Below are 132,840 nucleotides of genomic sequence, written 5' to 3' on the forward strand. Positions count from 1 at the left end.
ATCAATTGTAATTTGTGGATTCAAATAAAGAAATCGAAATGTGTGCGTGTGTGTGTGTGTGTGTGTGTGTGTGTGTGTGTGTGTGTGTGTGTGTGTGTGTGTGTGTGTGTGTGTGTGAGTGAGTGAGTGAGTGAGTGAGTGGGTGAGTGAGTGAGTGAGTGAGTGAGTGAGTGAGTGAGTGCCCTAGGCACTTAGTCACGTGGTGGAGAACAAAAGATCGACTTCCTGGACGTCACACAGCCCATTTTCCCCCCTTTTTTCCCTTATTGTTGTCACTGTCAGCCATCTCTCTTCTTCCTGCCAACTGACTTCGTCCAACCCTCCCTGGCCATCCATGGTTGCCATGGTGAAATCTCATATCCTGACATACTGTATGGATCGGACCACCCACTCCTCCCTAGACCACCACCACCACCACCACCACCACCACCACACACCCCTTGCTTTCACCTCTCTTCACCTCTCAAGTCTGTGACAGTTCATCTATTCTGGTTTATTGGGTGGAAATGGACTGACACATCACCACTTTCAGTTCTCGTCGCACCAGGAACACAACAACGCACCACCTGCTGAAGGTCACTACAATTGGGCCGAGGGCTCTGACTCAGCATCAATACCACATGCCTCCTCGCTGCCAGGAGTTGACACAATTAAGGCACGACGTCAACATGGCCATGAATGACCCAAGAGTCACACAGGTAAGGTATACAGGTAATCTTATTTATAAAGCCCCTTTTGAAACAATTGTTACAAGGTGCTGTACAATAAAATAATAGAATAAAACAAGAACACGGTGTCAAAAATAAATCAGCAATAAAATAAGAAACGGAGCAACAAAAGCAGTACATAGCAATATATACAAACAGAACAACAGTACATAGAAATCACCAGAACATAGAAATAATCACTATAGCAAACCAAAATACTTACGATACAGATGAGTTTTTAGCAGCTTTTTGAATGTATCACAGGCACAGTGTTCTACAGTGAAATAGTGGTGGGACAAAGCAGCACACTATAGTCTTACCTTTGGTTCACAGCTAAGTGGTTACGCTAATTAATGCCTCTGTGGGTTAATACAGGGCAGGCTAACGATGTAAACAGATGTGAAACCCCGCAAATCATAATATTAGAGAGAGAGTTTTCACTCACTATGTACACACTGCTGTCAAAGCCCACTTCAATCCCTTTGCAGTGGCAGACTGGCAGCCAGGGGATAAATTGAGTATGGCAGTATAGTGAGTGACTACTGCAATTTATTTCTAAATGGAAAGGTTTCAGAAAGGTTTTCCGGTGGCTCGGGAGTTTGAGCAGCTGTCTTGGAAACGGAAGGTTCTCCGAATTGGAACCCCCACTCCTCCTGACCGCGAGTCAGTGTCCTTTTTTGAGCTGGACACTGAACCCCGTCATCGCCATGATGGCTTGTGGTGGATATTTTTGTAAAGATTACATTTTTGCCACGGACATACAAAATGAGTTGACAAAAATATTACCAGAAACAAAGAGATAGCCATAAGTGACCACCAGGCAGAACAGTTATGAAATTACAGGTCCTTACATTTGAACACTCTCAGGCCCCTTTTCCACCAAAAGAACTTTGGTTCTAGAACCGGTTCCATTCCAGATTCTTGGAACCCTGGTGCTTTTATACGGAACTGGTTTTGGTTCCAGTTGCGGACCAACTTTCAGGGTTCTGAACCAATTCATTTTCAGTGGAAACACTCTGAACTGGTTCAATATTATTAGGTGGGGGGAAAAAATAACTGAAGCGGTTCAACCCCCTTGGAAAAGGGGCCTCAGAATTACAGAGTCGTGGTAAATCACTGTCATACACATTCTGAAGAAAACCTGGAGACTAGACATTCAGTAATTGGGTCTTATGCCAAGTCTTTGCCACGGACACATCTGTCCGTCCGGACGATGAGAAGGTCAAAGTCGTACGATTAGTCAGTCACACACGTTGCCGCAGTGAAATTTGTTCTCCGCATTTGACCCATCTCTTGGAGCGGTGAGCCGCAGCATGCGCCGCGATCGGGAATCATTAGTTGATTTGACACCCCAATCCAACCCATCGATGCAGAGTGCCAAGCAGGGAGGCATTGGGGTCCCACCACAAGGCCACTGTCTGGTCAATGTTGGTGCTTAATTGCCAGGTTTCCTCTGCCATTGTGCGGGTGAATAATATAAAGTGCTTATAAAGCACCATTTATTTACCAATGACTAGTTTGTTGTTAAGCACTGAAGCAATTACTACAAAGGATTACATTGTGTTTGTATGTGATGTATACTTATACTTATGACCAATCAAACAAGACCAAAGTAGAAAGACATGCCCATGTCATGTAATGGAACTTGATTCTTATTCTGACATTCATTGCAATCTCAACTCGCAATCACAAATCACACAATAGCAGCGCCTTGACTTTTCTTGAATTTTCGGAAATACCTCATGTTTCTGTATCAGTGGTGCTCAATATTTCATGTCAAGAACCCCCAAAAGAATATTTGGCCACCGACCCCCCCCATCTGAAAATATGATGTTCCAGGAGCCCTGCAGAAGCAAAGATCTGAGTTAAAAAAGTTCACTCTGAAAGAATATACATTCAAAGATTTGAGCCACATTTTCACGACTTTTCAAAAATAGCAGACCCTACAAGCTCGTAGCGCGCTATGAGCTTGTAGATCTGCTATTTTTCAATGGCTAAAGCATAACATAATGCTAACACCAAAAGGGGTTCCTGCCCAAAATGGGTTAAAATCTGTGGTCAGACCATAGACTGTAAAAAATATGGACAAAGCGTTCCCCGGGTCTAACATGGACGTAAAATGAAGCCTGTAATTCCTTGCACTGTAAGTCACCATATGTCTAGATCCGTTTTGGCCCAGCTGGCCATTGGCTGGCTTCGTTTTGGTCCAGCTGGCCATTGGCTGGCCCAGACAACGAGGCGGGACTTCCCCCCCTTACTCTTCGTTGGTTTTTATTTTGACTAAACGGGGGGTGGCTCCCGTTCATAGACTGTAACGGTAGCCACGCCCCTCAGAACGACAGAGCGACTTTATGGATTGTTTTTAAATAAATGGGACCATAATTTTCCAAAAAGAATATTATTACATGATAAATGAGGCTTTAAACTAGTGACTGGAAGCAGAAAGTATTCATGACCATGTTTATTAAGGTAATACAGTCTAGGTGAAGTTGGGCCCAAATACATGGGCCTCTATGGAGCTATGGGTTTTTTTGGGCCCAATGATAGCGCCACAACAGGCCATTATATGAACTTTCAGGAAGTCCCGATTTCCTTAGTGGCTTCACGAAATATCTGTCTGACTGGTTTTGCCCCTACAGTTTTAACCTGAGGCAGTGTAAATGTTTAACATGTGTCCATTTGAGAATAAAATTACATTAAAACAAAAAAAGTATTTTATGTATTTGAAATACAGAAAATACTCAATCTGAAAGTATTTAGATACAAAATACATCTCATTTCTTCCATCCCAGCGAAATACAAATTACAAAATACAAAATACAAAAAAGTATTTCAAATACGTATTTCAAATACATGTATTTCAAATACTGCCCATCTCTGTGTGTGTGTGTGTGTGTGTGTGTGTGTCGAGAAACCACCTACGTAAAGGGTGTTCAATAGCATTGATTAATGAAAGTTAGTCATAGGTGGTTTCCTCCCGAAAGCGGCAATGTATTTTAAATGTAGGAAAAGAAAGTGGGTCATGTGACCCATAAAAATTGGTCTGTGACCCACAAATGGGACCCACTTGTTTGGGAAACAGTGACATACTGTACAGTGTACTGTATATACTGTACACACTATATAAGCAATAAGCATGGTGTTTCTAGTCCATCTCTCTGTGTTGACAGTCACATGAGTGCAGTGCACTCTGCAGAGATGGCGGCGGCGGCGGCGGCAGCAGCAACAGTAATCATGATGATCACAGTAATTCTCCTTGCTCTCAGCCTCTCTCTCAAATTTAATTTCCACAGCCCTTAGCTTGGACTCCCCTGAGCTCCTATAGGTCATCATCACGCTTGTGTTAACGTCCCAAAGATAAGCTCTCCTGTTCACCATGCAGTCCATCAAATGTCCCTCCTGTCGCTGACCTGCTCTGCTGTATGCAGTGTTGATCTTGAGAGCAAAATGTTGACTTAGTTTTAGTCATAATCTTTTGACTAAAATGTAATTTTAGCTTTTTAGTCATCTGAAAGGTTTTAGCATTAGTCGGGTTTTCGTCGACTAAATGTGGTAAGGTTTGAGTCGACAAAAAACTATTTTGGTGGGCCGTGATGGCAGATTTTACAGTCGGTTGCATGCTGAAAATAGCCGATCTACAAGCTCACAGAAGCTTGTAGATCTGCTATTTTCAGAGGGCAACATCCGAGCGCAATCGACTTTAATTCTAATGGATCTCGATCTCCACCAGTCCCTCGGCTCCTCCCTATAACATTTTAGTCTGTTTTTTATTTGTTGACGAAAGTGGCAATATATTTAGTCTTAATAGTTCATAGCTTACTTTTCGTCAGTGAAAAAAGCTATAGTCGGACATTTTTCATAATTTTAGTGGACAAAATCAACACTGCCTGTATGTGGCATGTTGTAGGCCTCTGCCAATCCAAGTCCAGAGGTCTGACCCAGGGGGGCACTCAGACAGATATTTCGTGAAGCCACTAAGGAAATCGGGACTTCCTGAAAGTTCATCTAATGGCCTGTTGTGGCGCTGTCATTGGGCCCAAAAAACCCCATAGCTCCATAGAGGTCCATGTATTTGGGCCCAACTTCATCCTAGACTGTATTACCATAATAAACATGGTCATGAATACTTTCTGCTTCCAGTCACTAGTTCAAAGTCTCATTTCTCATGTCATAATATTCTTTTTGGAAAATCATGGTCCCATTTATTTAAAAAATGACCATAAAGTCACGTATGTTCTGAGGGGCGTGGCTACCGTTACAGTCTATGAACGTAGCCTGGGCACCATTTCATTTCGGTATATGATCCGGGCTGGAGCCGGATGATATGCTTACGTCATGTTGTAGGCAATGGTTTGCCTTGTGACTGATTGGCTTACACACTCAAATTGAACCACAAATGAGAGGCAGTGTAGGGCGGGCCTTTAGTTGTTCAGAGTTACCATTCCTTTGTGGGTCCTGTTTTATTTGCTTAAAATATAAAGTGTATCATTCTTAATAATCTTCAATGTATTAGACATTCTGACAGGTCATTCATTTAATATTTGGCAATCAATTATGAATTTACTTATCATTATACACATGTTCATGAAAATGTATTTTCATGTATTTTGTAATACGTATTTGTATCTCAAATACATTTCTCAGACCAGTATTTGTATTTTGTATTTAGATACATTTTTCGACCCAGTATTTGTATTTTGTATCAAAATACATTTTCAATGTATTTTGCCCATCTCTGCACACACACACACACACACACACACACACACACACACACACACACACACACACACACACACACACACACACACACACACACACACACACACACACACACACTAGTGAAAATAGCTGATCTACAACCTCACATATATACTGTATATGGACAACGTATAGCTGAACAACTTAAGTTTGGTTCCCCAAGTTGGTACGGCCAGAATAATGTAATTCTAAACAACCCTAACCCTATTCTAAACTAAACGGCCCAGTAAGTGCAATACCACTATGGCACATGGCCTCAACAAATTTGTGACAAAACCCATAGTCTCAAATGTTGCACAGCCTGCGTAGCTAGTTCAGGCAGACAACTCGTGAGCACGCCTACCTGATCAGGTGACTAGTCACAACTCACAACATGCACTCTTTACGAGCGGCTATTTAACCTTCTCTGCCTACCTGCTCATTCCATGGCTTCTCTCAGATGTGCGTCGCTGCTGCTGCCTCCCTGCCTCGCTGCCTCCTCCCTGCCTCCCTGCCTCGCTTGATGCTAACCTGCTGCTCATGAAGTTTTGCAAATCCCACCGCCTCCCCAGCATCCAGGCTCTGTTTCTACATCCCCCTGCAATGGTGTCTTAATTAATTCCCTGTAATTCTATTTGGCTTATAACTTAACTAAAATGTTACAGGGAATGAATAGGGACAGAGCCCTGACGCCAATCCATACTCAATTATGCTCAATAAATAATAATATATATATATATATATATCGGTATTCTAAATGAATTCTAACTAAGAGTTGTCTGACTGAAATACAATATGGCACAGTGGGGAAAACAGTGAAAGGTATAGGTTAGGTAGGTTAGTTGTCCTTCTACAATAGATCACATAATACGTCTGGTTAGCCCACAATTTCATTACATTATACAAAACAAAAAATATATATAGCAAAATGACAAAAATACAACAAAATACCAAAACCTACCCAGTCAAAACTCAAGGCTCCCACTGATGTGCATGTTAACCTCAGGAAAGGACCTGGAAGCTCTGGAAATACAGAGGATAAATTAGACCAACAGAGTTGACCAACATTGTCACCAATTCACAGTTCACTCTTATACTGATTCCGGCAGCTCCCCTTCACAAAATATCACACCTGCCAAACTCTGTAAATGGAATATAAAATGACACTAACTAAAATATATCCCTATATAATCAAAATGAATGATCAAAGCGTCAACATTATAGTTTGAGTACTAGGCTGTAGGCTACACCTCATGCCTCCAGCCAGGTCCCTAAACACACACAAGTCAGGCTTCATGGCCAAACATGAATCCTCAAACCTGGTCACCCCTTTTCTTACAGGGGCAGTATACTATACATGTGAGAAAACTACAGTAGGCAACATAGAGGGTATGTGCCATGACTGCCATCATACCCGGAAGTTATGCAGGAATGCCTACTAATTGGTAAAAAAAAAAAAAAACTTTCTGGCCTTGACAGCCCATACATGCAAACAGAAAAGTCCTATCTGATTGTATTAAACAACATTAAACTCACTTTGCCACTGGATTTGCCACTCACTTCATGCATGCCCATTATGTGCATACTATAGGAAATCAAAAACAAACACAAAACCATACAGAACCTCTAAAAGTGGGTGGGAAGCATGTGCACAAGAATAGAACATACTGTTACAATTACATGGTGGGGGTTGCACGTGTTGTGTAGTACAGTAGCTTTCATCATGAATGAACCCCTGGGAGACAGTTGATGGTGTTGATAGCAGAATCAGAGACATATGGGCTGAGGAAACAAGAAAGCACGGGTAAAAAAAATTGCCGTCAGAATCAATCTGGGCCTGGCACTGACATCTAATGCCAAAGCCATAACCGTGAAAGTATTTTAAGTGCCGTTATTATTTTTTGTTATCACATTAACATCAAAAACATAATACTGTACATTCATTGTAGTGCAGTCTCCACAGTGGCAAACAAGATAATATAATTTATAAAGGTAATCGAATGAAATTATATTTAATGCAACAGTAATAATGCAACACATTGCCATTGAGTCAATGCCTGGGCATGAATTACTCATAAGTAATTAGTAAGGCTACATATATATATACCTCACAGCTTTAAAACGTTATTTACTTTTTATTATTATTTTTGTGCTGTTAATTATTTTATTGTGTGTTCACTGTCACACTCAGTTATAGTAAGGCTATCCAATACGCAAAGAATGTCTGTGACAATTAAGAGGCAAGCTTTTGCTGCCCCCTGGAGGTGAAGAAGACAAACTAGACACTAGAATTAGGCCAACTAACTGATTGTTTTAAAAATCTCATCGGCAGAGATGGTGCCTCTCTGGTTTATCAAACCCGATCAGTATGATGGCAACAACAACTACATAAATGGAGCCCAGGTTTTCTTCAAATTTCTTCTTTAAGAAGGAAAACGTCAGGAATGGGTAGAACTGTTCAAATGAGGAGAGCGTCAATCTACCAGCCAATTTAGCAGGGTGACTATAACACATCAAAAGTTTTCCTCCCTTTCAAAATGAAATATTCCTACGGTATTTTATACATCGTACATGGCTGTTGACCTGACAAGAGGTTGTGTTTCGAACCCCAAAAGCAGAACTCAAAACCCAGAATAAACATTCAATCAGTGGCAGCCTGTCAGGGAGGCAGATGTTTGACATGTGGCGAAAAATAAAACTTCTGGGAACTCAGATTAGGAGACATGTGGTTGTTGAGTTGAAACAAACAAAAGTAGCAAACAGTATCAATACTCACTGGCAACTCAAAACTTGAGTGAAGAAAGTGCTTTTCGGCTGACCTTGATGCGAACCCCAGGTGTGCAGGTGTAGCCTGGCTAATAAGCCAGACTCAAATCACACGTGTGGCAGGCAATTCCTCAATTTGGTTTTGCCAACGGCTGATTCGGTCTGTCTTATTAGCCAGGCTAGTGCAGGTGTGCAAGGCAGGCAGCTCAGCCTCAGACAGAGACTCTCTTCGATGTCTCCCTTTTGACTGATACCTGTCCATTTAAACTCTAGATGGGTCTACCCCAAAGTTATTAGTGGAACCGTGCCTATAAGTTCTCAACAAGCCAAAAATTACCTGGGCCCTCATCAAACCCTGTACACTCAAGACACTGCCCTCGCTGCCACCCTTAGATCTCCATATATGGAGCTGACCTGTTCTGACATTCCATATGTTGATATGACCTCATCAAACCCTGTACACTCAAGACCGCTCCATATATGGCCAGTACAGAATTCATTCCATATGTTGATCTGACCCCCCATGCCAAAGCGCCAGCGCTCGCCCAGCAGTCTTCTATCACCCAGGCGGATATTTTGATCTGACCCCCCATTCCAAAGCGCCAGCGCTCCCCCAGCAGTCTGCCGGCACCTGGGTGGATGCGTGCACGTGACCTCGCTCTCAGGCGTCTTACTGGTGATATTACATTTACTATTTTCCAAAAGTAACAAGTTCATATTTTCATGAGCCTTGGTGGAACAGAGTGTTTATTTATAGGCCTAATGGTAGACTGGGTTGGGATGGACTTGCTTCGCAGGCTGCTGACCTCCCAGGTAGATCTAGATAGACTCTAGAGCGGATACGGAAATGATGCGCACTTGTCAGGTTTATAATGTCATCTTATATTTCTGACTTCAGCAAAACAGATCTGTGGCTGTCTGCTATATTGCCATATATGGAGTCACCAGCACAAGTGCCAACTTGCGTCACAAAGCATGGCCTGGTGGCAATAAAAGGTATGGTTGCATCACTACTTGGTCATCAGTCGATAAAAGCGTATAGTAAAGAGAGTCTTATTCTCTTCTGCATGGTTTTCCTCTGCGTTAGGCCTACACTGGATATTGGATATGTCTGAGGCCGACGAACCGGACAAATTGGAGACGGACAAACAGGACAATGTAGATGAACAGGGCGGTGCTGAGGCCGGTAAACAACAGGACACGGCCGATGGGCGGGATAAGCCACAGGCAGATGAACTTGACAATGCTGCTGAGGCAGAGAAACAAGAGGACAAAGCTGAGGCTGTTACGTTGGAAAGGGCAGAGGCCAATGAACTGGATCAGCCAGAGGACAAGACCGAGGCCGGAGAACAAGATACGTCTAAGGAGAAGGCTGACAAGTTGAAGGGCGAGAAACATGGCAAGCCCAAGTCCGATAAACCGGACAAATCAAAGGCTGATAAACCGGATAAATCAAAGGGTGATAAACACGACAAGTCAAAGGATAAGGACAAGTCCAAGTCCAAGCCCAAGTCTTCTAAAGGGGACAAGGCAGAGGCCGATGAACACGATAAGAAGCCCCATAAGTCGGACAAATCCAAGAGCGATAAGAAGGGAAAGAAAGGTAAACGGGACAAGGCGGAGGCCGACGCCAAGGCGGAAGCCAATGCCCCAAAGAAATCCAAGGCTCCCACAGAGAGCGACGTCAAAGAACAAGAGAGGCTCGCGCTCATTGAACGGGAGAAGATGGAAGCCCTTGAACGGGAGACCCTCGAACGGGAGGCCCGAGAACGCGAGGCCATCGAAGCCTATGAACAGGACAAACTGTATTCACAGGACATGTTCGATCCCAACAAACAGGTGGTCTGCTGTCAGGACACAGCGTGTCCATGTCGCAGATGGAAGCCGGTGTGACGCGAAGCTATCCACTCTGTTCTTACAGAGTCGATAGCCAGTGTTCCTTCAAGCACACTGCAAACATTTTCCTTTACTTTTTGATGGGCGCTAGCCCCTCCAATGCATGGCTTTCCGAAATTACGTCAAATTACGTCTATGGACTTAATGTTTGTTGTTAAGAGTGTAATTATAAAATCCTCGTTGCCTGCCATTTAATGTTTGTTTAGGGCAATACATTTACAACGTACAATGTTATCTCATTGATATAAATACATCTCAAATAAATTTGAGTTTGAAACTTATTTTAGTCTGTTAACACAGAGGCATTGTCTGGTTTTATTTACATGTTTATACTTGTATTGTGTCTTTTACTCAATGGAACTGTTATTTGTGCCTGTTTTAACACATGCAGTTTGGTTTTAGTTATATATTTTATTTATATTACATAGTGTAGTCAATCCTTTTGAGGCGCACTAGCCCCTCCTGTGCCCAGCTTTGTGTGCCTGTGTGTGTGTGTGTAACAACGATGATTTGATTGGCTCGCGATGATTTGATTGGCTTGATCATAATGATGATTTGATTGGCTGAGCACGAAATGTCATGTATAAGTGATTTTTTTAAACTTAAATTCAGAAAATTGTTCCCACCTCAGAATACTGTAACATAAAAGTGCCTGCCAAGAGCTAAAGTGAAAATAATGTTAATGTTTTTTAGATTTTGGAGTTACAGCTGTGTGTGACTTAGCCGTGAGCCATGCTCCTATTCACAACACTAGAAGCTCGACCCGCCGCAGCGTAACGCGTCTGTGTCGCAGTGCGATGCGAGTAGCCTTAGTTATCATAGCTTAGTTTTTGTCAGTGAAGAAAGGTAGTCAACAAACATTTTTTGTCACAGTTTTAGTCAACTAAATCAAGACTGGCGTGCACCAGATGTCTACTGACATGGTGATCCACATCTTGGCTTTTAGACTCTTTGAATGGTGTGCAGAAGAAACCCAGTAGAATTTCCACGAAGAACATGGCATACCGTTAAGATAAATATAGCTGCAAGCAGCTATAACAGGGGCCAAGCAATACGAAAAAATCACACCTGTGTGAACTGAGCACTACAGGCTGATCAACACCGCTGGCTGGCTGCAATCATCAGTGAGAATGGCTCTTTAGGCTGCTCAACAGTGCCACTTCCCAGTGGTATTGCAGCTTTTGGTACTCTAGTCTAGACAGACAGACATACACCAGTCATTGGAGCAGTTAGGCACCACTCAAAAAATGATATGCAATGCGCACAATAAGTCAGTGGTTCCCAACGTGGGGTCCTTCAGGGGGTTCCACTGGGTCCACAGCTAAATGATAGTTTGTAACCAAATGGACACTAATGGGTCTGTAACTGTAAATGTAGTTAAATTAACATTGATTTTACAATATAAATTGGGGTCCCAGAGATAAATTCCATTAAATGGGGGTCGGTAGACTAATGCAGGTCAAACTGGGGGGGTCCTTGACATGAAAAAGTTTGGGAAACACTGCAGTAAGCCATAGAAACAGTAGAACACCGAAGTTGAGAGAAAGACCATTTAACAAATACGCATTTCAAATAGCTGACCCTAACCGAACCGCAGTAAAATGATGTTAAACCTTAACCCAAAAAGCCCCCCAAAAGAGAGAAGGTCCTAAGAGGATTCAGTATAAAATGTGGTGAAGGTGATTGTGATGATACATTAACACATTTTGTTGCAAACCCCCACTTTGATAACCAAGTGCCGTTCTGGAGAATAGAAAAAACAATGAACAGTCAGCGGCATGGAGGTATTTGAGGCTGGGGGCGTGATGTGCTTTTGCACATACTGCAGCTTCTCCGGGGCTTTGTCGGGGAGTCCCAACAGGTTCACCATTAGTCATAAATAGTAGTAATCATCGCAATATTCAATCAGGAGAGGGAAGTGTAGTTTTCACTAATTTACTCGTCTCCTGAATGGATGAAATTGGCATCCCAAACTGAATGCATTTTGTGTTTACGAAAGGGTTGGAGAGCTGGGGAGACCACTCTACAGCACACTATATAACTACTAATGAAGAGCTACTCAATCCAGGAATGTAGGAACGAATACTACTAATAATCACCGCTTATCCGGATTTGGGTAACGGGGGCAACAGTTCCAGCAATTTAGTTCAGAGTATCGAAATGTTAACATACACAGGGTCACACTGTTCACCCATTTCGCAAGCTCTTACCACTTGAAAACACTCCCCCCCCCCCCTTTGATTGTTTTTGCTCTTTAGATTACTTTTAATAGTGTCTTATGTGTATGATTATCATCAATTTGCGTCTTCTATGCAAGTCTGTCTGAGTTGTTGTCTCCACCAGGCCGAAGGCATGTGGGGAGAGTATGTTTTGCACTCCGTCCGTCCGTTTGTGTGTCCGTCCGTCCGTCCGTGTGTCCGTCCGTCCGTCCGTGTGTCCGTGAACAGCTAATCTCGGCCACCGTTAACCCGGTCGATGTCATATTTTGCACACACACTCCCTGGATGCCAACGATGAACCTCTGCCCCAAACTTTCCACAACGGCCTGTTATAGCGCCACCAGGAGGCCGCTTTGTGCAAAACAAGTTTTTGCACAGTACACCTACAGATTTTGTCCAAACATCACGCAAATTGGTACACAGTCTCTCTAGAGCCATTCAACGAAACGGGTCTTTCAGATTTATCAGACTCCATCCTGATTGGTTAAGATTGGCTTCCAAAGTTCACAGGAGTGCTCAGTTTCAAACAAAATGCTGCAAATCATGAACACATCGCGTGATTTCCGTGAAATTGTGCACCCACATTCCCACTAGGCCGAGGACAAAATGCCACATGAACAATTTCAACTCAGCCTCAAGGTGGCGCTATAACTGGCCGAAAAGTGTTTTTACCTCTAACTGCACGGATCTGTGGATAACCTGGTGGAGACCTGTGCCCGGAAGGGCACTTTTTCTAGTTGAGTCTGTTGTTTGTCTGTGCGAAAAACCTCAAAATATCTCTACAAGCCAAAAGTTTGTGCGAACACAAACACGCTGTACCCACTTCTCAGCCCTCTGATTGGCTACTTCCACCTGCGTGTGTGTGCATGATTGTTTCAGAGTGTCAATAACCATGTTTCTCTGTTCAAGTTTCATTAATTCTATACTCTGCAAATAAATTGCTGCGGTTAAAACTAATCCTGCTGCGCATTGTCAGGCAGGTGGCAGGTGTGAAGGCTCATTCGAATCCTAATGCGCATCAAAGAACTGCATTCTACTCCGAGCAAAAACGCGGGTTTCGCTTCGCTTCCAATTGCACTTGATTACGATTCGTTGCAGGTGGGAATGCAATCCGCAGTAAATAAAGGAAATGAAGCAAACAATGTGGCGGGTTAGGAGCTGAACACAGTTGGAGTCGGAGAATGCATATTTTACACAGAGCAAAGAAGTCCCGTTACCGTGGATAGACATGGTCGAATGAGGACGAGTACATTAATCAATTGCTTAAGGAAACACTGCAGTGTATAGCCTACAGAATATTCTGTCTGTCTGTGCGTGCCGTAAACATGGAGTGCTGTCACTGTGTGGGGACTGGGGAGTAGGGACTTTCATCTCGATAAACTTGTAAACATTTTGCGCTGCCGTCTGTTATATCAGTGTGCTCAGCGCTGTGCCTCCATGCCCAAAAGAACAGTGCGTGGCTGCGTGCATATAGTGAGAGAGGGGAGGGGGGGGGGCAGGACTCCAGTCCCAGACGCACGACACAGGCACGTTATGAGTATAATCTCATCACCATAGATTTCACTGTGTAGGCTAGTTTATGAATGGAACACATTGATAAAGGTCCCCCTGCTGCTTTTCCAATTGCTGCGGATGACAGTGTGAAGGCAAGCCGCAGCAAATTAAATATGCAAGAATCTTCAAAGAAACTTCTCCGCCCATTCGCATCGAGTCTACCAAAGTATTAGGTGGGAATGTGACCTTAGTCTACCCTATTACACAACTACAGTACACTGTATACCATTTACCCTGGGTGTGCATGTCTACGATGTGCGACCATCCACTAAAAGATGTGAAGGGCAGAATAAAGGGTTTTCAAAACAAAGCTGAAACAGGAAGCGGAGGCTGTGAAATCCTGCAATTTCCTTCTTCCCATTTGCGACGCGTGACACTCGAGGTGAGCCGTCCGAAGTGCGTCGAATTTCTAGTTCATTTACATTTGTACACTCTTGAGTTACAAATTAATGAATTAAGGATTTTACAAAGTACTTCTCTTCTCAGCTAGCTCTGCATGGGCTTACACACAGTCAGCATCTATGCATGAGCATGAGCTTCACAGAAACTCTAAACTCAAGACACGTCATTCATGTGCAGCAGGATTTCAATTCTCACCTCCCACTGTAATTAAAAAAACGCTCAAAATCTAATAAAGATCTTTATTTTTTTTAGGTTTTAAATAGATTTACAAACCATAGGAAAAAAAAAACACATCAAGTGATCGTCAAAATATCGACATGTGCATATCAAGGTAGAGATTGTAAACAGTCTTTTTGAAGCGAGAAGGTGAGCATTTGGAGGGGACGAGCTCATCGGGAGAACATCAGTTCACCATGGGGTGGAGAAGAGATGTGGTATAGGCTATACGCACGGCCTCAGGTTTGTCAGGGTCACTCAGTTGGGGGAAAAAAAGCTTGCGATTTGTTTCGCTTGGTTTTTCCCTGAGGTGTTGTCTGGTATCTCTTAGTTAAAGCTGGCGACTCCCTCCAGTGATGCCTGGCCAGTCAGAGCTCAACGAACAGGGCGGGTGGGAGGAGCTCAGTGAACAGGGCGGGTGCGCATGTTTAAAATCAACAGTAGTTTGACAAAAAGATAAATCCCCTTCACCTGGACAGTGATGCATGGGGAGGGTCATTCAGCTGGACAGTGATGTTACATACATTAGTCAACTCCTGGACAATTGAATATTTGTCAAAGAACATTCAAAGAGCAGGTGAATGCTTAAGTTACACAACCTTTCCCGTCACAACAGTTCACATATTTATAGTCTTCCATAACAATGAATAACCTGTTAATTAAATTAACGCACTTAATAACATAGAATAAAAATAAAACATTGTGGTTCATGCCCCAGTTTTGAAATAAAAATAAAAGCATTATATCAAAAATAATTAAAGGAACCAAAAAGAGGGGGAGGGCATGCCAAGAGCCCATTCACAACGTTTCTTTTTCTTTGTTTTGATTTTAGAAAACACGAGTATAATCCAGACGTGGTCATCTCTGGACCGCGTCATAAACCTTTTTACCAGATCTAAAACCATAGTGTGTCATTATTATAGCATGCTAGTACAGAACTGCTGTCCATGCTAAAGGCCAACCCCATTATCCATGCTTTCACACTTCGTCTACTTAAATGGGCGTCTTACTCAGTGAATAATACTCACACGCTACCGAAAAGAGGAAAATTTCAAAATAATGCAGGAGAACGACTGAAAACTGTCGAATGGCTGTATGTGTTTTAGGTGTGCAACTCTGTGGCCTGCGTGAAGGCAACAATAACCCCAAGGGTGTTGCCACTTGACTTATAGGCTCCAAACGAGCCTATATTGATGAAATATACAAAACCCCATTAAGTCAACAGCACCCTCCACAATGAATCACATTACCGCCCGAACTCTCATGACGCAACAAGGGAGTCCTCAAGGATTCAGATAATTCAAGATGGTTGCCGAGTGACGACAGAACAAGTGCCAGAGGGCCTTCACACAGACGCAACAGTAGGGGGCGTCTTCTCACTGAGAAGGCTGGTGAAATCTCTATTCTGTGGACACACCCGGCTCTACTGTGGCCTACAACAGGTACACGCCGAGTGTACATCTCAGACACTCTCAAGAGTTACAGATCTTTAAGGGTGCATTTGGAACACCCCCCTCACAGAACCCTGAGGGACCCCGCTTAGAATAAAGTGCCAATCCCTGTGTATGAATACAAACACCGACACGACTCACAAAAAGCACCTCCTCCTAACGAGCCTCGTCTTATCTCATCTCGTTATCGCAGATTCAAGGATATTCGTTAATCCAAGAGCCTCACTGCAGCTCAAAGTATTAGGTGTGCCGTTAGGGAGGGCCCATGCATACTCTGGGTTTTGGCGATACGGTGACCACCACAGATTACCAACCACCGTCAGTTCCACCCCGCAGCGCCCAGAGGGAGGCGGGGCTGTTTTTACTAACCACCGTGGTGGTTACTGGTTAGGTCACCTAATGACCTTTAGGCTGCAAAATTCACACTGGACGTCGAGTTAGGACTGGCTTGTGCTACTCCATGCCGGTAGTCAAGTGTCGTGTGACGATGAGGGGACATTTTCTTCCTATCCAGCAACAACCTTGACAGGCTCAAACTTCAGCTCTGTCAGATGGAAGCTGCGAAGCGGCAGAATGAGCAGCATTGTGTTGGAGTATACAGTCCGTAACCAGAACCATGTGGCCTCAGCAAGAGAGGCCACGTCTGACCACGGTCAGTTCCGAGAAGAGGAATCGACTTGAGCGCCACTCAAAAAAGACGAGCTCCGAAGGTGGGCTGGAGGAGCTCGAGTTGAAGAGCGTGAAAAACTGACCACTGCCCAAAGAGCACTGCATATTAAACATATTTAAATACACTCGAGAACTGACTGCATAGGTCTCAAATACAGTACATCGGATTTCACAAGTCATGACACACTCATTTGTAAATTAATTCAGGGATCTAAAGCCTAATTTATACTCCAAACTTTACAACAGCGTGGCTTGCCAAAAACAGATTTTAAAATGGAAAAAAAGGTGACATGGCGTGCTTGCATTATCGACGTGAGAATCCGTTATTTCCAGGCTAGCGACGAGGCCGTACGACAAACTATGAATTAGGCTTTATGGACAAGGCAGAGTGGCAGTAAGGACAGGACGGGAATACCCGTTTCAAGCGATATGATGAATGCTTTTGCTAGCAAAAGGCGTTTTTATCTTACAGACCTTGTTTACATAATTCAGGATATGACAGGAGTTGATCAAAACACTGATAAGAGTTTGTATACTCAATCCAGGAGAGAGCTGTGAGAGTTCTGCCTTATTGAGCCTAAATATTTCCCTCAGGCTGGTACACAGTTAAGTCCTCAGTTTGCAACTTATATATTTGCACCGATAAGTCTCGGGGTTAAATGAGGGATTTTCTTTAAATGAATGAACTGAGGATTTCACTGTGTCCATTTGGTTGACTAGATGAAGGACCCAGACAGACATGAATGTGGTTTGTTATACATAGCAATTCAGATCTAGGAAAAGGTAGTGAGGGAAGGCACAAGGGAGTGAACCGATTTGTTTTCTTTGACATGGAACACTTCAAAGCAGCACCAGCCATGTATTTTCGGGAAGGTCAAAGGTGAAACGCAGCAGGGCATCTGAAATGGCGGTTGAAAAGACGAGGTCACACACACACACACACAGGGCTCGGGCTGTGAACAAAGCTCATACAGGCGAGTCAGGCCCTCCAACACATACACAGTAAAGTCCTCAGTGTGAGTTCAAATCTGAGTGTACAACACATGATGTAACCAATGTAAGGATCCATTTGGTATAGTCTGAGTTACAAGAGGATATAGATTAACACCAAGGGTCTTACTGTGTATACAACACCGCTTAACAGCTTGCTTCTCATTATTCTAAATTAAATTCTTCCTTTCACACTGCTCGTTAGCTCGGAATTCCACTTGTTACGTATACCTCCATCATGTTGATGTTATCAAGGAACGTCTGAGTTTCCCCTAGAGGAAGTCAGCAACGAGATAGTCTTGATAAATTCTTAGTCAATAGGGAAAAGAAAGAAAGAAAGAAAAACAGTCTTAAAGAACAAGATTGGTTCAGTTAATTCCATCCAGTTCTTTAACAGTGGTGCAAACAAACGAGTAGAAAAAAAAATGTAATAATAAAAAAAAAACTCTGCATGACCTTTTACACTAAAAGAAAACCCTGTGCGCTGGGCAGTGATCGTGTGTGGAAACCTCTACTCTAAAGACAAAAGAAAAACACATGAAAAGCAAAAAAAATAAAATGAAAAAAAGCCTTTGTATAGCTTCCTGTTCTCTAATGCATTCTGCATGTTTGTTTGTGTCGTGTCTGTTTTAGCGTGCAGGTCTCCGAGTCTGCACCGGGGGGGAGGGGGAGGGGGCGGGGGCGGGGGGGTGTTGGGGACATGTGCTATAGAGCATAGAAGTGGCCGTGGTTTTCTCGACCCACTGAAAACTCATTTCCAAAATATTTTTTCCCCCCATAGAGATTCACAAAAAGGATTTATAGCAATCATTCTAAACCCAAGAATCCCACCATCCAAGATCCTGCTGAATCATGACCATGATAAAAACCTTTGATTCTGTGAACAAAAAAAATGAATATTTAATTATATTTGATAAACTACATTTAATAAATATTCTTTGTTTAGCGTTTTTCATTTTCTCACCAGGATGGCTTGATTATATAGGCTCAAAATAATTGATATAAATATTTTTGTAAATCTCTATGGTAAAAAAATAAATAATGGACGATTTTTCAGTGGGTCCAGAAAAACACGCCCACTGCTATGCTCTATAGGAAGAGGACCGGGGGGGAGGGGGGGCGAGGGCAAAGCCAGAGATTAAAAGTTCAGTTTGTGACGACGGAAAAGGGGAACGGGGGTGGTTGTGGGTGGGTGGGGGGGGGAGAGAGTGTAACCGGGGGCTAGGAAGGAAGGAGGGGGGCGAGGTCAGGAGTCCTCGGTGCCCGAGTCGTCGTCGTCGTCGTAGCAACAGTCGTGGTCGTCCTCGTCGTCCTCGAGGTCCTCGTCGTCGTAGTAGTCGTCATAGAAGAGGTTGGAGCCGTCATCGGTGGGCGGGGCGCGCGTCACCACACAGTACTCCGCCAGCGTGGTGGGCACCTTGACGCCGTCGCGCTCCGCCTCTGCCTTGGTGGCGTGCACCTGTTTCCTGACGACGGAGGAGAGAGAGAGAGAGAGAGAGACTGTTACGAACCTCCATTGGTTCCAGTGAAGTTATTATTTAGCCATACACTCGTTTTAATCATTTTATTTCGTTTAATATTTATAAAACCCACTTAAGGCTCATACATACTCCAATTTTAGGTGATAGCTTATCACCGTGGTGTAGTTTGTAAAGGGTTGGAAAACTACAACATTACATAGTCAGTCGCGGTGATGATCAGCCATCACCGCGGACACAGACACATCTCTGTTTTTACTATCAGACAAGTCCTTTCACTCTGGCGCTATCACCCCGTTCACTGATTGGTCTAGATGTCGAGTGGGTGGTTTTGCAGGCACGGGGTTTTTTGCATTCGATTCAGAGGGAGGCGGTGTCAGTGCTTAAGGACATCACCGCGAGTATGATGGCCTCGACTCGTTATGAAGGTGATGGGTGAAAAGGTGATCACCTAAAACTGGAGTATGTATGAGCCTTCACACTCTTTCACATTCTTTCAAAATCTCACAAAGAAGCGACGCGTAATGTATTAAAGCGTAAACGCAGCCAACGTCATGCTGCCATGCTGAACAGTAAAGAAGTTAAAATCCTACTTAATGATCTCTGCGTATTCTCGGTCCTTGCCCTTGCTGTCCCTCCACTTGCGGTACATGACGGAGGCGTCCACGTTGGCCGGGGAGAAGGTGTTGGGCTCGTTGAGCAGGGAGATGACACTCAGCAGGATGGTCCTGGTTGGGGGGGGGGGGGGGGGACAGATTAAATAACACGTCAACAACTAGCATTAACCTGACTCCGTGTCCTTCTCGTACAGTAGCTGCGTCGGCAGGAAAGTAAACACCAACGCCGCAAACTGAAAAAAGTGTTAAGCATTGGGTTTAACACTTTATTTAAAAAAAATAACTCACTATCGAGTCGGACATGTAGGCCATTGTCTTCGCTTGCTTTCCCATTTTAAGTCGCTGGGGAAAAAAATTCCAACAGGCGCTTCTCGATGCCGCCACACCCGGTCTCGCCAACGTCCCGCCCGTAGCTGCCGTTCGATTGGTTCCACCCGGGCACGGGTCAGTTTCAACATCAAACGCTGAGAGTTCCCAGATAGAGGCTGTATTGTGAACTCGTGAACTCAATACCACCATTGAACTAGCATCCCTAATTCCGGAGCAAAACGTTCAGTCTAAATCCAGATAACCTTGTGGCCCCCACCCTGCTGTTGCGGTGGTCATCTTTATAATCTCTCAGATGATTTAAGCATGCACATGTTCCTGTGCTTGTTGTTATGAAGCAACCTCAAGCCATGGGCTATTTTAAGCACCATAGTAGCAGTCTGTGGATGCAGCGTGGAGAGAGGTGCAACATCAGCAACTTTCAACAGACTGATCTCCCATCCGACTACATACGACTTAGTCTGTAGTAATCTGGACGACAAAAGTTTGGTGTGTTGAGAGGCGAGAAAGGAAAAGCTACACAACAGGGTATGACGAGATGGGACCGACAGTGGGGGAAAAAGACATCGGGGAAAGAGAGAGATAAACAGAAATGGAGGACCTCAACGCAAACAAGTCTTAGTGCTTTTCTGGGTTTATTAGGATGATGTAACGATATATCGTATATCGATAATTGTGTTGAAAATATCGTGAACAATCGTATCGTGAACCTCATTATCGTGATACGTATCGTATCGTGAGTAGAGTGTATCGTTACATGCCTAGTTTATCCTCTTGGCAGACCTTGTATTGTACTGTGCTTTCCTCGAACTGTTAATACAACTTTCAATCAATTTCCAAAAGGAAAACAAAGACAGATGCGGATTGCGGGCTACAGTAGGTGAGCCCTTAAGCCCCAGAAACTTCTGTCGTCTCTAATGTGCCTAATTGATTTGTAATCTTTGCTCCAAGAGCAAAGCTTTGTCGAGGACAATTCAACAGGCCACCAGCTAGTGCTCCTATACTGTACGTTATACTGCACCGTTATGGATATTTGATGCTGTCGTGTTATACGTTCTATATTGATTTATTTATTTAAAGTCTAAACAGAAAAGGAAAGAGGGAGAGAGAGAGAGGGGGGAGTGACATGTAGCAAAGGTCCGCCGGGCCCAGGAATCAAACCGAGGACTCACACTATCAGGCATCAAAGCCTACGTGGTAGGCGCCTTAATTAACCACCTGTTACACCGTGGATGCAATTTTATACAGCTATAAGGGAGTGAAAATGTACCATTTGTGTTTGTGCATGAAACTGTGTTTGCATAGCCTGGGCAGCATTCCTTTTCGGGTTTATGATGATCAGATGATATCGCTACGTCAGGTTGTAGTCATTGGTTTGTAGTAATCAGGCCGGAACCATTCATCTGGAACTTCCTTTCCCTCGAAACCAATTCTTCCCCAATAAAAGCCGCAGGCTGCGAGAGAACGAGGCTCGCTTTTATTGTTATTCTTCCGGTTTGAGGGAAAGGAAGTTCCAGATTGACGGTTCCCGGCCTGATGACTATACAAAACAATGACTACAACATGACGTAACGATATCGCCCGCTCCCGACCGGATCACATGGCAACTTTGTAACAAAGACCAGGCTTTCCTTCGAGGTGGAAAGCCTGGTGACGCGAGGTTAGTGTTTCCATAAAGAAGGGAGAGAGAGAGAGAGAGAGAGACACACACACACACACAATGGGAGCGCTTAGGGGTTTGACTAAATGTCTGCACACAAGCGTGTTTGAAATAAGGCATATGAATAATACAACATGTTTGACTGTTTGCTGCGTTTACACTGCAGCACTTTAGAGATGGTAACACTTTTACCATCTCTAAAGTGCTGCAGTGTAAACGGTGCACATTTAATATGCACCGTTTTAGAGGCCAGTCTGACAGAAAGGTCAGTCAGTCAGTCAGTGATCATTGAACAAATCCCAAGGTCCATAATGTGGATATCATCAAGACAATATAATCACATAGGGAAATCATAGGCCCTGTGTATAAACATAGTACATTTGAAAGAAATGCTTTTGATAAACTTGGAGATGACCCCCGTCTGCTTTGGGGTCACAATTTTAAGTGGGAACTTGATAAAGGGATTGCCAAAAGACTGGCAAATGATTGGCTGTGACACACCCTAGCCTAGAGACACATCCCAGTCCCAGGTCAGAACAGGAAGTGGCCAGAACCGGAGGCAGTGGCTCAGGGGTAGAGTGGCCGGTAGAGCGGACTTCTGGGAACTGCATGGTTCCCAGTTCGATCCCGGGCTCCGTGTCGAAGTGTCCTTGAGCAAGACGCTGAACCCCTAATTGCTCCCGATGTGGAGGTTGGTGCCCTTGCATGGTTTCCTCCGCCATCGGTGTGTGTGAATTATAGCGCTTTGGATAAAAGCGCTATATAAAATGCACCAATTTAGAGAAATGTTATTCTATGGAGTCAATAAGTTCCTTCCGTGTACCTGACGTTCTGTGTGGGGTTCCATCTCTCTGAAGGCAGCTCGCCACTCTGTGGGTCGTCTACTGGGGGATGGAGGATGGAGATGCACACATCCCCGTTCTGGTGTACACACACACACACACACACACACACACACACACAGCGCCTGTCAGTAGACATTCATAGCAAGTAGGCTGATCCACATCAATACACAACGGTCACCATCATGACATTTTACTGGGCGATTAATTGGCACACGATTGAAGTGTATTTTGCATTGAACAGATGGAATTTTAAAAATAAATGTTATATCTCTCTCTCACACACACACACACACCCCCCCCCCCCCCTCAACTGGTGCTGTTGAATGAGAGTAGTCCACTGACATGACATATAATATTTAACTCATTTACTACATTTCTACAAATGCCTTCTAAATCCTGACAGTTTTCTGAAAAACTCATGTTTCCATGTCAGTGGTTCTCAAGCATTTTCATGTCAAGGACCCTCAAAAATGGCTGTCGACCCCCATCTGAAAATATGTAGTCCTCTCTCTCTCTCTCTCTTGGCGTTTAGACTTCGTAAACAAAGATTCCACAGGGCCGATATGACACACAACAAATAAATGATACATCATATCATACTAGACATCACTTTATATACCATGGAGGGCAGTCATCATGGCCACGCAGACATGGCGTCCTCTCAGCTTTTATGACGCACTTCATGCGCATACAACTATGGTGACTGACTGCAGAAAATAAATGCTCCTTTTGAGGGAAACGTCGTGTGAGGCGATCCATCGCCTTGCGACAGTCGCAGCTACGAAGCGACGTATAGTATAATCATCAGGCCTTTATAGACATCTTGCTGTGTGTATTGGATCCATACCCCCTAGAGTCTAACTCGAAGGCTTGCCTTAGAGTTATACTTATCAGGCCATTTTGTCCCAAGGCCTCGAGAGGGGGCATCTTGAGATCAAACATTTAGAAATTCAATTACCTCGTAGATGTTGGGGTGCCACATCTTGGTGAGGAAGCGGAAGGTGGGAGGTGAGTAAGGATAGTCGATGGGGAACTTCATCCGAGCCTACGAGAGAGAGAGAGAGAGATGGAGGCAGATAGGACGAGAGAGAGAGAGAGAGAGAGAGAGGATAGGGGAAATGCCCATTAGTGATGCAAGAGAAGAGGCAGAGACGGACGTGGCACTGGAACAAGGACTGCTAGAACTGTATCCTATTTCACCTTCTGTCAAATAGTCACTACTCACTCAAACTGCTTAGTACACTTTTTTTGGAGGGGCGTAAGCCACTCCTATGTCCAGCTTTGAGGGTATGTGTAATCACAAACATTTAGAACGCAAACATTAAATGCTATCGACAATGAAGTTATAATAATTTCTTCTCCTGTTTTCTACATGAATATAACCACATTATAACCATATAAAACGAAATGGTAGTTAAATGCTGCAATTTGTAAAAATGACAAAATATGACTCTTAACGTTGCTGAAGTGGGACTCATCCAAAAGACCATCCCTGCATCATTACATTGAAACCCCATTTACATCACTGTGAATGGCCCGTTTTAAGTGTTTGTGCAAACACAAACATTGAAGACAAAAGTGAGGACGCAAATTGTGATGATGTATGATGATGATAAGAGCACACTTCACACAGGTGTGGTGTTCTTTCTTAAAGTCAGTAATCCTGAGGTTCATAATGATAAAATAAGTAAATTTTTAGTTGGTTAATTTCTTGGTCTCAGTTCTCGGTCATGATTTAACAAAGCAGTTGAACATACACAGAATAAACGTTACAGAGTTACAACCGACCGAAAAAGGTGAAGCCGAAGCTCATTATGCCCCACCTTATTAATATTTAAAATAAATGTCACATAGAAATAAAGGAACCAAAAGCAAAAAAAAGAAAACAAAGTATCAACGGTGCTGTACTAAAATATCGAAACTAACGGAACCGAACGAAAAGAAACATCAAAGAGGTTCTAATTGGGCTTAGCAAAAAGAAGGAAAAAAAAGAAAAAAAAACACCACATGCTTTTCCCCAGTGACGTCTTGCTGTGCGTGTATCAAATCCACCATGGTAAATGTGCCCTGCTCGCAAGCACGGACAGGGTCCCGGGGTAATTGAATCCAGTACAGTGCACTACCACAGACACAGAGATAGGAGATAGAGAGCAGCTGCCTAGCAGAGAGAGGAGTCCCCATGAATGCACTTCTTAAACAAAAGACCTACATTTTACGGCACGGTGGTGATTGACGAGCATCTTAGTGAATGAAAGGCCCTACGCTATCCTGCTGATTTGAGTTTAATGCCGATTGCAAAGAAACCTAGTAATAGTGTTTGTGGATTAATGGGGGGATGGGGGGGGGGGGGGGGTACTGAGATAATGACAGTGTAATGTAATACTGTCTGTAAGTACAGGCCTGTTTGGTTTTCAGCTGCTCTGCAGTGTGTGGAGCTTAGTGTGAAACCAGCAGCCTAGAGCGGACTGGGTAAAGATCGTTGGCCTCTCCCCCCCACACTGGAAAGATCTACACCAGGGTTTGGGCAACTTTGACGATGGCCAATATATTTACACACTCACTCCAGAGGGCCACAGTGCATATTACTGTCGTAGCAAAAAATTGCCGATCTACAAGCTCAAAACGCATCGCAATGCAACGCGTTTTGAGCTTGTAGATCAGCTATTTTTGCTATATTGGAACCTCTTTATTGAATTTCAAATGCATTTAGTTATAGTTACATTGGTCACACAAAGATAATAACATTTTAATACTAGTCATGAAGTAATTGAAGTGGGTTTGGAATTGTAACAGCTGAAATCAATACTATATCAGTATTCTGATATTAACAAGCGGGCCGCATTGAGTGAAGGTGGGGGCCGCATGTGGCCCCCCGGGGCCGCCAGTTGCCCACCCCTGAGCTACACAGTTTCTGCGGTCTAAAGAAAAAAGGACAGACTTCCCACCCTGGTCACTCACTGTTGGAACTGTTACCATCAGGTAGCGACGGTGCAGAGAAATCAAATCAAAGGACAAACTCAAAAACTGTTTATGTCCCACAGCGGTATCCCGTTCACACGCAATGCTTCTAAAACTGCAATACATTTTTAAAGTGCAACAAGGGCTTGTGCAATAACAGAGGATGTATGGTTGTTTCTTGTGTGTATAATAGGCATTTACTTTGAACTAATTTATATATATAGTGATTTGATGCACTGATCAGTTGGCACTTTCCTTTATCTATTCTATTGCAGGGCCGGGGGTTGTCTGCTCCAGCTGTCACTGCAACACAAGACAATCTATGTGATACACACACACACACACACACACACACACACACACACACACACACACACTGACTGTGGTGTGCGTGCGTGCACGGAGACTCAAATGTCAGGTTTATAAATCCTATTGTCAGAAGAGCGTGTGTGTACAGAAAGAAAGACACTCCTCCCATTCCACAGGGCAATCCAGTGAGGAGGAGGAGGAGGAGGAGGGGGGGGGGGTGTGTTGTACCCATAGAAACTAAACCGAATACACATTTACTCACATATTAATACGTCACTCACAGCATGCAGCCCCCCTGCCGATATAACCCCCCCACCCCCCCACACACACACACACTTGCTGATTCGGCACGGTCAGCTGGTGCTCCCCACACTGTGCCAAATGTCTGTGACGGGCTGTGTGGGCGATGGGGAAAGAGGGGGCACTGGAGTGGACTGGCGATAGGATGTCGGAGTGGATTTTCCAGATTTTCCACCAAGAGGGCTTGTCATCCAACATATACATCAGATTTATCCATGTGCTGCTGCATTTTAATCTAGAGTATGCTATGATGCCTGCCATAACGTAAAGCCATGCTATGTTTGCATTATTTATGATCCCTTAATAATTTCCTTACTTTGACTTCACACAGTAGTCATGTAGTAGCAGTCAAAATGTAAGGCTTCGTAATCACAAATTGCACGGGACAAAAATCACATAAATATACAAAGTTCAAGTCACTGATACATTTAATAATTTAGCTAAAATAGCTGCTATAGTTGCTAACTTGCTGCTATTTCTATTTTTGAAAAATTGATATTTTTCAACATGGAAACGATTATGCAAAAACAATTGCGATTATCTCAAATCATTGCGATTGGCCACTCGCGATATGTAATAATTGTGACAGTCCATTCTGGACGGGAACCCGTTTGTGTTTTAACTAAGCATTATTTAGCTATTGAAAAATAGCAGATCTACAAGCTCATAGCGCGCCACCGAGTGGCGCGCTACGAGCTTGTAGGTCTGCTATTTTTGAAAAACCGTGAAAATGTGGCACAAATCTTTGAATATATATTCTTTCAGAAGACTTTTTATTTATTTCAGGCCTAAATGTGTTAGTCATGCACATCTAGTGTGAATTTGCACAGTGTAACTCAGTCTCAGTGTTAGCGTCACTGAATTAGTTTCTGTACAGTATCGTACTTGGCATTAGAGAGTCTGGAATCATAACCACATGGTCCCGACTCCCCACTGTGTGTGTGTGCTGTGCAGGGCAGGCCAGGCTCGATGGGCAGGGTGGAAAACGGTGACAGAACCCCAACAGAATGCAATGCTGTGCTTGTACAAAGAAAAGCGGCCAACGCAGAGAGCTGGCGTCCTTTAGAGGTCATAGGGGTCAAGTCAACATTGCGCGAATTACAGGTTGGCGCAGATGCAAACAAACAAGTCACTGAAGTCACACTTCAGCAGCCAAACAAAAGAGAGACTAGAGGGCCCCCTGGCCTGCAGGAACAACTCCCACCTGAACCTTTTGTCCCAAATAAGCACCAAAATGGTACCAAATGGTGCATTTTATCCAAAGCGCTTTACATAGATTGTGCATTACATTCACCCACCCACCCACCCCCACCCATTCTCTCACACACACACACACACACACCGAGGAAACTATGCAAGGCAGCATCTTGCCCAAGGACACTTCGACACCAACTCTGGGGGAGCCGGGTATCGTACAGCTGCTCTACCCCATGAGCCACTGCCGTATACTGTCAAGAAGTTGTGAATAGCGTTGTGAAAGTGTTGCGAAATGCATTTGTAGAAAACTCATTTCGTCACCAATACAACAATCTCCAGGTTTCACTTTTTTGTGTTTTCATTTTCTGCATGCTTGTACAGTGTGCAATGCATGCATGTGTGTGGAGTCTGTGGACCTACGGCATTTACAGTTGCATTTACAGTAAATTAACGTTTAAAAAGCATCTAAACTTCCATTTGATACAGTGAAGTGTTGCGTTGTTTTTTGTTTTCCCGCTCTCACTTGTAATCTTAGCAATTTTTATTTTTCTTTTATCCGAATGCAAGTTGAACACTGACTTTATAACAAATGTGTATTTGTAATTGTATGTGTACTGGAATGTTTATTCTTATGTGGACCCCAGGAAGACTAGCTGGTTGCTATGGAATCAGCTAATGGGGATCCAATGGTAAGAAAGAGACAAGTTCCATGTAACCATTTTCCATCCTAATAGTGTTTAATTCGTCAGGGGGTTGTAAATGGTGCCAGTGAAAAACTGAAAACCACCAGTGGCAACAGGCCAGTGAAGGAGCAAATAAGACTCATATACGGGGCAACGTTTTGGGGCCCAATGAATGATGTTATAGTAAATCACTGAAGAACATCTTGTTGCCAGGAAACTCTTTGAAGATGGGCAACACTCCAGCCCATACAAAAGCCAGATTCCAGGGTCAAAAATTGATTTTCAGTCCTTTCAGAGAACCTTAATAAGTTCCTGGTGTGTATCACCACTTTGAACGCAATCAGGGGAGTCGGTGATAACAAAAGGCCAGTGGAAACACCCAGACAGCAGGCCAGCCACTCACTGGGATATCCATGCCTTGAAAGGTGAGCAAATGCTTTTTTTTAAAGCAAGTGCCTTATTACAGGCCCCAGCACCACCATGGATGGATGCCTGGAAGAAGGCAACAGTATTAGTTTTCACCATGCCGCTTAACCCATTTTGGACTGAAGTCGATTAAAAAAAATGTCTTCCTAATTTTTCTGAAAAACCCATGTTTCTATGTCAGTGGGGCTCAACCTTTTTCATGTCAAGGACCCCCAGAATTATCTCTATTGGGACACGGACCCCCATCTCAAAATATGTAGTTCCAGGGACCCCCGCAGAAGCCAATATTTTAGTTAAAAATGTTCACTCTGAAAAAGACCTACAAGCTTGTAGCACGCCACTCGGTGGCGCGCTATGAGCACACACACACACACACACACACACACACACACACACACGAAACAGAAGTAGCAAAAGTGGCCGAACAAACAGCTGAAAGACACGCACATCCAATTACCTACATAGGCATGGGTGCCGGAGCAAAGACAGTCATAGAGTAAGAATAAAATAAGCCTGCACACCAATTTCAGCTCCCGATAATTCTTTACTTTAAAAAAGGTGGTAACGTTTCGGGCCAAAGCCCTTCCTCAGACCTGACAGACACAAGCTGGATGGACACACAAGAACTGCTAACAGGTCAGTGGTGTGTTGATTTCTGAGCGAGTATAAATACACCACGTTTAAATGACAAACTTCATAAACAACTGCTAGTTTTTGTAACTTTCATGGCCCACCTTATCTTCCGTTTCTAGATAAGATAAGGGAACCAGGGGAAGGGAAGATAAAGGGAATTAGGGAACCAGGAAAGAGAGAAGGTGAAACAAGAAAGGCTAACAGGACCAACTATATATTTTATATATATATATATATATATAGATACAAATCAGTGATTTAACTACATCAATATTGGGTATAAACTGAGGTGCACAACTCCCAGGGGCAGGAGTAGGGATGGAAATCGAGAACTGGAATCGTTATGGTAATCGGAATATTTAACTGACGGACAATCTACGCTTCATTAATGTCAGCAATATAATTTCGGACAGTAAATGCAATGCACCTTGCAAAATAATGACATCGCTGCGTTTACTGATGAACAAAAAGATATGGAAGGACCATTTGTCGTAGATTTGTAACGTGCCACTGCCTACAAAATGGCAGAGATATGCATGTGTTTTACTTTTTTTTTTATGTTTCTGTGACAGTGTTCAGACTCTGCGACAATCAAATTGGTGAAAACCGGTGTGGCTGTACCACTACCACCCACCCGATTCAATAAGGAAATGGAAAAATGAATTTGACTGCTAACAGCAGAAAGGGTAAATAAAAACCTATCAATTCCCATCTCTATAGGCAGGAGACAGAAGAACGGCCTCGCATGGCATTCACTCATATAATAGAATACGAAGGTTTATTGTCCATCGAGGGAGAGAATGAGAATCCATTTCAAAACGGACAGCTCACATGGCTGGCAGGGAGGACTGTGCAATACCGGCCGGGAGGAGAAACCTTCCATGGCCGCAGGAGGAAGGCTGAAACCCTGGTCTATACCCGCACAACTGACACCGAGCCCCTAGGCTAAGTTCCACTGAGATCGATGGAGGGAGGGGAGGTAGAAAGAGAGAGGCAGTGAGGTGTGACCGCGCTGCCGCCCTGAAGGCAGACGCTATGAGTCTGACAGTGGAAAAGGAGGAGAGGGCATGAAAACAAAATGTGACGTAGCAGCATAGTCTTTGAAGACAGTCCAAGATTAGTTCACCTCTCAATAGTATAGCTCCCTAGGGCCAATACTGAACATGAGGTACAAGTTATAAATATTTACCTCCTGCCATGAGGATCCCCAGTCTCATCACCACTCTGAAGACAATAGGCAAGGCAACAACATCACCAACACAAGCTAAGTATGTGCTCATGCATGTGTGTAGCATAGCGGTTCCCAAACATTTTAGGCCAGGACTCAAGAGAAGGTTTATGTCTCCCCCGGGACCCAAACTAATTGTATGACTATGGGTTTGTGAGCTTAATGTAGATGATTGGCTATCATTAGCATTAGCGCACACCTGTTTACCTGTCGCCAGAAATGTTTAGACATGTTTGGAGCGATGCAGGGGGTGGTACGTATATACGTACTTGTCAAATAACGTCCCATAGCTGGGGGGGTGCGTACTTCGCAGTAAAATAATTAAAAACAAATACGTGGGAAACGGAAAATAACGGGACCCACAGAAATGTGTCCACGACCCACAAATGGGTCCCGACCCACTGTTTGAGAACCAGGCAGTGGTGTAACACATACACACACACACACACACACAGAAGGGGGTTTTCTCTGGTGTGCCCTGTGGACATAAACCGGCAACAACATGCCGACATCAAGCAGCAACAGATACTGGGAGGAGTGGGAGGGAGGAGTTGCTTTAGGAATATCAACCGTGTAACGCGTGAGTCAGTGTTTGTGTGTTGTGTGTATGTGGTGTGTGTGTGTGTGTGTGTGTGTGAGGTGTGTGTGACATGGTGTGTGGTGTGTGTGTGTGTGTGTGTGACACTGTGTGTGGTGTGTGAGAAACAGTGTGTGCGTGTGTGTGAGACACTGTGTGTGTGTGTGTGTGTGTGTGTGTGTGTGTGTGTGTGTTTCACGTCTCTCAAGCTGGTGCAGGAAAAACAGGATCAGGCCACGGCTGTCAGAATGTGCTAGCCTCAGCATGGTTGTTCCAACGTGCAGGGGTGGAAAGTAACCAAGTACATTTACCTTAAGTACTGTACTTTGAGGTACTATGTACTTCCAATATCAATTGTTTTTACTGCCACTCCACTACATCTCAGAGGGGAACTTTTTACACAACTACATTTATTTTAAAACTTTAGTTACATTGTAGATTTTGATTATAATGACAAACCATACATTCACCACTTCAGCCATTTGCAAATAGAAGATCTACAAGCTCAGAGAACCATACATTCACCACTTCAGCCATTTGCAAATAGAAGATCTACAAGCTCAGAGGTGAGGTGGACGGGTCACTTTTCCTCACAGAGGATATTGTGTATAGCAGCCTGTGAAGGGATACAATTAAGGCATTTAGCAGACGCTCTTAATCCAGAGCGATTTACATTAAGCAATAATTTAAAAAAGCATGTATCGCACAACACATACATAAAAAGTAGTTATCATGAAACATGCGTAAGCTAAGAACGTAACAGTAGAGTACTATATATATATATAAACTATACATATGTACTATAAAGTGCTATGACTACATAAAATGCAATTCTAGTGCCGTCTACGTAACATGCTATAGGTCTGTATAAAATGCTATCCAAGTATACATATAGGTCTACTAGTGTTATCTAAGGGGCTAGGGCAAGTGCTACAGGCCATGATGAGTCTGAAAAAGGTGGGTTTTCAGACTACGGCGGAAGATTGGGAGTGTAATGGGGAAGTGCATTCCATAGTTTTGGACATCCCTGCCTGGATTGTGTAACCTAAGGTCTTCCCATGCTAACTACATCTGAAAGAGAGATCGAGATACAGTATCACAGAGAGAGAGACACAGACATGGAAAGGGGAGAGAGAGCGATGGGGGAGAGCCGTCAAAGACAGTGAGTGAGGAGAAACAGAAGTGGAGAATGATGGGAAGGAAAGGTAAACTGGGTCACAGGCAGCAATCACGAAACCCCGAACAAATAAATCACAACCTAATTCTCCTTGTCCCCGATTGCTCAATTATATCCCTTTCCATCATCTCATCAATCTCCTCTCCTGTGCAAATTGAATGAGTTGCAAGACTTCAAGAACAGCAGTGTCTCACACACACACACACACACACACACACACACACACACACGATTATTTTTCATGTTGGCTTTTATGGTCATTTTTCAAGTTACGCAACAGTACAACAACCACCTACAAGGCAAACTAAAAGAAAATGGAGGAACAGGCCATATCACCGAGTGGCGCACTACAAGCTTGTAGGTCTGCTATTTTTGAAAAATCAAAGAACCACTGACATAGAAACATAGCTTTTTCAGAAAACTGTCAGGATTCAGAAGACATTTATAGAATCGTTCCCAGGTCAAAATGGGTTAATCAGGGTCTCAGATCTCAAGAGTTTGCTATGATGGGACAATGAATAGTATTACATCTATTGCCGTGAAAAGGCCCTGTCACATCAAGCCGACTTACATAACAGCGACTGATCATCAGAATCGCTTTGCCTCACGTCTTTGCCAGGTCAAAGTGACACTGGAACACACCACAAAAGACTGACCACCGATGGCTGACTTGACTTGCACACAATATGTTCTGCAGCTGTCCTGCATGATGGGAACCAGCAGGTGGCAGTAATCTGAATCACAGCATACTGTCATGTAGCAGAGTGGAGCTGGAGTGAGTGGAGCAACAGAGTCTTGTTTCCATTTAGGCCCTATGCAAATCAATTCATATGTACGCTTCTCAGTAACAAGAATGCAAAAAAGAATAGCCTTCGTCCAGGTTGGGAAAGTGTTCTTTGAGACCATAATCCGCCCTATATGCCAATCGTCTTGCTCAGGGAGGGACACTTTGACACAACGGCCAGGGCACAAAGCCGTGGGCTCTCTCTTTACCCAGAGTCCCAGATGGCCTCGAGTCTCAGCTATAAGGGCGTACGTAAGTCCCTGCATAGGAGTGTCGTCATGTCCAGGCCAGGGGGTGCGATTACCGGTATGTACATGCATGGCTGGGGGATGTACGTACTTGTGCATCATCAAGCCACCCGACGCTACAGAAACAGGAGCCCATATGGGCCACCTGAAGGCTACAGTACCTGCTGCCAGCAGCTAAATGATTTAACCGTAGCCTTTTAGTGGGTCGACTACCACATTAGTTAGCCATACAAGGACAATACACACCAAGAGTACATGACCCATTAACCCATTTTGGGGCGGGAACCCCTTTTGGTGTTTTAAACATGTAAAAAAATAGCAGATCTACAAGCTCATAGCGCGGCGCGCTACGAGCTTGTAGGTCTGCTATTTTTGAAAAATCGTGAAAATATTTTTTTCAGAAAACTGGAGGATATAGAAGATTCTTTTTTAAATTTTGAGGTCAGGCCTAAATGGTAAGAAAGACCATCTCTTGATGCTTGGAGAGGCCCGCTGCCTGGTGGTCACCTCCTAGGCTCACAGGCAGCTCCCCTTTCACGAGACCCGCACCAGGGACAGGAATGGTCCAGCTTTCTTTCTGTATCACCTCCCTCTCTCTCTTCCCTCTACCCAGCTCCGGTTTCTTTTTAGCGACACGGCCATGAGGAGGAGAAACATGACTCCGGCAGCGCAGGCCGGGCCAGGACCAAACCAGCTCTGACCCTTGCTGTGCAGCAGCCAAGGGCTGCATGGGGCCCTCATTTACACTATACGGCCCTGAGGGACCTCCTACATGCCCCCCCTGGTGCTCAAATACAAACAAATGCACACGCACTCCCTCTCTTCTGACCTGAGATCAGATTCTAAAAATGTCTTCTACATCCTGAAAGTTTTCTGAAAAAGCTATGTTTCTATGTCGGTGGTTCTTCGATTTTAAAATAATAGCAGACCTACAAGCTCTGAGCTATGAGCTTGTAGATCTGCTATTTTTCAATAGCTAAAGCATAACATAGTGCCAACACCAAAACGGGTTCCCGCCCAGAATGGGTTAAGCCAAATTCCACTACCCAAAACTCTCAGCCCCTCGCTCACTCACTCACTGTGGCGGTGTTGGTGACATTGCCGAAATATGTGACCATCTTGTCAACTTCACGTAAACGTGCATGGTAGGCTTTTAAATATGTGGCCTAAATACTGCTATAGGTTTAACTCTGTTAATAAACAAAATTGCAATGATTCACGTTCGAACACAGACATTATGTGACGTCTACACGATTGTCAAATATTTCAGCAGGTGACACCAATTACGCCGTCATGCTGGAGTGGCCGAGTGCGAGTGAGTGGCAGAGATTTGGGGTATTGGTCTGGAATTCAGCTTTAGGCGTAGTGCCTGTCAACTAGCCTAAGTCAGAGAAGATATAAAAACAGCCATTGGTCTGGGCCCAAATCCAAGTCCATCTCTAAAAGAGATAATGATGATGATGAAGGTACTGGCTTAAAATGCAAAACATGCCGGGGCTGCGATATGAAAACAAAAGACCTGGATGGATGTCATCGGTTTGTTGGGATATTTCGGTTTCAGAAATGCCTCGTGCCAATTATATGGAACACTGGAGTGAATCATTACTACCCATTTTGGGCAGGAACCCCTTTTGGTGTTATGTTTATGTTTTAGCTATTCAAAAATAGCAGATCTACAAGCTCATAGCGCGCCACCGAGTGGCGAGCTACGAGCTTGTAGGTCTGCTATTTTTGAAAAATCGAAGAACGACCGACATGGAAACAGACATTTTTAGAATCTGATCTCAGGTCAAAATGGGTTAAAAGCCAGCTTATAGTTCAGTTCGCCTGCGGTAACAAAATACCTCTGAGCTGGCATGCGACGCAGCGAGGCTCTGTCTCTATCCCTTTTGGAAGTACAAACCGATACAATGAGCCCTTTCCTCGTGCGCCCGCTCTCCATGCATACCCTCATCATCATGACATTGTGTGACACAGCTGCGCTGCTGACACGGCCCCATCACAAACACAACAAAACCTACTGGAGTCTAGTCTCTGCCATGGCGATTCCAAAGAAAAGAACGCAGGCTTTCTGTCACAACAGAGCCCTTACCCCACACACACACACAGCATAGTTTCAGCCTTACGTCACCCAGCACAGCAGCAACCAGAAATCTGCCCGCACGCCGCACAAGAGCAATGCAGATGACCTCACTGTGTAGTGCATGTGCAGTGCACTGCGGTTGGACGTGGTGGTGTGGATTTCTTTCGCCGTTCTGGTCTGGTGCAAGGTGTCGTGAACACTATAAGGGGCAGGATGAAGCTATTTCTGCCGGCCGTCCCTCGTGAGCCTCTGTAAACCAATGCAAAACCGTAGAGGGCTCCACTGTGTCCCAGCAAAGCATCACTTTAGCAAGTAGGCCAAGTAATCGCTTATACAATATTCATTTAGGGACACCGACCCAGGGTTGCCTAAAGGTCGTCCAACCAGGTAGATATTAATACAGACACAAGTTTGTATTATTGCATGAGGCAGTAAACCACACACAACAGATATTGTATTAAAGATGCTCCAATCAAATCGGTCACCGATCGGTGATCTGCCGACATTCACTCCAAATGACTCGATCTGTGATTTACCCTATCTGGAGAAACCGTCTTAGACCATTTAAGTTGTATAAAGTCAATCAGATATATACTATATAGTATAATATCATTTTTCATCTCTGTGGCCTAAACATTCTCCACTTCCTCCCCACAGACAGAACGGTGTCGCATCTATCGGCCGATCATGAGAAAAACAATAGGTGATCGGTCCCAAAAAAAAACCCGATTGGAGCGTCCCTAAATTGTATACATCTGTGTCAGAGACAGGGTAAATAAGAAAAATATATGTATAAAATATATTTATATATATATATTCCCCAATGTGGGTCTGATCTACTGTTGGTTGAAGTGCTGCAGGACATTGCAAGTGGACACGTTTAGCCGAGAAGGTTAAGATTTGTATATGAAATAAAATATACAAATCAAACATAGATCTTCCTGCCCCCAAAGAGACATGTCGCCACCCCCAAAAATAAACTGAACCAAACCACGATGACCCTGAAATACAGTGAAACGGTGACAACCCGTGAACAAGCCCTACAAAACATAGCCTGCAGAATATTAACAAGATGGTTCTAAAACATGCTAGATGAACTTTAAAAAGGCTGGTTGGGGGCTAATTTGGACTGTGACTCCCCCAGACTCCTGGAAAAATAGAGCGAACAAAATAGCGGAATCATGAGTGGAATCATGATGCAACAGACACAAAACAGCTTCTTTTCATCCTTCAAATTGGTGAAACTCCCTTGAGGTGGAGGGAGAGAGACAAATGAAAGGCTACACAAGACAGGCTGTATATAAGTTACAATGTCATATGCAGATTGCAACAACGTTTTACCAAAAAAGTGTGTTGAACTTTCTCTATATAAGAAAGTAGTGTAGTGTGTGTATATATATATATATATATATATATATATATGACAACAAGTTGACTCATTGGACTCCTTCGAGGTCAGACTCGGATGCCTCATTCTAGACGGCTAGCCAAAGTTTTCAACACTTGCACTGGTCAGTTTGCAGTGCGAGTGTTACCAGTGTGCCTGGAGGCGGATGACATGGTCTGGAGAATGATGGAGAGGCAACAGAGACTCAGTCCCTTTCTCCAGCCGTCTGAACTAAGGGATATGCTGGCACAACTGCCATATTCCATCTCCCTTGCTTGGCACTAGAGTACTCTGGACCAGACTACCAGAGAGGATGCACTTGGCCTTGAGCAAACACATCCTAAAAAGACCTAGTAGGAAGTAGGTCCTTGCTTTTTATGGGTGTAAAGATTAACTGGTACAAATATTTTTTAACGACATTAACAATGATACTACATCAGTGCACCCTTGTGACAATCTAAACGATATAGCACTGACGAAGGTCTTAGGAACGAAACGTTTGCTTTTTAATTGCACTTTGAGCACAGAGCACTTTATGAGCATGATAAAAGAAAAGAAAACATGTTTTCTAAAGTCTCAGTCAAAGGAGTTTTACTTCTATTTTTTATACTGTGAGCGAGTCTTTTTCTGTCAAAGTTTCCCAAGACAATCTAAACGCAACATGAATCGGATGATGATTCAGTTTGTTACATTATTAATTGCAGCCAATTCTACTTTAGTATTCACTATAACCTGCCCTGGGAGACTGATCTGAGGATTCCATGTCTTTACTTTTCAACACAACAGCTGACAACAGCCTCGCTCATTCATTTCACGACAGCGCTGTGAGGCAAAACAATACCTCCATTTACAGCACAGAGCCGTGTCAAATCAAAGGCTTCGTCCCTGAACGGTGCTAAAGCCCATCATGTATCTAGATAGGTTTTGTATTTCCTGAGAAGACTACAAAATAATACAACAATATTCATTCTGGCCATTGATCAAATATTGAGAAGCTAAATTACATGGCTGTGTGTACGCGCATCGCTGGTGGACAAACTGACAAAGCGACTGAGTAAGTAGTCTCGTCAAGCTAACTTGCTCCTTTGAGAGCAAGTTAAACATCATCATACCCACTGGAGTTAACAGAGAATCCATAAGATCTCTCTCTAGATGAGAGAAAAGTATACAAAATATGATTTAGCAGAGGTTCGTGGCAGTCCCTGCCCTTATAATTCACATCCTCAGGCACGGCTAGAATCAGAATCTTTATTGCCACACCAAGTAAAAAGTGGGTGAAATTCCTTTTTGCGCTTACTTCCCACTAGTAACTACTTGGTTGATACAACACAGTAGTATGGCAGGTACTTTGTTGTTGCTACTGTACACTACACTATAGCCTAAAGACAGGTGGTGACTAACGGTTGTTTTGTCTACTGTTCACTAAATGAATCTGCTCTTGTGTAACAATCTTTATGACCAACACCCATTTTAAGAAAAACGCCTGACTCAGCCAGGTTACACGTGACATCACAGTCTGACTGACGGCCCAATTGTGATGAACAAACCAGGCAGTTGCACGCAGAGTCAACCCGTTTTGTTTTTTTGTTAATCAACCTGTTGAGAACGGGGAGGATCTTTTTCAGCCATGACATGGTAAACTGGTTTGTTGGTTGGAGAGTGAGCAGGGAGGAACAATGACTCACAACGAAGCGGTGCATTTCACAGCCAAGCTGCGCATTCCAGTGGACCAACAATGGAATCTCGTACACGGCTCCCACACAAACAGTGTGCAGTCAGCAACCATAATGCTGGCCTGGCCGGGGCCTAGTTAAACTTGTGCTCAGCATCACCAGTGGTGGAAAAAGTACTCAAAAGTATCAATACTGCAATGTAGAAATACTGTTACAAGTAAAAGTCTGGAAAAAAAGATTGACTTGAGTAAAGTATTTCAAGTGTATACAAATCTTTTGAAAATAGCAGATCTACAAGCTCACAATAAGCCATTTTCAAATGGCCGAAATGTAAATGAGGCTGAAGTGGTTCATGTATTGTATGTTTTTAAATCTAAAACTACAAAGTAACTAAAAGATTTCAAATTAATGTAGTGGAGCAATAGTACAATACTTGGATCCGAGATGTAGTGGAGCAGAAGTAAAAGTATTGTAAAGTGGAAATACTCAAAAGTAAATTCCTCAAAATTGTACTAAAGTACTTAAGTAAATGTACTTAGTTACTTTACACAACTGACAACCGAGCCAAACCGGGTCCTCAAGGGACCGTAATCTTAAAGCACAGAGCGGCCGAACTGAGGCACGGCTCAAAGAACGGTGCGGTTATGATAAGCTGGCTATAACCTAGCCACAATCTGCTTCTTTCACAAGAACATTATGCTGTTATATGGAAAGCCATCGTCAAACGTTTGGGATACATATAGGGGGAAAAGCAGAGTTAATCAACTCGAACAATATATAGGCAACAAATATATATACAGCCAAAAACTAATAATTTGAAAATAAGAGAGCTTTAAGTAAACCATGTTAAATGTGAGAATAAATTGTGTTTGGGTGGGTCACCCCCCTCCATTATTAATGTATGGTCTTTAAATGACTGATATGGGTCAGTCATTTAAATATTAATAACTGGCTTATGTATCGTCCTGTAAAAGAGGAAGATTACTAAATCGAAATGAAGAAGGTCCCCATTTCAACGAGGAATTGCCTTCTCTTGCTGGGTAAAGTTACACAAATAGAAAACGGGCCTCCTCCTAATGGGACAAACAATGCAAGTTTAGGACCTGAAAAGTGAAAACCTGTACAGCAACATGTTGCGACATGTTCCCTTGATTTTACACATGGGGTGGTTGGTGTTGAACACTATTGAATCAAAGTCTAGGCTACACTTCCCAGGATGAGTGACGGTAGAATAGAAGCATTGCTTTGTTGACAAAAGGCCAATACTCAAACGATCTGTGAAAACGGCTGTATAACAAAAAAACTTTGATACAGCACACACACACACACACACACACACACACACACACACACACACACACACGAGGAAAAGGGTGAGTTATATGGGCTTGGCTTAACACAGAGCCGTTATTATGGAAACAAGCCATTGTTTGATCACGAAGGCACCAAAAAAGTTAGCCCCTTTCGGGACCCTACGTAAAACTTTTTTGATATTTTGTTTAGTTTTACGTTGGGTCCCTGCTCGCTAGTGTATTTTCGTATGGAAATTCCTAAATGCGGATGTGGCGATTCTCTCTAAAATAGGCCCCGCGGCATGTGACGCCATTATTTTCCTTGAGTTATTCTGAATTCGGTAACTTTAAGTAGCTATACATCCCGGTGCGAATATCTCCTGTGGCGCGGAAGCCGTTAAGTATTTTTAATCTTTGTTTGACCGATTTGGTCGCTTTATTTCTTCTTGTTTGTTTACCGTTTATTGTACCGCCTCCCGGTGTGCGGTTGGCTTGTGAGGCTACGTCCCTGCCTCTGATCTGCTGTGTCATAGCTATAGCGCCACTAGCTAGCCAGATAGGCGGTACAATGAGGTGTCAATAAACAAGAAGAATCCAAGCTTCCAAATCGGGCAAACATATATTAAAAATACTTAACGGCTTCCGCGCCACAGGAGATATTCGCAAAGGTATGTATGTGTACTTATACTTTACATATTCAGAAAGCCTCATACTGAAGAATATCGTCAAAGAGCGCGGGGAGGCGTTTTAACATGTAAACACAGCCAATAAATGTTTTAATCAGGTGGCATGGACGACGAGGAACAGGACCCAATGCACTGGGTCGAACAAATGTCAGAAACTTCAGTAGCATTTGGGTTCTGCTTGGAGGGCTACAAAAAAGTATCACAGTGTCAAAAGTGTGACCATGTGGATGATGACTAATAATAGCTCTGCGGTGCTGGGGACGGGTGTCGTGCCCAACAGGACCTCCTCACTAGTAATAAACAGCTAGATCATCAACAAAGAAAGACGACTCCTCCTTGGCAAATAAGTTAACAACTGTTAACTTAGGATCACTATGACGTCGTGGTGGTGGAGTCGATTAAGGATAAGGAAAAGTTGAACAAAGAAAGCCAGAAAGGGGTATAAAACAAATGGTATCAAACGCCACACAATCTGAAAATGAGGAACACACGACCACAAAAAACACAAGTAGTTACACACCCGGGAGGGGGGGGGTGTCAGTTTAATTTGAACGGTTTATTATACACACATATTCACAAGCAAATCACTTCATGTCCATTAGCCAAATAAAACGAAACATTTGGCAGCAACTCACCTTAAAATAACCACCTTCGTAGTGTGTGCTCGGGGGTCCGTATATCGCCACTTCCCAGTTGTACATGTCCGAATCGCCCACCAAAGTTATTTTGAAGCCTTCAACTGGCTCGTCTTGGAGACTTTTCATCTCCAGCATCAGTGCTTTTTGTGAGCTGGCTACGTGATGTCCATGGTGAGCCATATTCCACGACGATTCGTGGAATGAAAACCACCAATCTTCTGCTTATACAAAAAAGGACAACAAAAGCTAGCTTCGGTGTGTGTGTGTTTTTTTCCCTTCTTCAAATTATAACAACAAAGAAGCGCCTTCCTTCGGCTCGGTTCGGGACCCAACAATGGATTCCTCTTCCACAAACAAACGCTCTAGAATTCTCGACTGGACTTTCTGGGGGCCTGAGTTTGTTTTCGCTCTCTCATCTGTTATGATTCGGTGGATCTCCCGTTGAAGATAACAACGACCTACTAAATACAAACCCCCTTTAGCTAAAGACGGCTAGCCTGCTACTGCTGCTGCTAGCCCCGTCCCCTCTCTCTCTCTCTCTCTCTCTCTCCTCTCACGGATGTATTGCTATTCAACAACTCTCCCCAGTCCAGACGGATTAAACGCGTGTCCTCTGCTCAATGCAGCCAGCAGAGCGTTGGAACAAACTCCGTGGGGGAAGAAGCAGGTCCCTGTGGTAAAAAACGTGGCCTCTTTTGTCAATATAGATTGCACAGCGAGGTGGACTCAATGATCCAACCCTCCCCTTCAACTCCTCAACTCGACTGCTGCTGCTGACAGTGAACTGAAGGAGAGAGAGAGGTCTCTTGAGTCCTGCTGCTTGCCAAGCAAGGCTTTCTGGGAATTGGAGTACCAATGCATAATTGTCAGCTGTGTGCCAACCAGTCTATGGTGCCAACACAGCTGGGACTACTAGATCAGAGTTTCTCAAACATTTGTCATTTCAAGGACTGGTCGTCCCCCAATGCCCTAATAGCTCTGGTCCATATGAAGGCATTGATTATAGCTATGGACCAGAGCTATAGGTCCCCCATAATAACTATGTTGCAGTCAGACATGTTAAGGGTCCATTTGGGGGTTCAAGTAAACTTTAGGGTCCCTGGACCCCACTGGACTAGATAGATATTAGATACATAAATAAATAATCTATAGGCCAATGATTCACTGTTCAGTGTTTATAGGGAAAAAAATATCCTTGCACATGTAAACCTGTGATGAGTTGATTGTCGATTTAACTCTTGAGTGAAAGCAAGTAGACCCATAATGGTCATTTTAGAATGATTCATTTGAACAATCTCAGGGTTACATAATTGATACATGGATTTTACTGTGTAGGTTAACTAACTAAATGTTAGCAATAGGATATTCAAGGTCTCTGCATGCTTCAACCGCTCATGGTCAAAAATAATGAAATACAGCACTGTAGCATTTCTCATGTGGGAGTTTATTATTTCACTGTAACACAAAGACTACAGCAGCCTTTATTTTATTTTGGGTAGACTTCTTTCTTTAAAGGGAACGTTGATAAGACAACATACATTGTCATAGTCAGTAATCCCCTTTAAAACATTATATTACATCTTACAGTTGGAGAATAAGAGTATGAAGGAATTTAGACAGGACCTTCAAAGAACTAAAATACAATAAGAGAGCCATATGAGAGCGTATATGTCAATGTCACAAGCCAAACTCCATAAGATAAATCACTACAATGGACAGAGCATTAAGACAAAGTGGGTTGCTTCTCAGTCAGAACCGTACATCATGTGACCTTTGACCGACCATGTGTGTGACCTACTCTACTGTTCAGCCCCCCCCCCCCCCCCCCCCCATCCTCTGACCCGATAAACCCCCAGCCCTTTTAGTCCACTTGCCAGAATGTGAACCCAGGCATGTTGAGTACACCAAAGTTATGTTATAAATGTTGAGTATGGGTCCCCAGCATGTAGAAACTTCCGGATGCTAACTTGCATATGTTGAGCAATTTTCAAAATCTATAAGCATTAAGGGAAAAAAATTAATCAAAATTTCATCATGCTTTAAGTAGCATGATGAAATGTCAAACTAGGGGGTTTTCGTGATGCTGAATCCATTCCAAGCATTAGTTTTGCACAAAAAAACGCTAAAACGGCCATAGCCATCATCACAAATTTGAGGCATTTGGGCAAGTGCTATGGCAGTTTTTAGCCCAGTGGGTGTCCTTTTTTGCCAAACTAATGCTTGGAATGGATTCAGCATCATGAAAACACCCTAGTTTGACACATCACATGCTACACATATTATGCGAATTATGAAAATTGCTCAACATTCACATCAACAGTTACTACATGCTGGGGACCCATACTCAACATTTCTAACATAAAACCTTGGTGTAGTCAACATGTCCAGGTTCACAATGGGGCTCTATGGGCTGGCAAATAGACTATTTGCTTCCCCATGTTTGATAATTTAAAACATTCAGATATCTTTTATATATATATAAATATATATATATAATTGTCAAATGAAATTAGAATAGATAAAAATACATTACCATCAATTGCAGAATGGTTTAAGTCAACTTCATTAAAAAAAAAGGACAGAAAGGAATGTCAAAAGGAGTACTAGAGAATGTCCTCTGGTTGGGGAAAACAAACAAACAAACAAAATAAAAAGTAAAAAAATTGTGTACATTCCTAATCATGCAAGATACAAATTTTAATTAAATATTTTGCACAGAAAAAAAGTGTTAATTAGTACAATGTTTGATTAGGAGTCATTTAACAGTTTAATTTATATCAGCCAAAGCATTATATATATATATATATATATATATATATATATATATATATATATATATATATATATATATATACACACACACTACCAGTTGATCAACTCTGTTTTCAAACTCTACTACTCGACAGATGCTCGTGGAATGGCTTGTCTGACATCATTATCATCTACAGTTGTTGACAAAGACTAAGGGAACGAAGGGCTAACCAGAATATACAAAAAGTCAGTTGTAAGTCTTGCTACTAATACGTCAAGCTGGACCAGGCACTGACTTGAGATAATGATTACAGGAACCAAGACGATGAATAAAATACCTCTGCGACTCGTAAAAGGACACCGTTTTTTTAAATGATCATTCACACTCATTTTGTCAATTCACAAAGGAGTGGCAAGGCAGTTCTGAGGAACGGCACCTCTGCTATGTGACGTGCAGGAGCTATTGTGATGTTAAAATTCTACGTGGCACCAAGCGCAAAAGGTTGGATGACCTATGAGACAGGAAATTATATTATGTTGCTAAAAGAGTAGTTGCTCCGATTCTCATGGTGAGAGCCACTCAAACTAATACTGATCAAAAATGAGTATGGTAAAAGTGACCACACGCAAAATTATGACATATTTATTCATTCTTTCATGCCCAAAGTCTATCCCAAAGTAAGCTTTATGTTTACAACATCTTCAACGACTAGACAGTTAAACAGAGAAATGACACTAAGTTTAACTGGATCAGTCGCTAGCTTAAAGTAAACAACAACTGGCCTTCATTTGACGTAAGCTAGTAAAGCTAAAAGAGAAGCAGGGAAATGTCTCTAGATGGGCAAGTTGTTCTCTCCTTCCACATCTTTCAGTCACTCACTTGGACCCGGAGGCGACAGGCCTTCCAACCACCCCCATGGCTTAGCAGTGAGCATATTATCCTTCAGTGTTGTCACTGCACTAAATCACAACATAAAATTATACTTACACTACCCCATCCGTGAATGTATAACCAGGGAGAAAGCTGTGGGGTGGGGGGGGGGCTCACTGTAATCAGCTTGACAGCTGACTTTGTATTGGGTGAAAGTGTATACGAGTATTGTATTCAAGCTCACAGAGCTACTCTGATGCTGCTACTTCCATTATGTACAACCGAACGTTCCGACGAACACGACTCTTTATCCACATCGTTCTTAATTCTCTGGATGGGGACAAAGTGCTAGCTCAGGCTTTTGAATTCCTGGAGCGATTGATATGTAGCAAGAACGTGGGAAGAGTGGGTGTCGGGGGTGTCAAACTGCAGCTTAGCACAGTTGGAACACAGCAGGAACACTGGGGGAAGCGGGGGACGTGTGGTTCAGCGGAGGAGAGTACTGATTTCGCCACGGGTTTGCATCAAATGGCCGCCACACCCCTCACGTCTGGGAGCTCGACAACCACAGTGGTAATCTCTTTAATAATAAGCATTCAAAATGCGACTGTCTGACCTTCCTTGCCCATGCTATTGAAGAAGAACGGACAACAATGGCCAAAACTCAAACCAAGATGGGCGATCGAAAATGTGCGAAAGTGGCCGTTTTCAAAATGTTTTGGAACGGAAGGTCGAATCTGCTCAGTTCAAAGCTTGTTGGATGCGTGACTATGCGGACATTTTCGCAGGGGGGCTCCTCTAGCAACTCCCGGGAGCCCTAGGCGGTCGCACGGTTTGCGTATACGGCGGGCCATTCCGACTCAAACCCGTGGCGAGATCAGTACTGGCTTCAACGAGACACAAGAGTGCTGGGATCGGTCCGCCTGCATGGTCAAGGCACAGAGCAAAACCACCCCATATACGAAAAAGAAACACAAAACGAAACAAAAAACACCCGTAGTACCATAAGTAGCCTCTCTCCCTGGGTCCTTTTAAATGAACATTATTAGCAGGTCCGATGTGGGCCTTGCCCAGTCTGATCCGGGTCACATACAGCAGGGTCAAGGCACTGCTGCACGTCTAAAACATTTCACAGTGCAATTTCCCCCATCAGGTTACCAGATCAGAACAGTGATAGGTGACCATTTTAAAGAGTCCATATATTTTTTTCCAGCTAGGACCAGTCTGAGGAAGTCAGTCACACAATTTCCAGGACAAAAACATGAGCAATTATAGTGACAAACGCAAAAGGTTGGGGGTGGGGGGGAACGAAAGGCGCAGACAGGCTTCAGACAAAATAAAAACCCCAAACAAATCAAGCAAAACAAAACGACAAAATAACTTCAAAACAATAAAAACACAATTCAACCTTCAACAACAACAAACAAAAAAAGTCCAGTTTTCAGATTCCGTTACATGACCGTCACAGACGCAAAAGGCCAATAGAGTGGAGGATAACATGGAACAGAACAGGGGAGAACGCTCAGCGATGCAGAAGTCACAGAGCTCAGCACAGAGCTGGAGACAAGACGGGTGCAGACGACGACGGGGGGGGGGGGGGGGGGGGGAGTTGTTGAGCAGGAAGGACAAAAAGTGTTGAAATCCAGGAAGTTAGAAAGCAAAAACGAAAGTGCACCGCAGGAGGGAGTGTGTGTGCAACTAGTCTGTAAAACAACATCAAATGTTGAGTAACGAGCTCAAGAGCGCAGAAGGGTGGTGGTGGTGGGGGGGGGAGAGACACTGAGTGAAGAAGAAGGAGGTTTTGACGAAGGAAAACTTCTTGTGAATCTGTGGACTCATAATAAACCAGGCAAATACTGGGAAGGTCAAAGACAAAGTGTGCTCGTGTGATTATGTGTTTTAGCATGGTGGTGGGGGGGGGGGAGCGCTTTAGAGGACTGTAGTGAGTGGGGGGGAGTGGACAGGAGGGTGGTGGTAGGGGGGGCACCCTGGGGGCTGTCAGTCAGACACAATCAGCACTGAGAGAAGGTCTGCTTGATCTCATCCAGCACATTCCCAAGCAGCGACGGCTCGTCACATTTAGCGTCGATGGACACGGTCTGACCGGCCTGAGAGAGAGAGAGAGAGAGAGAGAGAGAGAGAGAGAGAGAGAGAGAAAGAGAGAGAGAGGGAGAGAGACAAGGGATTTGAGGACGGAAGTCAAATGCTGCGTTCGCAACTGGCAGATGCAAAAGATACAAAGCTATACACAGCGTATTTGTATCTTTGTAGCTTGTGACAGAGCAGCCTCTGTACGAGTAATGTAATGTACAATATACAGTCATTGTATTGTTGCTGTATATTGCTGTATATATATATAACGGGTTGATTCTCAGTCCCACAGAAGGTGCACATTCTGCTGTGACATGTGAATTAATATACTTGTGTTGTGTTTATCTATGCAGATGCTGTAGTTGGGAAGCTGCCTTGATGGCCTGAAGAGAGCTCTGATTGCTTGTGTTGTTAAATGCCTTGTGATTCGCTGACTGCTTAGCCAGGGGTGGAGTCAGGAGTCTATATAGAGGGGAAATGGCTCAGTAGAGTTGGTGCTGCCCTGGGGAGAGGTTGACACCAGTACCTCTCTGTTCACAGTTAAGTTGTGTTATGTTGTTTGAGTTGTTTTGAGTTCTTTCTTTTCTTTATTCTTCACTATGTTGTCCAGGCCTGGAACTTAATTAAAACTTATCTTCACCTGCAAGTCTGCCTCATGTCCAAATATGTCATTTAAAAGGTTTTATTACTGACAAACAGCCGAACCACAATCCCACTTGGTAACATAGCTGAAGTTGAAACTAGCTCAGCTTTCTTTGTAGCCGTTGCGGCAGCTACAAACGTCGGACGTATCTTTGTTATCTTCATGTCACCGAGCTTTCATTTAAAATGAAACGGTATAGACGCCTAGACGGCATCTTTGCATCCGCTCGTGTGAACGGTTGAAAATAACCGATCTACGAGCTCACGATGCATTGTGAGCTTGTAGATCTGCCTTTAAAACATTTTTTAATACTGATTATGGGTCACGGTTTGGATGTTTGAAAATCTAGTCATCCAAGGTTAACCCATTTTGGTGTTTTAAACGTTATTATTTAGCTATTGAAAAATAGCAGATCTACAAGCTCATAGCACGCCACTCAGTGGCGCACTATGAGCTTGTAGGTCTGCCATTTTAGGAAAATCGTGAAAATATTTATTTCAGAAAACTGGAGGAATTAGAAAGTGTTGAGGTCAGGCCTAAATGGGTTAAAGTCATAGATACCGTAATAAATAGGTGTGTGTGTGCGGGCGCGCGTGCCAGGGTTTTAGCAAAAAGTAAAATGGAACGGGCAGTTAACTTACAACTTTGACCAGCAGACAGACGTGGTGACCCTGGATAGACCTGCTGTACATGGAGGCACAGGAGTCGATCCTCTCCACCACTGATTCAAAGAGAGAGAGACACACGTGTGAGCTTGACAACTGTTACACCGAGACACACATTCCTAGAAAGCACATGGTTCACAAAGGAAAGGAAAGGTACTATGTTTACCCAGGGTAACTGGACTAAGCTCAATAACTTGTTTACAGCCAGGCCCTGCTCATAGAACATTTCATGGTAGGGGCTCAAACTACTCATGTACATCATGTACATCTGATTTAACACCTCGACCTGTTTAAACATCCGGTCGGTCATTGTTTTCAACAACTACTGCCACGTCATACGATATCCCTTGCGTAAGCAAGTTAGGGGGGGTGGGGGGTACTTCAAGTGTGTGTGTGTGTAGTACCAGAGAAGTGGTGGTGGAAGCAGATCCTGGCTAGTAGGTGGTGGAAGGGCATGTTGACTCCCTCCAGTCGAACACAACTGCCCTTCAGGTCCCCCGATTCCAGCAGCTTTGCAAACGCATCGCTGGTCAAACGACAAAGAAATACATACATATTTCACATTATATCGTATTTCATGATTTCATACAGTTTCACCAACATACAGTGATCTCAAGCTCAATGTTTATGACAACTTTACCGTCCGCGTAGTAATGCAAAAATGCTTTTTGCATCACTGACACTGAGAAATTAATTATATTATGAACCATCACACAGGGAATCAAAGCGCACCAGTTTTCACAAACATCCTTCTCATCACAGAGGAAAATCCTTTTAAAAAGCGGACTATATGTTAAGTGAGGTCAAGATGTTTATAAGAACATGCATAAACGATAAAAATCCAAATGGTAAAATCCCAGGCACTGCACAGAAGAACACGTAAAAGCAGAAAAGTCTACCACCCAAGATGATGTTTCAAGCTTGGAGTGGAAGAGCTATAGACAAAATTAGGGTTTCGATCCCAATCCCTCATTTCCCCCTCAGGATCGGCCAATTCTGATCTAATCGTAGTTAACACTACTGTCTCTCTCTCTCTCTCTCTCTCTCTCTCTCTCTCTCTCTCTGCGTGCAGGGCTTAAAGCCAAAAACAATCCCAAGACTGATTTTTTTTTTTGCACTGATCTCATTAAATGACCCCTATGAAATCCTCAGGACTGAAATCAGTCCCCAGGACTGAGAACTTTAAGCCCTGTAGCGTGCGGCCCTGTGTCTGGGCATGTGCAAAGCTGAAAAAAACCTGTTAAAAAACCTGTTAAACATAAAGGACTTAAAACTGTAACCGTTATGCTAACAAGATAACAGCCGGGTCGTGGGGGTTAAATTGGTTCTAAAGAGATCAGTTTTCCGGATCTGGTAATTTGTCAACGACCGATCGATCACTTGGAGTGAAAACTGTCAATCAGTGGCGGTCTGGCAGAGTGCTATTCAAAATATCAGCTAGGGTGGTAGTTTTTTAATGAAATGTCCAAGGAGGCGTAATCAAGTGAGCAGATTCTATTTTCCAGGGAGAAATGTGTTGAGCATAGACGTAGACGTCTATGCACGACTTCAGCACTACTTACATTCCAGCCATTTGAAAATGGTTGATCTACAAGCTCACAATGAGATCTGCCATTTTCAAAATAAACTATTGAAAACTTGAAATGGCACATTCTGCACAATGAGTACTTTCTATGTTTGGCACTTAGAAGTACATTTTGATATCAATACTGTTGTACTTTTACTCAAGTAAAAAAACTTGAGTTACTTGTAACAGAGTAGTTCTACATTGCAGTATTGATATTTGTACTTAATTAAAACATGCAAGTACTTTGTCCACTAGTACTGGACTCACCTGTAACAAGGGGTAGTGATCAGGTATGAGGTGCAGGTAAAGTGCAGTTTGAAGTCCAGTTTCTCGTGTGTGGAGGAGTCGTCAGTCTGCAAGAACACAACACAACAATGAGGATACAGCCAGAAAAGTACAATTGATTAATGGGTAAGATAACTTAAAAAAAACGGGGAAAAAAAACGTATGTTTCTATGTCAGTGGTTCTCAAACTATTTAATGTCAAGGAGCCCCAGAATGATATATATTTGGCCGCCGAACTCCATCTCAAAATATGTTGTTCCAGAGACCCCCCTGAAGCAAAAATATGAGCAATGATATATGAGCATGTAAATCTGCTATTTTCGACAGCTAAAGTTTTAAATAATGGTTGAAGTGGTTAAAAGCTATAAGGTGATACACATGCGTCCTCAGGTCTAAATGGGTTAAGATATAAGAAAAAGTATTGTCACTTATGTCCATATACATTTTGGATTATTATAATCCTACATTTCCCACAGACCTTGACAATGAAGGTGAGGGTTCCCTTCAGCTTCTGAGGCATCACGATGCTCTGCACAGCGAAGACGAACCGTGCCTCGTTTGACACACCTGAGGCATGAGAGAAAGAAAAAAAACATCAGCACCAATCATGAAAGATATGATTTTCATTGAAATGAGTCTACATTCATGCATAGAAAGAAGCATGAAGTCAGTCCGCTGCCCCCCAAGTTGGCAGAGGAAGTGTAGCGCCCAGGATTACATTAGATAATTGACACTGGGTGAAAAAATGGGTTGCAAAATTTGTAAACCCTTGCTTCTTGATTGTTATAAAATATATTTTGAAACTGATATTTAGAACCAATAACAGACGTTATTGTCAGGTGAAGGAAGTGTGGTCTCCGTTGTGTTAGTCTGATTATTGCGACCACAGGTCGCAGTTACTATGAAAACCGTGCAGGAAGCCTGTCACACTTCCTGTTGTCACACTTCCTGTACTCTCTTTGATTGTAGTGCTTGCATATAGCTCTCTATGGGCCAACCATAGAAAACACGCAGGAAGCTTGACACGCTTCATGTACTGCATTGCGCAAAATAGAAGAGATTTCACCACCCACCCACCCCCACCCCCACTCCCACCCCCCCCCCCCCCCCCACACACACACACACACACACACACGTGATGTAAACCGACCTGGGGGTAGTTGGAAGGGCACCGTGAGGCCATCATGTGGGCCTGCCCCTTCTGGCCTCTGCAGTTTGGAGTTCAGCGAATCCAGGACGTTGAACTCCATGGATTTAAGAAAGCTGTCACATTTGTTCTCAAATATGACCGACACGACAACCTGACTGCCATCCTGTAAGTTCCCCTGGATGTCACACACCTGGAGAAGGAACAACAAAAAAAAACGACTTCATTACTCATTTATCTTTATTGTTCTTGCCTTTCTCTACGGTCCAGAAAACGGTACAGTTTGTTTTCAGAGTGCATGCAAAAAAACACAGCAAATGCACTCCCGAATGCCAATAGCCAACTCCCCAACATCAAAGCATGCCTCACTTTGTAAGAGAAAATAGGGTCGACGAAGGGTGTCAGTGATTCATGAGTCGTGGAGCTCAAGCACATAGCTGATCTACAAGCTCTCACCATATCATGCTGCAATGCATTGTGCTTGTAGATCAGCTATTTTGATTAAAAAATATATAATAATAAACTGCAAAAAAAATATTTAAAATCAAAAAACAGATTTTTCTTTTTCATGTTGGAGTTTCGTGCCATCGAACAAAGCTTCGGATATTCAAATCTTTTGGCTCAGCCCTATTGTTTGACAACACACACACACACACGAGGAATTCAATCTCAGAAGACAGCATTATTGTGCCACACCAAACAAAATTCCCATTTCTCAAATAAATTAGTTGGACGGACACTCTGAGGCTATTCACTGAAAAGAGACGGAGAGAGAGGGAACACTGCAGCCCAAATAAACAAATTCATATTCAAAACACTCATATTGTCATGAGAAGAACCTCAGTCAGTAGCTGATCACCATCCTCCATCATCTTTAAAAACACGGAGAGAGAGAGAGAAAGAACGGGCAACATATTGTGTGTTAATCTCATATTGCTGCTGCTGGATTTAGTATTTTATTAGAATAAACATCAGCTTTCTCTGAAGAACAACGTACAAGGAACCAGTGATACAGCACCATCTAAAAAAAATAGGTGGTTCTTAATTCACTTGAAAATTGCAGATAATTACAATGTGTTATGGTAGCTCTCCACCTCACCGACGTAGTCGGTGGCAAGTGTTTGAAAGCGTCTGTTGCCAAAACTCTGCTGGTGAATGGGCGGTTGGTACACTGTTAAATCCGCTGGTGAATGGTCGGTGGTTACACTGTTAAATCAGCTGGTGAATGGGCGGTGGGTGCACTGTCAGGTCGCAAGTTGTAGGTAAGTGTCGAAGGCATAGGCTATTGTCTGTCGGTGTCGTCTCTCAGGTGTATTCAGCAACTTTTTTTTCACACCTTCCAACCGACTTGTCTCCCGAGTCCCGACTTCATTCAACTGCCAGTCTGTAGTAATCTGTAGTAGTCAGTTTGGTCTAGACTCAAGAGCTACCTTTTTAAAAAGGGACACTATCATGTTGTTAATGTGTATTTCAGTTTATTGTGGATGATTATCGTAGTCCATATAGGAGGGTTGGGCAACCTTGTCTTTTTGATCGACCAGACATCTTGATGGGCTATTGCGTTGATCAAAAACCACCAATCTGGCAAAAGCTGCCAAATTGGACAACACAAATGAACATAGCAATGGTTAATCAGTGGGCCAGTGTGTAAGCTGTTAAGTACTACTAGGTCCCTGCTAAAGAGACGAGACCACAGTAACAAGAATGAGTTCGGGAAGTTACGCCAAGAGTCAGAAGACTCTAACCCTGTTTTCACAAAACCAGTTAGTACAGTTAATGGGCTGCAACGCTGCAGCCCCCTATCATGTGTGCTACATATTAGTTTTTGCCAAATACAAAAATAATTTCAGGGAAATTAGATATTAAAGGCGTTGCTTGCAATCTTTCTGAAGACTTCACTATGCAGGGCATGAATGCACACAGAGGAGCGCTCACAGAGAAACACGTGCATCAACGACTTGACGCGAGTGCTGGTGATCTTGGAGAATTTGAAGTCCTGGTAAAAAGTGACCATTGCCCAATACTGGTTCATAGAAAACACATTTACTCATACAAATCATATTGACAGAACATTCCCCTGTCTGTTTCATGGGAATTGTACAACCTGAAACATTTTTGTTTGTATGCATGCCTGGCCCGGCTGGCACACCATCAGAATATTATGGCACAATGTCACTCAGATCCCCCCCCAAAACTCACCATCTTGATGTAGGAGTTCTCAGCCAGCAGGCAGTAATTGGACATGGGCTGAAACGAGAGAAGAGCTCGGGTCAGGTTTGGTCATTCGGTATGCTAACGAGGCAACTGGAGACTGCGGCCCTCTGCTGATGCGTACAATGAACCAAGCAAGTGTGTCTGAAAGTCTACCGTTCAAAGATTACAGGAGGAGGCGTTCACGATGTGAGGGGGTCAAAAGGTTAATGCTGCAGTGTCTTGAAACACTATCTATTGACACAACAATCATTCGGTGACACAGAGGTCATCAGTGACCTCATATTTCCCTGATATTAAGTTAGGAAATGCATTAGGAATGTGAAAATGTAGGAATGTACCGAAAATAGTTAGTCCTACTGATGCCTTCTGTCACTTTCTGATACTGTAACTGAGTTGCGTAGGAAAACTCGTGACGTGTTCCAGTTTGAAAACTACAGTATTTCAGTGTTGGAGCAAGGGTTTTAAAGCCACATAAGATCAATCTCTAAAAACACTAGTTTGTTTGTAGTGAAGTACAAGATAATGGAAGTAAATGTATCTGTTTTCACTATGGATCATTCATCACGATGTATGGATCATTAGAAAGCACTTTGTTTATTAGTCACACAGTGAGGAGGAAATAAGTCATGTATTGGAATTGAGATGCATTGTGAATTTGTGACACATCGGCAATCGATTTATAATCGAATCGTAGCCCTCTGAATCGGAATAGATTGCCGCCTACTGCCGTGCGCACACACACACACACACACACACACACACACACACACACACACACACACACACAACTGACCGGCAGAGGCTCCTCCTCCTCGTCCTCCACAGTGCCGTTCTGCACAGACTCCTCCCCTCCTCCGTCGCTGTGGTGGTGATGGTGGTGGTGCTTCTTCTTCTTCTTCTTCTTCTCCTTCTCCTCCTTCTCCTTCTTCACCTTCTTCTTCTTGTGCTTGGAGGACTTCTGATGACAGAACAAGCCATAGATATATATATATATAAAGAAGAAAATAGATCCGCTGCAGTTCGTTTGGTTGGAGTCATGTGTATCGACGTGAGGGGCGGAACGGAAGTGTGCCCGAAGTGCGGAAGGCACGATGCCACTCAACTACTGGCCTATCACAGCGCGTCTTTTCCAGGACTTTCCAGGACCCGAATGTCCTCTCTGTGACGTCTTCCACCCCCAAGCTTTTTTCACAATTTGTATTTAACTACATTGCAAAAGTAGCATTACTTTTCATGTAAAATTACTTAATTTCTGTGCAACAATTGTAAACAAGCTTTCTTGTTTAAACCTAGCTCGAGTTAACATGTGGCACCTTAGGATAGATGTAGACCTATTTGACAGTGCAGAAACATAATTGCCTTCCTTCCTTGATGTATTAATGAGCATCAATTAACGACCATCACCTGGGCACAGTCAGACTGAGACACATACAGCTCCCCTCTGCAGGCCTCTACTACTGAAAGTGAATGCAGTCGGTCTCATTTCTCTCCAAAAGCACGTGAATATGATGGAATATGATTACAGCTCACATTTCATATCACACACTAGCCCCCCCTAGATAAAAAAAAACAAAACAATACTTTTATTTTATTTTTATAAATCGATACATATCGTCAGGATATAATATCGATATATCACGATATACGATATATCGTTACATGCCTAGTTGCCAGACTGTTGCCTCTCGCAATAGTTGTCTGGCTACAACGAGGCTAGTGAAGCACCAACCAAGGAAGCTTGCCCTCACTTTTGCACATACGCCCCAGAGCCGAAGGAGGCATATCTACCTTTCTATGTCTATGCTTCTGATGACAGAACGCAAACAAGCGGAGGAGAGAAGGACGAATGTGAAAAGTGAGACACGGCGGCCGACAGTGCCCGGCCGGTCAGTAAATCAAGCAGGCTCAAAGTGTGACCGTCACAGATTGTGAGGTCGGCGTGCTTATCATTATGAAGGGTTTCCGGACTATAAGATAACACACGAGACTGGCCACACAGCAGATGCACATCCGCGCCTAGTATCAGTTAACAGGACATCGAGAGTAGAAACACTCTCTGCAACAACAACCACCAAAAACAACGTAGACCTAGTACATCCGCAGCATATTGTGTACAGTACAAAGCAACACACGTGTGCCAAAAAAATTCAATAAACCGCATCCTGTCAGCCGCCAGGCCGCTCTCTAGACTGTCTGTAATCCTTAAGCAACGCTGCTAAGATTTCCGTCTCGCAATTATCATCATCAGCGGGTGGTGACTTACAGTCTCCTCCGTCTCTGCGTCTTTGGACTCGTCGGGCTCCGAGTCTACGGCACCAGATGCTGCCTGGGGGGCCACGGGGGATGCTACCGCAGCTTCCTGTTCAGACACACACAGACGCACGCACACACACACACACAAACATACATTCACACACAGAACATGTTTACACGAGTTAAGGAGAAAATGTGCACACAAAAACACATGTGATAGGGCCGGGCGATACAATTTCTCAATCAATATCACGATTACTTGAAACGTTTGCCTCGATTAAGATTAATGAGCGATTTAATGAAGGATAAAATGCTAAAAATAGCAGACCTACAAGATCACAACAGGGCTACGTGGTAAATCAGAGATTTAGTTGATTATAAATACTTTTTTTTCTCTGTGTTGATTCGTATGAGAAAACAAATTTCAGTTCTAGAAGTTGGTTATTGGTTCCAAGTATCCGTTTCGAAACGATAAATCTTTGCCCAGCCCAATAATGTTATTGTCTTGTCAAGTGAGGTTAGTTAGTGAGGTCATCCAGTCATTCAATCACAAAGGTGTGGTACTGTATATACATGGGAGTCCTAGGCTCCATGTATGTCTAATTCTGCGTTATGACAAGCCACGTGAAAACAGGTGGGGGGGGGGGGAAGGCATGTTGAAGCCTATCCTGCATTCATCACGTGGACATTAGAGCTACATTTCCTCAAGGACTGACTGATTGCTCACGTGTTGAAAAACAGAATTTCTTGGAACCTCACACAAGATTGCCCCATTTTCAGCCCAATTTAATCATTGGCAATTTCCCATGCGTACTGCAGTATTGCCTGTTATTGCTGCTAACCCCCACTGCTGTTGGCCGAGGGAGGGTGTGGAGACAACCACGCGCCTCCTTCGATACACATGAGTCACCAGCTGCAAAACGCACACAGACTTTCACACCAACTCCGCCAGGTGCCCTCCCTGCTCACCAGACACCTCCACCACCTAGCAATAATAGTGCAGTAAAGTCAGTGAAGGTGGTTCACTGACCTACTGCACTATTGGTGCGTTTTCTCGCTGTGTTTTGCGGAAAGTAGTAGGCTATCTCTAGCCGTCAACCTGTCACCAACACACCACTACAGGGAAAACGGATAAAATCGGCCACGGTCAGAAAAAAAAACCTTGCACGGACGAGATATTTGGCAGCAGTGTGCAAATGATGATGGAAATAAAGTGAGAATTTTTTTTTTTTTTTAAAGTCCTCCGAAATTCGTTCCGATATCCGGCCGAATAAACAGGAACTGAACCCTGGTCAGTGCAGTGCTGGAGGAGTGCTTGACCTTCACACCACCCAGACAGACGGGCTATGGAAAATTGGAGCGGACAACATGTGTGAAGCCATGTCCATTTGCTTCATGTTTAGGAGACAATAGCATTTCGCCCCATACTAGCGCTTGCGGCCCTTTGCCCTATTTATGTTCAGAGAGTGCAGTCCAGTCTCAGTCATACCACCACCACCACCTGTCCCCTTATTTAACAGCTGTAACAGCTGTTCTATAAATACACAGGCTGCTCCTGCTGGTACATAACAGAAGCCAGCACCTCAAGCAACGCTTGAGGTGAGAATGCAGCATGTGCATTTAAAAAAGAAAAAGTCACTTTCAATTACATATCCAATATGAACAATGAGTTTTGTAACAAACTGAAAAAAACAAAATTAACAATGAAAAAAAGAATCACACCTGTGTGAAGTGAAGGGCGCATTTGTTTGCTTTTGTACGACACAGGGGCATGCTTTAAAGCAAACATTATTTAAAACGTCCATAGACTTGGCTTTCACATGACGTCATGTCTGAAAGCCAGACGTTGGGAGGGGCCAGCGACCCTCAAAAAAACAAGAACGACCCAAAAAAACCCAACAAGCGGATACACAGATACACCATAAGTGATCATGGAGCAGGCAGCCAAACAACACGTGTGTGTGTGTGTGGCAGTACAGGACAGACAGGAACCGACTCTAGGCTAGGTTCCAGAGAATGTCAGCCCGCCATCCGCTTGACTGTTATTACCATCGGCAACACAATAACAAAACAATAAACCACACAACAGCTACCGCGACCTTATCACCAACACAGCACGCAATGAGCAACATAAACGAGAGGGGAAGAGCATGAACTGACACACACACAGTCTCTCACACACACACACACACACACACACACACACACACACACACACACACACACACGTGTACAATGAGAGAGGTGAGTTAGGTGACCTGTGAAAGGGAGGAAGTTGTGTGTGAATGTGAGACAAGCAGACAAACGGTAGAAAACAAAGCTAAAACGCTGGTGACACAACAAAGCTAAGAGAGGCAGGGGAGGGGGAATGCATGGCCACGGGACACAGCTAGGACATAGATCACAGAGAAAACACATGGCGTTATGAAAGAGCAGCGTGTGTGTGTGTGTGTGTGCAGCACATGGGAGAAGGAGTGGAGAGCAGTAGGGCTGTCACAATTACACATTTAAGTCGACGATTAATGGTCACACAAACAATTCATTCATTTAATTGTGTTGTCTTTTGCATTGAACATCGGAACAGTTACAATTTACAGCGTGGCTTTTAAAATTCGTAATCACAAATTGCACAGGACAGATGTGACAACTAACTTAAATGTACAAAGAAATCACTGACACATTTGTTATTTCCAAAACAAAGTCTAAATAGTGGAAATTGTTGATCTTGTATCATTTTTGAGAAATGTTTGGAACGATTGACGACTACACACGAATAATTATGATTATCTTAAATAATTGCGACTGGACGATTATGCAGTGATAATTGTGACAGGCCTAGCGGAGAGCTGAGAAGGAGAGAAGACAGAGAGAGAGAGAGAGAGACTCAACCTGGGAGTTAGAGGGCACTGGAGCGTTTGAGAGCCAGAAATCCAGATCCGAAACCTAGAGCAGGGAAGGGAAGAGGGAGGGAGGGGGGGAGCAGGTGAAAGGGTTAGGGGTGAACAGGTTCTCTGTCTTGGCACTACTATTCATGAAAGTGGATACAGAGGCGTACACTGTTCGGTTTCATGAATAAATCAAGTATTTGGCGAGAGACTATACCGAGAGAGAGCTTCAGCTATAGCAGGGATGGGAACCGATACTTGATTTGATCACTATTAACCAATTGTGGAAAAAAAGGAAGGGAGAAGTTAGGAGAGAAGCAATGGCAATGTTGAGTCAAATGAAAAATGATCTGAAGCGACGCGCCTGCCCGCACAAACGTCAGTCAGAAACATGAGCCCTCGTATAGACCAATCCACAGAGGGGGGTGCCATAGGCGCAGCGATTACCGAGGTGTACCATTAAGCGCAACCTTACACCTCAGCACTGATTAGCTACACCTGGCCTACAGGGAACTGCTCATAAAACTCAGCAAATGTTTTAATGCTCCATCAGAATTCCAGGTCAAGTGAAACCAGAGCCTCCTTGTGCATGGGCTAGGCTGGAATACACCCGCTGGCCCCTCCCCCCCACTGTGACGTCACATACCTCAGCGGTGGTGGAGGCGGGCGGCGGCGGGGGTGGTGCCACCACCTCGTTGCTCTCCTCCGATTGGACGACGACGACAGGCTCGTCTGGCTGAACCCCCATGAGGTCCACGCCGCCTTCCATGAGGTCTGGGCCTTCCTCGTGTTTATGTTTCTTCTTCTTCTTCTCTTCTTTGCCCTTCTGTTGAAAACACGAGTAAAAAAATAAATAAATCACACCACATGTGAACTGAGCGGCGCTCAACGACAACACCGCTGGCTGGCTGCAGTCATAGTGCTCAGTGTGACTCGGCCCTTTAGGCTGCTCAACAGTGCCGCTTTAGGTCACCCGGCGGTATTGCAGCTGTTGAGGCCTCGTACTCAGACAGACAGACATGCACTCTGACATACACACACAGCTAGTCATTGGATTAGGTCAGGCTCCGCTCCAAAATGAACACAAAGTGGTTGACATTGCCAATAGACTTTCTCCTGGAAAGAACTCTCACAACCATTTAATAATCAAATGTATTCAGACGAGCAGAATAGGAGGAATGATCTCATCAGATGTCATAGCTCACGTTATGAGAATCTGGTCCAGGAATGGAAAGGCATGTCTCAACCCACGATAAAGCCAGAGTGCAGTAGCTATGCAAAGAATCAAACCGATAAATCAGTTTCAACTGGCCTGCCAAGTGAGTTTCTTTTGTGGTATATCACAAAGTATATCGCATTTGACCTTTGAGACAAATAAATAGACACACACACACACGCGCGCGCGCGCGCGCTTGAATATTATAGAATATGTTTAAGGATTACTGTCTCATCTCACACTTAATATCGCACACACCATATCTGTAACTTTCATTAGCTCCCTCAAAAAAAATAAAAAAAAATATATATATATATATATTTTTAATTGTTCCAAGGGCCACTAGGTGGCCCCCCGCGGGCCGCATTTGGCCAGTTGAATAACCCTGCCCTATAGGTCAATGGGCACTATTTTGCGTGTCTAAAGTACCAGGTCTTATGCCTTTAACTTAAGACCTGGAGTATACCTTTCTATCCTTGTCCTTGTCCTTCTTCTTCTTCTCCTTCTCCTTGCTGCTCTTCTTCTTGGCCTCCGGCGGCGGGGCGGCGGCCTCCACCACGTCTCCTCCTCCGTCTGAGACGGGGCTCGTCTTCAGGGAGTCGGGGCGGTGGGAGCGGACCGGCAGCTTGTCGCTGTCCTCCAGGGGCCTGCAGTGTGCAACACACACACACACACACAGAAGACTATTTACAACGAGTCCAGTGGTTCTCAACCAGTGGTCCTTGAGGGGGTTCCAGGTGGTCCCCAGCTAAATGATGGGAGAGTTGGTGACCAAGTGGACCCCAATAGATCTTTTTACTCTTGAGAGCGTCAAATGAAACCAAATGGACCCCTACGGGTCCATTTGGTTTCATTTGACGCTCTCAAGAGTAACATTATTGTTAAACATAATGCATTATGTCTACACAATTAGAGAACTAGAAGAAAGGAAGAATTGTTATTTTTGATCAACGTTTGCCTATTATCTCTCCTAATGGTACCACATCAATACAGCATGGAATTGTGGAAAATACTGTAATCGTATCCAACAACAACAAAATATTCAACGTTTTTTGGGTCCTCCTCAAATTGTGGTCTGCGGCTCAAATGCAGAATACATAATTGGGCCTCGATATGAAAAAAGTTGCCACCACTGAACTAGTCCATACCGATTTGGGGCTATGACATACCCAATCCCTACCTCTCTCTCCCCCCTTCTCTCTCCGTCTCTCCCCCCTGTGGCACACCCGTTATGCGACACACACCTTCCCAAATTTCGTCCTCAGATTTGAGCGCTATGAGCTTGTAGATCTGCTATTTTTCAATAGCTAAATTATAACATAATGTTTAAAAACACCAAAAGGGGTTCCCGCCCCCAAAATGGGTTAAGAAGATTTAGGCATTTGGCTGACACTCTTAAATCCAGGGCGATTTAACAATAAGCAAGAACACCACAAGGTGATACAGTATATACATCAAATGCATAGAAGTAGACATCGCAGGATCATGATTGAGTAAACCATATCATCCGCACGGTCCAACAGTAGATTATCCATACATTTGAAACTATATCAATCATGACCTGGCATCTGTCTACATTAACATGCCATCTAGACGACATACTGCAGCCTTTGCATGAGCCTGCAAGGTCGTTGAGGTTGCGGCGAGAGAAGAGCTATACGGCAACTTCTACGGGCCGCTACGGTGGAGAGACTGACAAGGTGAGTTTTCACACCACGGCGGAAGAATGTGAAGAAAACTTCAAATCACAGAGGACCCACACAGACATTTCTCTTCCCCCCGGCCTTGTTCATTCTAATATTTTGTACGAATCCAAAAGCTCCGAATAAGGCAGCCACGTTTTACTGGCTGGCTTTCTCTTCGACCGTCTGGCACAAAGTATCAAAAGGAGAGGGGACCCGTCATGATGTGGTCATCCAACTCTATTCAAGAGTGCATTGTCAGCATTGTGCTGCAGCATCAAGACTCTCACACCGTTGATTTAAGCCATCCTCTTGGGGCGCGATGGGACACTCATGCAGACAGCCAGACTATTGTGACTTCCATTTTCAAATTCCTCCACAGTGAACCAGATCCTGGAAGCAGGAGGAGTAACCATGTGCACTGGAGCCCCCTGCTGGCCATCCTCTGTAAAGATCTGTGTGCCCCCTACATGCCTTCAGTGCTCATCCAATCAATCACCCTCAATTCATAGCAGTGAATGCACAGCCCAATTCGCCTCCGATATTGTTGACTGTAAAGAATCTAAATATGTTTATTCTATACCCATTCCATGTGATATTAGCCCTAATTTAAGATTCATGCCAAAGTCATGGAGATGTTCTTAAAGTACATGTACGTCTGAAACTATTTTAACTTAAGTGTGCAAACCTCAAGGGAAGAGCTGGCAACATTTGGAAGCAAGGATAATTAATCAATTAAGGAAGATCAGAGCAGAGGTTCTACGACCGAGGCAACAGAGTTGCAGTTCCTGAAAAAGCATTTTCAGAACAAAAGTAGACAATCATCGGGATTAACATGCTTTTAGGCAACCCGGTCATGAGAGGTAAGTTGATACCCATGAGGCCTTGAGAACATCAGCAGTGATCAGAGAGAGATCAATGTATTAATAATGCCCAACACATTTTCATTAAAAAAGCAATCTAGTCTTTTTTTGGTCATGTTTTGAAGGTGAAGTTTTCACAAAAAATGTGCCAATAATAAACAACAAATCTCACTGCCGATATTCTCAAGTGAATGTTAAGGTAGAGGGGTCAAAACAAAGTGGTAGGGTAAAGTCAACAAAATATTAAATATAACACAGTAAGATTATAATTTCCTGAGATGGTAGATAAAACTAAAAACAAATGTTAAAATGTTAGGCAAAAAAGTGAGCAAAAACAGCAACCAGGCACTGCAACCAAGATGAGAAGAGGAGTACTATTATGTTTATGGAAGGAGAAGAAGAGAATAATACTATGTTTATGGAACTTTGGAAGGAGAAAGTTATACACTTTTAGAGAGAGAGAGTGAGAAAGAGTGAGGGAGAGAGGAAAGAAAAGATCTCAGGCAAGCGAGCAGAACAGCAATCCGTCTAGTGTCGGAGTCTGAATCCTGCGGCTGGGATGCTACTCACCTGCGCCCTGCCTTGGCCACCAAGCTGAACCAGACAGAAGAGGGGGGCAGGGCAGTGGGTGGGTGTGTGTGTGGCGTGAGAGAGAGAAGCAGAAAGCAAAGCACCATAATGAGTGAATGGAGACGGAGCCATTGCTGACTCATCATCATCAGACGCGCTCAAGAATTCCAGCTGATAATTCAAATTGAAAAAAATCTAAGTAAAGAAATATAGGCAAATATGTGTCTCGTCTCTAGAACGTTAGGTTGCCGATGCATCATCAGTTATCAATCATTGCCCCAAAGTCTTATTTGCCTTTCTGGACAGTAATGTTATGCAATTGGATGCATCTCTTTTATTTTTCCTTTTTTCCTGGAGAACGACACTACAGCAGCATCAGTGATTGTAACTTTACTCTGAGGGAAAGAGATGTTACGTTAATTGAAACATTTGATGTATTAATATTTAACTTTTCTCGTGACCACCACGCGACTTATGGTGCGTTATCCGCTCAAAACAAAATGGGTTGTACACACACCAATAACGCATTTCCATATGGTTTATTTCTCTACATTACAGAGCAGACGTTTCGGCTATCCAGCCTTCATCAGTGTGAAGAGTTTGTGAATGTCAGTGTCTTTTAAAGGAGTGGTGACAGTGCGCAGGTGCACATAATCACCACTGATCACCTCACATCACACCCGAGGGGTGATTAGACTGGGATTGATAACCATATTATAAAGGCTCTGTCAACATTATTACTGTTAATTAGTATACATTTTTATTAATTTGTCAGGTCAGCCTGGCATGTCATGTCAAACAAATCAAGACCTGCCCTCAGTCACACTTTTATATTCAGTTTTAATGTGGAAATACGTCAAACCAAGGAAATCCAAACTGGCCTGAATGCCTGATTCTGGAAGCAGAGCGGGTGTAGTGTGTACATTTATTTACAGTAAAGACCAGAGTGGGGTGAACTCACTTATCCAAGTCGATGTCCAGGGCTTTGTGGGGGTCGTTGGGGTCTTTGTCGTCATCATCGCTGGGTAAGGCATTCTAATGCACGGCAAAAAAATAACAACAAATTAAAATCCCCGCCGACCACTTCCATTCTAAGTGGAGTGGCTCCGTTCGATCGGTGGGCGGTCAAAATCGGCCAATTACCCATCCGATTGACTCGATCGGCCGTCGCCAAATTCTCGATACGCAGATCCCATCAAAAAAAGCTAAAAGCTGAGCTGTTTACATCATGTGTCACAGCCTCGGCGGCTCCTCCTCCAGAGAGTAATATGAGCTGCATAAAATAGCATGCATTCTCTCCTCTGTTGCACACAGAAAGAGTAGCGTTCTCTCCTCTGTTACACACAGAAAGAGTAGCGTTCTCTTCTCTGTTACACACAGAAAGAGTAGCGTTCTCTCCTCTGTTACACAGAAAAGAGTACATTTTCGCCGACTCATACATGCAGAAAATGTCCATAATTGCATCTTTCTATTGGCTTTGGTTGTATCAGTTTCACCTAGTTAAAAAACATACATACGTACATCCACATAGTTTTTGTTTAACAACTACAGCAGCAGACAGTGCAGTGCATTGCATGAAAACTGAACTTAATGGCCACACGGCCAGGATGCCAGTTAAGCACATTCCAAGCAACTGGGTTTGCCAGGTTTCTTAGTGAATAAAAAAAGAAAAATCTGATCTGTCTGAACTGAGTGGTGCTGTACTGTACTGTACAAGCTCTCCTCCCTGGCCTGTGTGTGTGTGTGTTAGGCTACAGTCAAGCGTTATTTCCGTACTCGGACGGACAGACACAGCCAGGGACACAGATAGCTGCCTATAGAAGAGGCTAGGACCACTACATTTTTTATGGTATGGGCCGATCATGAAAAAATAAATAAAATTGGGGTATCGGCCCCCCAAAAACTTGATCAGATAACCTCTAATTTCTCTGGATTGAGGTGATTGAACAAAACGACGATGTTAGGAGCTCATTAAGCCATCCCTGGAAAGCAAAATGGTGATTTATATTCAGGCGTAAAGTAGTGTACCTCTGGCATCTCCTCCGTAACGATGTCCACCACCTGAGCTGGCGTGATGTCTTCCTCACTCTCGGGTCCCGAGTCGTGCTTCCTCCCTCGTCTTCCTCCTCCTCCTTTCTCTTTCCTCTTCTTCTTGTCCTTCTTCTTCTTGTCCTTCTGCCTTCGCTCCTCCTCCAGCTTCACATACTGGTCAGACATGGGCAAGCCTGGCGGGAAACAAACACATTCTGGTCAGACATGGGCAAGCCTGGCAGGAAAACAAACGCATTCTGGTCAGACATGGGCAAGCCTGGCAGGAAACAAACACATTCTGGTCAGACATGGGCAAGCCTGGCATCCAAACAGCTAAAAAAAATAGCCGAAATGTCACGCATTGTAAACTTGTAGATCTGCTATTTCAGCTTTTTGATGCATGAAAAGGCCAGTAATTACTTGCTATATTTCAGTTATTTGTCATATCTCCCCTGTGCAACCTTTTTCATTACGAAGCCTAAAAGCCAAACAGAATTCTCTACAATTCTCTCGCAATTATTATGTGTGTGACAACTAATCGTCAACTTCAATGTGTAATCGTGACAGCCCTAGTCCCAGGCCCAGCCCCCAGTCCTCGGTCTATGGTGTTTGTCAAGCTGATAAAATACAATCATCCATCCATGTGAAAGGTAAACCAAAATGATGGGGTTCGGCGGTACGTGTTCGAGACCATTCTGACCAACCTGGGGCTTTGAGAGGTACGCTGAGGTCAAAGGTCAATCTGTACCACTAACCTGGGACTTTGAGAGGTACGCTGAGGTCAAAGGTCAATCTGTACCACTAACCTGGGACTTTGAGAGGTACGCTGAGGTCAATCTGCACCACTGGAATGTGCTCCACTCCGGGAGCCTCCTGGTACACCTGCACATCAACATGAAAACCATTCCTTTAACAAACACCTACTGTACATAGTACATTTATTTAACAAATATAATTTGTTCTCTAGTACACCTGCACAGAAAAAAGAAATAAAGTTTAATTTAACAAATACCATCCTGGGACACCTAGCGTTACAGCAGTGGTTAGGCCACAGTGCCCTCCAGAACAAACAATTTTAACAAAAATATTGGCTTCTGGGGGGGTCCCTGGAACAACATATTTTCAGATGGGGGTGAATAAGGTTCAGCACTTACAGTACTGCCATGAAAGGCAATGTGTTATTGAACTTTGAACAATTGAAAGATATATGTATGTGCATAGATAACAAGGACTTCTTTAGATACCTCCAAATACGAGAGTACTTTATGGGGGAGGTGAAAGCATCCGAGCAGGTGGCCTCAAACGATCTCATACAGGTTTTTATTCAGGCATATAAGCATGAGTCCAAAAGAGTAGTGTCCAGTATATATAATGCCCTGGTTTCAGCTAGGGTCAATTCCACAGAGTACATTCAAATTAATTGGGAAAAAGAGTTGGAGATTACCATCACATCAGAAGAATGGACAAACATGTGCAATACACAAATTACATCCACCAATTCAAGAATGTGGAGAGAATTCTGTTGGAAGACCCTAATGAGATTTTTTATTACCCCCCAAATTAAATCAAGACAACTGAAAACAGATCAGCCATGCTGGAGACAGTGTGGCCACAAGGGGGCGGGCCACGCTCATATTTTCTGGTCTTGTCCTAAAATTCAGAAATACTGGCAGGACATCCACTCCACCTTGGAGACCATTCTGTGTTTTGAGATACCTCTGTCTGTTCCTTTTCTACTGTTAGGAAATATCCCTGAAGAGTTTCTAATACGTGATAAATATTTAATCAAGATCCTCTTAGCAGCAAGTAAAAAAGCAATCACACGACGCTGGTGCCAGCAGGACCCACCAACGAAAGATCAATGGATGGACATTATTGAGGAACTGCATGCTATGGAAAAACTAACATTCATACTTACAAGAGGATAAATTCTATAAAAAGTGGGAAAAGTGGAATCTCTTCTCTCAGCCTAGCGATATTGCAATAGGATTTCATTGAATGTTTTTTTGTAATATGAAAAATGCAGCCTTTTTTTCTTTTACTTTTTGTCTTTTTCTTTCCGTATAGTCTTGTCAGTTGTGTTTTTCTTGTCTGTTCTTCCTTCAATAAAAATTAAGTGAAAAAAAAAAAAAAGTAATCAACAAACCATACAATAAAAACTGGTCAAAGATTGGCCAAATTGTCAAATAATATGAGAAAGAGGCAAACTATGAAAATAGCTAGCTGCTATTTTCATAATATGTATCTGTGGAGCCGAACATTGAATGCCTCAACTCCTACATTCCAAGTGCTTGCCAGGGTGGGGACTCGAGTCGGAGTCCCCATTTCAAATATGATTATTTTGGGGGTCACGGCCTGAAAACATTGAGAGCCAGAGTGTTACAGGATGCAGTGACGGTTGTGACAGTACCTTCTGAGAGGACGGCGAGGCCTTGATGTAGAAGGGGTTGCTGGCCTGCTCCTGCTTCCTGACTTCTCTCCTCTGGTGGTGGAGAAGAACATATCATAATATGTCACCATTTAAACCCATTCTGACCCGAGATCAGATTCTAAAAATGTCTTCTACATCCTGACAATTTTCTGAAAATGCTATGTTTCTATGTCAGTCGTTCTTTGATTTTTCAAAAATAGCAGACCTACAAGCTACAAGCTTGTAGATCTGCTATTTTTCAATAGCCAAAGCATGACACGATGCTAACACCAAAAGGGGTTCCCGCCCAAAATGGGTTAAATGACATAAATGAACATACAATATCGATTGACGGCATATTCATCATAGGCTTTGTTTAATTATTTTACCATTACCAACATTTTAAGTGCCGTGTGTTGCATTTCAATGTACAGAATTTGACGCATGAATAAAGTGAACAGCAACTATGAAACATTTCATCCGGTCATTTAGTATTACTTTACTTTTTCTTTTTTTTTAGACCAAAGCAGTGCATTAAATACTGGCCTACTTATGAATATTTCCACAATATCCAGAGTAAACAAGAGGCATACATATATATATATATATATATATATATATATATATATATATATATATATATATATTCACCCTTCCATATGCTCCCTTCATTAAAAAAAAAAAAAACAGAAACATCAAAGCTCTGAGACGGAGCTCATTAGTGCAGCCATGCATGCGTACCCGCGCCAGCTCCTTCTCGTCCACCTCGGGACGCGGTCGGGAGTGTTTGGGCTCCTCCCTGGCGAACACGGCCTTCTTCGACGACGGCTTCTCGTCTTCAGACTCGCTCTCAGACGGCGGCTCGTTGATCCACGCGTCGAGATCCAAGCTGCACAGGTCAGTAATTGGTTATTGAATGCAGCTTGCGCCCACCAGAGAGAACTTTAGAGAGTCTGAGTGAGGCTGTAATATTGTTGTTGTTTATCTTCCCCCTTCATATTCTAGCAGCCAGGCATGTAATAATCATAATATACTGAAATTATAGATAATGTAATCATAATATCCAATCTGCTATTGTGCCAGCTATAACATAAAGAAATATATATATATCCCACGATTTTTGGAACCCATTTTTCACCCAGTGCCAATTGCCTAAGCTGTTAATTCTGGGCGCTATACTCTCCCTCTGCCAACCTGGGGAGAGCCCTGAACTGAGCTCATGCTTCCTTCAATGCATGAGGAGTGAACAGGCTCGCTTCTTATCATCTGACAGGGAGGAGTTTCCCCCGATAGAACGTAGCACATGGAAGGAACACGTTATTCCAACCAGTTCGCGACACATGGCCAAAGCATTTCCTGGGGGTCCCCAGCCAAAAAAACGTTGAGAACCCCTGCCCTAGGGGACACAGGGAGAACATGCGAACTCCACACAGAAATACCCTTTTGCCAACCCCACCTAGTGTATGGGCACAGATGACGCGGAGGAGAGAACACGCCGCCAGCGGGAATCAAACATGGGACCTTCAAGCTGCGAGGCGACATCGCTACCGACTGCACCACCGGCATGTCATATGTAATAATAATATACTGTAATAATTATAGATAATATTCAATCTGCTATTGTGCTAGCCTCGGAAACCCAGACGTTTTTATTTCCTGGGAGAAAAAAAAAGTCTGGGACCGAGACCACTTCAATTCGGCATAGAGTAGCACAAATGTCGATCACTCTCTGCTGATTTCTGATCGTCTGCACCTTTGTTAAATTGAAGCACACACGCACACCCGTACACACACACACACACACACACTCCTCTCTCTCGCTCTAATGAATCAGTCTCATGTCACGCAGCTGTGTCTAGATTCTGCCGGGAGCTGCCTATGCCATAGAAAGCATAGTTGGACCCCAGGCTACTATTATGCCAGCTATACGAACAAAACACAAAACAAAGATGCAAGAAGACATTGTTCTCAACTCACCCTTCGGGGACAGGCACTTTCTTCTGTGCCTTGGGGGCCACGGGGTTGAGTTCTCCTGCGAACAGAGCGGTGACCTCCTCGGACACCTCCACGTCCTTCTGCTGCAGCTTCTGGATGTACTTCACCAGCTGCAGGATGCAGGACGCCTGGCGACCAGACAGACAGGAAGGAAGGGACACGGAGGACATGTGCAAGTGAGCTTAGCGGCCGTTATCGATCAAATTAGTGTCGTGTTGTTGTGTAACCTAATCGGTAGGACTGCGGTGATACGAGGTCAATTAATGGTTGGCTATGAATCACAAGGTGTCAATGCTGTTGGCAGGACGGGGGCTGTGGACTTGTCGCAAGAAAATGATGATGCAAGTAAAAGCATTAAAAGGCGTTTTTGCGGATCCGAAAGTAGTAGGCTATCAATAGCTGTCAGCCTGTCACCATTAACACACCACTAGACAGCTGCGGAAAATGGATCAAATCGACCCCGGTTCGAAAAAAAACGTTATACGGACGAATTATTCGGCGGCAGTGTGCAAACGTAATTGACATGACGTGAGCTTGTTTTTCATTTTACGTCCTCTGAAATTCGTTCCGATATTCGGCACCTTTAAAGTTGTTTTTACCATAACATGCCGTATTGGCAAACTGGAGAGTTACATACATGCTGGTATATATATATATATATATATATATATATATATAACACACAGACCTTATAAAGGAATCCTCATTGTTAATTTATCCATTTGTAACTCCAGAGTTAGTTAAAGAATTCCATACTAAAAGGCTTTCTTACCTTTCTTTGTAGTTGTTACGTCCCCACCAAAGAGGTCCAGGTGTTATTTTGTGCAAAAGCTCCTTATTGGCTATTTCCCCTACCATAATCCCTAAATGAATCACGTTGAATTGAATGGGGCTATGGGGTGTTGTGCTAATTCGCTTATTTCCATCGCTCAATTTGTTTTGTATATATATCCTCTCTTCATAATGTAAATAATATCCCAAGTGGCACACTTTACTACTTATTTCGATGGAAATAAGCGAATTAGCACAACACACCATTGCCCCATTCAATTCCCATTAAATTAATTGAGGTCTTATGGTAGGGGAAATAGCAAATAAGGAGTTTTTGCACAAAAAGAACACCTAGACCTCTTTGTAACAACTACAAAGAAAGGTAAGAAAGCCTTCTAGCATGGAATTCTCCTTTAAACTAACGCACAGGATGCATCCACTAATCCGTGTATAGATTTACACGACCGTTCTCTTTTCCCCGTCCCCGGTCTTCTTACCCTCTCCTGCACCTCCAGGTTGGCGCTCTGGACGAACAGCGGCAGCCTGTCTATCATCAGCTGGCTGGTCTCCTGGGCGGCGGCGGCGTCGTCCGCCTTGGTGGCTCCGCCCCCCTCCTGGCTCCGCAGCACCGTGGCGAACAGCTTGGCGGCGTTCTGCACGTACACCGCCTGGATGTGACCCGGCAGCGTGGCCACCTTGGGCCGCAGCATGGCCTCCAGCGTCTGAGTGGGGTTCTCCAGGTGTCTGGAGGGAGAGAGAGGGAGAGGGGTGGATGTAAGCACAAAGGCCCCTCACGCAGCAGAGCTGTAGTAGTGGATCCTTCGGGTAGGATAATCGTAGACAGTGCATGTGTGTTACGAGACCCGTTGAAACCATAGACTGTAAAATAATATGGACAAAGCGTTCTCCGGGTCTGATATATGGACGTAAGATGAAGCCTGTCAGTCCTTGAATTGTAAATCGCCATCTTTCTAGATCCGTTTGGGCCCAGCTGGCCCATTGGCTGGCCCAGACAACGAGGCGGGACTTCCCCCCCTTCTTCTTCGTTGGTTTTCATTTTGACTCGAACGGGGGGTGGCTCCCGATCATAGACTGTAACGGTAGCCACGCCCCTCAGAACATACGCAACTTTATGGTAATTTTTTTAATAAATGGGACCATAATTTTCCAAAAAGAATATTACGACATGAGAAATGAGACTTTAAACTAGTGACTGGAAGCAGAAAGTATTCATGATCATGACCATGTTTATTAAGGTAATACAGTCTAGGTGAAGTTGGGCCCAAATACATGGACCTCTATGGAGATATGGGTTTTTTTGGGCCCAATAACAGCGCACAGGCCATTATATGAACTTTCAGAAAGTCCCGATTTCCTCAGTGGCTTCACAAAATATCTGCCTGACTGCCCCCCTGGTTGAAACCTATACGTCGTTACAATTTAGGCATTTTAGCAGACGCTCTTAATCCAGAGCGATTTACAGTAAGCAAGAACAAAACATGGTAATACATCAAATGCATAAAGAAATGTCATCAAGAATTTTAAGCAAGCTAAGAACATAATATCTGTCTAACAGTAGATTCTATCTGTACAGATTATCTGTTTTTTCCACCATTCTGCCTAAGGACCTAATCTGAAATACGCAGCAGTGTGCAAGAAGCTCCTTTATGTGTCATTTGTGTAGCCCCTAAGAAATGAAAGCACAGTAGGAGTTTTTTTTTCCTTCTTCGTTCGTTTAATTGACACCATCCCTCAGCCACATACCAACAGCTGTTAACGCATGTCACTTTGTCAACAACAAAGGCAACATGGGTTTTATTAACCCATAAAGACGGAGGCAACAGAAATATTAAATATGGAACATATGCGTTTGCTGTCAATCATGTTGGAGCGTGAGGGAATTAGAGCTGAATTAACAGATTGACAGGAGAGTGGGAATTGGCACATTTGGGCCAAACTGACGATAATTTTATTCCCATCGCACAAATTATGGACAACTCTTGACAGATAGCCGTAACCTACATTATGGTTATCATTAATAATGCATTTTATAGCGCTTTTTAAAGTACTCAAAGCGCTTTACAATGGTCCATAATTAATGCATACATTGGGAGGTGAAGCGGCGAACAGTCGACGCCAGCGTCCTCACTTCCCACATGTACACACCAACAGTGGCAAGCTAGCACCGAACGACTCATTGGAGGCAATGTAGGGTTCAGTGTCTTGCCCAAGGACACTTCGGCACGCGGGTGAAATCACCCCTCAGCGTCTTCTGACAGACATATTAGGGGTTGGAACATGCATCCAGCCCAACCCATGTAGTCACTTTGAGTGGCACCACACAAAGCCCAACCCTGTAGTCACTTTGAGTGGCACCACACAAAGCCACGGGTGAACATGTACTGTATGTGGGACCCTAACCCCCCAAACCCCAGGACTAAACATAACATTACTATTAACCCTACCCCAAACCCCAGGACTAAACATAACATTACTATTACTAACCCTACCTCAAATCTAAACATAACCGCAAGCACGTCACAACGCATGTCAGACCAAAGCAAACTTCACTTTAAAACACAAAACTTATATGAGCAGGATTCAAACCCACTCGACCCAGGAGGTATGGATTGAAAGTCTATTGCCTTAACGAGGCATGCTACGAGCTGGCTGCTGGAATGCTTTTCTAGAGTCTACTTCATTATAACACGCCAAAGTCATGTAAAAGGAAAGGAAAAACCCTGCCCAGCCCAGTAGGGGAGGGGTTGGGGGAGGGGAAGCCTCGCCCCTGCGGGCGGAGGCTTCCCTCCCCCGTCCCCTCCCATATTACTCTGAGATATAGAGCACCGAAGTCTGACGTCACTTTCAGTAGAGGGCGTCAGTCCCCAGGTTCATGTATTTGTTTAGTTGCATTGAAATCCCCATTGAGGCGATTTTAGATTGCCTCATATAACAACTGTGTTTGAAAAAACCGCTTCACTCATATGGATATGAAGAATCAACTGACTGAGAGAAAACGCTAATGCTACTGCTGCTGAATTAGTTAGATTTTCGCTAGAAGCAGAGTGACTGACTGTTGCAAACGATACAGAGACAACTCCCTAACAATAACGCCGAGACAGCTTGTTTATTTTCGGACCACAACGCTTATAGTAGACGATATTAAGATCACCCCATTTTATTCTCCATAGAGAAATTACATCCGCGAACCAGGGGAATCGTCGGGATGAGCGAGTTATGTCAGGACTTCGGTGCTCTATAGCTGAGGGTTGATTTCAGGATTATGTTCTACTTTAGCTATTGAAAAATAGATCTACAAGCTCATAGCGCGCCACCGAGTGGCGCGCTACGAGCTTGTAGGTCTGCTATTTTTGAAAAGTCGTGAAAATGTGGCGCAAATCTTTGAATATATATTTCAGAGCGAACATTTTTGACTAAAATATTGGCTTCTGGGGGGTCCCTGGAGCTACATATTTTGAGATGGGGGTCAGTGGCCCAATAGAGATAATTCTGGGGGTCCTTGACATGAAAAAGGTTGAGCACTACTGACATAGGAAACATGGGTTTTTCAGAAAAATGTTAGGATTTAGAAGCCTTTTTTTTATCGACCTCAGTCCAAAATGGGTTCAACCGGTAATCGTGACAGACAAGACGGCCCTATACCCCAAAAAGCTGAGACGATATAAAAGACAAAATGGAACATACTCCGAGAACTCGCCACAGATCCAGGCGGCGGCGTAGAGGACCTCGCAGATGCCGTTGCGCTGCGTGTTGCCGGTCAGCAGGTGAGCGTTGTCCAGCAGCGTGGCCATCTGGGCCACGGCAAAGACCCGGATGGCCTTCACCCGGATGGCCACGTCCAGCATCTGGGAGGCGATCAGGTGGCCGTGCCGAGTGCCCTCCAGCCGCGTCAGCTCCACCAGGATGCTGATGTACCTGCAAAGACGACAAAGAGACGCATATGGAGAGGCGTACGGTTAACCTATTTTGACCCGAGATCAGATTCTAAAAAATGTCTTCTACATCCCGACAGTTTTCTGAAAAAGCCATGTTTCCGTGTCAGTCGTTCTTCGACTTTTCAAAAATAGCAGACCTACAAGCTCGTAGCACGCCACTCGGTGGCGCGCTATGAGCTTGTAGATCTGCTATTTTTCAATAGCTAAAGCATGACATGATGCCAACACCAAAAGGGGTTCCCGACCAAAATGAGTTAAAGATAAATAATTTATACCAGACTACGAGGCTAGGTTTATAGGCACGGGTCTGTCCCTGATGAATAGTATGTAAAATTCTATCAGCCCAGCATGCAGCAGTGTGTTGTTTTATGTTATTGGATACATAATTCATGAATTTATGAACGGCTAGAAAAAGTGAACTTTTAGCAGTACAGGTGAATAACATGTATTTTGACAGAGAAGAGCTGAAGAAGGGGAGCAGTAAACATAGCTCTACAAGATGACAAAATACAATAATCAAGCTAAAAAGGGCAAATATACCAAGAAGTGGCAATGGAGAATTACAGACATACTGGATACAGGACACAGGAAGGGGCATAAACTCTGGTGTTCAACTTGGCCCAACGGACTAACCACTCAAAGTGATGCATTGGTAGTTGCTCTGGCTACAGATTTCAAGGATCTTAATGACTAATAACCACTCAAAGTTGGTGATGTATTGGTAGTTGCTCTGGCTACAGATGTCAAGGATCTTAATGACTAATAACCACTCAAATTTGGTGATGTATTGGTAGTTGCTCTGGCTACAGATGTCAAGAATCTTAATGACTAACCACTCAAAGTTGGTGATGTATTGGTAGTTGCTCTGGCTACAGATGTCGATGATCTTGGTGAGCAGCTCGTCTCTGTACGTGGTTCCCTCCGCCTTGTCCACGTGCACCATCAGCTTCTTAACGATCTCCATCAGGTTCTTCTTGGACACCTGGTGGGGGAAAGCAAACGAAAGTATGCAATATAATATATGGATTTATTTCAGTTCATAAACCGCTCACGGCCGTGACACCCCCAGCCGCAACTGCCAGCGACGCGAGCCATCGATGAAGAAGGCGTCTCGTTGAGATTGTCCCCGACGTACCACAAGTGACAACACGCTGTGAAGATCTGACTACGTAATCGAAACGTTGGCAGTAATAGACAATAAGTACATCATCTTTTCAAAAATGTCTTCTACATCCGGACAGTTTTCGGAAAAAGCGATGTTTCTATGTCAGTCGTTCTTCGATTTTTCAAAAATAGCAGACCTACAAGCTCGTAGCGCGCCACTCGGTGGCGCGCTATGAGCTTGTAGATCTGCTATTTTTCAATAGCTAAAGCATAACATGATGCTAACACCAAAAGGGGTTCAAGTTCAAGTTGGTTGGCTCATATACCATGCCGTAGAGCAGGTCCAGCGCCCTCAGACGGATGGACTCGTCCTTGTCGTCCAGACACTGGAGGATGAGGTCTTTGTGGGACTGGACCGACTTGGGGTGGGTCTTCAGGATCTTGGACATGGCCAGCAGGCCCAGGTACTTCACTAAAGAAGAACCCACACAGAATGCTCTCAGCGTGGCCTTCACAATACTAGGCATGCATGGATCCGTGTGGCTTTGCGTTCACATGAGGCATTATGCAAAGATCACAGCGTATTTGAATATATTTGTTGCTCACACGGTCGCTGGTAGGGCATTAAGCAACTAGTCGACTAGTTTACTAGTCACCAATGTACACAGTTTTTAAATGTACAAATATTTATTTCCCCCCAAAAAAAAGATTATTTTATTTTATATTTTAACATAATAGGTATTTAAACAACTAGTCGACTAGTCAACTAGTAAAAATGACTAGAAGTGAATGCCCTAGTCGCTGGTGTCATCAAGCATGCGTCCAGTGACGTGTGTCAGAGGCGTGGCGGCCAGACAGGGGGGGGGGGGGGGGGGGGGGGGGGGGAATTGAGAAAAAAAAACAACAGCTACAGTTGTAGCTTTGCATCTGGAAGTTGAACCCAGCTCTGCAGCTTCAATTTGTAGCTTTGTGTAACTTTCCATCTTTTTTGCGGCAGCTACAAATCGTCAGATTTGCTTCGTAGCTTCACGTCGCCGGCTTCCATTGACAATGAATAGTGGTCTGAATCTTTGCATCTGCCTGTGTGAACGCGCCGTTAGGACCACCTGGTCTACATTAAACTGATTCTGTGCCCTGCTGACTAAGGTTGACTGGTTTTGTGTAGACGTATTTTGGACGTTACAGTAAACGTCTGGAGTATTCAAATAAAAAAAGTAGTCAAAAGACTACGTCTTTCCCAGAGTAATATAGTAAGAGAGTGGCGACACTAGCGTTGACTCCCATTGTTACAATGGAATGAGGAAGTGCTCATTCTATCTCAATGGGATAGTTCCAGCCACAGGAGCAATGTTTGGAACTATAAACGTGTCGCTACTCTACACTCTGGTTTTGCCTTAGTGTCGAGTGCACAGACTTGGGCTAACATTTCTTTCATTCTCCAACCTTAGTCTCACCGGACACTTGAAAAACTAATTGACAGTATCATTACTATGAAAGCGATCGGTTGTTACACAAATACACATACTCTAGTAGTGTACGCAAATATATAAACCGTTTGTCATTCTGTTCCAACATTCTGATGAGATATCACATTAATGAAAATTATAATTATTATAATTATAATTAAAAACACACAAGACAATGGACACATGGGCATTTAGTTTTTCCTCACACACACACACGGACACACACACACACACACACACACGGACACACACACACACACACACGATGAAATCTGTTCCTCTACCTTTGCATTCACTACAAGCCCACCTGTTTGGAGACCCCTGGTAGAGATCAATGTATACATATAAGAGCGCCGAAGTCTGATGTCAATATCGGTAGAGGGCGCCAAGTCCACTGGTTTGTGTACTTTTACATCGTCCCATATAAGAACAGTTTTTGAAAAATAAACAAATCATCCCAGCGGTTTCACTCATATTCATATAAAGAATCAACTGACTGCGAGAAAACGCTAATGTTACTGCTGCCGAATTAGTCACATTTTCACTAGAAACAGACTGTATCAAATATGAGTAACCAAATGTCGTAAATGATACAGAGACACCTCCCCGACAATTATCGCAGAGACAGTTTGGACCACAATTCTTATATGAGACGATTTTAAGACGACACAATGTTTTTCTCCATAGAGAAAATGCTTGCGGGGACCAGGGGATGAGCGAGTCACGTCAGGAATTCTGTGCTCTATAGTATATGAATACTCTATGGGAACGCCGCCAAGACTCTGAACACTGTATCGGAAACCTAGATTGGAATGATACGTAAAAAAAATAAGTAAAGAAAACTTTTCTAAATGTAGTGTACTGCTACAAACTACCACTATATCTCTTAAAAAATGCTAGGCTTCTTTAACAAGAAATACATCTACATTTACCTTAAATGAAAACATAATTAGTGCTTTTTCCTTTTTTGGGATATCTCAATTCACTTTCACTTGCTCCAACTGTAACCACTATCCTGTGTTAAACTTGAATGGCACTCTTCTCAAGGCCTATTCACACTTCAGCTTTAGGTGATGAGGTGAGCCCCGAAAACTACAACATGACGTCACACCGCGATGGTAAGCGACTCAAACACGTCTCTGTTTTTACCAACCACCGTTTCAGTGGTCACCTTATCACCTAAAACTGGACTGTGAACAGGCCTTTAGACACATGGAAGTGCATTCAAATGAAAAAACCAAACGGAGCCCAGGTCCAAATCTAGTCTACACACGACGCCACAGTTCTATTTCCTACTCTACGACCCACAATACAATCTACGCACAGTGGGCTCTAGATAACTCGAATGCTTGAACACATTTAAAAGTATCTCTGGAGGCTAAATAAATCTGCCTAGTGCTAAGAATAGGTGTAAAATGTACATACAAACTAAGTTACACTATGTGTGTGTACAAATTTCAATTGGTGGCTTAATTGCAGTGGCATTTCAAGCAGCCGCACCTGCCCTCCAATTGAAAGAGTTTCGAGTTATCCAGAAATAGGGATGGGGGGGGCTACGACTCTAAACGGGTGGACTGTATGCCAGTCAGAAACACGCAGACAATGAGAGAATGACACACTGCAGGCATTGACAGAGGGCTCACAGTTCTGGTCCGAGTCTTCGATCAGGATGCGCAGTTTTTGTACACAGAGCTGAGAGAGAGATAGAGAGAGACAGGGAGAGGAGAGAGAGAAGGTGAAAAAGTTCATTATCATCATTGTAGACCATTTAAGTTTTTTTTAGTTTAATGACATTTAGTAAATCAAATAATGACGCAAAGAGGAGAAGGAAAGATTAGTCTATAGCAGTGTGGTTCCCAAACCTTTGAAGTCGAGACCCAAAAGAGGGATAATAAGTCGTTTGCCCGGAAACCCAAACTAGTGAAAATATCAGATCTACAAGCACACAACGCTACTTCCTAATTATTATTTTATATTTATTTATGGAATGTCCTGGATTTGTTTTGTGTTACATTTTAAATGTCAGAAAACTTTTACGGGCCTGGACTGGCTTAGCGGTCCAGGCACCGTGGCTGGTAATCCAGCATGACAGCGTGTCGCGGGTTCGAGTCGCGACCCCGACGAACTTTGCTGTGTGTCTTCCCCCCCCCCCCCCCATCTCTCTGCCCGTTTCCTGTCAAGCTACTGTACATCTGTCAAAAAAAGCCCCCAAAAAAAGAAGAGGAAAAGACTTTTACTCGAGTCGTGACCCATAAAAAAATGGTCCATGATCCACGGTTTGGGAACCAGTGGGCTATATTATACCATGCATTCTTAGCAATCATAATGACTGAGACTCATTTGAGGCATGCAAGCATGTCCAGCCTGTTAACAGTGGAATAGATGTTAGGACAGACAGAAGTGAAGAACAGAAAGTCAGATGAAAAACATGCACAGTGATTTCAGTGGAATGGGAAAGGTTTTTTAAATGTCATCATGCGACAGAGGAGCAGGCAGACGGTGACATGGACCTCAGACCCTTACCTGTATGCTAGCACTGTGGTTGGGCATTCCAGAAGACAAGGAGATCAACACTGCAACAGACAAGATCAAAGACAAAAGTCACATCTGAAGCTGCATACTTTGTCAAAGGAAAGAAGGGAGCTCCGAGTCCATTTCAAGGAGTTTTACAGTAGCACTTACAAAAGGAGAAATTATGCAGCACAATCCTTCTATAAATGCACCAAATCTCTGCAGGTGTTGAGTGTGACCCCCGTTTATTATCACGGGAACTGATCAAGCAGTTGTCTCAGTATTAGGGCTCCATTTCCGTCGCCGCTAAACCCCTTATACCTAAACTTCTTTGCCTTTATTTTTACTATTTTGAAAAACATTTTTGAATAGTTCAACAGCCAAATAGCCAATCTACATTGACACGTTGTGAGCTTGTAGACTGGACAATTTTAACTATTCAAAAATGTTTTGCAAAATAGTAAAAAAATAAGCAAAGAAGTTTAGGGATAAGGGGTTTAGCAGTGACGAAAATGGAGCCCATAGTTCCCCCAATCTATCTATGGATCCATGGACAGTTGTACTGCCCAGAGCGTATAGTACTGACCTGCAATCACTGTGTTGACACATTCGTACAGCAGGGACATGGCCGAGGTACTGGAGAAGATGGAGGTAAGAAGAGACAAGACAGGATTGTTATATAGATATTATAAGGAGGTTCGGCAGGAGGCCCCGGGGTATACTGATAGATTCATCTTCCCCTAACCCGTCCCAGGGTACCGATAAGATTCATCTTCCCCAAGGGGACAACAAACAGACTAATAAATAGACAAGTCCTTTGTGCCATTAGCTATGAAGATGAATAACGAAGTGCCGCAACGGTCTCTCGACTCGTTCAACAGACTAATTGCTCGTAAAACAACACAGTAAAGTACGGATACTATCTGAGATGCTTACCGTTTGCTCTCTTGTATTTTGTACTGTTGAGGGTGTATAGTGTTGATTATGTTGCCTGTTGCCATTTGAGGGTGTGTACAGTGTAGCATATTGTATGGTGGTGTTGTATATGGTATATTTTGCCATTTCTTTAGGGTGTTGCATTCAATGTGATGTCTTTTTTACCCTGCTGTTATCTACACTACTTTTTCTTGCCCTGTGATGTATTATCTTAACTGCTGCGCTGCCTTGGGCGACCGATTTTCCCTTGTGGGCTCAACAAAGGTCATGTTAGACGGACCACTGGCCAGTGGCAGCCTTCCTATGAGCGTCTCACCTGTGGATGAGGTTTGTAAGCGGCTCAATGAGCTTCTTTCCCAACCGTGGCTCGAGGGGTGTGAGCGCACCAAACTGAAAACAAAGAGGACCACAGAAGAAGTACCATTACGACAAACACACAACAGACCATGAATATAATGAATTGCAGCCAGTGTATGTGAAGATCTTTAAAAGAAACGCTCATACTCAAACTGGCAGTTTAGCCCTTCCAACAACAACGATGATTCCAACAACAACTCATGATTATAGACACCATTTTCTAAAGTATTCTGCGGTTTAAATTTCAAGGGCGCCACTGAATTCCTTTCATTTCAGTACGCTATGACAATCAACTAGAATCCTTAAACGGAAATAATATAATCCAGCACAGTAAACTTTACGGAATCTTTAAATTTTTCCGTTTGTTTATAATTGCGTTTCAAAGTGTGGACTGATTTGAAAAGTGTTGCTCAAAAAAGCAGAAAACCTTCTGATTTACAGATTTTCAGATACGGCCATCCCCTCTTTTTTGCAGACTTTGGTCATCAATTCAGGAAAAGAAATGACAATTTTGTTTTAAAGGACATTTGGCTGATCTATTTTAGTTTCTTGAGTAGCGATACTTTCTTCATTGTGTTGCAACATGTGGAGGACATTAGGGGATGAATTACCACGCATGCATGCGTTCATCATCAACCAGCTCAGTGGCCTTGTGGTTAGAGTGTCCGCCCTGAGACTGGGAGGTCAGGGTTCAATCCCCGGCCGGGTCATAAAAAAAAGACTGTAAAAATGGGACCCAATGCCTCCCTGCTTGACACTTAGCATCAAGGGTTGGATCGGGGGTAATTCCCTGCGACATACTAGCATCATGTCCAGGGGGTGTACTTGTACATCAAGCTGCCTCACGCTACAGAAACAGGAGATAGGCTCCTGCCCTATGGGCCTCATGGCTCGGCAAGGCTACTTACTTATGCGTTCATCATGCGCATACACAGACATACAGACAACGACCACCGGGGACATTTCGACGGACTCACCAGCTTAATGATCTTGATGAGAACCCAGTTGTTGGTGGAGGAGGTCATGAGCTTAAAGAACAGCGGGGCCAGAGACAGGTAGTTCTTAGGGTTCCTCCTGGCCAGCTCACAGATCACATTCACCGCTGCTGACTGAACACCTGCACCCAGGCCAATCAAAAGGAATCAAATAGCAGCGTCATACACATTTACAGACTGGAAATAGAGCTTTTAATCAAACAGGACTTGACTATGGGGGGAAAAACAAGCATAAACGTGCCCATATATTTCACAGAAAAAAGATGAAAATTACAAGACTGGAAATTACGTATGTAGTTAACCCCTTTTGGGGCGGGAACCCCTTTTAGTGTTAGCATTATGTTATGCTTTAGCTGTTGAAAAAAAGCAGACCTACAAGCTCATAGTGCGGCACTACAAGCTTGTAGGTCTGCTATTTTTTTTTAATTTTAACGACTGACATAGAAACATAGCTTTTTCAGAAAACTGTCAGGATATAGAAGTCATATTTAGAATCTGATCTCAGGTCAAAATGGGTTAAACGCATAGATCGGTATTAGACGATTATCAGGGATGCATGATATACGATAGACATTTTGGCCAATCCACTTTTTGACTATACTCCCGTTTTCCATGGGCAGGATTTAAATGTTACGATCTCTGATATACAGTGTAAGTCTGGTATTCTCAGATATGATCGCAATATCATTCTCTGCCATATTATGGGATATTGGATATTCATGTAGCTTCTTAACATCGGAGTTCATTGATTGTGCCTTGCTCAATCCTAAAATCAGATGACTGAAGCTGAATGGTCATTTGTAAATGACAAAATTGTTGTCAGATTTAAGAGACACATCGTACAATTATTGCGTAATCATATTGGTGCAACATATTGGGAATATTGTTTATTCTCCAATATGCATTTTAACCCATTCTGACCTGAGATCAGATTCAAAACATTTCTTCTACATCCTGACAGTTTTCTGAAAAAGCTATGTTTCTATGTCGGTCGTTCTTCGATTTTTCAAAAATAGCTAAAGCATAGCATGATGCTAACACCAAAAAGGGTTCCCGCCCAAAATGGGTTAAAGTAATTATTATAGATACGGACCAATATCATGTTCATCCGTACAATATCTAGTCACAAATTACCCAAATTAGTTAGAAAAAGCTTGCTGATGAATGTATGTACAGAGCAATATATACTAGACTATATATATTGTTCTGCCCTTTATAGATTAATTTCATATTGCTCTATATTATAGACTAGAGCAATATGAAATTAATCTATAAAAGGTGGCATCTATATTTTATCAAACAATTTAGACAAAGGGTTTTATTTAGAAATAGACAAGGCTCAGGTTTGCTTTAGCTGGGTCCTGCAATTGGTGGTATTCTTTTTCCCCCCACTCCATTTGCATTTGCTAGCATAAAATTGTTTGGTGAAATCCAATATTCTACTGGCAGTAGCTTATAGTGGCTTGTATCAGATAATGGCCTTAAAACAATCATAGACTATTCTGTCAGAAGGGAGCTGGGCACAGTTAGGTCCAAGCAATATACCATAAAAAAGAGACCAATTTCCTCTTGGGTGTTTTTTCTGTCGTCAGCATGGCAGACATAGTCCTGTGAAGTGTCGAATATTGCCAGACAGCTGTGGCAGCATCACAAATGAGCAAAATAAATTCTCCCCCCCCCCATTTTCAGCAGCTGTTGAATAATTCATAGGACTGGAGGTCGGTGACAGAGAAGGTCTGTCTCCAAGTCACCAGCAGCTTATTAATTTAGTTACCTCACACTGGAATGAGCACATCTGACCCAAACCAAGACGACATGATACCCAAGAGACGGAGCCAAGACCCCTGATGAGAACAGCACCGACTGTTACAGCAGATGTGAGGCGCCTCTTCCATAATCCATACCTGGGTCTGGGTCCTCCAGTTTCTCTTTTAGTCTGGGGAAGGCGGGACGTAGGGACTCGGGATACTTCAGAAACACCTTGTACATGATCAGCACGGCCTTCTTTCTGATGTAGGGCTTTGTATGAGACATCTAAAAACACGAGAAAACGAGATGATGTGCCGTTAGTTACACAGCCTGACCTCGCCAACACTTTGTCTGTGAAGTGGAATTCAAATAAAGAAAGGCAACAAGACGCACACCTGACTCCGCCAGATGGAAGAGACGCTTGCGTCACAATCACATTTGTTTCACAACGTACTTCCACCTGGGATCTCTGTAGCCCAATCGCTGAAGAAAGCCGTCCCTATTTTCAAGCTACTTGGCAAGTGATTGGATTGGACCTTCTGTCAATCATATTGACGTGTCCGCCGTACATGATGTATGGTAGCTAGGCATGTAACGATATATCGTATATCGATATTAATCCTGACGATATGAATCGATTTATTGAAAAGTATTAGGGGGGCTAGTGAATTATGGTGTGTGATGTGAAATGTGAGCTTTAGTCATATTCCATCATATTCAAGTGCTTTTGGAGAGAAATGAATCACTTTCAGTAGTAGAGCACTGTAGAGGGGAGAATTGTGTGTGTTTGTGACACACACATGATGATGGTCGTTGATGCTCATCAAGGAAGGCAATTATGTTTCTGCACTGTCAAAGGTAATGCTACTTCTTTTGCAATGTAGTTAAATAAATAAAAAATTGAAAAAACTTTAATTTTTCTGGAAAATATTATTTGCGATTTTCCAATTTGAAGGCAATAGGATCATGCACTTCTCAATGGCATCACACCCGGCCTTGCCAAGATCCCGCCCGTAGCTGCCGCTGATTGGTTCGTCCCGAGCAGACGGCTCAAAGCCAATACTTGTGATCAATACCACCCCCATCTGGAGGAGTCAGGTTACCAATTACTATTGGCTCATCCTGTGAAATAAAGATGCGATTGGGTGGCATCAGGAGGACTCACCAATGTCATGATGTCATTGGCCAGGTCCCGGGCCAGGTCAGGGGTCACGAAGCAGGACAGGCCAGTCAGAGCGACGCCCGTGTCATACTGGTTGGGACTGCTGAGATCCTGTTGAAGATAGAAATATAGGGTTATGGAGAATTATACAGAAAAATGTTGCCATACCGAGACAAAGGTATGTTGTTTACTTCAAGAGTTATGGCATTGTCCGTCGTTTACTTCAAGAGTTATGGCATTGTCCGTCGTATGGTTCGTTTTGGGGGTAGGTGTAAGAAAGGGTTAGAAATGACCCCCATGGGACATTAGTTGACCCAGGCAACAAGAACAAATCATAACTAGACCATTTTGACCTGAGATCAGATTCTAAAAATGTCTTCTACATCCTGACAGTTTTCTGAAAAAGCTATGTTTCTATGTCAGTCGTTCTTGGATTTTTCAAAAATAGCAGACCTACAAGCTCGTAGCGTGCCACTCGGTGTCGGAGTCTCTAAAGTGCCCCTACTACTAGGGCTATTAACAATATTGGAAAGGTAATTATTAGGAAAGCCAGACGATATTGTTTTCCGCGTCACAGAAAAAGTGAAACCAAGAGTCACTTGTCCAACGGAAAAGTACATTTTAATGCACTTGTCCGGAAATATGTATTACTCGTCCCGGACAACAGGACAAGCCTTAATAGCAAGCCCTGTCAAGAGAATGCAAAACATTGAAATACTGCTATTAACTTTCAAAAGTTAACCTCTCCTATATGGATGTATAACTAACTATCTCTGACAGAAAAAGTGTTAATGTAACAACTCTTTTTACACCTTTATTTTATTCATATTCAATATTTATTTGTACATACATTGTTTGATTGTTTTGTTCCACTTTTGCTTTGGCAATGTAAACGTGCGTTTTCTCATGCCAATAAAGCTCCTTTGAATTGAAAATTGAGAGATATATAAATGGAGAGAGAAAGAAGATGTCTCGGTACAAGAATGTGCAGACCATTTGCAACGGGTAAATAATGTCACTGACCTTTCGAATCTGATTGGTCGTAAGCATGATGACATCCGTGCTCTCGTGAAAGCACTGCGAGGCAGCCAGGTAACCGATCCTCTGTAAGGGAGAACAGACAGACAGCGGAAAACATGACAAAGTTATGAAACCATGCGGGCCGTAAATGGGTTAAATGAAAATGATGCCAAACGTTATCAGGCCATTGATAGGTTTTCTCCAAAGCTGGAGCCTTCTCAAGTCACGCTCAAAAAAATAAAATAAAGACTTGCCTTGTAAGTGAACTTGGAGGAGCTCATGACTTCAACGATGTTGAAAGCGGCCCAGCTGACATCATAGCCGAGCATCTGAAGCTGTAAATGCAACAGGGATGAGAGAGGGTTGATTTAAAGAAGAAAGCAGCCCTGGACTGTCCTCATGGAACACTAAGCGGCCAAATGCATCGAGCAGAGAAGCTTGAAATCGACCACCGATACCAAACAAACGCAGGCTTAAGTGTAGGAATGAGCTATAAATGGAAATGGTGCTTTAAACACTAAAAGCCAATACGGAGACACAGATGGGAATTTAGATACAAAGAGATTCAAACCACATATTTCCCCCATAAATTATTAACAAAACATTTTAGTCCTGTGTAAAAAGCTATCATCTTCAAGTCTGTTGTCTCCCTCTCCTGACAGAGAGGGGTAATTACAATGATGCATGAAACTGCAATAAAACTATCAAAACCACATCACATAACTTCACTGACATGGTCAGCCAGTCAGGGACATACCTGACAACACCAGGGTTGGTCAGCCAGTCAGTGACCTACCCGACGACACCAGCGTTGGTCAGCCAGTCAGTGACCTACCTGACAACACTGGGGTTGGAATTTCTCAGTGGGAATAGAAGTGAGACCGGCTCCAACCACTGCAGGTGTACTAGTTATATTCTACCATTACTCTACCATACTGATTCTATTCATTATAATACCATTAAGTCCCCGATTGTAGCTTTACGCCATGCTGACTTTTACACAATTTACCCAATGTGCTTGACTTTGCTGTCCACAGGATGCATGATATTAAATACCAACCTGAAAAAGGCAAGTATACTCAACAGACTAGGCCAGGAGTGTAACATAGAATGTGTGCGCCAGTATGTTGTTGTGCCAGCAAGGGCTACAGAGAGTAAGTGAATTGTTGCAGGGTGCTGAGAAGTCTTACATAGGTGAGCTTGCACACGGCATTAGCTTTGACAGCAATGTTGTCCTGCTTGAGCTCCTGCTTGATCTCGTCGATGCAGGTGGAGATGTACTTTGCCTGAGGACAGACGGAACAGAGAGAACAGAGCATGTCAGAATGGATGGATGGATTATTCTTGACACTCAAGAGTGAGACGTTGCCAGCCGGGAAATCTTTGCCAGTGGCGTGTCTACTCTTACCAGATTTTAATTTCTTTCCATGAAAATATCCATTGCCTTTAGTCTGTACTCTGTAGTTGCTGAACGTTGCTTCATTCAAAATGTGGCACCTGGAGCCAACTACTGTGGCTTTAAACAGACTCTCTCTTGTAGCAAAAACACAAGAGTAACTCAAATTAATTGGACAGCCAACTAGTGCTGCACGATTCTTGCTCAAATTTAGAAATGAGATGGCATAGGTGTCTGAATCTAGATCACAATATTTTTTTTCGATTAATCGGGGAGCTACCCTCGATCAGGGGAGATACCCTCGATCAGTCCCACAAGTAGGACGTAAGATACTCTACCGGGACTGGGAAGTACTAGTAGATCAATCTGGCGCGTGTACGGTGGAAGGACTAGGCTTTGTGGGTTAACTCCTGTCTGGGCCCCTCCTACGTCTCACCAGGTCCAGGACCTGTGCGTTGCACAGTACTCCCAGCATCAGGCACTTCATTCAGGAGTGGTGGATCATATAATCAATAGAAGCAGGGTCCAGAATTATCTTTTTTTAACTCGCCAGCCAATTGTGATAGATGAAAAGTCCTACAAGCTAAACCTTTTTTTTTTGGCTCATCAATACTGATATCTTATTGCAAAGAAGGCAAGGCATTCCTGAATTGTGGCACCTAAGGCTAATCTTTTGTCATGAACATCTGAAAAGGATCTTGCAGGAAGTAATGAACATTTATGTTGTTGCAAAAAGATCAAAGTGCCAGTCCGAAAAATACATTCCAAGGTTCAAGGTTGTACTTTATTGTTGTGTAGATGTACATAAGAGTAAAACTGCTTTCATTTTCCATCTTCAGCTTTTTTTTGTTTTCCAAGTGAAAGATCTACCCAGTAGTACCCACATTTAGTTTAATGTGAAACCGTGTCGGCCACTCTGAAAACTATCCCAGTTTTACGCAAATGTTAAATAGGAAGCCGAGGTTAAGCAACTGCACACCGTGGTGATAGCTTTGCTAATGTACGGTGAAACAGTACTGGGATTGATCAGTCACTGTTGAAGAATGCACTGGGTTAGTTCATACAGCACGCTAGTACGTGGCCTTTGGGAACCAACAGTTCCAGAGCCATGTTGTAGCCCAGGACTCAGGAGCCATCTCCTGTCCCTGTAGCCAGTGTTGCATTGGTGATTTTAAGTTTTGGGGGATGCCATGTTAATTAAAGTCATTAAAGTGCACGTCGCTTAACAAACACCTCCACTACAGGAGTTGGCAGGTGTCACAATGGGCTTATTCCTATGTTAATTTGATCTGATTGGATCTCAGTCACCCCCAGCCCCTCCTCTCCTCTCCTCTCCCCCCCAGTGCAGCGCTACATCACATCATTTGGACTGACGGCCACTGCGTTCCTCCAGGCTTTCATTTTTTGCATAGATGAAAATGAAAGCAGAGGCTACACTAACACTAGTGTAGGTGTAACACTCGGCAGCCTTTGTAAACGGCGCTGAACATTGGTGTGTGAACTCAAGGTTGTTTTTTCCGATGCGTGCGCACGTGCTCCTGGAAAGATCGTAGGGAGGTGCTGCATGCAATGACCAATGCAAGACTGCCTGTAGCATGATGTACAAGTACTTGCCCCATCCCCCAGCCATGATGTACATGTACACCCTATGGACATGACGCTAGTGCCAAGCAGGGAGGCATTGGGTACCATTTGTATATTATGACTCTGCTGGGGATTGAACCCAGGGACGTGCTGGGCCTCTAATTCAGCCTGGGAAATGGAGTTGGAGAGGCCCTTCGGCCACGTGCTGGAAAAAGAAAATTGCCCTCCGGCGGCGCGGACCCAAATACTAACCGTGACAGTGATTTGGCCTCAGCCTGGGAAAGGCACGCGGCCAAATTATATAGGCCTAGCGGCCTAGCCTATATAAAAAGATATTTTTGTTGTTGTTTTTTCCTCCTAAAAAACGGCCTGGTTCAGCCTCGACTGGACCGGCCGTTCGAGAGTTGTAGTTAAGAGTTTCCCACTCTTAACTACAAGGTCACTGAGCTCGTTTGGTTTGGCTATGACCCTAGAGAGCAACATGCAAAAAAAAACATAGGCAGATCTGAGATCATTCCATTTACAAATATGTAAAAAGTAAAAGTAATTTAAGAATGTATATTAGCCACCAAGACCAACTGATCTGTGAGAATGAAAATTGCATTAATTGTTTAAAGAAAAAGTGTCCAACAAGAAGTTATTCACTCAACCATTACACACCGCGTGCACACACACACACACACACACACACACACACACACTCTCTCTCTCTCTCTCTCTCTCTCTATCGAGTGTAAGAGTGCGTTGGTCATGTGTCTGCAGTCATGAGACAGCACAGTGACACGAGGAGAGGACGTATAGGGGGTGGGATCACATTCTGCTGGTGTTCCTGAGGAGACACACACAGGGGAGGCTGGCAGGGCAGGCCCACAGGGCAGGCAGGGGGAGACAGTGTCACCACTGATGCTCACACAGATGCGATCGTATTGAAATAACCCAAATACTTGTCCCATGGCCAACATGGAGAGCTTTTGCCAGCATTATTAGAAGCTCGAGCTTGAACTAAGAGGGGAAGCAGAAGAGGTAGTAAACTGTATGTGTTACAAAATAAAAGTAAACACTCAGTCAATGTTATCAGGCCTGCCCGAGGTCTTTATATTCAAGACATTAATTACAGATATCTGATAGGCTAGCCAATGGAAATAGGACTCGATACTCGAACAGTCTTCACACATTTTCTCGAATGCCTGTTCCACAAAATATGGGAAGGAGAGGGTGAATGCAGAGTGAAGGAGGAGTGAAGAAATGAATGAAGCTGTGCAGGGTTGAGAACACACACACACACACACACACACACACACACGTACGTGAAAAACAAATAGAGAGAGTGCATGAGAAACTGTGGCCCGGGCCAGGAAAAGCAAACACAGAGAGACCATATTAATATTTCAGCAAACTGTCCACTGTCGGCCCGGTAACCAACACCTTATCTAGGACCTAGGTAGGTAGGGTTGAGTTACCAATGGAGGCCAAGCTCAGTCATACAAGGCTGAATCAAAAGATTGCACAAGGATGGCTGGGTGGAGGCTAAACAGCTCTAGCCTTGGTGCTAATTTATCATGGTCAATGTAATGAACCAACATTCACGAATGGCACAATATTGTGACCAATTGTCTATGTATAGACACGATTGGGCCTGCAAAGTGAGGTTATACATCATACCTCATAGTTTATCATGAATGGCCAAAAGCAGAATAAAGGCATAGAGAAAATAAAGGGTCTAGAAATTGCATTCAGGTCAGACCCAGTCACTTCACTGGACAAATGCAGTCAGTGTGTCACTAGCCTCGAAGACCGCAGGCGTTTTAGTGTGTCACTATAGTCTTATCTATGACACTCAGAAGTCAGGAAATACTTCCTTCTACATAGAAAGGCATAATTATGGGGAATTTGTTTTACACTGCACATCAACAAATTACCATAAAGCTTATATGCTGGCTAGTGAAATGGAAAAACGATGTGCTTCCACTTACAAACGGTACCCCCCATGCCCCCCAGACGCTGTGATGAGCCGCTTTGACACATCATCAGAGTGAAGAGTTGACTGGTGGAGATGACATCATCAGATGAGATGTTCAACGAGAGCTGTATACTGGTGACCGTCTGAGACTGAGTGAATCATAATTCCTTATGAATAATTTATATAAAAACATAGCAGCATCACGACATAATCCCTATTCATAGAATTTTACCACTGGCACTGACACTGTGGGGAGGACTGTGACTGTTGTTAATCCCGATGAGCCTGGATGATTCAGCCGTTGATGATGCCGAATGTGAAGTCAAAGCTTAAGTGATGGAGTGAGTGACTGACAGACAGGTTCAAAAGGCTCTTCTCGTGCGTTTAGGTTAGGATGAGAGAGAGCATCGCGTCATGGAATCATTATGTGATGATGGGATCAACATCACCTCAGAACCTCCAACGCCATCGGTCTACTGGCTGCAACAATGAATGGTCAAACAGGGATGGCTTGTTGTGTGTACCAGGCCCGTTGGGCCGTTGTGTACATCTCTCATGATGTAAACAACACAGTGGGCAGTGAATTGATTGAGTGACCTATAGGCTCTGGCTCCTTCTTATCTTTATCGGGATGAGATGATGCCAGCCAGGACTAGTAACCTGCCTGCCAGAGGTTGATCATCTCTTAGCCGCTTTCGGGACCTTGGTTAACCTTTTCTGTATTTGGGACGGTACGGTACCCTCGGTACCGACGTCGCAAATACAGAAAAGGGTTAACCGAGGGTCCCGAAAGGAGCTAATCATCTCTAGACTCTAGGAAGCCAGCTTTGCTGTCTGTCTGGCTGGCTGTCTTTAACCGGCTAACGTGCTACGTTAGCTATAGCTGGCTGTCACATACATAAACACACAATATGACACTTCACTTGCTTAGTTAAAAGAACAAAACTAAACTGACAGCTGTCATTCGCTACGTCGGAATAGCGTGACAGTCCTCTGCTCTGGACGACCACTATATTGGGTTGTACAAACTGAAACATCACTAGGAAGCTAACGGTATGGAGACGGACTGTGTGTATGAAACGAATGACTGAGACTGAAACCGTAGCAGTGAGCTAACGGTTAGCCTCGCAGCTTAAACCCTCCACCTGGGCCGGCTAGGTTGTCAACGTTGACGGGGGGAGTGAGAGCGAGAGTGTGGATAACATTAGCCGCGACGTGTGCATGCACAATATATCGTTGATTGTGGTGACGGGGAAACGTTAAAAGATGGGAGAATGGACTGTGATGATGATGATGCTTCAGTCGTTTCGTTTACCTCATCTTCCTTGTGATTCCTAATGCCACGTACTAAATCCTGGAGGTTTTTATCGAACATCCGATCGATGCTCCCTTTGACGATCTTCAGAGCCATGACGACTGGTACCGGTTGGACCCAGGCGGCAGCTAGAGGTGGTCTGGTGGCTGCTGATCAGACCGACCCGCTACACGGTACTCTCATCCACCCACCCGGGGACCGTCTGCGTCTGTCTGTCCGTGCAGGGATCCGCTTGCAGCTTCGCTAATCCCGGGGCAGATAGATGAAGGCGAGGCCAGACGGGACTGTCTCCTCAGTGCGCTGTGTGCAGAGCAGACACTGGCAATGGATCTGTGGAGGAAATGGCTGACAAAATGGCGTCTAAAAGTCAGCTGACTTTGTGTGTATTATGCGAGATTCTCAGATGGGGATCAATGAAGTTAAAGGTCTAAAACGCTAAACTAACCAGTCTCTTCTAAATGGAAAGCCATTGCAATTCTGCCACTGTAAATATTTTTTATATTCGAAATAAAAGGCAAATGATGCGGCCACTAACACTCAAATAGTAGGCAATTAAAGTGGAGTAATAAACAGTATTTTACATTTACATGCATTAATTTGTTACATAGCCTACAATAAATAAATACAAAAGAGGCTGTACTATAATCAAATAACCAGTAGGCTAGGCCTATTGGCAGGAAAGCAAATGCAAAATAATCTACCTGTCTGCTTATGAGAAGAATCTGTGTTGACTAAAATATGCAATTGTAAATACATAAAAAGAAATGAGTTGGAACAAACTCAATTCATGCTGAGATTTTTATTCAAGTCTCAACTAAACGATACAAATGTTTTACCAATTTACATAGCACTAAAAACACTGCTGTTTGTATGCATGAGGCAAATGTCAAAATGAGCTGCAGCCAAGTCAGATCTGAACAGCTCAACCTGCAGTGAGGGATTTGAATCTGTCTGTACAACTTTCCTACTTAGTAATATGCATTGTGAAAGCAGACACTAAGGGAAGACAAAGAGGCAAAGCGTGTAACTCCACGGCATCTATTCAGTTACGCCAAAAATAGATGCAAATATCTGAAAACATGAGTTATAAAAAAGTAGGTGGACCTCAGTTGCAAAACAGTAGAAGTGACATAAATCCATGGTTTAATATTTTAGACTGGATTAATAGGAAGCAAAAGACCAGATAAAAAAAACAAGTATACAACATAAAATAATCACAAATAGTATTGTACCACTCTCTCAATGTTCCAAACACACATAGACATTAGGCCTTCAGTGATGTTCTGTATAGGCTTCATTAAAATGATAAAGCCAACGGATGTACGACTATGCGCGGAATCTTCAAAACGAAACATTCACAGCATGGCTCCATTCTGCCCCAGTCTAAATTCCTGTTGCGCCCGATTTATATTTTAGTTGCGCACGGGTGTCGCGCAGGGAAGATAGCAGATCTAGAAGCTCACAATGTGTAGCACTGCAACACATTCTGAGCTTGTACTGTAGATTTGCTACTTTTTGATGTGCAACACCACAGTGTGCAAGCATGAATCCGGCTTTACAAGTGCTAAAAATTTAATCTTTCAATGTACAGTATGAAAGCCCAAAGATATAGGTCATATCATATGGGATGAAAAAGCATGGTAGTGCGGAGCATGGGATAGAGGTGTCGATCCAGGACGGGCAGTGTCAGAATATAAAAGAAAGGAAAAAAAATACATTTCAGAAACAAGAGTATGCACAGCGCTGTGTAGTACTGCATTTAAACATAAGAGGCCTTCCGGTTTGATATCCTTATACAGTACAAAATGTCCAAACGTCAATATAAGCTAGCTAGGTAGGAAACGCCGGATGTTCGTTACAACGCGAGTTGGATCACGAGGACAAAATGACATGAAATCAAAGGAGGCCACCGTCTGTAAGCAGTAAGCACTAAGTCAACTGTAGTCTTCTCTCTGTGGGAGCTTCAGCTTTCTACTAAAGGAGGTTCTGTCTCGGCGTGGAAGCCGTAGTCTGTCTCCTCATTGGTCGGTGTCTGTTCCGCAGGGCTCCCTGGGCTGGGTCTGCCACAGAAAGAGACGAGAGGGCATACACTTACAACTATGTGTGTATTAAATGGGCCGGATTTACATTAACCCATTTAGACCCGAGGACGATTCTACAAAATGTCTTCTAAATCCTGACAGTTTTCTGAAAAACCTCATGTTTCTATATCAGTGTTGCTCAATATTTCATGTCAAGGACCCCCAGAATTATGCTATTTGGCCGCCGACCCCCATCTGAAAATATGTTGTTCCAGGGACCTCCCAGAAGCAAAGATTTGAGTTAAATCTTGAAAGAATATATATTCAAAGATTTGTTTCCGCATTTTCACGATTTTGCAAAAATAGCAGACCTACAAGCTCGTAGCTTGGGCACTCAAGCTATGAGCTTGTAGATCTGCTATTTTTCAATAGTTAAAGTATAACATAATGCTTAAAACACCAAAAGAGGCTCCCGAACAGAATGGGTTAACAGATTGACATGACCTGATGAAGATCAAATAGATCGAAACGTTCTCTCGTTGCTCAATAAAGAAAGTATTTTTGTACCCATGTGCGGGCTCCATCCATCATCTACCGGATTTAAATTAAGAAATATATATATATATATATATTATTTTTTTTGCCCACAGCCTTTCTACCTGCTTGGGCTTGAACCCATGTGCTCATTGTTGTCTTCCACAGCAGGGGACTTTGGCCTCTCCTCTGCTTCTATATCTTTCTTCTCCTCCGATTCTCCATTCACAGGAACAGAGTCTAGAAATAAATACATAAAACGGACACAATGGTGGATTCATTAACCAACAAAGGAGGGCACACAACATACACATTTGACTTGGTATGAAAACCAGTTGGTAGCATTATTGAAGCCTAACCTGTTGTGTTTTCTTCCTCCTTCCCATTATCCTGTGGAGCCTTCTGGTCTTCCGTTTTAGGTTTGGATGGGGTCTCCCCCTTGCCAACAAATCTGAGTTTTAACTTGTTGTAGACATCACTGGCCTTTTCCATGACAGCATTGCTAGCTTTGTACCGCCGAATCTGTATAATAATCAATGAATACAAGTTGAATTAACAGTGAGGAGAATTCAAAGAAAATATGAGCAATGAGTTGTATTTAGTATACCCAGATTCCTGTATAAGCAACACAGTCACCGTGGCAATGTGTAAGTTGCTAGGTGTGGTAGGTTTGTGAATTGTGCTAGGTTTGTGAATAAAACACTAAAGGTCCTTGCAGACTTTTTTGGACGTTTTTTGGAAAAACATAGGGTAAAACGCAGCTAAAATGCACCAAAAATAGGTTAGCTGCAATTTGTGTAGCATTTTCAGCTGAGCTGTGTAATTCACTGTGATCGGTCTACTTTTGTAATTAACAAACTGTACATACAGTACATATAAAACATACAGACCAACAGTTCTAGACTGCTGGCCCGTTCAGTGCCATGCTGTAAAAACACTCAATCCCTTCCTTGTCCTAAAACAATTACCCAGGTCATCCTTATGTTCACTGTTAAGAGTAGTTTCAGTGGAGACAACGCACCTTTTTGAGAGTGGCAATAACATCAGCGTTCTTATGCAGGATTTGGCTGGTGACCGGTATAGATTCGAGCTCTGCTAAGGCTTGTAGACACCGATCTATATCCTGCGAAAAGGATGGGACAGAACAGTTTAGGATTTCATTGGGAAAATAAATATGGTAGTCAAATAATTGTTTACACACATCCATTGGGAAGACATGTTTTTCTTTATGCAAGAAATTGTGTCACTTACTGGGTTGTCCACCTTCAGTGCAAACTTGATATCTGTGTGGAGTTTCTGTAACTTTTCCTCCATTGACGGCTCTATGGACGCACCAAACAAAAATGTCAATACATACTTTCCATTTCAATGACACAAATATATATATTATACATGGACTGGAAATGGGAAGAATATCATTTTTGATAGCACTAAACTACCTACAATGAATCTGACCAAGGCCTCTAGTTTGAGGGTGGTAAACTGGCACTATTTGGCAATAAAACGTTTTTGAGTTCCAGTCGCTAACAATATCTTCCATATGATGAATTTGGATGTAGCCAATGTTTCTGTCTGAGCAATATTCCACTGACAAAGTCTGACAAATGACAGCAGTTTCCTGCAGGGGGAAAAAAACAATCTAGGTGGGTGCTACTGGAGGGGTTGCACGTGCTTGCGCACACTGGGTCTGATATGGACTAGATTTCATAACAAAATTACATATCAAATACATGTCCCATTTTTGTGAAAATTATGTGAATAGGGGGGACATATACATTACATACCCATTTCAGTAGGCCTACCTAATTAGTCCCTTAAAGGTTTCATTTATTTTTATTTTTTCTTTTAGGTTTTATGACCTCAATTACACCCAAAAAACCTGAACATTCAGTGGATTTTCTGTGGTCTGAAGTTTTCTTTGGGGTTTGGAGCTACTTTTGAGCTACAATGAAAACAGGCAACACAGTGAAACAGTGACATCTGCTGGCAAATCCCATTGACATATATGGGATTTGCAGTAAGTGATGTCACTTACTGCCGGCAAATCAGAGCACGTGTTTGAGCCAGAAAACCCCAGATCACAGAAAATCTACTGAATGTTAAAAGTTCATGTTTTTTGGGTGCAATTGAGATTAGAAAACCTCAAATAAATACGAACAATCTCAAAACCTTTTTTTTAATGTCACAATCACTTTAACGCCAGCTGTATCAACTGCTCTGTGTTCCAAACATCCGAAACCATCAATTGCACTGATGAACATTTTACTGCTCTCAAACTAGAGACCAAACTGTTGTTCTGTTTTAAACTATGCAAAATATCCACTGCACAGGATTAGCCAATGCAAATGATTTTGTAACTGAATAGAAAATGTGCTTTTGTGTGACGGCATGGAAGACGGACCCTTTTTCTTCTCCACTTTCTTTTCCGGGGGCCTCTCCGGTTTGCGTCTGGGTTTTTCAGGCTTGGACCTGTGGAAGTAGGCGCTCAGTGATCCGTGTGCATCCATTTTTAATGACGTTAACTTAATGAGGTTTAATTGCTGTAGCCTTAGTTCCAGCAGGGTGGAACTCACTCACCTCCCCCTGGACTTCTCCTCTGACCGCTGGGATCTCTTCTCCTTCATTTCTCTCTCCTTTCTGTCCTTCCTCTCCTTCTCTTTCTTCACTCTCGCCTTCTTCTGGTTGTCTGGTCGTTTGGAAGATTTCTTCGACTGTGTGGAGGGAAAAACAATATTTGAAATGCGTTACCAATAGGAGTTTTAGCATCTCCTCCCCAAAGAGTGACGTTTCCCCCGGTCTAGGTCCTGTACCTCAGCTTGGGGTCCGGAATCGGAGTCAGAGGGTGCAGGGATTGGAGGCGGAGGGGGTTTCTTGGACTTCTTCAGTGGGCTATCGTCCACGGCCTCGTCTGAACTGTTGCTGTCACTGTCACTCTTTTTACCTTTCTCCTTCTCCTTTTTCCTCTGCTCGTCTTCCTCCTTCTCCCTCTCACGTAACTTGCGGATCTCCTCCGCCTCCGCACTCTTCCTACGCTCCTCCAGTTCCCGTCGGCGCTCTTCGTCTCGTTTCTTCCACTCGCTGATTCGGTCGGGCTCGCTGTCACTATAGAGAAGGAAAGGAAAGCAGGCCACCATTATGCTGCCATTCAACAGCATCATTTTGTACCATGATAACACATAAAAGGCAAAATAAAAACAAAATAAAAAACAACGCCAAGACTGATCTGATGCAACTGATGCACAACAAGGGAATAACTTTGCAGTATGTTATTTCCTCTAATACAAATGTATGGGTGATCATCAGGATAACAGACAACCTGTAGCAACCTCACCTGTCGCTGTCTGATGATGATGAAGGTGCTCGTTTAGCTGGGGCAGGTTTTGGTTTACGTGCTCCTCTGGGCTTTGGTGGGGGTTTTTCTACGAGTGGGCAAAAAGAAAAGGCACAAAATAAAAGTTACTGACATGACTAAGCAGGACTATTTCCTTCAGTAAGCAAGCACCCAGGCCTTGGGGGGCCAAAAAAACATTGAAATTCAATTTGGGATCCTGACTATTTTCTACGTTTATTTTAAGGTGCCTCTGCTTTATTAAGACAGTATAGCGGACAAGAAAGATGTAATGGAGAGCAAAAAGGTGATACAAACGTTATCAACGTGGCTATGATTCAGGACGCTTATCTGCTTAATTTTTTTATTTCTTTTTATGTCATAGAAACGTCTCTGACGTTTATAACAAACCAAACCGTTTGAAAATCGGTTGAACATTAAGCAAGTTATGGTTATTTAAAAAGTATATGCCTATGGACACAATGTTATGCTGCCCCCCTCGGTAAAGATGGCCACCACGTAGCAACGTCGCTCTCATTGGCCAGCAGCGCGGGTGAGCCATCTAGCTTTTTGTCACCAGGATGCCCAAACTCTGACCTTTTTTGCGTGCCTGAGGGCCTTTCCGCGGAGGAGGTGGGTCTGAATCAGAGTCAGACTTGGAGCCAGAATGGGATTCTTGTAGGTCTGCTATTTTTGAAAAATCGTGAAAATGCGGCACAAATCTTTGAATATATATTCTTTCAGAAGACTTTTTTTTTTATTTCAACGTCAGGCCTAAATGGGTTAAGGTGCCTCTGCTTTATTAGACAGTATAGCGGACAAGAAAGATGTAATGCAGAGCAAAAAAGGTGATATAGTTCATGACCTGGATTCAAGTCCCAGACTTCTTGATTAGGTCCATCTATTATGGTACATGTACTCAGACATTATATAAAGGCTAGATGGCTCAAGGTGGACGTAGTTCATCCAGCGGCCATCTTGCTGAGGTTCTACAGTACAGCATGTTCTATGGCAGCTCAAACACAAATAGTCATAACCCGCTCAAATCTTGAAGGATTGGGGTTGGTTTAATACAAATGTTATCAACGTGGCTATGATTCAGGACGCTTATCTGCTTAATTTTATTTTTTTATAAAACTGTCATATAAAGGTATGCGGACGTCTCTGACTTTTATAACAAACCAAACCGGTTGAAAATTAAGCACAGTTATGGCTATTTAAAAAGTATATGCCCCATAGACACAATGATCGCGGGTGAGCTTTCTTATATATGCATGCACTAACTGGGTTAGTCACCAGGATGCCCAAACTCTGACCTTTTTTGCGTGCCTGAGGGCCTTTCCGTGGAGGAGGTGGGTCTGAATCAGAGTCAGACTTGGAGCCTGACTTGGAGCCAGAATGGGATTCTGAACCCGACAGGGCTGGCCGTGGCTTCTCGTCCTCGGAGTCGCTGTCCGCTCCTTTCTTCTCCGACTTCTCCGACTTCTCAGACGCAGAGCCTGAGTCGTCCGAGTCTGATGTAGCCTTCTGCAACAACCCCAGAGAAATGGAGCAGGAATTCAAGAAAAACCTCCACCATGACCATGCCTTAAAGGCTGGTTGACGGTGAAGACATAACATAGCCTTACCTTCTTCTTTCCCCCTTTTCCTGCAGGTTTTTTTGGGACACCCCGTCCCACAGCTTTCTTCTCCGGAGTAAAGTCCTTTATTAGGAGCAACAAAAGGATACAGTGTGATGTCTCATAGGCAGTGCAACCACAGTGTATTGTTTACATGTCTATCTAGTTTCATACAGTCCTACAATGTTGCCATCAAATGAGCGTTTACTTTGCATGAGGGTACGTAAGTGTACTTGTGCATGTTTTCACCTTGTCACTGTTCTTGCCAGAGTCTGAATCCGATGGGGAGGGCTCTGGTTCAGAGGGGGATCCACTCTCCTCTCCATCCCTGTCACTGGAAGAGGCCCGGGCTTTTTTTTGAGGAGGGGGCCTCTGAGGGGGAAGAGACAGTCATCGGGTGAAATTATTTATCATCATTGACAACTGCACATGATATGCAGTTTTTTTAAGAGAAATTAACTTGTTGTTCAAGCATAAATCATGTCTATAAAAATATTAGAGGTGTGTGATACGACAAACTTTGCAAAAGAATATGCCTTTACAGATAGATTGAATGTATCTTGTATCCATTCTATCAGTGCTGACTGCACTCATAATTCCAAACTTGGCTTTCAAGCCAAGAGATGGCCCAGGCCACTTTATTCAGCCTGTTGCAATCTATCACTAATAAAACACACCGATAAACAAATCATATCAATCTATGAAAACATGGACATAATTGGAACATTTTATAACACAGAATAGAGGGTATGCGCGTGACATCATCATCAAACCCGGAAGTTATGTGGGAATGTCTATCGAGTGTCAAAAACTACTTTCTGGCTTTGACAGTCCATACATCCAAACAGAAAAGTCCTATATGATTGCATTAAACAACGTTATACAATGTTAAACTCACTTTGCCACTCACATTGCCATTCACTTTATGCATGCGCATACCCTCTATTAGAATTGGAATATTTGGGGCAGATTATGATGAAATGTGTGAACATATTAAGAAACATATTTTCTCCTTTGATCATCTGTTTCTCTCCAGAAGTCTTGCTTCTGTGCATTCCTTTGCACGTCTCACTGCACCGCACCAGTTTTACATTATTAGTAAACAACACGTGCCGTAGTATGGGATAGATACATAGATACATTTACAATAAAAATGACTTAATATGCACTTATTGGCAAGTTCGTTCAAAAGTTAAAATGTATCATCGTATTGGCTGCTTTTAATATCCATGAAAAAGTACTTTGGCCTATCACAATGGTTCAGTAATTCTCTTAGTTGAACTTTAAGTAGCATAGCCATCATCACAAAATGTGGTGACCTGGAAAAGTGGCTAGGGCCGTTTTGAGTCCAAGGAGTGTTTTTTTCGTGCAAAGCAAATGCTTGCAATGGTTTCAGAATCATGAAAGTCTGAATGTCAAGCGTTGTGAGATGTGTTACTAGACACCAGGGGGGCAGTCAGCCAGATATTTCGTGAAGCCTCATTTGAAATCGGTAGTTCATATAATGGCCTGTTGTGTCGCTGGACTGGACCCAAAAAGCCCCATAGCTCCATAGAGGCCCATGTATTTTGGCCCAACTTCACCTAGACTGTATTACCTTAATAAACATGGTCATGAATACTTTCTTCTTCCAGTCACTAGTTTAAAGTCTAATTTCTAATGTCATAATATTCTTTTTGGAAAATTATGGTCCCATTAATTAAAAAGATGACCATAAAGTCGCGTATGTTCTGAGGGGCGTGGCTACCGTTACAGTCTATGATCGGGATTCCCCTCCCACTCAAGAGTCTTCTCCTCCCACTCGAGTCAAAATAAAAACCAACGGAGAAGAAGGGGGGAAGTCCCGCCTCGTTGTCTGGGCAGCCAATGACCAGCTGGTACAAAACGGAGCCAGCCAATGGCCAGCTGGTACCAAAAGATGGCGACTTATCAGGAATTAGCATATCATTACAGGCTTCATTTTACGTTCATGTTAGACCCGGGGAACGCTTTGTCCATATTTTTTACAGTCTATGCTAGACACCTTTAATATCACCCTACTAAAACTGTGATGAGCTGACTGCACTTCACAATACCTTAGCGGGTGGTGGCTTCCGCTTCACCGCAGCTGTTTTTCCTTTGTCTTCACTCCCGGAATCGGAATCTATGTCGCTTCCAGAGCTCGCTTTCATAGGCACCACGGCTGGTTCTTCTTCATCGTCCTCCTCATCACTTCCTCCTCCCGCATCGTTGCCTTCACTGTCAGATGAGCTGGCAGGCTGTGGATACGTCATGAGATTAATATGAATCATCGTATTTAATTGAACACCAATGAATCTACATTGTTGCAGAACCGCGTGCTAAGCTTCTACCATTATGGGGCGGCAGTGTCTCGGGCCCGTAGAGCAGCCGGATGGGAACCAAGTTAGTGTCGAAGTGTCCTTGAGCAAGACTCTGAACCACTAATTGCTCCAGATGTGGAGGTTGGTGCCTTGCATGGTTTCCTCCACCATCGGTGTATGAATGTGTGTGTGAATGGGTGAATGTAGTGCACAATCTATGTAAAGCGATTTGTATAAAAGTGCTATAATTTAGCATGTATTACGTAATATCTGTCATCTGAATTGTACTGTCATGTGTGCCCAATACTTACCACTGGTGGGGCGCTGTAGGAGGCATGTGGATTGTTCTGAATCTCCCATAAGCCTTCATTGAATCCCTTCCTTTTGTTGGTTTTCCCATAACGCTCTTTGCACTTCTCATAGGCAAAAAGGTCCTTTGGTGCAAGAAATGCACTGTGAAAAATAAAGAAATTTTAATTTTGGTCATAAGCTTTCCATTCAAAGTAAATGGCAAGCCCTGATGTTGAAAGTAAATACCTTAAATTATACTATATATTGCCAAGCGCATACGTTTGTTTACATTCATGGACAACATGATTTACCCTAGTGTGTGAGAGAGAAAAGAGACTGTGCCATCTAGTGAATGTGACAGAACAGTGCATCTGGACTACTAGTTAGTAACCATTATGCATTTCCCTGCACCCTAAATGTGACCTCTGTACCGAGTGGTCCTCTGACCTATTGCACATATAAACAGAGCTTCACTACCTTTAAACACATTTGAAATCTGAGGCTTTTCACCATTTTAAATGGTCTTGGGGAAAATGCTGCTGGAACAACCTGAAGGATTGCTGCCATTTGTTTAAAAAAGCTTTTATATACCCTTGCCAACATGTATTACATTGCAATGTGACATAACTCTGTTTACACAATGCTGTGTAAACTAAACTGTAGCCTAGATACTTTTATTGTATTGTTTTGACACTTGATACTGCTCCTTTGAATTGAACTGCATCTCCCATCTTATTTACAAATAAGTGGTCTGTGATGAGGCAAGAAGAGATCACATCCTGCAAACATAAGAAACCAGCCACAGCATAGCAGTTATACAGATTTGCCTTCATTAGGGAACATGCACTGTACTCACGTTTCATGTGTCCCAAAGAAGAAAATGGGTATTTTATTCGGAGGCGGTTTCACAGCCCCATCTGCCACATCTTCAATCTAATAAAGAAATGAATATGAAACCAGGAGATAACAAATAAATAAACAATAATACATTCATGTATATGGTCTACTCTAAACACACTGTTGGTTGACACTCTAGTTGGGGCATCAGACATGTCAGGTCAGGAAGGTATAAAACTTATATGTAGAAATTAAGCAAGATAATGCAAGTCTTGGTTCAGTGATGTAACAAGCCGTCTGATAGCTCAACATTTATTGAGGAATTTGAGGTTCACCTTTTCAACACACAAAGCCAAGGGTCAACCTTTGGAAAAAAAATATAAACAAACGTCACCTGTAAATGGGCTTAACGTTTTACGTGCCTGGAGAAGAGAACAGGGCCCTCAGCATCGCACCCAAACCATGCTATCTGATCCGTTTTTCATCCCATCACAACAAGGTGCAACAACATTTTTATGGCAGCATAAAAGCTTGGTTATGCGACTTGCTGCTCCTGCTGAGAGACTGCTGGCTCTCTCCGCAGACAGACAGACATCGCCAAGGAAACACACGTACACCTCTCTCTCTCTCCAGGCAGCCCCAGTCCCATGCACAGCTAGGGAGCAGAGCAGGTCGCCTTGCCCGCCCACCCCCTATCTCCTCTGCGTTGCTGTTGCTTTGCTTACCCTGGCTGGCCAGTGGGGGTATCCCTTCATTTTAGCGAACACCAAGTCTCCGGCCTGGAAATTGTGTGGCATCCTTGCTGCTCCTCTGTGCAGCGCCTATTCCAGATTCCTTTGATTGCGTGTTACTTGTTTTTTGTACTCCCCGTGTCTCGCTCGTTTGCTGCGTTTTCAGGTCGACACGAAACCTGCAAACGATGAGGTTAGCATGTAAGCTAATGGTACATACACCACCAACGGTACCGCGAGATGTGATGAACAGGCGGTAGTGAATGAGTGAACTGAACGGAGTGACACTCTTCCGGTCAGAAATTGTAATGGTCAAACTACAAAATAAAAGCAATGCTTATTTTTATTTTAAGAACCATGTATTCCACTCAAAGGGATTCCACTACTACTAAATCACTCATAGAGTAAAACTATAAATGGCTCTTTCATAGGGTTAATTACATTGGTTATTATAGGTGAATTACAATGTAAAACACTGTCATTTTAACATTGCATGTTTGGGATCTACAACTAATTAATAAAGGCAACCAGCAGCATAAATAGACAAAAAAACGAAAAAACAGCCATTGATATTGTGTAATGATGATCGGCTACATGTTAAAAGGTTTATAACACAAACCTTTAATTTGACAAGTAAATGGCCTTCGGCAAGCAAAACACGGATATTGAGCATTATTGCAGGAAACTTGACTCAATTAGCAGAGCGGAAATCCGTCCCAGGTTCCACTGAACGTCTTTATTGGTCTAGGATTCCATCAATGTTTAACCAGTGGCACATCACCATGTGTAAACTTCAAAATACGGTACACATTTGTTGACAGCTAGCCTATCATGCCATGTTTGATGTTTCCAATATTATTTGTATGTGACTTCACCTACCACAGTATGTTTTACTATTTCTGATCATCAGGATGAAAAAGTAAATATAGTCTAATGAATATTGTGCATTTAGTTTATACATTTTTAATTTGTATATTATAGTACCTAGGTACAAATTAATAAGCATCACATACAAACTTAACAAAATTCCATATTGTGCTTTGTGTACATCGAGGTTGCGCTTGTGAATGGTGATACAGAAAATAAACACACAGAACAACTATTCATTAAATCTTTAATGACATCAAGAACTGGAGAAGTCACTGTTGAAGTGTCACTTCACAAATAACCACATCATAATAAAAGCAAAACATCTATTAAACGAAACTACAAAAGTAAAACAAAAGCAAATCCATTGATCCTTTTTATTTGGTCCAGCTGACCTTGGGAATATCATAATGCTCGGTCAGAGTGTCCAGGTGGCGATTGAAATCCTGCAAGCAAACAAAATGTATACGACTTATTACTGATATTTCATTGCTGAAACAATTGTGTTATGATTATACTATAATGAGTTTGAGAACATTTAGTCTTCCAAATATTTTCAAATATTCTTGAATTAACTACGGTAATTGGTTCTTTAATGTCATTTGACTTTTGAGTATCACAGATTTTGTGTTCTTACCTCAACCCTGCGCTTGTGTGTTTTTGATGCTTTGCACAAAATCCTCTCCATTTTCTGAAAGGGATAGAAGAGAAAATAAATGTAATATTAGAACACATCTTAAAGAAAGGATGATACCAATGAAATAGGCCAGGGATGCTATATGAAGAAAATAAATGTGATGCGTAACCATGACAGCCACCAACTCCAGCATCTGAATACTGTAATGCTTGATTTTGATTTATAGTTTATACTCGTCATGATAAAGACACGTGGTGAGCTTGTAGCCTACTTGTGACAAAGTATAAATCAGACTTAAGAGTTACACAAATTTCAATGAGAAAGAACGCCAAAGACATCTATCTGTCAGTAGTATACTACCCATTATAACTGTTAAGTGCAAGTTTGCATATATTCACCTGCCTAAAATAGGGATACCAGGTTGACACTTGTGGTTAAAGAGAATACAGCCCACAGAAGCACTCATTTCCGCTGCCGAGTCATTAGTCCGACGGCTTATTATTGGAAGACGCGTTGGTCGGACTCATGCATTACCCTGTCCCTAACCGCACGGGAAGCCACGTTGTCAGACTAAAGGGATGTCAGCGTTATGGGCAGTCCCCCTAATTTCCGCTGTGATCCTTTGCACTTTTGCACAAGGGTAAACATTTTAGCACTTCTGCAACAGTTCAGACACAAAATAGAGAGCTATGAATGGAACATTAGCACTACTACAGCAATTATGTTCCTTGGTTCTTTTTCCAAACGCTCATGCTATCCATATTCATTATTTTTTCCTGTTGTTGTATGTTTATTATGTTTATTATTAATGCTGCTACAATGTCTGAGAAACCTTTAAAAACACTTACCCTCTTTTCTTGCGTCTTGTCAAAAGCTATTTGAGCAGGTGTCCTTTTGTCAACTTGTTTTTTATTGTTCTTGTCCTCTCCATCGTTTTGGTTGTTGCTCAAGACCTGTTGCTCCTGTCGCTGCTTTCTCTCTTTATCCTTCTTTTTCTTCCTGTAACAAAAATGACATGTAAGGTTAGAGAGTAGCTCTCATTTGTATTGTGCGAGTAGAATCAAGAAACTTGCTTTAGTCCTAGTAGGTATGTGCCTGGTAGCTCAGCCAGTTAGTGCATAGAAGATCATTATGTTACTTGAGCCACAAAGGACCGAGTTCGATTCTAGCTGCGATTTGGCACACTAGATTTTTTTCAACATTTTCTGTTAAGAAATTATGTGCAGTGAATGAAGTGTTGGTGTTTGGAAGCACTTGTCGGAAGTCACTGAACGGCCTCGTTGAATTAACACATAATGTACTAGGAAGCAGCAACACGATGCATTAATGAAAACAAGTGCTTCTGAACTCCACCAATAACGTTATCACCTGCACAGAATTTCTTGACAGAAAGTAGCTCATAACATGTCAACGGTGCATTTTTATGAAACAAACGCTTTGCAGATTGAAAGAGGATAATTCAAGCTTGCCTTACAGCTGCAATGTTGGTGAGTTTAACATTGTCTACATCAGATCGGACTTTTCTATATGGATGAATGGGCTATCAATGGAGGGTGTTGCAACTCTACTCACACCCGTGTGAACTTGAACTCTTATCATCGTACATCATGACGTAAAATAGACACTATGTCTATTTGCTCAGACACTGGCGTAAAATTCTCCATTCATTGTCAATGGGAATTTAATGTTTGTGTAGGACAAAGTTTGTGGACACACATTAAAAGCTGGATATAGAGCACCGAAGTCCTGACGTAACTCGCTCATCCCGACGATTCCCATGGTTCGCGGAAGTAGTTTCTCTATGGAGAATAACATGGGGTGATCTTAATATCGTCTATTATAAGCGTTGTGGTCCAAAAATAAACAAGCTGTCTCAGCGTTATTGTCGGGGAGGTGTCTCTGTATCGTTTGCAACAGTCAGTCACTCATATATGATACAGTCTGCTTCTAGCGAAAATCTAACTAATTCAGCAGCAGTAACATTAGCGTTTTCTCTCAGTCAGTTGATTCTTCATATCCATATGAGTGAAGCGGCCGGGGTGACATGTTTATTTTTCAAACACAGTTGTTATATGAGGCGATCTCAAATCGCCTTAATGGGGATTTCAATGCAACTAAACAAATACATGAACCTGGGGACTGACGCCCTCTACTGAAAGTGACGTCAGACTTCGGTGCTCTATTGGAGGGGCTAAAAACATCTAGTGTTGCAAATTGCGGCTAAGTTCTATTCCAAGTCATTGCATGGATCCGAGTTCTCTCTACACAAGGTCAGTCATTTTCCAATGCTGATCGACAAGAACACCTCGTGGCAACCACGATTGCTACTGTCTTATCATTACAGGCTGCTAATTACAATACTTAACACAAGTCAACAATTTAAAGGGGGGATGACACGGCCCTCGGGAGCTAATAATGCTATTAAAACTAGCATTTTGGATTATGACATCAGGTCGGGATCGCACAATTTGACCAATGAAATTGATCTTGTATCTGGACTAAGGGCAGAGCGCCTCTGGGCTCTGCGAGTTAGCAGTCCTGGTGGCTATCAACTCATGCTAGTGGTTTTGGTGTCAGACTTAGCTTCATAATTGTTGAAAGTGTCAACCAAAAAAAAAAATTTTCACTGGAAAATCTTCGTTACAATGACATTGAGTTGACGTGTAAGTTTTACGGTAAACTGTTGCGTTTTTTTTTTTTTTCGCGTGACGAGTTCCATGCTCTCCCCGTCTCCCCCGTCTCCCCCCGCTGACATGGCCTCAAACACGGCTAAGTGCTGAACAGGGCTCCGTGCTGGAGCCCTGGAGCTTCACATGAGGTTACCACTGCCTGTCTAGCGCCACAGCGCCGGGCTAACCTGAGCCCTCTCTCCCTCTCTCGACTCTCTCTCTCTCTCTCTCTCTCTCTCTCTCACACACACACACACACACACACACACACACACACACACACACACACACACTCTGTCTCTCTAATGATTAGGCCAGTTGCTGTATAGTGTTGTATAGCCTATCTGATCAGCGATCACCAGGGAGCAGCGACAACACACACACACACACACACACACACACACACACACACACTCACGTCTCACACACTGCGTCTTGCATCAGCCTTCAGCGCGCATATGGACTGCCTTACGCACCGCCAGTCTCTCCCTCCGTATCTCTCTCTCTCTCTCTCTCTCTCTCTCTCTCTAATAAGAATAATAAAACGCATCACAGCGCGACAACATGTGAAGATTAGATATGTTCGAAGAAACTATAGCATTTAGGAACCACTGGAAAAAATAACAAGTATCCGTGCGCAACTATAGGAGCTCTCCAATAGCCACACTCAGGCCCAGGCTATACGTCCATGGATCTTTTACAAAACGCACATTTCTTTGTGCGTTTGGGCCTTTCAGCCACACGCAAACGGCGTTTTTGGCCACTCAAACGGAGGTTTTGGAAACGGATAAATAAGTGGAGATTTTCGAAAATATTTGTTTCAGTGGAGCTGTGTAGTCATGCGAAACGGAGCTTTTGAGAAACGATGATGTCACCGCTTATTAGCGCATATCATTTTTACTATAATTAGGCAATAATATGCAGCCCATTGACTGCATGTCACTCTGCCTACATGCTGACAATGTGCGCACGTTGTATTAGCCTACATTATAACGTGACATTTATTATACAGCTCGAAAATATAGCCTCTCTGCAAGCTCACAACTGGTTGTGGACACTTCTATAGGTCTGACTCTGCTATTAATTTCTGTACCAAGTCGCCAGAGCAATGGTAAAGTGTCTATCATTTTTTAATTATATGGAGAGAAAAGTCGAGAGTCGGGATCTGGAGATTGCTGACAGACAATGAAAGAAACATATACTCACTCACAATTTAGGTGGCTTTAGGTGGTACTTATTCCTTCATTAAAAAATATGATTGGCACCTCATAAGTGTAAATATAAAATCCAATATAATATAGCCTACAATTGAAACCTGCTACTGCAGTGATTTTATCCTGTGTTCAATGCGTTGCTGCGTTTGTGTGTGGACATATATCTCTGTCGTATGGCCAGGGATTTCTTCTAAAACGGAGGACGAAAATATCCGTTTTGCAAAAGATCCATGCACGTATAGCCTGGGCCTCAGAAGGCATGTGATGTCTTCGTCTAATGAAACGATCATCTCATTAATCATTGACATAGCGTTATTTAGGCTATAATGATCAACTTGTATGGGTGATCATTTTATGTATATCAAATATTCTATTAACTCAAGGTAATTAATGCTACAGCTCTGAATATAAATGTCGGAACTGGTGTAAAATGGAGAATAAGTCTGTTGCAGTGTTGCGCACTGAAAACCAGAACAGGTACGCTCGCCCCTTTTCCAACTCACCCCCACGAAAAGTGAAGAGCGGTCGCCCTGGGATTTCGAAAAGTGAAGGCGGCTTGCCCCAAAGCCATGAATAGCTCGCTCCCAAAGTGTGGTTATCTCGCCCCACAGCGTGGATATCTCGCCCCAAAGCACAAATATCTCGCCCCATGTTTATTTCATGTTTATTTTACCTTATTTCTCATATTAGAACCTTTAGAATCAATGTTGTTTGTCAAAGGAGAACATTTAGAACCAGTTTGTTGTTGTTGGTCAAATGAAAATGATGCATGGTACCCAGGGGGCAAACCACCCTTTTTTTAGGAAACCTGCATTTGCCATGACCTCAAAGGTTGTCCACCAGAAATAATATCTCATAGGATCACAACCTATATGGACAACCCGGTCAATTTCTTTTGCTGGAAATCAGAAAATATAGGTTTGGCACTAACTTCTGAACCAGATGAGCTAGAAATGCAAACTTGGTGTCTATTTCATGGTTTCTGACCATGAGAGACTCAATGGAATACCTATTTTTTATTATTGGGTGTGTCTGGACCCTTATTGTGCATATTTACAAGATGGTGACTACCCGAAACGTGAAACGTGAAAAAGAAAAGAGACATTGTCTCTTTTCTTTTGCAGCCATATTGACAATATGCAAGCTCAAGGATATATGTCCCTTCTGGGCCATACATTAGCCAATGGATTAATATTGCTTGTGTTTGCCAAAACAGTCAACACTCAGAAATCATGGTAAAGCACAATTTCGATATGATTAATTTTGACAATTTAGATATTATTTCTGGTGGACAACCTTTGAGGTCATGGCAAATGCAGGTTTCCTAAAAAAAGGGTGGTTTGCCCCCTGGGTACCATGCATCATTTTCATTTGACCAACAACAACAAACTGGTTCTAAATGTTCTCCTTTGACAAACAACATTGATTCTAAAGGTTCTAATATGAGAAATAAGGTAAAATAAACATGAAATAAACATGGGGCGAGATATTTGTGCTTTGGGGCGAGATATCCACGCTGTGGGGCGAGATAACCACACTTTGGGAGCGAGCTATTCATGGCTTTGGGGCAAGCCGCCTTCACTTTTCGAAATCCCAGGGCGACCGCTCTTCACTTTTCGTGGGGGTGAGTTGGAAAAGGGGCGAGCGTACCTGTTCTGGTTTTCAGTGCGCAACACTGCAACAGACTTATTCTCCATTTTACACCAGTTCCGACATTTATATTCAGAGCTGTAGCATTAATTACCTTGAGTTAATAGAATATTTGATATACATAAAATGATCACCCATACAAGTTGATCATTATAGCCTAAATAACGCTATGTCAATGATTAATGAGATGATCGTTTCATTAGACGAAGACATCACATGCCTTCTGAGGCCCAGGCTATACGTGCATGGATCTTTTGCAAAACGGATATTTTCGTCCTCCGTTTTAGAAGAAATCCCTGGCCATACGACAGAGATATATGTCCACACACAAACGCAGCAACGCATTGAACACAGGATAAAATCACTGCAGTAGCAGGTTTCAATTGTAGGCTATATTATATTGGATTTTATATTTACACTTATGAGGTGCCAATCATATTTTTTAATGAAGGAATAAGTACCACCTAAAGCCACCTAAATTGTGAGTGAGTATATGTTTCTTTCATTGTCTGTCAGCAATCTCCAGATCCCGACTCTCGACTTTTCTCTCCATATAATTAAAAAATGATAGACACTTTACCATTGCTCTGGCGACTTGGTACAGAAATTAATAGCAGAGTCAGACCTATAGAAGTGTCCACAACCAGTTGTGAGCTTGCAGAGAGGCTATATTTTCGAGCTGTATAATAAATGTCACGTTATAATGTAGGCTAATACAACGTGCGCACATTGTCAGCATGTAGGCAGAGTGACATGCAGTCAATGGGCTGCATATTATTGCCTAATTATAGTAAAAATGATATGCGCTAATAAGCGGTGACATCATCGTTTCTCAAAAGCTCCGTTTCGCATGACTACACAGCTCCACTGAAACAAATATTTTCGAAAATCTCCACTTATTTATCCGTTTCCAAAACCTCCGTTTGAGTGGCCAAAAACGCCGTTTGCGTGTGGCTGAAAGGCCCAAACGCACAAAGAAATGTGCGTTTTGTAAAAGATCCATGGACGTATAGCCTGGGCCTGAGTGTGGCTATTGGAGAGCCCCTATAGTTGCGCACGGATACTTGTTATTTTTTCCAGTGGTTCCTAAATGCTATAGTTTCTTCGAATATATCTAATCTTCACATGTTGTCGCGCTGTGATGCGTTTTATTATTCTTATTAGAGAGAGAGAGAGAGAGAGAGAGAGAGAGAGAGAGAGAGAGAGAGAGAGAGATACGGAGGGAGAGACTGGCGGTGCGTAAGGCAGTCCATATGCGCGCTGAAGGCTGATGCAAGACGCAGTGTGTGTGTGTGTGTGTGTGTGTGTGTGTGTGTGTGTGTGTGTGTGTGTGTGTGTGTGTGTGTGTGTGTTGTCGCTGCTCCCTGGTGATCGCTGATCAGATAGGCTATACAACACTATACAGCAACTGGCCTAATCATTAGAGAGACAGAGTGTGTGTGTGTGTGTGTGTGTGTGTGTGTGTGTGTGTGTGTGTGTGTGTGTGTGTGTGTGTGTGTGTGTGTGTGTGTGTGTGTGTGTGTGTGTGTGTGTGTGTGTGTGTGTGTGTGTGTGTGTGTGTGTGTGTGTGTGTGTGTGTGTGTGTGTGTGTGTGTGTGTGTGTGTGTGTGTGTGTGTGTGTGTGTGTGTGTGAGAGAGAGAGAGAGAGAGTCGAGAGAGGGAGAGAGGGCTCAGGTTAGCCCGGCGCTGTGGCGCTAGACAGGCAGTGGTAACCTCATGTGAAGCTCCAGGGCTCCAGCACGGAGCCCTGTTCAGCACTTAGCCGTGTTTGAGGCCATGTCAGCGGGGGGAGACGGGGGAGACGGGGAGAGCATGGAACTCGTCACGCGAAAAAAAAAAAACGCAACAGTTTACCGTAAAACTTACACGTCAACTCAATGTCATTGTAACGAAGATTTCCGACCGATTTTTTTTATTTTTTATGATAATTTCACCTAGTATGACGCAGAAAGTTACCTCAAAACAGGTAGCCTTTAGTGCGCTAGCCACTCAGCTTGACTATATGCTAGGTCACGTCAGAGCCTGAGATATAGTCACGTGTCGTTTCAAATCGTTTTCATTCAGACCACGTGATGTTCCTTATCAGCAACGTTAATCTCGGGCCGTGACATACCCCCTTTAATATTTACATCCTCCTAACAAAGAATGACAATATATGACAACAACCAATATGACTACACTGTAGTATTAAATTAAAACATAAAATAAAAAGATGCATCATGACATATATGTAGGTCTGACTCCAGGGCCAGGCGTAATTATTAATCAGCAGCATGAGCATCATTATTGATTTTGACAATCGTTTATAGTGTGAAAGTCGGGAACGTTCAGGCTAGATGTTGTTGCTGCTAGATTAGTTTGATTGATTGAAGTAATTATTAACAGTTTGCAGAATTACAGTACATATAATTTTCAAGCACAACTCAATACAAAAACTGTTAACTGTGAGTGGACGACACCATAAAGCATTACAGTACACTGACTTGTTTACAAGAGGGTCCACCGTTTTCAATTCATCATAACATTTGGAGACGTACAAAATACACATATACACTTCTATATAGCCAAAAACAGGAAATCATCATAAAATGAGGTAAAAGGGGGGGGGTGGAATATACAGTGAGGGGGGAAAGGGGTACGGGGGATTAAGATTCAGAAGACTGTGTATTTTATCGATTTTTACAATTTGCATACTAAAGTAAAAGTCAGACTCACTAAAATACATCTATGATAGCTTCAGATTAATTTCACAATATGTAGAATGCACATTTCAAACGAAAGAAAGCACAAGTCAATACAAAAACTATTACTGTGTCAAAGACTGAGCTTAAATCGGAATTTGACACTAAAAGTAAGACTAAGTGGCTAAAATACTTTTAGTCTTACTAGAATTACTAGGTTAGGTTTCTGGTTTAGGTTTATTCTAAGTGGGGAACAAAGAACCTTTTTTGCATGGTGGGGAACATAGAACCTGGGGGACATAGGTAGCCTACGCTCCCACACTTGTTTACAACAGGGTCCACCACGTCCAATTCATCAGATAGATGTAAGACTCTTCCTTGAACGGTACCCATTCTGAAAAACTGTTAATACAAATTTCAATCAATCAAAACTCTCGTTGGGTCTTGACGTCTGGTCCATTTTTAAGGACTTCTTACTATGGACCAGAGCTTAGCTAGCTAACCATAGCTCCGTTTGTAACGTCATATCCACAGCTACTCATATTTATGCGTTAGCTCTTCTCGGAGCTAAAGCGTAGATATGACGTTACAAACGGAGCTGAGCTAACCAGAGCTATAGACTCTCGTATTTGATCGATGATGATGTTTTCAAATGTCAAAACTCAAAATCGATCAAATAGACGAAGGGGCAAGGCTAGAGCAAGACAATGTTGTTTTCTTAGCAAGATGGCTAATGTTAGCTCCTCTATCAGCGTCGTCTCTCAGACCGAACAGTCATTTTACCAAAGTCAAAGAGACAGTAACTTTGACTTCTTCAATACAGTGTCACCAACAGACAAAACTTACTTTTTCCCTCCAGACATGTCTCCAGCTCCTTTTAACCTCAAGGCACCTTTCTGGACCGAATCATATTCAGACATTTTTCGTGGCGTCGAGACGAGAGAGCTAAGGGCGCTGCTTCTTCTGCTCCTTTGTTTGTTATTAATGTAGTTGTCTCCTGAAGCTCTACCGCCACCCTGTGGGCTGAACAGTCCAGAACACAGCGCTCCAAAGCACAAAGCAGTGGTAGCCTACTTCTCAAACATTTCAGGTGGAGACCCAAAGAGAAAGACGTTGGCCTGGCTGGGACCCAAACTAGTGAAAATATCAATACTGAATAATAATAATGATTATTATTAGTATATTATGTGGAATTACTTTATTTCTTAGATTTTCTTAAATTTGATTGTTGTTCAAAGACCTTCAGGTTGTTTTCTTTAATGCATGGCATTTTGCATAAAAAATATATTTAGAAAAATATATTTAATTAATTTTAATGTAGGAAACTGGGAATTTTACTCTAGTCGTGACCCATAACAATGGTCCATAACCCACAAATGGGTCCCTATAACTAAAAATACATTGCATGGATGCACCTGGGACGTATCCTCAGTGATGTATCCTGAGGTCAACAGGGTTTCGGGTCTACCAACATCATACCCCTCACTCAGGCGACCCAGCCGGGGTTGATCAAATCCCGACTTATGTCCCAGTAGCTATACCTCGATCAGTGCATCAGGGAATGAGCAAGTCCACACAATCCGTTGCTCCGGTTGACTCCTGTCCCTCTTACGTCTCACCAGGTCCACTCCTGCTCTCACCAGGCCCAGGACCTGTGAGTTGCACCAGACTCCCACTTTTTAATTATCCTTTAATCCTTTTTTAATTATCCTCTTTCAATCTGCCAAGCTTTTGTTTCATAAAAATCCACCGTAGACATGCAATTCTCTGCAGGTGATTATTTGGAGTTGTTGGACTCGAGTTTGGAAGCACTCGTCAAAGTCACTGAACAGCCCGGGCCCTGCGTACCACCTGTTTCGAATTTGCACATAATGCAAAAGAATTACCTTCAGAGAATGTCTTGACAGAAAGTAGCTCATAACATGTCTACGCGGTGGATTTTTACGAAACAAAAGCTTGGCAGATTGAAAGAGCTAGATAATTCAATCTTGGCCTAGAGCTGCAATGTTGGTGAGTTTAATACAAGCAGATCGCAAAAGCAAATTGGATGAGTCAATGGAGGGTAACTCTAGATTCATCCCATTATAAAGAAATCTAGACTTGCAAATTGCAGCTACACTAGCATGTGGCTTAGTAGAATACAGTACAGTACAGTTACATATATAGTCCAGTAATAATGTCATTTGACCTCCAATTTGGTCGAATGACTGAAATGACCAAATTCGGTCAAATGGAGTTTTTTTGTTTGATGTTGACTCTTTTTTTTCTTCATAATTGCCTGTACTAATAAGCATATTGATGTTGTAGAAAGTAAATAGCCTACAGGCAGGGTAGCTGTCAGTCTGGATTTCTCACACACACCGACATTTTCGGCATTTACCATTTCCGCCCAAGCTTGAAATTGAACTTGACAAAGTTCAAAACTCACGTCTGGTCGGGAGCTGTCGTACGCTTTGTCCACGGAGCAGCATTGTTTGACCAGCTGAGAGGCTGTCACATGCATCTAAACATATGTTTTCACTCCTAAAATGTATAAAACTAATAATAGCCTACATGTGAAGAAAATATATTTTGTAAAGGCATGTCATATGAAATTGGTAGGATATTACCAAGTGTGCAAGCTTATTAATATCGCGCAATTAAAAACAATGCTTTAAGCCATTTAAATAGTGTTTTGCATGGTTAGCCCCAACTCCTAACTTCATTCCATGACTGGAACGAGAGGCATTTGCAGTGCTGCAGCTTTAGATTTTCTTTTAGATAAGTAAGCCTGGGACCGAGGCTATGCAGCTATATAGTCAAGTCTACCAACCAACTGCAATCTACAGCCATGTCTTTCTCGCGTTACATCTCGTCCTTTTAATTAAGGATAAACCTGACGCACTCGAATGCCACTAAACGTGACATGCCGACAGTGCAGAGGCAGCAAAGTGGGGACCGCATCTCTTTCCCCCCCCCCCGTCATATGGAAATCACGGGGTGCCAACTTAACTCACGGACCTCCACCACTACAGCCTACCACCAGTACCACATAAGGTTTAGGCTGCAAGGCATGCAGCCTAATATACAGTAATGTCATAAACGTGCATGCAGATCACGACAGTGACAGAGACAGCAGAACAGGAGCGGAGGAGGTGATGCAGAGTTGCAAAACAGCATTTGTCACAGGCTGAAACTCATTCCAATGACGTGAGCAATGTTATTTAATTAATGCTTCACATAATCACAGGTTCAGGTTTTCGTTCACTAATCTTGTTGTATATTAAATGAATAAACATTTTAATAATTTTATATACAACTAACAACACACAGTGAAAGTTGCTTGCAAATTGCGATATGTGCGTGGGGGGGGGGGGGGGGGGGTGAGGAGCAAGGGAGGCAGCAAGGGAAGCGAAGCGAGAGGAGAAACAGACAGCTTTATTTAATTCATGCAGGTTTATTTATTTAAGATACAAGTTGCGTTTTTTTTTCTTCCTGTAACCATGGTTTCAAAATCGTAATGCCGTTGTTCCTGTCGCAAAACGAGGGCGAGGCTTGATTTCATAGGGCGTGCCAGATAGATTTCAGCCGTCACATTTATTAACGTCGGAACGAAATTAAGGAAGGATCAGCTCTTTGCGATCACTTTATAAATGCCGTGGCGACATGGGTGTACTACGAAACCTGCACTCGAATCTGTGGCAGATTTTACACTCGATTGATAAATGAGGGCCACTGTGTGCAGAATATCATCATCATCATACTATAATTAACCGAATGTCTGTCCGTGTGTGTGTGTGTGTGTGTCTGTCAGAAACAGTGCCGTAACTCCTTACTGCCTGCACCAATCACTCCCAGGCATTGACCATATGCATATGGAGGGCGTAACGAAGCCAAGTCAATTACAAACGCACCCGGGCGCAGTACCCTTCACGGCCACAAGGGGGGGCAAATATCTCACAACGGGTAAGGACTAGTTGAATCAATTAACAACTAGAAAATTCGCAATTTAAAAAAATTGCAGAGTGTGGTTGCCGCAGTGGCTTACATATGCCCCTCCCACTAGTATTGCCAGCCAATTACAATTTCAAGTCACGCCTTAGATCATGCGTAAGTAATTCGGAGGGGATTTAACCCCCGAAATTCATGTTTTTGCGACAAACGGTTACATTTCTCGCATTTGCGGCGCCCCCTATGGATGAAAATGGAATTGCTTTTAGAACTTGGTTGATTGAACCACCCCGGACATGTGATTGAAATGTGGGATGGATTGGACATTCCGTTCGTGATTTATGGCATTTTTTGTGATATAGGCCCCTCCTACTAACTTCGGAAGACGATTACGGCCGAACGATACGCACTTTCAAAATTCTGCAGTTCAGTTTTAATTGGATGGGTCCAGAGATCACATGTGCCGATTTCTGTGAGATTTGGACAAAATCTGTAGGAGGAAAAGCAAAAAGTGTGTTTTGGACAAAATTCTAAATGGCGGAAAATCTATCATGGCGGAAATGGGCGTGGCCTATATGGGGAGATGCGTCATGACCCAAGGAATCCAGGGAAAATTTTTATTTTATTTTACGACCTACGGTTCAAGAGTTATAAGCCAAAAGGTAAAGTGGGCTGTTATAGCGCCACCATGAGGCCGACCGATAAAATTTTAGTGTTAAATAATTTTAAGGATAATGTTGAATTATCCCTAAAAGTTTTGTAACTATAGTGATTACAGTCTCCGAGGAACAAATACTTGAATGTGAATTTTTGCCTTTTCCCATTCATGTCAATGGGGAAATTTAAAAATCACTTTCACCTAGAAACTACATTCACACTTTGTTATTCAGCTTACTGTGGAGACACATGCTGGAACTTTTTAGTATTGAGTTTGTGCTTGAAATGTACTGTAATTCGACAATCAATCAATCAATCACTGACCTTGAGCAGTATAAATAGTTGAACCCCGTTCAATGAACCATGTAAATACAACACATTGAGCAGGGCACTGCAGGGAGTTGAACCCCGTTCAATGAACCATGGAAATACAACACATTGAGCAGGGCACTGCAGGGAGTTGAACCCCGTTCCGGTAAACCAGAAGTACGACACCAGTGCCTTAGGTTTTGTGTTGTCCTTTACAGGTCCTTTCGTTGAAATGTAAATTTTACATTTCAAACAGTAAAGTAATGTATAAAGAAGAGAAACACAAAAGCACAAAAATAACATTTTCGAATTACCTTTGCTTTGATTTTTTAAACTTTCTCTTTTGCCGACCTCCCACATTTCATTCGATGATTAACAAAAAACAGTGTTGGTGTGTACATGCTTCGATAACCAGTGTTGGACCTGTAAGGGTCAATTTGGTTACATGTGTTACACTCTCAGAGTTAAAGACCTGTAAGGGTCTATTTGGTTACATGTGTTACACTCTCAGAATGACAGACCTGTAAGGGTCCATTTGGTTACATGTGTTACACTCTCAGACTTACAGACATGGACCAAATGGTCCATTTGGTTACACTAGACCTGTACGTGCCCGTCGGCCACCATATATACTCTCAGAGTTAGAGCTGTAAGGGTCCATTTGGTTACATGTGTTACACTCTCAGAGTTACATTTGGTTAGCGTGTGCATGCACATGTGCGCCCGTGCGTGTGTAGGTGCATGTGTGTGTGCGTGCGTGTGTGCACGCTTCAATGACCACTGTTGGACCCCATGGGGATCAAGGACCTCAGGGAGCCACCCATAATTCACAACGATCACAGCGAACTCTGTTGCGTCACAACTGGTGGCCAACAGTCATAACCAACACCGCCGCCGACCCACAGGAGAATACCATCGCACAGTGGTATCAGACCAACCACAATCAGCCAGCCCTCAAACCAAACCCTTCGACCTAGAAGAACTCGAAACTGCAATGGGAAAGTTGAGCACCTGGGACCTAACGCAAATACCTGGCTCGTGGGGATACTGAATAAATGCATGGCACAGAAAACCATCCCTTCTGTCTGGAGAAAGGCCAAAGTGGTTGCAATCCCCAAACCTGGCAAAGACCCATCATCCCCAAAGAGCTACCGACCCATTTCCCTCCTCTGCATCACCTACAAGAGAGGCTGCTACTCCAACGCCTCATGCCACTCATAGACACCAAGCTGACTAAAGACCAAGCTGGTTTCCGTCCCGTCCTGTGCTGGACAGAGCTCAACCTCACCCAACACATTGAGGATGGGTTTGAGGGAAAACAAATAACTGGAGCAGCATTCAGAGATCTCTCAGCTGCCTACGACACTGTCCAACACCCCACAATGGTCAGGAAAAGCCTCCTCAACAACAGGCGCTTCTATGTCCAGTTAAATGACCAGAGGAGTAAATGGAAAGCCCAAAAGAACGGCCTACCACAAGGTAGCCTGCTCGCCCCCTCCTTTTCAATATCTACACAAACGTCCAGCCACTACCCAAAGTAGTAGTACTGGAATGAAATGATAGAACACCTCACACACACATAGTTTCCTTTCGTGGCTGTTTACATTCGAGGGTCGCCGGTCCTCTCGAACGGAACAGTTTAACGTCATGCCCAGGACGAAAAGATATAGAGAACACCAACATGACAAATAACAGCAGGAAGGCATGGGCCACAATCCACCGTCTTGGCAAAGACCACACCACCCATAATTCACAACGGTCACAGCAAACTCTATTGCATCACAACTGGTGTAGTTATTGGATGGAGCCCGCACACCACCAAAAAAAGAAAAACAACATACTATAGTATGCCCTCCGTGACCATGGACTTTAGCCTTTCGCTTTTCTGCGATTTAACCTTTTTTCAAATCCTCAACAATGATGAAGAATCGTGCACTATAGCGTGCCACTTAATGACCTTGACCAATATCAATGACCTTGAGCAGTATAAATTACCTTCAATAAGACTAGTAAATTACCTTGACCAGTATAAATGACCTTGACAAGTACAAATGACCTTGACCAGTATAAATGACCTTCACCAGTAGAAATGACCGTGACCAGTATATGACTGTGACCAGTATACATGACCTTCATGAGACTAGTAAATGACCGTGACCAGTATAAATGACCTTTATAAGACTAGTAAATGATCTTCACCAGTATAAATGACCTTGACCAGTATGCGGTCCGTGACCATGGACTATAGCCTTTTGCTTTTCCTTGATTTTCACCTTTAAAAAATCCTCAACAATGATGAAGAATCGCGCACTATAGCGCGCCGCTCAATGACCTGAGACCATGGACCAATGAATGAAATACAACACATTGAGCAGGGCACTGCAGGGAGTTGAACCCCGTTCCGGTAAACCAGAAGTCCGACACCAGTGCCTTAGTTTTTGTGTTGTTGTTCATTTAAAGGTCCAGGTGTGCATACGCATGTGCGCCTGTGCGTGTGTAGGTGCATGTGTGCATGTGTGTGTGCACGCTTCAATGACCACTGTTGGACCCCATGGGGATCAAGGACCTCAGGGAGCCACCCATAATTCACAACGGTCACAGCGAACTCTGTTGCATCACAACTGGTGGCCAACAGTCGTAACCAACACCGCCGCCGACCCACAGGAGAATACCATCGCACAGTGGTATCAGACCAACCACAATCAGCCAGCCCTCAAACCAAACCCTTCGACCTAGAAGAACTCGAAACTGCAATGGGAAAGTTGAAACCCGGAAAAGCAGCAGGGATTGATGACATACTGGCAGAAATTATACAGCACCTGGAACCTAACGCAAAGACCTGGCTCGTGGGGATGCTGAACACATGCATGGCACAGAAAACCATCCCTTCTGTCTGGAGAAAGGCCAAAGTGGTTGCAATCCCCAAACCTGGCAAAGACCCATCATCCTCAAAGAGCTACCGACCCATTTCCCTCCTCTGCATCACCTACAAGAGAGGCTGCTACTCCAACGCCTCATACCACTCATAGACACCAAGCTGACTAAAGACCAAGCTGGTTTCCGTCCCGTCCTGTGCTGGACAGAGCTCAACCTCACCCAACACATTGAGGATGGGTTTGAGGGAAAACAAATAACTGGAGCAGCAACTGGAGGGCGAAGCAAGCACGCAGGCAGCTTGTGCCTGCCTGCGTGCCTTCCTGCCTGCCTTCCTCATGTGGAAGCTGCATAGTTGACTTTGTGTGTGTCTTTCTTTTTCTGTCTGTCTTTCTTAGGATGAAGATCAAGGTAGACGCCGTTGGAAGGTTCAACACAAGCCGATGCCCCTAGAGATCCATCCCAAAGCTTCCCTCAGGGAGTCCAGCAAGCCAGCTAGCCAGCAAGCCCGCCCAGTCAGCCAACGCAGCCAGCAAGCTCTGCCAGTCAGCCAGTGTAGAAAGTCAGGCTGACAAGCCAGAGCATATCAGCCCTTGCAGTCCGCCATTGCAGCCATACCAGCCTTGCTCAGTCAGCTCAGCCAGGCCTCTCTCGAGACCTGGCTCTCTGTCTGCCTGGCCCGGTCTGCCCTGCCCTGCCTTGCAGCAACAGAACCAGCCTTGCTAGCAAGCCAGCCAGCTCAGAATACGAGCTCAGCAAGCCAACGCAGCTGGCAAGCACGCAGTTAGTCTAAACCAGTTTCAGACAGGCAGGCCAAGGCAGACAGACAGGAAGACCGAGGCGCCTAGGCAGGCAGACAGGCCAGGAAAGGCAACAAAGTGCAGGCAGGGGGACTATCCGGCCTAAGGCTGCGCTGCAAGGGTTGGAGCCTGGCCAGCTCCTGCTGGTCTTGGCTGAGTGGCTGTGGCTGCACAGTAAGGCTGCGGTAACCTAGTCTGGGCTTGCTGCTGCACTGGCTTGCTCAGCTCGCATTCTGAGCTGGCTGGCTTGCCAGAAAGGCTGGTTCTGTTGCTGCAAGGCAGGGCAGGGCAGACCGGGCCAGGCAGACAGAGAGCCAGGCCTCGAGAGAGGCCTGGCTGAGCTGACTGAGCAAGGCTGGTATGGCTGCAGTGGCTGACTGCAAGGGCTGATATGCTCTGGCTTGGCAGCCTGACTTTCTACACTGGCTGACTGGCGGAGCTGAACTCCCTGAGGGAAGCTTTGGGATGTATCTCTAGGGGCATCGGCTTGTGTTGAGCCTTCCAACGGCGTCTACCTTGATCTCCGTCCTAAGAAAGAAAGACAGAAAAAGAAAGACACACACAAACCCAACTATGCAGCTTGCACCTGAGGAACCGAGACGCGAAAAACCGCCACCGACCCACAGGAGAATACCATCGCACAGTGGTATCAGACCAACCTCAATCAGCCAGCCCTCAAACCAAACCCTTCGACCTAGAAGAACTCAAAACTGCAATGGGAAAGTTGAAACCCGGAAAAGCAGCAGGGATTGATGACATACTGGCAGAAATGATACAGCACCTGGGACCTAACGCAAAGACCTGGCTCGTGGGGATACTGAATACATGCATGGCACAGAAAACCATCCCTTCTGTCTGGAGAAAGGCCAAAGTGGTTGCAATCCCCAAACCTGGCAAAGACCCATCATCCCCAAAGAGCTACCGACCCATTTCCCTCCTCTGCATCACCTACAAGAGAGGCTGCTACTCCTGTTTACATTCGAGGGTTGCCGGTCCTCTCGAACGGAACAGTTTAACGTCATGCCCAGGACGAAAAGATATAGAGAACACCAACATGACAAATAACAGCAGGAAGGCATGAGCCACAATCCACCGTCTTGGCAAAGACCACACCACCCATAATTCACAACGGTCACAGCAAACTCTGTTGCATCACAACTGGTGTAGGTATTGGATGGAGCCTGCACATCACAGGTGTAAAAAAAACGTTCTGTATTGAAATACTGACAACGTTTCGATCTATTTGATCTTCATCAGGTCATGTGTACACAAAACATACACTTTTATACTAAGGGAGTGCCCCCATCAACCAATCAAAACACCACATTTTGGTGCCCCTCCCATCACTGCAGGTGTGACACGTCAACCCTGAGTGAGTATGTGGGGACCCAGACATATTGATGTAAATATAGTCTGTTCAGAAATGTTAGTGCCTCTCATAGAGCTTGTAGGTGATGCAGAGGAAGGAAATGGGTCGGTAGCTCTTCGGGGATAATGGGTCTTTGCCAGGTTTAGGGATTGCAACCACTTTGGCCTTTCTCCAGACAGAAGGGATGGTTTTCTGTGCCATGCACGTGTTCAGCATCCCCACAAGCCAGGTCTTTGCGCTAGGTCCCAGGTGCTGTATCATTTCTTCCAGCATGTCATCAATCCCTGCTGCTTTTCCGGGTTTCAACTTTCCCATTGCAGTTTCAAGTTCTTCTAGGTCGAAGGGTTTGGTTTGAGGACTGGCTGATTGTGGTTGGTCTGATACCACTGTGCGATGGTATTCTATGTGGGTCGGTGGCGGTGTTGGTTACGACTGTTGGCCACCAGTTGTGACCAACACCGCCACCGACCCACAGGAGAATACCATCACACAGTGGTATCAGACCAACCTCAATCAGCCAGCCCTCAAACCAACCCCTTCGACCTAGAAGAACTCGAAACTGCAATGGGAAAGTTGAAACCCGGAAAAGCAGCAGGGATTGATGACATACTGGCAGAAATGATACAGCACCTGGGACCTAACGCAAAGACCTGGCTCGTGGGGATACTGAATAAATGCATGGCACAGAAAACCATCCCTTCTGTCTGGAGAAAGGCCAAAGTGGTTGCAATCCCCAAACCTGGCAAAGACCCATCACCCCCAAAGAGCTACCGACCCATTTCCCTCCTCTGCATCACCTACAAGAGAGGCTGCTACTCCAACGCCTCATACCACTCATAGACACCAAGCTGACTAAAGACCAAGCTGGTTTCCGTCCCGTCCTGTGCTGGACAGAGCTCAACCTCACCCAACACATTGAGGATGGGTTTGAGGGAAAACAAATAACTGGAGCAGCATTCAGAGATCTCTTTGCTGCCTACGACACTGTCCAACACCGCACAATGGTCAGGAAAAGCCTCCTCAACAACAGGCGCTTCTATGTCCAGTTAAATGACCAGAGGAGTAAATGGAAAGCCCAAAAGAACGGCCTACCACAAGGTAGCCTGCTCGCCCCCTCCTTTTCAATATCTACACAAACGTCCAGCCACTACCCAAAGTAGTAGTACTGGAATGAAATGATAGAACACCTCACACACACATAGTTTCCTTTCGTGGCTGTTTACATTCGAGGGTCGCCGGTCCTCTCGAACGGAACAGTTTAACGTCATGCCCAGGACGAAAAGATATAGAGAACACCAACATGACAAATAACAGCAGGAAGGCATGGGCCACAATCCACCGTCTTGGCAAAGACCACACCACCCATAATTAACAACGGTCACAGCAAACTCTATTGCATCACAACTGGTGTAGTTATTGGATAGAGCCCGCACACCACCAAAAAAAGAAAAACAACATACTATAGTATGCCCTCCGTGACCATGGACTTTAGCCTTTCGCTTTTCTGCGATTTAACCTTTTTTCAAATCCTCAACAATGATGAAGAATCGTGCACTATAGCGTGCCACTTAATGACCTTGACCAATATCAATGACCTTGAGCAGTATAAATTACCTTCAATAAGACTAGTAAATTACCTTGACCAGTATAAATGACCTTGACAAGTACAAATGACCTTGACCAGTATAAATGACCTTCACCAGTAGAAATGACCGTGACCAGTATATGACTGTGACCAGTATACATGACCTTCATGAGACTAGTAAATGACCGTGACCAGTATAAATGACCTTTATAAGACTAGTAAATGATCTTCACCAGTATAAATGACCTTGACCAGTATGCGGTCCGTGACCATGGACTATAGCCTTTTGCTTTTCCTTGATTTTCACCTTTAAAAAATCCTCAACAATGATGAAGAATCGCGCACTATAGCGCGCCGCTCAATGACCTGAGACCATGGACCAATGAATGAAATACAACACATTGAGCAGGGCACTGCAGGGAGTTGAACCCCGTTCCGGTAAACCAGAAGTCCGACACCAGTGCCTTAGTTTTTGTGTTGTTGTTCATTTAAAGGTCCAGGTGTGCATACGCATGTGCGCCTGTGCGTGTGTAGGTGCATGTGTGCATGTGTGTGTGCACGCTTCAATGACCACTGTTGGACCCCATGGGGATCAAGGACCTCAGGGAGCCACCCATAATTCACAACGGTCACAGCGAACTCTGTTGCATCACAACTGGTGGCCAACAGTCGTAACCAACACCGCCGCCGACCCACAGGAGAATACCATCGCACAGTGGTATCAGACCAACCACAATCAGCCAGCCCTCAAACCAAACCCTTCGACCTAGAAGAACTCGAAACTGCAATGGGAAAGTTGAAACCCGGAAAAGCAGCAGGGATTGATGACATACTGGCAGAAATTATACAGCACCTGGAACCTAACGCAAAGACCTGGCTCGTGGGGATGCTGAACACATGCATGGCACAGAAAACCATCCCTTCTGTCTGGAGAAAGGCCAAAGTGGTTGCAATCCCCAAACCTGGCAAAGACCCATCATCCTCAAAGAGCTACCGACCCATTTCCCTCCTCTGCATCACCTACAAGAGAGGCTGCTACTCCAACGCCTCATACCACTCATAGACACCAAGCTGACTAAAGACCAAGCTGGTTTCCGTCCCGTCCTGTGCTGGACAGAGCTCAACCTCACCCAACACATTGAGGATGGGTTTGAGGGAAAACAAATAACTGGAGCAGCAACTGGAGGGCGAAGCAAGCACGCAGGCAGCTTGTGCCTGCCTGCGTGCCTTCCTGCCTGCCTTCCTCATGTGGAAGCTGCATAGTTGACTTTGTGTGTGTCTTTCTTTTTCTGTCTGTCTTTCTTAGGATGAAGATCAAGGTAGACGCCGTTGGAAGGTTCAACACAAGCCGATGCCCCTAGAGATCCATCCCAAAGCTTCCCTCAGGGAGTCCAGCAAGCCAGCTAGCCAGCAAGCCCGCCCAGTCAGCCAACGCAGCCAGCAAGCTCTGCCAGTCAGCCAGTGTAGAAAGTCAGGCTGACAAGCCAGAGCATATCAGCCCTTGCAGTCCGCCATTGCAGCCATACCAGCCTTGCTCAGTCAGCTCAGCCAGGCCTCTCTCGAGACCTGGCTCTCTGTCTGCATGGCCCGGTCTGCCCTGCCCTGCCTTGCAGCAACAGAACCAGCCTTGCTAGCAAGCCAGCCAGCTCAGAATACGAGCTCAGCAAGCCAACGCAGCTGGCAAGCACGCAGTTAGTCTAAACCAGTTTCAGACAGGCAGGCCAAGGCAGACAGACAGGAAGACCGAGGCGCCTAGGCAGGCAGACAGGCCAGGAAAGGCAACAAAGTGCAGGCAGGGGGACTATCCGGCCTAAGGCTGCGCTGCAAGGGTTGGAGCCTGGCCAGCTCCTGCTGGTCTTGGCTGAGTGGCTGTGGCTGCACAGTAAGGCTGCGGTAACCTAGTCTGGGCTTGCTGCTGCACTGGCTTGCTCAGCTCGCATTCTGAGCTGGCTGGCTTGCCAGAAAGGCTGGTTCTGTTGCTGCAAGGCAGGGCAGGGCAGACCGGGCCAGGCAGACAGAGAGCCAGGCCTCGAGAGAGGCCTGGCTGAGCTGACTGAGCAAGGCTGGTATGGCTGCAGTGGCTGACTGCAAGGGCTGATATGCTCTGGCTTGGCAGCCTGACTTTCTACACTGGCTGACTGGCGGAGCTGACTGGCTGCGTTCGCTGACTGGGCAGGCTTGCTGGCTAGCTGGCTTGCTGAACTCCCTGAGGGAAGCTTTGGGATGTATCTCTAGGGGCATCGGCTTGTGTTGAGCCTTCCAACGGCGTCTACCTTGATCTCCGTCCTAAGAAAGAAAGACAGAAAAAGAAAGACACACACAAACCCAACTATGCAGCTTGCACCTGAGGAACCGAGACGCGAAAAACCGCCACCGACCCACAGGAGAATACCATCGCACAGTGGTATCAGACCAACCTCAATCAGCCAGCCCTCAAACCAAACCCTTCGACCTAGAAGAACTCAAAACTGCAATGGGAAAGTTGAAACCCGGAAAAGCAGCAGGGATTGATGACATACTGGCAGAAATGATACAGCACCTGGGACCTAACGCAAAGACCTGGCTCGTGGGGATACTGAATACATGCATGGCACAGAAAACCATCCCTTCTGTCTGGAGAAAGGCCAAAGTGGTTGCAATCCCCAAACCTGGCAAAGACCCATCATCCCCAAAGAGCTACCGACCCATTTCCCTCCTCTGCATCACCTACAAGAGAGGCTGCTACTCCTGTTTACATTCGAGGGTTGCCGGTCCTCTCGAACGGAACAGTTTAACGTCATGCCCAGGACGAAAAGATATAGAGAACACCAACATGACAAATAACAGCAGGAAGGCATGAGCCACAATCCACCGTCTTGGCAAAGACCACACCACCCATAATTCACAACGGTCACAGCAAACTCTGTTGCATCACAACTGGTGTAGGTATTGGATGGAGCCTGCACATCACAGGTGTAAAAAAAACGTTCTGTATTGAAATACTGACAACGTTTCGATCTATTTGATCTTCATCAGGTCATGTGTACACAAAACATACACTTTTATACTAAGGGAGTGCCCCCATCAACCAATCAAAACACCACATTTTGGTGCCCCTCCCATCACTGCAGGTGTGACACGTCAACCCTGAGTGAGTATGTGGGGACCCAGACATATTGATGTAAATATAGTCTGTTCAGAAATGTTAGTGCCTCTCATAGAGCTTGTAGGTGATGCAGAGGAAGGAAATGGGTCGGTAGCTCTTCGGGGATAATGGGTCTTTGCCAGGTTTAGGGATTGCAACCACTTTGGCCTTTCTCCAGACAGAAGGGATGGTTTTCTGTGCCATGCACGTGTTCAGCATCCCCACAAGCCAGGTCTTTGCGCTAGGTCCCAGGTGCTGTATCATTTCTTCCAGCATGTCATCAATCCCTGCTGCTTTTCCGGGTTTCAACTTTCCCATTGCAGTTTCAAGTTCTTCTAGGTCGAAGGGTTTGGTTTGAGGACTGGCTGATTGTGGTTGGTCTGATACCACTGTGCGATGGTATTCTATGTGGGTCGGTGGCGGTGTTGGTTACGACTGTTGGCCACCAGTTGTGACCAACACCGCCACCGACCCACAGGAGAATACCATCACACAGTGGTATCAGACCAACCTCAATCAGCCAGCCCTCAAACCAACCCCTTCGACCTAGAAGAACTCGAAACTGCAATGGGAAAGTTGAAACCCGGAAAAGCAGCAGGGATTGATGACATACTGGCAGAAATGATACAGCACCTGGGACCTAACGCAAAGACCTGGCTCGTGGGGATACTGAATAAATGCATGGCACAGAAAACCATCCCTTCTGTCTGGAGAAAGGCCAAAGTGGTTGCAATCCCCAAACCTGGCAAAGACCCATCACCCCCAAAGAGCTACCGACCCATTTCCCTCCTCTGCATCACCTACAAGAGAGGCTGCTACTCCAACGCCTCATACCACTCATAGACACCAAGCTGACTAAAGACCAAGCTGGTTTCCGTCCCGTCCTGTGCTGGACAGAGCTCAACCTCACCCAACACATTGAGGATGGGTTTGAGGGAAAACAAATAACTGGAGCAGCATTCAGAGATCTCTTTGCTGCCTACGACACTGTCCAACACCGCACAATGGTCAGGAAAAGCCTCCTCAACAACAGGCGCTTCTATGTCCAGTTAAATGACCAGAGGAGTAAATGGAAAGCCCAAAAGAACGGCCTACCACAAGGTAGCCTGCTCGCCCCCTCCTTTTCAATATCTACACAAACGTCCAGCCACTACCCAAAGTAGTAGTACTGGAATGAAATGATAGAACACCTCACACACACATAGTTTCCTTTCGTGGCTGTTTACATTCGAGGGTCGCCGGTCCTCTCGAACGGAACAGTTTAACGTCATGCCCAGGACGAAAAGATATAGAGAACACCAACATGACAAATAACAGCAGGAAGGCATGGGCCACAATCCACCGTCTTGGCAAAGACCACACCACCCATAATTCACAACGGTCACAGCAAACTCTATTGCATCACAACTGGTGTAGTTATTGGATGGAGCCCGCACACCACCAAAAAAAGAAAAACAACATAGTATAGTATGCCCTCCGTGACCATGGACTTTAGCCTTTCGCTTTTCTGCGATTTAACCTTTTTTCAAATCCTCAACAATGATGAAGAATCGTGCACTATAGCGTGCCACTTAATGACCTTGACCAATATCAATGACCTTGAGCAGTATAAATTACCTTCAATAAGACTAGTAAATTACCTTGACCAGTATAAATGACCTTGACAAGTACAAATGACCTTGACCAGTATAAATGACCTTCACCAGTAGAAATGACCATGACCAGTATATGACTGTGACCAGTATACATGACCTTCATGAGACTAGTAAATGACTGTGACCAGTATAAATGACCTTTATAAGACTAGTAAATGATCTTCACCAGTATAAATGACCTTGACCAGTATGCGGTCCGTGACCATGGACTATAGCCTTTTGCTTTTCCTTGATTTTCACCTTTAAAAAATCCTCAACAATGATGAAGAATCGCGCACTATAGCGCGCCGCTCAATGACCTGAGACCATGGACCAATGAATGAAATACAACACATTGAGCAGGGCACTGCAGGGAGTTGAACCCCGTTCCGGTAAACCAGAAGTCCGACACCAGTGCCTTAGTTTTTGTGTTGTTGTTCATTTAAAGGTCCAGGTGTGCATACGCATGTGCGCCTGTACGTGTGTAGGTGCATGTGTGCATGTGTGTGTGCACGCTTCAATGACCACTGTTGGACCCCATGGGGATCAAGGACCTCAGGGAGCCACCCATAATTCACAACGGTCACAGCGAACTCTGTTGCATCACAACTGGTGGCCAACAGTCGTAACCAACACCGCCGCCGACCCACAGGAGAATACCATCGCACAGTGGTATCAGACCAACCACAATCAGCCAGCCCTCAAACCAAACCCTTCGACCTAGAAGAACTCGAAACTGCAATGGGAAAGTTGAAACCCGGAAAAGCAGCAGGGATTGATGACATACTGGCAGAAATTATACAGCACCTGGAACCTAACGCAAAGACCTGGCTCGTGGGGATGCTGAACACATGCATGGCACAGAAAACCATCCCTTCTGTCTGGAGAAAGGCCAAAGTGGTTGCAATCCCCAAACCTGGCAAAGACCCATCATCCTCAAAGAGCTACCGACCCATTTCCCTCCTCTGCATCACCTACAAGAGAGGCTGCTACTCCAACGCCTCATACCACTCATAGACACCAAGCTGACTAAAGACCAAGCTGGTTTCCGTCCCGTCCTGTGCTGGACAGAGCTCAACCTCACCCAACACATTGAGGATGGGTTTGAGGGAAAACAAATAACTGGAGCAGCAACTGGAGGGCGAAGCAAGCACGCAGGCAGCTTGTGCCTGCCTGCGTGCCTTCCTGCCTGCCTTCCTCATGTGGAAGCTGCATAGTTGACTTTGTGTGTGTCTTTCTTTTTCTGTCTGTCTTTCTTAGGATGAAGATCAAGGTAGACGCCGTTGGAAGGTTCAACACAAGCCGATGCCCCTAGAGATCCATCCCAAAGCTTCCCTCAGGGAGTCCAGCAAGCCAGCTAGCCAGCAAGCCCGCCCAGTCAGCCAACGCAGCCAGCAAGCTCTGCCAGTCAGCCAGTGTAGAAAGTCAGGCTGACAAGCCAGAGCATATCAGCCCTTGCAGTCCGCCATTGCAGCCATACCAGCCTTGCTCAGTCAGCTCAGCCAGGCCTCTCTCGAGACCTGGCTCTCTGTCTGCCTGGCCCGGTCTGCCCTGCCCTGCCTTGCAGCAACAGAACCAGCCTTGCTAGCAAGCCAGCCAGCTCAGAATACGAGCTCAGCAAGCCAACGCAGCTGGCAAGCACGCAGTTAGTCTAAACCAGTTTCAGACAGGCAGGCCAAGGCAGACAGACAGGAAGACCGAGGCGCCTAGGCAGGCAGACAGGCCAGGAAAGGCAACAAAGTGCAGGCAGGGGGACTATCCGGCCTAAGGCTGCGCTGCAAGGGTTGGAGCCTGGCCAGCTCCTGCTGGTCTTGGCTGAGTGGCTGTGGCTGCACAGTAAGGCTGCGGTAACCTAGTCTGGGCTTGCTGCTGCACTGGCTTGCTCAGCTCGCATTCTGAGCTGGCTGGCTTGCCAGAAAGGCTGGTTCTGTTGCTGCAAGGCAGGGCAGGGCAGACCGGGCCAGGCAGACAGAGAGCCAGGCCTCGAGAGAGGCCTGGCTGAGCTGACTGAGCAAGGCTGGTATGGCTGCAGTGGCTGACTGCAAGGGCTGATATGCTCTGGCTTGGCAGCCTGACTTTCTACACTGGCTGACTGGCGGAGCTGACTGGCTGCGTTCGCTGACTGGGCAGGCTTGCTGGCTAGCTGGCTTGCTGAACTCCCTGAGGGAAGCTTTGGGATGTATCTCTAGGGGCATCGGCTTGTGTTGAGCCTTCCAACGGCGTCTACCTTGATCTCCGTCCTAAGAAAGAAAGACAGAAAAAGAAAGACACACACAAACCCAACTATGCAGCTTGCACCTGAGGAACCGAGACGCGAAAAACCGCCACCGACCCACAGGAGAATACCATCGCACAGTGGTATCAGACCAACCTCAATCAGCCAGCCCTCAAACCAAACCCTTCGACCTAGAAGAACTCAAAACTGCAATGGGAAAGTTGAAACCCGGAAAAGCAGCAGGGATTGATGACATACTGGCAGAAATGATACAGCACCTGGGACCTAACGCAAAGACCTGGCTCGTGGGGATACTGAATACATGCATGGCACAGAAAACCATCCCTTCTGTCTGGAGAAAGGCCAAAGTGGTTGCAATCCCCAAACCTGGCAAAGACCCATCATCCCCAAAGAGCTACCGACCCATTTCCCTCCTCTGCATCACCTACAAGAGAGGCTGCTACTCCTGTTTACATTCGAGGGTTGCCGGTCCTCTCGAACGGAACAGTTTAACGTCATGCCCAGGACGAAAAGATATAGAGAACACCAACATGACAAATAACAGCAGGAAGGCATGAGCCACAATCCACCGTCTTGGCAAAGACCACACCACCCATAATTCACAACGGTCACAGCAAACTCTGTTGCATCACAACTGGTGTAGGTATTGGATGGAGCCTGCACATCACAGGTGTAAAAAAAACGTTCTGTATTGAAATACTGACAACGTTTCGATCTATTTGATCTTCATCAGGTCATGTGTACACAAAACATACACTTTTATACTAAGGGAGTGCCCCCATCAACCAATCAAAACACCACATTTTGGTGCCCCTCCCATCACTGCAGGTGTGACACGTCAACCCTGAGTGAGTATGTGGGGACCCAGACATATTGATGTAAATATAGTCTGTTCAGAAATGTTAGTGCCTCTCATAGAGCTTGTAGGTGATGCAGAGGAAGGAAATGGGTCGGTAGCTCTTCGGGGATAATGGGTCTTTGCCAGGTTTAGGGATTGCAACCACTTTGGCCTTTCTCCAGACAGAAGGGATGGTTTTCTGTGCCATGCACGTGTTCAGCATCCCCACAAGCCAGGTCTTTGCGCTAGGTCCCAGGTGCTGTATCATTTCTTCCAGCATGTCATCAATCCCTGCTGCTTTTCCGGGTTTCAACTTTCCCATTGCAGTTTCAAGTTCTTCTAGGTCGAAGGGTTTGGTTTGAGGACTGGCTGATTGTGGTTGGTCTGATACCACTGTGCGATGGTATTCTATGTGGGTCGGTGGCGGTGTTGGTTACGACTGTTGGCCACCAGTTGTGACCAACACCGCCACCGACCCACAGGAGAATACCATCACACAGTGGTATCAGACCAACCTCAATCAGCCAGCCCTCAAACCAAACCCTTCGACCTAGAAGAACTTGAAACTGCAATGGGAAAGTTGAAACCCGGAAAAGCAGCAGGGATTGATGACCTACTGGCAGAAATGTTACAGCACCTGGGACCCAACGCAAAGACCTGGCTTGTGGGGATGCTGAACACATGCATAGCACAGAAAACCATCCCTTCTGTCTGGGAAAAGGCCAAAGTGGTTGCAATCCTTAAACCTGGCAAAGACCCATTATCCACAAAGAGCTACCGACCCATTTCCCTCTGCATCACCTACAAGGCTATATGAGAAGCTGCTACTCCAACGCCTCGTTGCCAC

The 132,840-nt window shown here is 43.9% G+C and overlaps 4 protein-coding genes across 10 annotated transcripts; all 4 read right to left on the bottom strand.

Moving 5' to 3' along the window:
* Nucleotides 1-14,509: 14,509 nt before the first annotated feature.
* Nucleotides 14,510-41,583, bottom strand: LOC310860686 (ubiquitin-conjugating enzyme E2 R2-like). The gene is made up of 5 exons (XM_083767778.1): nt 40,814-41,583; nt 23,496-23,582; nt 22,516-22,613; nt 19,682-19,816; nt 14,510-19,076 (listed from the first exon to the last, which is right to left on the bottom strand). Exons 1-5 carry the CDS (start codon nt 40,994-40,996, stop codon nt 18,857-18,859), a joined length of 723 nt encoding a protein of 240 aa, XP_083623904.1. The 5' UTR covers nt 40,997-41,583; the 3' UTR covers nt 14,510-18,856.
* A 4,085-nt stretch (nt 41,584-45,668) lies between these two features.
* Nucleotides 45,669-91,577, bottom strand: ap3d1 (adaptor related protein complex 3 subunit delta 1). Of its 5 annotated transcripts, XM_083767726.1 has the most exons (35): nt 91,238-91,577; nt 86,173-86,268; nt 85,237-85,317; nt 84,986-85,066; nt 83,966-84,073; nt 82,956-83,085; nt 81,034-81,173; nt 80,016-80,089; nt 79,350-79,399; nt 78,776-78,825; nt 77,896-77,944; nt 75,113-75,258; nt 74,516-74,664; nt 73,432-73,662; nt 70,224-70,470; nt 68,938-69,083; nt 67,702-67,849; nt 66,961-67,032; nt 65,357-65,432; nt 64,548-64,744; nt 63,481-63,554; nt 62,520-62,543; nt 59,871-60,051; nt 58,835-59,014; nt 58,193-58,246; nt 55,314-55,409; nt 53,844-54,008; nt 53,036-53,083; nt 51,676-51,708; nt 50,840-51,029; nt 50,168-50,256; nt 49,672-49,757; nt 48,242-48,363; nt 47,814-47,893; nt 45,669-46,546 (listed from the first exon to the last, which is right to left on the bottom strand). In XM_083767726.1, the coding sequence occupies exons 1-35, from the start codon at nt 91,331-91,333 to the stop codon at nt 46,451-46,453; spliced, it is 3,885 nt and encodes a 1,294-aa protein (XP_083623852.1). In that variant the 5' UTR covers nt 91,334-91,577; the 3' UTR covers nt 45,669-46,450. The 5 variants fall into 5 exon arrangements, with proteins under 5 accessions (XP_083623852.1, XP_083623853.1, XP_083623855.1 ...); XM_083767727.1 differs by lacking the exon at nt 62,520-62,543; XM_083767729.1 differs by lacking the exon at nt 58,193-58,246.
* A 455-nt stretch (nt 91,578-92,032) lies between these two features.
* Nucleotides 92,033-103,142, bottom strand: hdgfl2 (HDGF like 2). 3 transcript variants are annotated; one of them, XM_083768221.1, is made up of 17 exons: nt 102,914-103,142; nt 102,208-102,284; nt 101,372-101,513; nt 100,815-100,997; nt 98,989-99,111; nt 98,749-98,823; nt 98,437-98,647; nt 97,718-97,804; nt 97,124-97,211; nt 96,603-96,894; nt 96,370-96,503; nt 96,194-96,261; nt 95,044-95,114; nt 94,814-94,915; nt 94,152-94,314; nt 93,918-94,032; nt 92,033-93,297 (listed from the first exon to the last, which is right to left on the bottom strand). In XM_083768221.1, the coding sequence occupies exons 1-17, from the start codon at nt 102,983-102,985 to the stop codon at nt 93,201-93,203; spliced, it is 2,100 nt and encodes a 699-aa protein (XP_083624347.1). In that variant the 5' UTR covers nt 102,986-103,142; the 3' UTR covers nt 92,033-93,200. The 3 variants fall into 3 exon arrangements, with proteins under 3 accessions (XP_083624347.1, XP_083624346.1, XP_083624348.1); XM_083768220.1 differs by having other exon boundaries at nt 97,718-97,807; XM_083768222.1 differs by lacking the exon at nt 97,718-97,804.
* An 874-nt stretch (nt 103,143-104,016) lies between these two features.
* Nucleotides 104,017-113,601, bottom strand: fam32a (family with sequence similarity 32 member A). The gene is made up of 4 exons (XM_083767829.1): nt 113,484-113,601; nt 105,272-105,422; nt 104,424-104,477; nt 104,017-104,232 (listed from the first exon to the last, which is right to left on the bottom strand). Exons 1-4 carry the CDS (start codon nt 113,555-113,557, stop codon nt 104,164-104,166), a joined length of 348 nt encoding a protein of 115 aa, XP_083623955.1. The 5' UTR covers nt 113,558-113,601; the 3' UTR covers nt 104,017-104,163.
* Nucleotides 113,602-132,840: the final 19,239 nt, after the last annotated feature.

The sequence above is a fragment of the Protomyctophum parallelum genome, assembly GCF_964188405.1.
Source record: "Protomyctophum parallelum genome assembly, chromosome: 6".
Lineage (NCBI taxonomy): Eukaryota > Metazoa > Chordata > Actinopteri > Myctophiformes > Myctophidae > Protomyctophum > Protomyctophum parallelum.

Bases quoted from the DNA above. Each gene is read 5' to 3' on its own strand.
- LOC310860686 (XM_083767778.1), bottom strand. From the start codon at position 40,996: ATGGCTCACCATGGACATCACGTAGCCAGCTCACAAAAAGCACTGATG. The intron at 22,614-23,495 runs GTAATTGAATTT...TGTGTACACCAG, and splicing joins GGCACCCCAACATCTACGAG to AACGGGGATGTGTGCATCTC. The intron at 19,817-22,515 runs GTACACGGAAGG...CCCCCCAACCAG, and splicing joins AACCCCACACAGAACGTCAG to GACCATCCTGCTGAGTGTCA.
- ap3d1 (XM_083767726.1), bottom strand. From the start codon at position 91,333: ATGGCTCTGAAGATCGTCAAAGGGAGCATCGATCGGATGTTCGATAAA. The intron at 73,663-74,515 runs GTTAGTCATTAA...TCGTCTTTGCAG, and splicing joins TACATCACCAACTTTGAGTG to GTACATCAGCATCCTGGTGG. The intron at 53,084-53,843 runs GTCAGTTGTGTG...CTCTCGTTTCAG, and splicing joins AGGAGGAGGAGCCTCTGCCG to CCCATGTCCAATTACTGCCT.
- hdgfl2 (XM_083768220.1), bottom strand. From the start codon at position 102,985: ATGCCACACAATTTCCAGGCCGGAGACTTGGTGTTCGCTAAAATGAAG. The intron at 96,262-96,369 runs GTGAGTGAGTTC...CTACTTCCACAG, and splicing joins GAGGAGAAGTCCAGGGGGAG to GTCCAAGCCTGAAAAACCCA. The intron at 93,298-93,917 runs GTAGAAAGGCTG...TTTCTGTGGCAG, and splicing joins ATGGGTTCAAGCCCAAGCAG to ACCCAGCCCAGGGAGCCCTG.
- fam32a (XM_083767829.1), bottom strand. From the start codon at position 113,557: ATGTCTGAATATGATTCGGTCCAGAAAGGTGCCTTGAGGTTAAAAGGA. The intron at 104,478-105,271 runs GTAAGTGTTTTT...TATCCCTTTCAG, and splicing joins ACAAGACGCAAGAAAAGAGG to AAAATGGAGAGGATTTTGTG. The intron at 104,233-104,423 runs GTAAGAACACAA...GTTTGCTTGCAG, and splicing joins CACACAAGCGCAGGGTTGAG to GATTTCAATCGCCACCTGGA.